The 106995-nt window shown below is 36.7% G+C and overlaps 6 protein-coding genes across 31 annotated transcripts; 1 reads left to right on the top strand and 5 right to left on the bottom strand.

Moving 5' to 3' along the window:
* Window positions 1-1556: 1556 nt before the first annotated feature.
* Window positions 1557-17749, bottom strand: LOC18446842 (stress regulated protein). Of its 10 annotated transcripts, none has more exons than XR_016045492.1 (8): window positions 17415-17749; window positions 16568-16786; window positions 14486-14572; window positions 12439-12585; window positions 12125-12189; window positions 11737-11783; window positions 2254-2349; window positions 1557-2164 (listed from the first exon to the last, which is right to left on the bottom strand). XR_016045492.1 is itself a non-coding variant. In XM_006856947.4 (7 exons), exons 1-7 carry the CDS (start codon window positions 17673-17675, stop codon window positions 1964-1966), a joined length of 1038 nt encoding a protein of 345 aa, XP_006857009.4. In that variant the 5' UTR covers window positions 17676-17749; the 3' UTR covers window positions 1557-1963. The 10 variants fall into 10 exon arrangements, 6 of the variants coding, with proteins under 6 accessions (XP_006857009.4, XP_088709371.1, XP_020530809.2 ...); XR_016045490.1 differs by having other exon boundaries at window positions 11757-11783; XR_016045493.1 differs by lacking the exon at window positions 12125-12189.
* A 701-nt stretch (window positions 17750-18450) lies between these two features.
* Window positions 18451-19412, bottom strand: LOC18446843 (histone H2AX). Its single transcript, XM_006856948.4, has 2 exons — window positions 19106-19412; window positions 18451-18859 (listed from the first exon to the last, which is right to left on the bottom strand). Exons 1-2 carry the CDS (start codon window positions 19304-19306, stop codon window positions 18638-18640), a joined length of 423 nt encoding a protein of 140 aa, XP_006857010.1. The 5' UTR covers window positions 19307-19412; the 3' UTR covers window positions 18451-18637.
* Window positions 19413-34148: 14736 nt separating this feature from the next.
* On the top strand, window positions 34149-58106 carry SPL7 (squamosa promoter binding protein-like 7). 2 transcript variants are annotated; one of them, XM_006856949.4, is made up of 10 exons: window positions 34149-35125; window positions 36520-36704; window positions 38279-38556; window positions 38733-38807; window positions 38893-39000; window positions 39811-39928; window positions 41646-41781; window positions 54266-54446; window positions 55419-55991; window positions 57439-58106. In XM_006856949.4, the coding sequence occupies exons 1-10, from the start codon at window positions 34599-34601 to the stop codon at window positions 57745-57747; spliced, it is 2490 nt and encodes an 829-aa protein (XP_006857011.1). In that variant the 5' UTR covers window positions 34149-34598; the 3' UTR covers window positions 57748-58106. The 2 variants fall into 2 exon arrangements, with proteins under 2 accessions (XP_006857011.1, XP_088709360.1); XM_088853234.1 differs by lacking the exons at window positions 34149-35125; window positions 36520-36704 and adding an exon at window positions 38065-38174.
* A 1104-nt stretch (window positions 58107-59210) lies between these two features.
* Window positions 59211-61028, bottom strand: LOC18446845 (protein VAPYRIN-LIKE). The gene has a single exon (XM_006856950.4). The coding sequence runs from the start codon at window positions 60991-60993 to the stop codon at window positions 59632-59634; it is 1362 nt and encodes a 453-aa protein (XP_006857012.2). The 5' UTR covers window positions 60994-61028; the 3' UTR covers window positions 59211-59631.
* Window positions 61029-63438: 2410 nt separating this feature from the next.
* On the bottom strand, window positions 63439-102730 carry LOC18446846 (nucleoside hydrolase 3). Of its 7 annotated transcripts, none has more exons than XR_016045486.1 (15): window positions 76861-77103; window positions 75667-75731; window positions 75192-75483; window positions 73767-73946; window positions 73365-73475; window positions 70757-71092; window positions 70224-70400; window positions 69769-70053; window positions 69221-69357; window positions 68207-68404; window positions 67857-68110; window positions 67046-67250; window positions 66498-66809; window positions 65995-66310; window positions 63439-63712 (listed from the first exon to the last, which is right to left on the bottom strand). XR_016045486.1 is itself a non-coding variant. In XM_088853230.1 (15 exons), the coding sequence occupies exons 3-14, from the start codon at window positions 75369-75371 to the stop codon at window positions 66032-66034; spliced, it is 2640 nt and encodes an 879-aa protein (XP_088709356.1). In that variant the 5' UTR covers window positions 75372-75483; window positions 75667-75731; window positions 76861-77092; the 3' UTR covers window positions 63439-63712; window positions 65995-66031. The 7 variants fall into 7 exon arrangements, 5 of the variants coding, with proteins under 5 accessions (XP_088709356.1, XP_088709358.1, XP_088709359.1 ...); XM_088853230.1 differs by having other exon boundaries at window positions 69221-69343; window positions 76861-77092; XM_088853232.1 differs by having other exon boundaries at window positions 69221-69343; window positions 76604-77091.
* Window positions 89355-105470, bottom strand: LOC18446847 (Low-density receptor-like protein). Of its 10 annotated transcripts, none has more exons than XM_088853236.1 (5): window positions 104943-105470; window positions 104405-104527; window positions 102641-102753; window positions 102063-102126; window positions 89355-89844 (listed from the first exon to the last, which is right to left on the bottom strand). In XM_088853236.1, exons 1-3 carry the CDS (start codon window positions 105094-105096, stop codon window positions 102731-102733), a joined length of 300 nt encoding a protein of 99 aa, XP_088709362.1. In that variant the 5' UTR covers window positions 105097-105470; the 3' UTR covers window positions 89355-89844; window positions 102063-102126; window positions 102641-102730. The 10 variants fall into 10 exon arrangements, with proteins under 10 accessions (XP_088709362.1, XP_088709365.1, XP_020530805.1 ...); XM_088853239.1 differs by having other exon boundaries at window positions 104409-104527; window positions 104943-105403; XM_020675146.2 differs by lacking the exon at window positions 102063-102126 and having other exon boundaries at window positions 89656-89844.
* Window positions 105471-106995: the final 1525 nt, after the last annotated feature.

Below are 106995 nucleotides of genomic sequence, written 5' to 3'. Positions count from 1 at the left end.
TTTGGCATATCGCTTGTCATTATTTAGCTTTTCACTTAAAGTGCCTCATACCTTCTAACAATACATGGCCAACCGACCTAAGTTTATTCTTTCTCGTTTTATAATATATTGGTGTCTTACCTTTATTTTCTTAAATATATTTATTTTAAATTTTATACCTTCTTGTTTTTTTATTCATCTATCTCATCATCCTCATATATGCTACCCTCGTGACTGCCCAACATTTTGCCCTATAAAAACTTTGAAGCTAAATGTCTCATATATGCTACCCTCGTGACCAACATTGTGCCCTATAAAAACTTTGAAGCTAAATGTGCTTGAGTAAAAGTACTACTAAATAAATTACCTCTTAGAAAGTCCTTGCATTGCACCCCATTGTGAGCAGGGACCGCCGTCTCTACTCATTCACCCAAAAACCAAAGCTATGAGATTGACATGTACCCACACAATGCTCTCCTCTCTTCTTCTTAAACCCATGCTACAAAGTGGATGGGCCTTGCCTCTGAGATGCATACAATGAGTGATTCCATGTAATAATATACATTTTAAAATGATCTTCAAAAGCTATACTAGGTTATTTGTTTAATCTCAAATTTGTAACATTTTTTTTTTTCATTTTGATGAACAATTACAAATAAATACATTTTCAAAATGCAATCTAAAAACCGTTTTTTTAACTCAGTTGACATGGGCCATCTGTTGAGTGAGATGTCCAGATCTAAACTTGAGAATAATCTTTTTCTTTTCGAAGATCTTTAAATAGTTTTGTTGTAAATTATGCATTTTATACATTTTCTTTTGAATGTATTGTATCCGCTACTTTTCAAATAACTTCTACTAAGCCCCCATATTCTAAAAGTAAAATGTTACTTCCTTTTCCCGCTCCAAATTCATGTATATCAGTTGGTGCCATGTTATATCAGTTAAGGCCCGGCGACCCAGCTACAAATTTTAACCTTTGGTGACGCCCCCTCGAGTCATTAATTCCACTTCCAGATACCACCAGACAATAAAGATGCATGACCATAAGCTAGATTAAGGCCCAATTTGGACAGACCACTAAGTATGACACATTTGTTCCATTCTGCCTTCTAAATCCAACTTGTATAACAAATGCCACAATTGTTGACTGCAAAACAAAAAGAGAAACCATTTTGCTTTGATTTGTAATTTAAGACGAGGATACTTCCACCCCATCCAGTTCAAACGGTAAACAAGATAGAAATGGATGTTAATGCAAAATGGATGTTAATCAATTTCGAGTGTGATGTGATGTGTATATGCGTGTGTATGGCCTATACATATTGAATGTTAACTAGGACCTAGGACCTCGTTAAGAATCAAACCCCAGCAGTTAACCACCAAAGGCCAGGAGGCCAGTCCTGTAGAAACCATCCCTATATTGCCACAAATGCAGAAAGTTTCGTCCCTGCCCATTGATCCAATCACAATTAACTCCGTTTCCCCACAATTAGAGACTGTAGGTTCATTTTTCTTGGCTTTCATGTACCCTCCCAACCAAGATAGGTTTCTGAAATGTTGTAACATCCAAGATATGGATCATAAACCTTGTTAACTTGATTCATAAAGAGAGAGAAAACAGAATGTTCCTTCAACAAATTCTCTCCGGAGTTCCTGTTTAGAGCTCCAAATAAAGCCCATTTCAGCTGTTGGGTTGATAAAATATTACCTCGAGAGCGTGCAAAAACATGTAAGAGAGTATATGCATAGTATCTTCCTTCCAAAGTTGGCTGCTTGATGGAGTTAAGAGCTTACAACTCTCCTTTCCCGTTATAATTTGAGGGGAGTTTTGAGTCCTCCAAAGGACTAATCATCCACCATTTATTCCCACCAGACTAATGGTGGAGACAAAACCACAATTTCCAAATAAATACTGTTGCTTAAAAACTTTACCTTGCACTTATTTACATATTTAGAATCAAAATTCAGAAAATGGTTGGACTCAAACTTCTGTGTTGGAGATTGCATTTTCAATGGTATCAATGCAGGAGCCCACTGATTTCCCAGAGGACATGGCCTCTGCCAATTTAGATCGAGCTCCTTGATGTCGCCGTAGTATTATCACAGTGTTGAGCACGGCCCATCTTATAAGGGAGTCTGCCTTCTTCTGAGTGAACCCCAACCCCTTGAGCAGCCCATCCAACTGTTTTAAAACACAAGCACAAATGCTTAGTTAGGTTAGTTAAAAGAGCAACAGAACTTGGTTCTTTTCTCCAGACTTAGCAGCCCAACCTTTTCTATGTCAGAGAGACCTCCTTCCGCAAACCCAAACAAAATGTACTCTGCGACCACACCCGCCATTGCAATGCATGAGAACTGGTTCAGTGTCTGTAAGCAACAGATGAACATCACAGCAGACTCAAGAGGATAAGGAAAACATATTGCCAATTGACTCATGAAAAGAACTCTTCATGCCAAAACAACACAAAACGCAATTAAAAAGAACAAGAAAAAACAGAGAAAAACATACTATAATCAAATGGGCTACAAGAAGATCATCATCCATTTGGTCATCGCTGGCTTCAATGTACATTCCACTTAGTTTTCCTGCTAAGGGCTCCAGTATCCTTTGCTTTGGTCAATAACATCATCCCTCTAGCCTACACCTGATTGGAAGAATGACACACCAACTACATTGATGACTAATTCAGAATCAATCTCAGTATTTGCTCACTGGACATTGGTTGACACGATTAAGACAGTATGCATTCCTCCATAAGCCAAATCAGTCTTGGATATTGGTTTTTGTAGTTCACTACAACTTCAGTTCTCCATAAATGACAGCCATTGACAGCCCTTCACAAAATTGGATAAATTTATTCTACAAACAAATGAAGGGCTCCCAACAGTTGCAAAGCATGAATTTTACAAAAATGACAGTTACATGGAATTTTCCCATAACCCTTTAATGGGGAAAGCCCTCAGGCCCTAAAAGCCTCACACAACTCGATTTTCCGAATGAATCAGAACATGTCATTTGAGCGACCCAAACCCTCAAGTGCACGTCAAATATTCAGAAGCAAGCCTTCGGTAACATGAAAATTCTCGACAAATGCAGAACTAATAAAACTTTCTATGACTAACCACGAACTGTACACAAACTTTCACCCCTCTTCTCTCCCCTGCCCTACCCCGCCTCTTTCCCCCTGTTCCCTGGCCAACCACAGTTCGAACTCCCACCCTTCAGCGAACTCCAACTTCATGGACAACATGGACAAGGCCCAAGGCAACATCTTCTGAGTTATTGGAGTATGACGGCCCCAAGGAGGCTATCGAAGACTTCGTCACCTCAAATGCACAAACGAGTCTCAAGGTAAATGTCAAGAGCCAAGGGGAGCTTGCCAAACTCACTTTCACGATAAACTACAGTCGGGCAGCCCTCTCTGTCACCCTTGCCCCCCTCCTCGATACTGCCCCCTAATCACTTCAGCACCCACGGAGCCCACCAAGATGCGCCCCTCCAACCCTTCCCAGGTGCAAGGATCCAGACCTTGCCAATGGGAAGCCTTGGAAGACCACGGGGCCTCCCAAGGGATCTACGTAATCAGGAACGCTACCCTCCATTCCTTCACCATTCCCCATGTGCGGGCTTTCTCCGTGTCTTATCTCCCTCTCTAAAGTCACCAACAACCTTCCCTGGAAATTTACCGCCGTGTATGGCATAAACTCAAACGTGCTTAGACCCCGTTTTGGGCAAGAACTTGACCAGGTCGCTTCCACGCATGCTCCAATATGATGCATCGGTGGAGACTTTAACATCACAAGGTGGTCCCATGAACATAACTATAATTCCGTAATAATCCAGCACATGCTAGATTTCCCTGACTTCATGGCCAAGAATCAGCTTCTAGATATTACCCTCTAGGGGGCGATCTTCATGTGGTCCAACCATTCTGCTAAACCCACCCTCTCCAAAATTGACAGACAACAAACTTCCCTTGCCTGGGATACCTCTTTCCCAGGCACCCACTCTCTAGCTTTGCTGAAATCCAATTTTGGCCACTGCTCTATCCTCCTAGACACCTTGCCTGCTAGCCGAGGCCCTAAACCCATTTTTTTTGAGATGGCTTGGTTTGAGGAGCCTAACATCTTCTCTCTCATTCCCTCCTAGTCGTAGTCCTTTTCACTTCAGGTCCATGGGAGAGTAGGCTTTCGCCTTCAGCGAAAACTGCAATTACTCAAAGTCGCCCTCAAAGACTGGGGAAGCCAACTCCCTAGCAAATTTCGAACACTGAACGAGACCCTTATCCAATCCATCCAGCCATGGGACTACACAGAGGAGCATCATCTCCTGACACCCAACGAACGGGGATCAAAGAATCCAACTCAAGCTATCCCACCAGAAGCTCCTACAGAAGGAAGAAATTTTCTGGTCCCAATGCTCTAGGGTTAAATGGCTCAAACATTGCCTTCTTCCACAAAATCGCCGACAGCAGAAGGCGAGATAACTCAATCTCCCACCTTAAAATCGGAAACCAGACCATGGACCAAGCTCCTCTCATAGACCACAAAATAATCCACTTCTTTTTTTCGCTCTTCAGAGCACCCTTAAGACCAAAACGACCATGGCTGACCTATCCTTCCTAACTATACCAAAAGATAAGGCTGCCTGGATCGAACGCCTATTCTCAAAAGATGAAATCCTACAGGCGGTAAAAGAACTTGGTCATGACCGTGCCCCCTGGTCCATACAAATACCCAATGGCCTTATATTCAAATCTTTCTAGGATACTCTCAAACCTGACCTACTAGCTTTTTTCATTGAATTCCATTCTAGAGGGACCATAGACAGGGCCATGAATGCCACATTCATTGCATTAATCCCTAAGGTTGAGGGGGCTGAAGAACTCAAGGACCTCCAATCGATCAGCCTAATAAAATCTTCCTACAAGATCCTCATCTAAGTCCTAGCATCCAAAACGCAAGGATTCCTCAAATGGGTTATCTCACCAAGGAGCCTTGGTGGCCCATAGATTGCATCCATTCCATACACTGGGGCAAGAGAAGAGGTAAAAAATGTTCTAAGGGATAATGAACAGAAATGGAAGGCCATAATTGAAATTATTGATAAAAGATGGGATAACCAGCTTCACAGGCACCTCCATTCAATCGGATACTTTCTAAATCTATCTATTCATTACAAGCACCCATCCATTGAGTCTGATCATGTAATAAATGGTGGGTTCTTAGATGGGCTTAAGAAATTGTTCCCCAACCTAGATATTGACCATGAAATGATCAAGTTCATGTTAGCATTGGGAAAATTTGGGAGAGAGATCACTATTCGAAAGAGGGACACTACAGTTCCAGGTAAAGGCGAAAAATACCCTTTCTATATTGTTTGCTTTACAGTTTTTTACTTCTATAGTTCCATTTATATAAATATTTATCTAAATTATAAAATGTTATGCAGCTGCATGGTGGGCATTATATGGAAGCGAGATACCAATTCTACAGCATCTCGCTATTCGAGTGTTGAGTCTCACATGTAGTTTATCTAAGCGAACACAATTGGAGTGCATTTGAGCATGTAAGTCCTTAATCCTTATTTCTTGGATTTCAATTTTCAAAATCTAAGATGAGTAGAAAGTAGAAACAAGAAAATAACATCTCCTTTTGCTTGTTTCCTTGTTTTGTACCACAACTCCAAACCAAAAAAAGAAATAGATTGGAGTTGAAGAAGTTGAATGATTTGGTTTGTGATATAATGAGCGGCTTAGCGAGTGGTATCAAAAGCGCATGGATTTCAACCCAATTCGATTGTATGAACCTGATGGGGAGGGCACGAGTGGACCATGGATCCACAAGTAGAGTGTGTGTTTGAGGGTGAGGATCTTACTTGGTATGATGTCGAGCTAGTCGCAAGGGCTAATGAAAAAGTATGGCCTAACACTAGAATAAAAGAGTAAAGTTGGGTCCAGTCGCATATCAGTTCCAGAAGCCAAGGAGGAGGAGGAGGAGGCTGACTCATAGTAGAGCGAGAAAGAAGAAGAATATGTGGAGGCCACCAAGGTTGATATTGATGATGATGCACATGGAGACTCTCTAGATAACTTCTCTGATTAAGATTTGAGGTTTATAATTGAGACTTCAGAAATGATGATGATTTGTCTTGAGTTTTGAACTCTTCCTTCTTCATAGACTTTTAGTTTGTAACTACAAAGTTTGTAGTTGCGAATTTGTGAAATTATGATAATATGATGTCTTCTAAGTTCGTTTGACTTCTATAAAATTAGTATCAAGTTTCTAATTTCTACTTTCTAATGTCTTTGTATGATCTACAAGGGAGTAAATACAAAATCTTCGACAGCTGATACTTTTGGAGTTAATGAAAAAAATTAAATACCTATTATAGCATATATCACCTCCATATTTTTTTCCATACATTAACCTTTTTTTATATATTTTTTAGAATGTTTTATATTTATTGACTACATTAAGGTGACATACCCGTACCCCAAAGGTTTCTTCCCTTCTTCTAGGGGCCTTAGGCAACGCGACCACGTCTCGCCATTCTTGTTTGCAATTGTAGACGAGGTTTCCAGTAAGTAGATATTTAGGATGTATCACCATAGCCTCCTCATGGGATTCAAAACTGGAAACTATGGACTAGAGGTCTCGCACCTTCAGTATGTTGATGACACCCTCCTATTTTATGACGCCCGATGCAACAAGTCAATGGCATGCTCCTCTCACTCAAATATTTTTAAATGGCCACAGGCTTCAGAGTAAATATGGAGAAAGCCAAAATGATAGGTGTCACAACCGAACCTCAGGTGATAGACCACGTCATAGACCACCTCGCTACTAGATGGGGATGCAAGGACAAACCTTTGCCTTCTTCCTATGTGGGCCTACCACTCTACTTAGGCAAGGCCAAACAGAGGTTCTGGAATCACATTATAAACAAGTTCGATCGAAGGTTCACGGGATGGAAAGGCATATTCCTCTCTTCCACTGGTCGCTTAACCCTCATCAAGGCTACCTTGACAAATACTCCCATCTACCAGATGTCCCTCTTCCACATTCCCTACTCGGTAGCAGCCTGAACTCATATAATTGATGAGAAATTTCCTCTAGTCTGGAGAGGGAAGGAGAAAAAAGTGTGTTCGCCCAAGTCCCAGGGAGGCCTAGGCATCCGAAGTCTCATATTCAACAACACAGCCTTTTTAGGGAAATGGTAGTGGCGCTTCACTACCCAACAAAATCACCTATGACAAGACGTAATTAGAACCAAATATCACTACGAGGACCCTGCCTAGTTTCCCAAGGGAAGGGCCAACAGCCGCTCATCCTGTATGTGGCATTCCCTACTCCCCGCATTCATTTCAGACCCCAAGACGAAGCAGGGTCCTCTTCTGGTCCGACCTATGGATTGGCCACACCCCTCTGAGGGAACACTTTCAAAGTCATTTTCTTCTTGCTAGGGATCCAAACTTCATAAGGCCTTTAAGGGACAGAGAACTTATTGTCTTCCTTGCCTTGTCTTGTCTTCCCTCCTCCACTCTGCCGTCCTTCCCTCTCAAGGAATGGACAAGATCATCTGGTCGCCCTCTCCTACCGGGATCTTCTCTTCCTCTTTAATCGATCTCTTCAATCAGCCTCTTCGGACCACACTTCATCACCATCCATTGCTGCCAAGGCGTGGCAGCCCTTCATTCCCCCTCAAAGTTCAAGTTCCCTCCTAGATAACAATATTCAAAATTCAAAAGAGCACTCACCAAAGATCAACTCCAAAGAAGGGGTGTCCAGATCCAAATAGGTGTATCATGTACACAGGGATGCTGATACAAATGCCCACCCCTTTATCCACAGCAAGGTCGCTAGTACCCTTTGGGAATACCTATTACAACTGTTTAATTGGTCGTGGGTGCTGCCACAATCAATACCCCACATCTTCTGCTCCCTCCACTCACCACCACCTTGGTCAAAGTCCGGGATCTTTCTTTGGCCGGCGTCCATGGCTTCCTTACTATGGGTTATCTGGATGGAAAGAAATTCCAGAATTTTCCATGGCGACGGGTCTTCGACCGAGGTTCTTAAGGATAGGGTGAAGACCCTTGCCACTTTTGGGCAAAAAATAGCAATTCAAGCACTGCCCATAATCGGATTTTCGCCAATACTTATTACCCTTGCTTTTCACCTTAGGCCCCTCCAAATTGTTCAAGCCTTTCTCTGGAGACCACCGGAACCCGGCCAAACACGGTCGACTTTGATAGTTGCTCCCTTGGCAACCCAGGCCCAGCTGGCATCGAGGGCGTGTTCAGAGACAAAGATGGCAACACCCTGTTTTCTTACTCCCATTCCATAGGCCACATCAACTCCAACTTGGCCAGGGCATTATCCCTCCTCAAAAGGCCTCAAAAATGTCAATCCCAACTGAAGTCCAATGCTGGTAATCGAGGGGAACTCCAAAACCATCTTGTGAACTTGCACTAAGAGACTGGACAATGTTTTTGACGAAACCTTCCAGATTTGCAGGATTATTCACGTCTCATGGAGGCATAATTGGAGGTAATCTAATGCTGTAGCCGACACCAGAGGGGGAGCATCACAGACAACAGATACCTAGGGGATCTTTTTTAAGCACCTTTGCGAGCATGAAATCCCCCATTTTTGGTTCTTTACCTTCTGCTTGTAAAGTATTTTCTGTGACCCCTCTGGTATATTTTCTGAACAGGTTTTTGTACATGATACCTGGCTTGCGGGTGCCTACTCTATACTTCCATCTCTTGTACCTCTCTGCTGAGTAATAAAACATTAAACACTTTCTAAACAAACAAAATATTGTACACAGATCAAATAGAAATTATATTCTTTTTGTTTTTTTGTTTTGGGGAACAAATACTTTTCAAAGGGTTTTTCCAACCTTTGAAAGGATTTCAGGGTCAAAAAACTACTTCAAATTCCAAATTAATCAAACCAAAATCACCCAAGAGGCCATTCCTACTTCACCACAAGAAACAAAATAACCAAGCAGTACATTTGACCAAAGCCATCAATGCTATATAACATTTCCTTGTGTTTCAGTCTACATGAACCCATACTGATTTGGAAAACTTAAGATACCAAGATAAGACTTCAAGAAAGGGACCATATGAATGACTAAACAGTGAACCATAAGTCATCTATGGATACCCTCCGGAGCAAAATCATCAGCATCAAAAAGTAAGGACAGCAAATGTCTCACTATAGCCATGTATAAATCCCAATAAGAAACACCCCTAATAGAAGACTAATGATTCAATGGTATAGGTATAAGCTTGAACATCCAAGATGCTGCTTTAGTTGTTGACTGAGTCATGCGTAAAGAGATGAAACAGACTAGGCTACTTATGTTGTAGGGTGACTGGCTAACACTTCCAAAATAGATGATAGAAGTCCATGAAAGCATGTCCACATCTAGGAATTTATAGACTTTTTTTTTTTTGAGTAAGTTGAATATTGTATTAATTGTATAAAGAATTACAGAATTAAGAACAAAATTTAAGCCGGCCCCACAAGTGGGTGCCCTATACAGGGACCCTTGAGGGTCCAAGAATCTCTACAAAAGATCCGAAGAAGAAAAAGGTAACGGCTAAGGGGGGGTCCAAAATCCCCGGGGGAGAGTTGAGACTAGCTTAGCTAGTGCATCTGCCACGGCACTAGCATTCCTATGAGTGTGACTCCATAAGACTTGGATAGTACTGCAGAGGTGGGCAATTTCGACGAAAATGTTATTTAATCTCCACTGGCTGGGGGCCTTGCCAGAAGCCCAAGCGATAGTGTTGCTGGAATCACCCTCTACCAACACATGCGTGCTCCAAAGATGGTTGAATTTTCTGAGTCCTTCAAGCAGGGCCTTGGCCTCAGCAACTGTGGAGTTTTCGACTCCGATAGGCAGGGCTTAAAAAAGGAGAATCAGGCCTTCTGAATTCCTACACAGACCTCCAATGCCTGAGGGGGCCGGGTTGCCTAGAGAACAGCCATCAAAATTTAACTTGATGGCCCCAGGTTCCAGAGGTCTCCATAAAGAAGTACGAGGAATCCTGTGCTTACTTAGGTGAAGCAGAGCTTGCCAATTTTAATAGAGATCGGAGAAGGAATAGACGGAGAAGCTTGGGCGATTAAAAGCCCAGAATGTGACAAGAGACCTTTTCTTTTCAATAAGAGCTGAGGTAGAGGCTCTTTCCCTCTAAAGATCCTATTATTCCTCTCAATCCAGATGGTCCAAAGAGTGGCTGAGATGGAAGCTCTCCAAAGGAGATTTCCTGAATTTTCCAAGGAGTTTTAAGGCAAGACGTGAAGAGGTGAGGGATTGATTGGGGAATGACCCACAGCCACTTGAATAGAAGAAGGTCTGACCAAAGGGCCAAAGCGACCTCATAGTGAAGAAAAAGTTTTCTTCCGCTTCAAGAAACATAGCACATTTGTTAGGCAAGGAAATTCCCCTTTGCTGCAATTGATTGAGAGTCAAAACCCTTTCATGAAGTGCTATCCAAGTAAAAAACTGGATTTTGAGGGGCAAGAAGGAGCACCAAGCCTTGGCAGCTATTGGGGGAGAGGCCAAGGGGAGAGAAGGCGGGGAGTATAAGCCTTGGTAAAAAGAAGCAACTGTGAATAAACCTGAGGGGGAGGGGGACCAGACAATCTTGTTATTGCCTGTGGATGAAAGAAATAACGAATAGAGCAGAGCCGAGAGATTCAAGAACTGATGGAGCTCGTGGTCAATTAGTAGCTTCCTGAAATTGGGGTTCCATGATCTAGCATTAGGTGGACCAGAAATTCTTTATGCCACCAAAGACGAAGGGTTAAAGGCTAGATGAAAAAGGGACGGAAACCGGTCCTTGAGGGGCGAGGAACCACTCCAAATATCATGCCAAAACCTGACGTCGGAGCTACCCTAGGGATGTAACGAATATGATTTAGGAAGAGCTACCAGCTATGCAAAAAAGACCTCCAGAAACCCAAGATGTTACCTCCCGACCTACAAGAGCTAGTGTTTGCCAATGCATCTTGGGTCAGTCAGCTGGATGCAAACCTTGGACATAGTGCTGCGGCACACCCTAACCACCAAGCCAAGATGCTGAACCTGCTTCACAATCTGCAAATAAAGTGATGGCAGTCTGCTCATTATGGAAGCTGTGAGTTAAGCTCTCTGAAGAATTTTGCTGGAAACAACCCATTCTTGGGATGAGATTGCATGCAATGAAGATCCACGCTGAGTTCCCTGCTGAATTATGGTACTTGTCACTGTGTTTCTTTGAGTAATTCACTATGTCAGATCTATTGATTTCTGCATTTCAAAGAGGATTCCAAAGGCGTTTATTTAGCCATTGTGGGCTCCAGTGAAGACCTTTATTTTTCACAAATTCAAAATATAAGACAAAAGAGGGGAGAAAGCAATGATCATCATCATCTCCTATTACAGGAAAATTGATCCCCAAACTAATTGTACATTTGTACTTGCTAGTGATTATGTTGCAAGGAATGCCAACTACCATCCAAAACAGGTGCACATGTGAAATCTCAAGAGGGCTTAACAGCAGACTGATGTAACTTTGACTAAAACTAGAAGCTCTCCATTCCACCACTTCTATTTAATAGTTAATACAATGATTTTTCTTACTAAGACACATCTAATCGAGCATACAAATCTTAATGTCCTTTTCACAGACGAAAGCATCTTAGTCCACGTAGTTTCTCCCAAATCAAATTAGTTTCTCTATGACGTACCTAACAGAAAGAACCCTCACCTTGGCAGATACTTTTCCAGCCTTGACCTGGCCAATATTGGAAAACAATAAAAAATATATAGACAAAATTAGTAAGCAATTGAAATGGATGGAATATATTATTGATTTACTAACTATTTATTGTTTGCCTGCTAAGCATATGATAAAAATTTCATAATTCACAAAGACAACGATGACATGCAACTTGTAAGATTAAATAGTATTGCAGAAACTCATCGATGACCTGGAAGTTTAAAACAATGAAGTATCACACTACAATATAATTCCCTCTGCAACTATTAGAAGTTTTCTGAACTGGTGTAACTATGAGATATTTAAGTCAGTAAACAAGAAGCCAAGGGAAGGTGATATTCATGGGACAAGCTTACTCCTATTTTTCAGAGGATCGGCCACTTGCATGTTTTGGATGGAACAAGCCCAAGAAGAAAATTACCTAGAAATTTGGAGTTGGTATTAGAACATCAAGAAGATTTGGTATTGAGAAACGTTTAACACACTTCGGTATAGGAAAAAAGCTGGGAAAGACAATCAATTTTATTTACAAGCTGAGATTATGTTTAGGAAGATCATGAATTTCATGACAAGTTCAGTTCCAAAAGAAACAATAACAACTTCTGTGTCGTAACTGCATTTGCGACAAAGAAAAGGACAACGAGAAATTTGTAGTCAAGAGTAACCTTACTTCTTCTAGGAACTCAATATCCACAAAAGTTGTTCCAGCTTGTATGTTGAGAGATCCTTCTTTCCGCAGAGCTTCAAAACTTGATAATGTATACCCCTTTGGAAGAACTCCAAGCAAGTATGCTACAAGGAAATGGCCAGCTTCATGCTACAAAAGCACAACATGAATTGGTTAACAACCTCCGGAAATACTCCAATGCCACGCAATCTGGTCAAACTGAGCACTGTAGTGTAAGTATTATTACAGCATGCATGATATAAAAAACGCAATGTTACAATAACAATAAATAAATAAATAAATAAATAAAGTGCAAGCATCAAAGCCAGTTGATATGTAACAGATGATATAAGAATGAATTATTTCATTACACTAAAAAGTCTATAAAGCAGCAACCTATAGCCAGGCACAAGAGGCACAGGTGAATGGCTGAGAAATTTCATTGCATCCGTCACAAAGACAGGCATGGAGATGTTTCCGAGGCACACAAAATTCTTGTCTGATAAAATTCCAAAACCAATACAACAAACGTACCCACTTAGGAGTAGTTATCTGCATGGCATTTGTTTATTATCTAATTTGACATTATATATAAACGTCAAATATAATTTGATAAATGAGACTGCAAATCAAAGGTCCTACGCTCAGATATAAAATCTGTTCTACAACTTAACTTGAGAGAAAAAATCAAGAAAAAAGCAAGAGCAGGCTTACATACGATTACTAACATTAGTCTAGAGTATATACATCCAATTTTGCTTTAGCCCAGACAAACCTAATCAGAAAGTCAGTCTAAAACATAAATTAAAGTAAAAATAATGAAATCAACTTTAACATGTTAACAGGTAGTAATGGAACCCATGAAGCCACATTGTGCTCTGCCACCCTGACTACCCAAGCCAAGGGCCCATTACTAAACAATGAAATCAGTTTAGAAGCCTTGGAGGAGAGTGAAAACCATCGACCATGCCTAATAGTTCTGGTTCCAAAGCTGACATTGTCATAAAATTCCTCAAAGTTCTAAAAACAAATCAGAGAACTTTAAAAAGAGAGAAGTTGTAAGTTTAGAATTTCTGGTTGACAAATAAAATAAATATACAAAGACCATGATAAGCCATGTAAAACAAATAATCCATGACCCGGAAAAGTGGACTACAAACATATCCTGTTCTCCAGACTCATTCACAAACTAATCCTCCATGGTTCTCCCAGCAAATCAAGACATATGACCAACTCACCATTCCAAGCCACCACCAACAACATATTTCGTCCGGATTATCGACAGAAACATTCACAACAATATATTTTGTAGTGTTCTCCAGACACATTGACAAACCGACCCCCCATGGTTTTTTCAGCATTTAAACACATATGACCAATTCACACTATTCCAAGCCACCAACAACAAAATATTTTGTCCTCAACACCTACAATAAATATTACTTTCTATCGGACCCTCTTAGGGACTCGTACTCTTACGACCAATGATGCGTTGAAACAATTTGAAACTACATTAGAGGCAAAACCAAAAAACATGGAAAATCATTTGGAGATTATGGGTGTTTGCGTATGTGTGTACTATATTCTAATCTAACAGAAGTATGTGGCACAAATTTTATGATATGCAGTATATTATATAAAGATGTCTTTATATACATGTTTATTATATTAATACTCCTTCCACATTATAGTTATATTAGTAATACTTAGGATATTGATACATGATTAAAGATATTGACATATAAAGAATCATATATCATATACTAAAGATCTATACCATATAACATAGTAAAGATATGCAGTGTGATCACACATGTTGCATACCTTTGAACATGTATTTTTAATAACTTTTTTGTAATATAATTTATATTGTGTTCATATTTTAATGCAGAGTCTGCACTTCATTTTCAGCAAGACAAACCATCCACAGTATCCAGCAGACCAGGGTACCAGGCTACTAACAACGTATACGGAAATATAATCAACGAATAAAACAGAACATGATAGGAAAACTCCATAAAAAAACAATTACGACCATGGTCTGTCTTACTTGAACAACCCTGCTGCGATATTTTCCACTGAGTAAATTGCCAAATGTATCAAGCACCATATTCTCCAGCCCTCCACTGAAAATAATCTGTGCGGTATCAGTCAAGGTACTAGGTCATTAATTAAAATTATCCCCACAAATGCAAAGAAACAAAATTTTCCACTGAATATCTTCAGAAAAAGAGCTTAAGCATGATAACAACAATAAAACCTTGCTGAATATATACAAGCTAGGCACAACAAATATAAGAGCTCGGCAGGACCTTCTATATCTATAACACTTGCCCAAATATTAATTTAACTGACATGAAGTAATCAAATGCAAAAAAAAAAAAGCAGCGCAAAAAATAAATCTCCAACCATCTTTCCGATTAGACAGGTACAAACAACAATAAATTGTTGCTTGCATATGTTTAAACTTTGTTCAAACACATATGGCTCAACTTGAATTTTAATGTAGTATTATAATCAAGGCTCATGTTATAATCAAGTGTATTTTGTGGCAGTTTGTTATATCGCTTGGGAATGAAAAAATAATGACTGAAAAAGATGTTCCTTCTGTAATGCAACAAAAACGAAGGGTGCCTTTTGTATACAGCCAAGGCTCTAAAGAATCAAATTGGAACCCACCTTCAAATAATGTTGAAGAATATGGTTTCAATACTAGAAAGTTTTGTAATAGCCTTAAATTATATTTTCATCTTTAGTTATAAAATTTAAAGCTTCAAAAATAGTGTACATCGAGCTGATCCATGAAAATCTTGAAAATTGACGGTCCAAAATACGTTACAAGTTGCACTATTTCCAAAACTTAAAATCCAATTTTTTCTCATGTCCATGATCAATTTGATGATATTTAGGCATCAAAACAACCTCTGCTAGTGAAAGTTTTGAGGTACGCTCTATTTTGTTTGTTTAGAGCCTAGGCTCTATATAAACTTTTCCCATAAGTGAATATGAAGATAAGCAAATCACTATTTGATATTGTATTTCAAAAGCCATATCTACTTGATAAAATTCCTAGGGAATGAAGACACAATAGAGAAGCCATATCTACTTGAAGTTAGTAATATCAACCAAAATTGTGAGAACCAGAATGCCACTGGAGCGACATGGATATCAAGATCAGGCCCTTCAAAACTAAAAAGAAATGAAGAAGTTATTCGAAAAAACAAACAGAAGTTCCCTATACTTCAGTTGATTACAGCAATTTTCATCCTCTAATTCTTGAACCGGTCACAAATAGGCCAGATTTTTCATGCTTTGCCAGAAATATATGAGACTGCACCGAGACAAAAGGTCAGTCCACACTGCACACCCGTTGTGCAAATAAATGCTCAAAACATTTATGCCCAACAATGCTAGAAAATCTCTCATGAACTATGCATTTTACACAAACTGTGGACAAAGAAGCAAGGTTTGTTTGTGGAGGGAGGTGGTGATTTCTGCAAGCCTTCTGACATTGTTTGTCTTTAGTAGTTTCTTCAAAAACTTGCTCAAGGGTGCTAAGAATGAAATCCAAAATCCTAACTCGTACCACGAAGGAAGATATGAAAAAATATGAACTACAAACAGGAGTTTCATAAAGCCCCCAGCAAAGGCAAGCACTCCACATTATCAAGTGCTATGTTATTCCCAGAAACATACTGATTTCCTACCCCAAAATAAATATCTGCAAAAGCAATGCAGTACAAACCAAAAGTTACCAATTCCTCTTTTGACCTTAATATACAATAGAAGTACCGTGCATCAACTATTGGCAATAATGAATGGAAAAGAGTGACCTTGAGTGCATCTTCATGCATCCAGTCAACATTAGGAAGGAATAACAAACAAGTAATGAATACTGGGAATACCACAAATTCGACTCTGCATTCATGATGGCAATGTGTTTTAGTCACTCAGTCCTATTTTCGCACAAATAAAATGCAGGAGTAGGATCAAGTGATATTCAGATCACAAACATAAGCATTTGGTAAGCAAGTTGTCAAATGTTCAAATGCATAAGTACATTAAATTGCCTTCATTAGGGATATCAACAAGGAAACAAATTCTAAAATGGAGCATATAAAGACAAACACACCAAGTCCAGTGACCAAAGAGAAAGTAATCCCAGTAAGAAAAACAATAGTTGTAGCTGGTTATATCCTAGAGAAGTCCACAAAGAGAACTCTCCCAAAACTGTAACGAGCTGAAGGTTTCTCTTTATTGTACGCAATGTTGTGTCCACAGGAGAGAGCAACAAAGATGTATCTATCCTGTTAAGCTTTAGTTCGTCCAGACTGTATGAGCGTTGGGGTATCTGCATGAAAATAAACAAGAAGAATTAGCGCTAAGACTGGCTCCCTAGACCCAGTAATGCAACATATAAGAGAACATTACCCATGGGTGCGAAATGGCAAAATGCTAAACTGCAATTCACATCCAGAAAGTAAAATATTAAGGAAACAATAGCAATTTTCTTTTGCATGACTTGATTTAGTTATCACATTACACTATTTCACATTTTAGGAATTTCAACGAGTACCACGCGAGGCTGGTTGGTGAGTGCTAGGTCTGCTACACCCAACCAGACAAGACATCACCACAGAGATACAGCTTTACATTGGGGAGACCACAAGACCGCCATTTTTCATCGAACCCTGTACCTAAGAACGTCCAGAGATAATACACCACTAGTAATCCAGTCAAACCACAATATTACGACCGGGTCCTATCCACCTTCATAAGAAAGCCAAAGATGCAATTCTTTCAAGGAAAAAGGACACCAATAGCATACATCATCAATTGCGTCTACATCAAGGAATTCATAACTTGGTGATCAATAAAGATGGATAGAGATTGCATAGATGAAGGAGAATAGAGGCAAACTAAGTAATGGAAGTATTAATGGATCCCAAAGGGGAGGAATGTGTGGGACAAGAGGGAACCTGTCTGGCAGCTCCAAAGCCACGAAGACCATCTGGCATATCCTGCAACTCCCTGATGAGCATAAGAGCACCCTCTTCGTCTCCCTCAGCTAGCTCCATATCTACCTGCTCAAGTACCTCCATCCTCTTCCTGCTCACACACCTGAGACCACCACCACTACTACAACATCCTCGTGTCTTAGTTTGATACTCGCAGTCATAGGAGATATGGGCAGGCACACAAATAACACGACTCCATGACCATGATATCTGCATGTGCATTGATCCCCCTCCAATGCAAGGCTGAATTTGTGTGCCCCCTTTGGTTGGATGGATGATAAAGGGATGAATGGAGCTGCAAAGGCCACAACGGAATGAACTATTACATGTGAGTTTCAATATACTATACAGTGGCAACGTCTCAGCCACACATGATGAGCCCAGCCTCCTCAGCCACACATTATGAGCCTGGCCCAGGACACAACAACTGATCTGGCTTTCTTGTATGCAGGGCATATTTATCCCTTAACCAAAGCTGAATAACAAAAATTAAATTAGAACCAAAAAAATAAGTGAAAACAAAAAAAACAAAAAAAAAACAAAATAAATGTGTTTAGGATTTCCATGGACATATTGGTTATGAACGTATTGGCAGCACAGATCTTGCAAAACATAACTGGCAATTAAACCCCCATACTAATTTATTTGCAGAATCACAATATGCTTATCCTATTTCCTCATGCACTCAAGCCAGCCATATCACTGGAGAATTTTGCCCATCTCCTTTCCAATTCGTTCTCCTACCACTATTCCATATTCTCACTCAGTTCACTTTTTCCTCTCTTATTTAGAATCTTGTTTTCGTACTCTCTGTCGCCACACTTTGTGTACGGATGTGTGCGTGTGTGTGTGTGTGTGTATATATATATATATATATAAGCATAAAAACACATCTGCGGACGAAAAGGTTTATTCACATGAGTATTAATCCAGGAATAACACCTCTAAATGTGAGATCGATTAGAAACAAGAAAAAAGAATCCGCAACACCTGAATGGGGCAGAAATGTATTCCATTCAATTCATTCTTATGCTCTGGATGTACATAAAACAAAGGGCAAAAGCCGCATAAAAAGTCCAAAAGAGAAGGGGAAAAAAATACAGAGCTTTAAGTGATCCATGATAGGGGGAACGATGATGTCCAAAACCCCCTCACATTTTGCCAAAAAAAAAAAAAACAGAACTTCAGAACTCCTGAGAAGCAGAGCCAGGGCCACCCTTCTCCTTCCCAGCCTTCTTTGGCAACAGCATCTGATGGATGTTAGGCAACACTCCTCCATTTGCAATGGTGACAGTGCCGAGCAACTTGCTGAGCTCCTCATCATTCCTCACCGCCAACTGAATGTGCCGCGGAACTATCCTATTCTTCTTGTTGTCCCTCGCTGCATTCCCAGCAAGCTCCAACACCTGCAAACAATAAGAACCAAATAGTCCTAAGATCATCAATCAAACAATAAGAATCAAACAATAAGAACCAAAAAGCCCTAAGATCATCAATCAATAATCATAGAATGAGGCAATATCACCCAAAGACAGTACATCCTCAAATACAGGAGAGAACAATGAACGAATCAATCAATTAAAATGAAAATGACAAGAAGAGAGAGATAAAGGACAAGTAACAGATCAATAGAGAGAGGGGAGAAAACATGCCTCAGCAGCCAAGTATTCCAGTACAGCAGCAAGATAGACAGGAGCACCAGCACCAACCCTCTCCGCATATTTGCCAGCCTTTAAAAACCTAGCGATCCTTCCCACAGGGAACTGGAGGCCGGCCTTCTGAGACCTAGATACCGATTTCGAGGCCTTGGGCTTCCCCCTCCCGCCCTTTCCACCACCAGCTGAGGAACTCATTCTTTCTTTCTCTACTCTACGGAGGAAACCAGAGACGCTAAGGAGATTAGTGTTTGTGTTTGCTTGGTAACAGAGAAAGGAGATGAGGCGCTGATCGTTGGGTTATGGAGCGAGAAGGGAGAGTGGGGGAGTTATATTGATGGCGTTTCCCGCGAGCAAAGCGAGTGAGTCGACGGGAATTGGTTGACGCCGTCCTCACATGGATCGCCAGCGTGGCACGTGTATCCGCCCTACGATCCGCCGCCTACGTATTAACTTGCTACCGTACGATGGAAAAACACAAAGAGACGGAGCTTTTTAAAGGAACGGTGGGGATTACTCGGAGAGTCACGGAGGTAAAGCTCAAAAAGTTAAGTCGGTCAATGTCTAACCTCATTTTAGCAAGGGAAAATAAAAAAAGAAAAAAAGAAAAAAAAAAGAAAAAAGGGGATGGAGTTTGCATACGGATGCATCAGGCAGGTGTAGAGGGAAAGTGACGTTCAAATTTTATCATGGTATATAATTTTGATGGAAAGTGCTTTTAGGATTATCTTAAAATCTATTTTTATATCTAATTATAAAATTTAAAAATTTAAAAATAGTTAAAATCAAGTAGATCCATAAACATATGAAAATCTTGAAAAACAGTATAAATAATAGGTTGTAAAATGTACTATTTATTATACTTAAAATGATCAATAAATGGGTTTTTCAACATTAAAACTACCTTTTTTCGATGGATTTTTGAGAGGCATCCGTAATTCTACATTATAAGGTAGCAAAAAAACAATACCATACTTTCTATGCAACTTACTCATCATAATTTTTTCTCACTTTTTTTCCAAAACAAACTTTCTATACAAATACCCCCCAGGAAAAAGGTTTATTTTTTGGAATGAAATTCCCTTCTTATACACAAAAATCTTTTTTTTTTTTTTGTCACATTTGACATTGACTTTTTGACCTATCACAATGTCAAAGCTCATAAGTATCGGACCACCCTAAGACAACTACTGGACGGAAACTGAGTACCGCAAGATTACTCTGTACATAGTGCCCGAGCTCTAGAATCCAGTAAATGTACATAATGTCAGCCTTGGAATCCAGTAACATCTGTTGTTGGACCACCTTTGCAACTGTCTACACGCCGCCTTTGTAACTGTCAGACCGCACTTTTACACATTGTTAGAACCCTATTACCGGACTGCACTTTACAATGCCGAGGACCTACTGTCGGACCGTACTTTACACAATGCCAAACCCTACTGCCGGATTGCACTTTACACAGTGCCCTACTGTCGAACCACATTTTACACAATACCAGAACCCTACTATCGGACCGCATTTTACATAGTGCCACTCTACTATCGGACCGCACTTGCATGGTGCCAGGGCCCTATTTTGGTGGGATAGAGGAGAAAGAGAAGTGGGCGACGTAAAAGTAAGGGGTAGTTTAGGTATTTTTTATTTTTATTTTTGGTTGGGGCATTTTCATAGAAAGTATTTTGGAAAAAAAAAGTGAGAAAAAGTTAGGTTGGGGGTAAGTTGCATAAAAAGTACAGTTATGGGTGTTTTTGTAATTTTCCTTTTTAGTAAAAAAGTGTGGTTTTTATAAGGTTGCAACCTTAAACAAACAGTCTACCTCTAAATTTTATCATAATATGTAATTTTAGCATAATTTTTTTTAAGATTATCTCAAAATTTATTTTCATATTTAATTATAAATTTTTAAAATAGTTAAAATCAAATAGATCTATAAACATATGAAAATCTTGAAAATGGACAGTCTCAATAATGTGTTGCAAGATGCACTATTTCTTGCACTCAAAAACTTTTTTTATATATATTCTTATATCTCGATATCGAGATGATCAATTAGAAGGCTTTTCAACATTAAAACAACATTTTTCAATGGATTTTTTCGGTGCATCTGTAATACCACATTTTAATGTTGCAACCTTACATAAACTTTTTCCTTTTTAGGACATGGTTTCTATACAGCTAGCGGGCATGTTGTAGAAATGCAGGCTTGACAATAAATATATTTTTTAAATATAATTTGATTCTAAATTTTAGAGAATATATAATATCTAACATGGAGGTCATGAATATGAAATAATAAAAATAATAATTTTATTAAGAAAACATTTGGGTCGTTGGTTACACTTGTTTTTAGATGGACCACCTATTTGCATCCATCTTTAAGATGGATGCTTTATACCTCTGGACCGTGTATTGTAACAATATGGTACGGCACACATGAAACAAATTTCGTTTAGTAAAAAACATGATTTACAATCCAAATGGAGGAGAAATAAAGGAAAATTGTTTCATGTGGCGGGGACCACATTTCTACATTTGTGGTCCCCGATCCATCTTAAATATAGATGCAAATAGGTGGTCCATTAAAAACAATTGAAACTAATGGTACAAATGTTTTTTAATATAATAATTATTTTTAATTAATTATATATATATATATATATATATATTACAGATTCCATATCGTAAAAAATTAAGTCCAAAAATCCATCTCAAAAATATATATTTAAGAGGTGACTCATTTCTACATGGACTCATAGAAACTGTATCCAAAAACAAATGAATGTAGTATGTGGGTAATTTTTATGTACATTTTATTCCTTTTTAAGTTTTTAAAAGTTTATATAACGGATAGGTCCCTCGTAATCAGATTAAGATATACCTCAAAAATTCATTATAAGAGGTTGTGTAGAAGCTCAATAGTCCTCAAATCGATCATCGCAACCTCAAGATGAAGGGACATTAGAAAAAATGGATTTTAAATATTGAAATTGTACATCTTGTAATGCATTTTTTGAATTGTCAATTTTTCAAAAATTTCAAGTGTTTATAGATATGCTTGATCTACGCGATTTTTAAACTTCAAAATTTATAATTAAAGATACCAATAAATGTTCAGACTATCACAAATAGTTTTAGTACTGAAACAGCTTTTGACACTATTTGAATGTGCACCTTGCTTTAATTTATTAGGGCCTTAGTCTTATAAAAACTACACCGTTTTATGTTTGCGCAAGGTTTTAATCCCCTACTAAATCCATTTTAGGAATGGATTTTAGATCCAAAGTGTTCGGGGTATGGAACCTCAACCATGATTAAAAAATAACAAAAAAAATTTATAAGATAATTAAGGGACCACAACGGTGGGCTAATCTCTCTCTTTACTCATTTTTATCTCATTTTTTCTCTCTAAAATATAAAAATATAAGATAATTAAGGGACGACAACGATGGGCTAATCTATCTCTTTACTCATTTTTATCTTATTTTTTATCTCTAAAATATAAAGAATCTAAGATAATTAAGGGACCACAGCAGTAGGCTAATCTATCTCTTTACTCATATATTATTTCTTTTTTTCTCCCTAAAATATAAAGAATCTAAGACCTATTTGTTTTATTGTATCCCGATAACAATTTGCCTTTTTTGTGCACACCAAATACAGTTTCGAATGGGAGCAAATGTTGTCTTGAGATAACGCTTTGTACTTGAAAATCACATCAATTTTATGATTTTTTATTACTTTTTATCCCTTTTTCACCTAACAATTTGCCAACAAAAAGGGGCTAGGTCATGATAGTAGCACCCCCATACCCTAGCCACTGACACCACCCTACTAATACCTTTAAAAACTAACTCCTAAACTATTTGAAAAAATTGATAGGGGCTTGTCTTCCCCACTGAATTGCCCAATAAATAAAATAAAATAAAAAGTACCTATCTATATTTCTCTCTTTCTAATTAAGATATATCTCTATCAAATATTCTATACAATGATATACTATAGAAGGAGTAAATAATATATTGTTTTTTCAATACGTGGTAAATTCCTCTCTTACTCTCTCTATCATGCATATCTCTATCTATCATAAAGACAAGAGTGTATCTTACATTATTTGTACAATTAGGGCTCATTTCTATTCATGTCCACCCTTAATTCTAGCTTAATCATGTAGTATAGATATATTATAGGGAAAGTATAGAATGAGACCATTTACTTTTGATACAAGGTGGTCATATTAATCTTGACTATTGGATATGAAATTGGGTGGCCGCAAGTATTCCATTGGCTAAGCTCAAACTTCAAAATACAATTTCTCGAACTTTGTGGCACATCCAAGTTATTAAATTTCACATAAAATGATTGTAAAGAATTGCGACCATCTTGTATCAAAGGTAAATGATCTCATTGTATACAATTATTATATTATATATGTTGGGTTTGTGTGGCTTTTAAATGCTTATAAGAGCTTGTATGAGCATTTTATATAGTGGAACATAAACTCAATGGGAGTGTGGTCCTTTTGTGAACCGTACTAGGTAAATATTATTTGTTGATAATCAGACTAGGCTCGACGAGTTAGGTCAGTCGAGGTTTGGAAAAACCCAAGATACCTGGGTATAGGGATCTACCGATAATGATTTAGTGGGTTATCTAATGATGAGGTCGGAGTATGCCTAGATGAGAGCCAAGGGACTGTGTGGCCTTTTCGTGTGATGAATAACCTTTAGAAACAGGGCTAAAACCTCATCGTTATATTATCACACGACATGTACATAGATAATCGTTTTGAGATTCACCAATGAAGGTGAAACATGTACATGTGAGAGAGATTACCCCTAAGCACCATGGTTGCATCATGGTCTGAAGGAAAACCTGATATTCATAAACTGGGATTGCGTCCCGTAGTCTATTAGCTGACTTTGGTGGCCCAATCATGAGCTCCAGCAGTGGACTGTGAGTCATTTTGAGAAAGCTAGGCGGATCATGATTCGTAGTTGAAGGTGGAGTGCTCCCATGTATAGATAATTTTACAGATCTAACGGATCCGATTCCCATCAAAATTAATTAAATTTAATTAATTTTATGTTATGTGATTTGTATAATGTTTATTTGATTTTTTGTAAATATTCTGATATTTTATTTTTGTCATTTGGATTTATAAATTAAGAGAAATTAATTTTTCAATGTTTTAAATAAAATATAAGATTTAAAAAGTCTAAATATGAAATAAAATATTTTCTAAAAATATATGGAGCCTCCATAAAATATGGGATCCAAAATTTTAAAAGATATGAATTAGGTGGGGACCACACATGGCCACCAAAAGGGGGGGCACGCCCGACCCGTTCATGTAATATTTTTTGGAATGATATTTATCCTCTTTGTTGGCTTATCTATAACCAACTTATGTGATAAGGTTAAATATTTGATATTTTACTAAATCTTTGAATCAGTTGATTTAATAATTAAGGATTTGATATATTAAAATATAAGCTTTCCTTATTTGATGTGAATAGATTTAGAAAATGGAGGATAAGGCTCTAACTCAACTTTTTGAATCTTGATGGTGGATCAAAGAGATTGATGGCTCAAATCTCTCACCCAACAAATCTCTGATGGTTGAAAGTTGATCCTACGAATTGAGGCAAAATCTATGACATAGAAAATCTATAAAAGAAGGTATCCCATCATAAAATGAGATACGTATTATCTTCTCTCTTTAATAATTCTTTCTCGTTGCCCCAAAATTTAGCTCTTTATAAAAAGGGCTTTGGATTACTAAAGGGAGGCATGCTCAGTTTTTATATTTCTCAAAGTTTCACCATGTTTTGGTGGCACACATCACCTCTGTTCTTTATAGGTAGCAAAGGGCTGGAACCCCTAGTAGATCTCTCCCTCTCTCTTCATATTCATCTCTCATTTCTCTAAAATCAAGCTAAGGGGCTTGATCAAAATTAAGTCATTGAGTGGATTTTTGTCATAGTAGGAAAATCAATATACCGATCATAGATCCTGAGCACCATAAAAAAGAAGAGACTCGGCATGGGGTGTATTAAGCCCGGGTAAGGTAATATCCGGCAAATTTACCTTTTTTAAAATATTTACTTATCTTCCCATAAAACAATACATTATAGTTTTGTTTATTGAATAAATAATTGTATTTGAAGAGGTAACAATTGAGAATCGATTTTATTTTTATTTTATTTATTTCAATAGTGGTTTTATTGTAATTAGACATTGTAAGTAATATTATTGGTGTAGAGGTAAATAATTTTTTAAATATATATACATTGTGCTTTATCATAAAATCATTTCATTGGTATCAGAGCAAAGTTGAAATTTAAAGCCATTAGATGTTTTTTTTCCCTTTATTGAGTCGAGATCAAGATTGGGAACAAGATATAAGAAAACTATTAATATTTGTGGTCAAGTAATACACCCCGGTTAAGAATTATTGAAATATTCAAAACACTGAAAAAGACACTTTGCATAATGAGTATTATGTGCTATTTTGGAGAAATTGTATGAAGACGATAATGATGTATTTATCTGTTGTATACTTAACTAATTTTATGTGTCTTTGAGAGTATGATCTACCTACAAAATTCATTATGAGATCCTAAGGGAATTGAGAGTTATGGACTCATTATTGAATGGTGTCAGTTTTGACCCTGCAAAATCCAAGAACTGTCCATTAAGTTCCAATTGTATGATTTTATTTATTGATGGAATTTTACTGTGATTCATAAAATTGAGTATACTGTCAAACAAAAAAAACTTTTTATCAATAAATTATTTGTGGTTTGAAATATATGATCGATTTATTAAAGGGTGCGCAAGTGTTATTTTTTGCAACAAAAATTATGTCCATGACTTGGAAGTCAATATTTTATTTCTATTCTTAACATAATATTTTATGGCTCACATTAAGTTTTGGGCTTCGATTTTGAGTCTAGTTTCTAATGAAATTTATTTGAGAGAGAGATATCTTTGTGAAGAGAGAAATACAAATTTTGCATTGAAGAGAGGTCATCCTGATTTTTTTTTAATTATGGTGTGCTCTTCATTAAGACTTAAAAAACTATAATTATCAAGCATACTTAACAGCGTGATATGAGGCTTGTGGAAATATATGTGCCACTATTATGTATCTACTTTTAAACAAAATTAGTTTGAAAGGAGAACTCCACAACGATAGAGATAAAATACAATTTACTAGACAATGTTCATCCTGAAATTATGTAGTATGAGTTATTTTGTGAAGTGTATGTCACATTATTTATTTATCTGAAGGAAGATATTATTTGGGACTCACACCATGATGTTATGATTTTGTATTGAGTCTAGTTTTCAACACAAGAGATTTTATGACAAAATTCTCTGAGGTTTGAGATAAACAATTTTTTATTAAGAGACACTCAACTTGATTTTATTTTGAGAAAATCGCGTTGTGATGTTAAAAGTCACTAAAAGGTAGACTCGATATATGGTGTGATTTAGAGATGAAACTAAACACTATTTTATAATTTTGAATCTATTTCATTACTCAAAAGGATTTGGAGAGAAACTCTTTATGAGTTGAGAGATATCATATTTTTATCATAGGATGTTCATATTTTATTTTGTAGTAGATTAAAAAATGTAGCATGTTAATGCAGATATTTGGATTCCCAATAATGGATACCTTTTTATGACTCATTTAAAAGGGGTTTTATAGTGTGTCATGCATATGGTTTATTATAATAAAACTTCAAATAGAGGTAATACAGAGCAGTTAAGGTACGATACACTATATGAAGAATGTTCGATCTGGGAACAACAAAAAGAAGAAGAAACACAATACCTATAACAGCATCTTGTTTTATCCGAAATTAATGGATACATTGAGAAGCTTTGAGGTAGCAAAGAAAAGTTAAATATCAGTGGGATAACCAAATTTGTGATATTTGAAATGATGGGCTGAAGAATAATTTTATTCACGGTGTGAGAAAGGGATAATACAAGTGCCGAAGAAATTGACATATCGTGACGTGTGAAATCGAAGACCAATATATTCTTCATCAATTATGTGTTATTCCAACATCGCCAAACGATTGTAAAAACAATGAATAAAGAAAGTTCAGGTACCACACTACATAGTTTTGATATATTAAATATATCCCACATTACATGGTAAGGTCATATAGAGAAATAAGATTAAGTTACATTTTATATGCTTTGATTATATTTTGGCTAATTGTTTTATAAATATGTATGGAGTATATGGACATTTAATGAAACGTGCTAACAAATTTGAAAGAGCCTATTCATGAATACCATATGTTATGGTGCATCATTGTGTTAAGAGTACGAACAACTTAAGGTAGTGATACACATGAATATGTGATTTGATCAAGGGCTTTGAATCCTAAGTATGAAACACGAGAGATGGGTATGACTCATTCAAATATGTAAGCATGGAGGGAGTAATCTGATAGAACTCGGTCTTAGTACCATCCTCCTGATAATGTCCAATAATATGTCTTGCATGTGATGATGATATATTCATAAAGTTTCCATATTTGCCAAAAAGGAATTTTTGTCAAGATAATCATTCTTTAGTCATACTTTATTTTAGATAAAATTGTAATATGGACTTTATGGCTTATTTTTGTAGTTGTAAACATGACTTGGTAGGTGAATACGGTAAAATAATTTTTGAAGACTAAACATATATTATAATATTAAATTGGATGTTTTGATAAAACCTTATAGTCATGTTAGATCCACTAATTTTTTATGAAAAAATATTTTATACCGTCATACTATTATCTAACCATTGTTTGTGTATACCAAGTCAATTTTTTAAAAAAGGGAGAAAACCATTATGCCTTCACGGTAGTGGTTTAAAAAACGGATCGGTGCCCAAGATCGGGCACTCCAAAAACCCATTCGGATCGGTGAATTGGAGATTCGGATCGGGAATCTTCTGATTCGGTTGGATTAAGCTTTAAATAACTAAAAAAAATATATTAAAATTCATTATAAATGTTGTCTTTTATGAATCCAATAAGAAACGATGGTACTACATTGTTAACTTTCATTTTTTTCATCAATTTGTGAATATTGAGACGTTTTTTTTTTTGTATAAACTTATGTTAACCATTAAATTTACATCACATAAAAAAAAGATCATAAAATTATCAGTGATAAAGTATATCAATAACACATAGACTACAATAAAGAGTAGATTAAATTGATGAAAAATGGCCACTAAAATCTCGAATTGGCGGAAAACCCTAATTAGCTAAAAAAACCCAAATAATTACAATCTAATTATAATCCAAAATCATTACAACCTAACTAACTATAATATTATATACTTAAATTAAAATTGTTGGTTAACATTTTATAGTTATTTTATTATACAAACAATAACAAATCCAAAATATTTTATAATATCATCTAATTAAAATATATTATTGACAACTGTAAAAAAAAAAGTACATTATATGATTTATAATACAAAAGTTAATAAATAAAATAAAAATTTGGTTATCAATATATAAATTATTTGAATGCATATCAATTTTCGAAATAACACTTCAAGTTTTCAAAATTTTAATTTTTTAGACATAGAATAAATTTAGTAAAAAAAATTGTTAATAGAAACATAGAATTTCAAATGGATTATATATATATATATATATATATATATATATATATATATATATATATATATATATATATATATATATATATATCGACAACATTATTTTCTAAATAACACTTCATTTTTTCAAAATTTTAATTTTTTAGATTCTAGAATAAATTTAGTAAAAAAGATTGATAATAGAAAGATAGAATTTCAAACAGAATAATTTTTTTTAACGACATTATTTTCTGCTTATTTTTTATTTTTTTACAAAAAAAAAATAATAATGTATAAAAAAATAAAATACTAATGTAGCGTACCCGAGCTGGGGTTTGAACCTGAGGCGTCCTTCAACAAAGAAGAAGCAATAATCATAAAGCCATGTTGTGGCAAGTGTAAAAGCTTTGCATATTAATAATAGTTATTCAATGTCTATTTTAATTTAATGCACCTTGTGGGAATTATCCCACATCCAATAATGAGTATAAAAGTGTGTGGTATAAATAGTTTCGTTGTGCTTTGTTACATGCACGGGTGAAAACGCGGGGCTGCGATGCTGAAGGCTTGCCACGTGTGACTAAGTTTTGAGGCTTGCCATGTGTGATTGAGAACCGAGAGAACCAGTAAAAAGTGATGTCATGTGATCAGTTCTCTCCGGTTTGTGACATTTATAGGCGGTTTATGGTTCAGAACTGATTTTGATCTAGAACTTGGCGGTTCCCGGTTTTACGATGTAATCAACTCGGGCAAGTCCGTTGCGACTTGCCGATTTTTGGACCACTGTTTCGAGGTATTTATAAAACCGAGAAAAAAATTGTCATGCATAGATTTTTAAATACCTATATGGCTTGACTCATATTTGTAGTTATTTAGAATCCTCAATTAGTTAAGACCTTGAACCATATGGAATGTTGTAGGAAAGCTATCTTACTAGGCTTCATTGACACATGTTATATTGATTAGATAACTTGGTTTGTATGGATTTACTACCAAGATGACTAGTGTGGTTAAACCTTTGTAGTTTATAAATGTTTTACATATTGTGAAACCAATGGGCATTGAATTACTTATTGCATTATAATTGCTATGCTACCTCATGATATAGACATAAGAATGTTGAGAATGTGTATATTGTATGTGCAATAATTGAGTGGGAGCTGCTACAGTCCCACGTTTTTTTTTAGTTGCTTGGATATTCAGATATACAAATGCATGATATCTCAAGGATTCAAATGTTGTGAAGTCTACATCTGGATACGTATTCATGCTTGGAGGGAGAACAACTTATTGGAAATCAAATAAACAAGATGTGGTGGCATTGTCTATCCTAGAGGCAGAATACGTGGCGTACTATTTGGCGGCCAAGGAAGCCGTATGAATTAAGAAATTTCTTAATCGACTTGACTTTCAACCCGTGCGTTGTGAGGCAGTGAGGATTTTATGCGACAACACGACGACGATATGCATGTAAAAGGGAGTTATGATTCCATAATAACTCCAAGCATATAAACTCAATATTCTAGTGGGAGCACCTAGTGTTTGACAGGCTAGCTGGAACAACAGACTATGGTGTTGTTCACCCATGGAACCCAAATGTGTGGCGCTGGTTGTATGGCTAGAGAACGAAGCGGTTTGTTTGAATAACTCATTCAAGCCAATGAAGATACGATCCTATGTGATGAGGATACATGATGATTTTTTGTGACATAGGTCCATGATTCGCGATGAGATATGAAATATGGACTACGACGACTTTGGGGATGAGATCCGAGCAACAAAGAGAAAGAGGCGTTGCCTCTATGTGTTATTTTGTGAAATGATTGATGAGGAAAGCCATTATTAATGTATTGAGAGAGATGTTATTAGGAAAGACAGATGGGGGTGAGAGAGAGTGAGGAAGAGTGTAAGGCATTCAAAGGGTAAGTGGGAGATGTTGGATTTATGTGGCCTTTAAAGGCATTATGAGAGCTTCTATGAGCATTTTATATAGTGGAACATAAACTCAGTGGGAGTGTGGTCTTTTTGTGGATCATAGTAGGAAAATGTTATTTGCTGATACTCGGACTAAGCTCGAAGAACTAGGTTAGCAGAGGTTTGAAAAAACCCAATATACCTGGGCATAGGGATCTACTAATAAGGGTTTAGTGGGTTATCCCTTGACGAGGTCGGAGTATGACCAGATGAGAGCCAAGGGACTGTGTGGCTTTTGAGTGTGATGAATAGCCTTTAGAGACAGGGTTAAAACCTCATCGTTATATTATCACACGACATGTACATAGATAGCCGTTTAGAGATTCACCATTGAGGGTGAAGCATGTACATGTACATGTACGAGAGATTACCCCTATATACCATAGAGTCATGGTTGCATCATGGTCTGAAGGAACATGATTTTTGTCTCTAGGGGAGAACCTGAAATCCATAAACTGGGATTGTGTTCCCTAGTCTATTGGCTGACTTGGTGGTCCAATCATGAGCCCCTGCAGTAGACTGTGAGTCAGTTTGAGAAAGCTAGGCGGATCGTAATTCGCAGTTGCAGATGGAGTGCTCCCATGTATTGATAATTTTTTAGATCTAATGGATCCGATTCCCATCAAAATTATAATTAATTTTATGTTATATGATTTTTAGAATGTTTATTTGATTTTTTGTGAATCTTCTGATATTTTATTTTTGTCATATGAATTTATAAACTAAGATAAATTAATTTTTCAATGTTTTAAATAAAATATAAGATTTAAAAATTCTAAAGATGAAATAAAATATTTTCAAAAATTTAAAAAGATGTGGATTAGATAGGCCCACGTGGCCACCAAAAGGGGGATACGCCCCACCCATTTACGTAATATTATTGGTTTATCCTAATGGCTTATCTTTTTAGGTATAACTAACTTATGTGATAAGGTTGAAAATTTGAGATATTTACTAAATCTTTGAATCAATATTAGTTGTTATAATAATTAAGGATGGGATATATTAAAATATAAGTTTTCCTTATTTGATGATAATAGATTTAGGAAATGGAAGATAATACTCTAGCTCATCTATTTGAATTGTGATGGTGGATCAAAGAGATTGATAACTCAAATCTCTCACCTCAAGTCTCCTTAGATCGATGGTTGAGAATTGACCCTACGAATTGAGGCAAAATTTAGCTCTCTCTGAAAAGGGCTTTGGATTACCAAAGGGAGGCATGCCCAATTTTTATCTTTCTCTCCCTCTTTCTTCATATTCATCTCTCATATCTCTAAAATAAAGCTAAGAGGCTTCATTAAAATCAAGCCATCGAGTGGATTTTTATCATGGTAGGAAAATCAATATACCGATCATAGATCCTGAGCACCATCGGAAGGAGGAGACTCGGCGTGGGGTATATTAAGCCCGGTTGAGATAATCTCCGACAATTTTACTTTTTTAAAAATTATTTACTTCTCTTCCCATAAAGCAATAAATTATAGTTTTTTTTCTTGAATTGTATTTGAAGATGTAGTAATTGAGAATCAATTTTATTTTTATTTTATTTATTTTAAGAGTTGTTTGATTATAATTGGACATTGTAAGTGATGTTGCCCGTGTAGAGGTAAATAATTTTCTAAATACATATACACCGTGCTTTATCATAAAGTCATTTCAATATATAGAAAAAGTTTATATAAGTATGAGGCTCTAAACAATCAAATTAGGGCTCACCTAAAAATTTTACTCGAAGATGTTGTTTTGTTGCCCAAATATCCTCAAATTGATCATCTCGACCTATATGGACATGAGGAAAAAATGGATTTCAAGTTTTGAAAATAGTGCATCTTGTAATGCATTTTTTGACTGTCAATTATTAATATTTTCAAGTTTTCACAGATGTGCTCGATCTACACTATTTTTTAAGCTTTAAATTGTATAATTATAGTTGAAATAGATTTTAAAGTCATCATAAAAGTTTCTACTATTAAAACCGCATTTTTCGATACTATTTGAAGGTGCACTTTAATTTGATTGTTTCGAGCCTCGGCTCTATACAAACCGCATCCATTATATATTAGATACGAAGCACAAAAAAAAAAACAAAAAAAAAACAAAATTTGATGAAGGATTCCGCCGTTACAGCAAATTGAATGGGTTCGAATCTCCAACAAAGTGGTGGCAAATAGCCGCACACTTGCTAAACGATCAATTTCAATTACTTGTTGTACTTTTATGCTAACCATGAATTCTTACAGTGAACAATTTTCCGCGCCTAGTGATCCTTCACAACAAAAGAGATAGAGAGCACGATAGACATTAGGTGGGTGGCTCTTGATGAATGCCAAAAGTCGCTGAAGCTCCACTTTTCGACGCTTAACGCAATCATGCCTCTCCCTCTCCCATCCAAAAGAAAGTCAGGGAGCTGGGATAGATGAACTAGAATAAATCAATGAACACATCATATGAAAGATTCTTATTCTATGGAGGCGAGCCAATAGATTAGGAAAAATGACAATTTAGAACCAAATTGATCCACTTTTAAAAGAATATAACCGAATTTATCATTACTAATTGGAAAATTTATCAAAATACTTATGAGAAGTACAATTTAGCATTTTACATTTTTTATAATATTCCAACTCATGATTATGATCTTTTTATAATGTTGAATAGTTAATCTCATATAGATATTTTGATAAGGGAAAGTATATAACGAGACCATTTATTTTTGGCATAAAGTGGTCACAAATAGTATTGACTATTGGATGTGAAATTGATTGGTTGCATTTATTTCATTGACTAAGTTCAAAGTTTAAAATTTTTTTTTTCAAATATTGTGACACATCCAAACCATCAAATTTCACATCGAATGGTTATAAGTAATTGTGACCACCATATAACAAAAATAAATAGTTATATAATCCTAATAATTTCCCTCGTTATGTTTAAAGTGAAATGATTTGCCAGCATATGATGGGGATGGTGATAGCGCAAAAAAGCACTCAAATGACTATAGGTATTGTATTCGTTCTCCACTTTACCCTGCATTTCAATTGGGCAATGAACGGCCCCAATATGGTACCGAGTCTAATGACGGAGGAGAGGGGAAAGGAAATGGAGAAATACGGATTTGACTCGGGCATGCTTTATAATTGCCTGCAGTGTTGTGACGTCGACTCGTCGCGGCGTCGTCGACACAATACAATGTATGTCGTGATTACAGTCCGTAGAGAGGTTCACGTTCTAATAAGGAAATTTGTTTCTCCCCATTTTTCCCCGCCGAAATAAGGAAAATGTTCGTGTAAGGTTGCAACCTTCTACTGTTGAGCAAAGGTGCACGTGACTTCTGCAGAATAAGGAGGCAACCTTGCACAAACCTCACCCCTGAAATGATCTATTTCCGACCCATTTCTGGCTCTTGCGGCGACAATCTCTGAAAAAAACCCCGAGCCAACTGCGTGGCCCTTCTCTTATGAGCCTGCTACTGTTCCCTGGTCGCGCCTAGTTGGTGGGTGGGTGGGTCGCGAGGCGTTCAAGTCAAGCATTTGATCCTATCACTTGTTTTCTCTCTCCTCAGTGGCTTTACAATTTTTGTTGCTCTGAATCATCCTCTTCCCCCTTCTCTCTCTCTTCGCAGTTCCATGATTCGTGGATGATTCCCCCACTTTCCCCATCAAATACGCCTTCTAGCGATCCCATGTTCTTTTCTCTCTCTCTCTGTGTCTTAGACAGAGCGGTCAACCCTGTGTCTTAGACAGCGGTCAACCCAGCGCAGGCGGATCAACTCTCGCCTCTCTCTCTTCACCTTCAATTCAATTCAATATTGTAGAGTAATAATAAATTGTAGTAGGATTGGAGGAGGAGGAGGGGAAGGGCAAAGGAAAGTGATTAACAATGGAGGTGGGATGGGAGTGGAGCAATCTGCTTCTTGATGACTTCTCTTCCATTGATGGTGATGCCCCGTCCCTACCTTCTGAAGCTGCGCCTTACTGTTCCGACTGGGACGCCCTTCCCCTTCCCTCGGAGGACCCTCAGCCCCAGTCTATGCCTCAACCCGAGCCATCATCCGCCACATCATCAGTATTGCTGCCTCATTCCTCTCCCCTGAATCCCCAGACCTCCTCTCCGGCCAAAGTTAGGAAGCGAGATCCCCGCCTCACCTGCTCTAACTTCCTCACTGGCCACATCCCGTGCGCTTGCCCGGAGCTCGATGAGCAGGAAAGAGACGAGGATGAAGCGAGCAGGAAGCGCACCAAGATGACAGCTGCAGCAGTGGTGCGGTGCCAGGTCACTGATTGCGAGGCGGACATCAGTGAACTCAAGGGTTATCACAGGCGCCACCGCGTCTGCCTGCGCTGTGCCAATGCCACCACCGTGATCCTTGATGGTCAGCCCAAGCGCTACTGCCAGCAGTGCGGCAAGTAAGTGCCCTCTCATCCGCTATGTCTCCATTTTCCGTGAAAATCTTTTGATCCTTTGATTCAATACTCAAAGCACGAGCTCCACGTTACTGCTCCTAGTTCCTCTAACTGATATGTCAATTTCTTATTCATTCATTTTTTTGGTTCCCCCTCCCTTGATGACTACGAAAACTGAGTGTTTTAAAGTATGTTATAGCTTTCACTAAATCTATGCAATTTGATGCAACACGATGAGGGCATGATGTGTCATTCCCTTATCCGGGGTTGCTTCTCCATTCTCTAATGAGAAGGAAACTAGTAACTTCCAAAGAGAAATTATGCTAGAATTATAACTAATTCAATCACAATGTGATTACCTGCCCCCAAAAGAAAACAAAGCCGCACATGACAATTTCACATCAATTGCACTGTTAGTAAAACTCATGCATTTATTCAGCATTCCGTTCAGGGTATAGAACCTAACTTTATCTTTCGGTAGTTGAAATAATGTGACACACAGATTTAAGGGCCCATCATTGTTAATTTGATGCTCATCAAACGAGATCTGAGTACTAAATGCTGGGAATCAGATTCTTTGGAAGGATATCGTTCACCTTCCACGTATGATACACGCTGCCAGGCGGCTTTCTTAAGAGATTTTTGAATATTTTCTCTAGATGCTGGGTTCTAGCCAATCAAGTTAGGGTCGCATGACACTTCAGGTTATTAAATTGGTTGCACTTCAAAAGAATGAGCTTACAGTGATGCATAATCAGCTATGATCAATCATTGAGTCATGGGTTGTCAGTGGCAATCTAAATTTTCATTTGCCTCAGCATGGTGATAACCCAAGGACATCAAACTCATATGTAGAAATGTTCAATCGGATTACGCTTTAGGCTGGTTATTATCTTTTTATAGGCTACTTACTTAGGGCCTTCATTCACATGGTGGGGGGACTGGGCTTTCACATTTAATGGGTCCCTTTGCCACATGAAAGGCTAATGGAGTTACATTGGCATCATACCACCAAAACAACGAACTAGGAATGGCCTGCTTGGATAATGTTGGTTCTAACTTCTGACATGGGTTTGGCATGGAAGGTGTACTTGTTAGATGTTACTAATTTAGTTTCACTCCTTTGTGAGTTTAAATTGATGATATGATATGCATTGAGTGTTATCTTTGTAGTTGTTTTATGTTGATTCTTACAATTTATACATCTTCCTCGGAATTTTCTACACTATCTGCTGAAGTTTACCTAATTCTGGCATGTATTTTGTCCTTAAGTGTGCCTTTGCCTTTTTGCTGCCTCCTCTAGAAACGTAGGATTTCATGTGATTATCTTTTCATATTGTTAAATCTACTGTTTGTTTTGTTTTTCTGAACTTTTTCACTTTGGTCTTTACTGTCAGGTTTCATGTATTGCAAGATTTTGATGAAGGAAAAAGGAGTTGTAGGAGAAAATTAGAGCGACACAACAATAGGAGGCGCAGAAAAAATCTTGACTTCAGACACGGTGTTGAAGGATCTCACTTAACTGAGAAGGAACCACTAAGTATCATGACAATTGAAGATGTCTTTTGCAATGGTGAAGCAGGTAAAAGTATAACTTCATATTACTGGATGCTGAGCCTTCCCTCCTGCTATTGAGCAAACGAAGGTGTCTTTCGTGAAGTTTTTTATAACACCTTTTGATAAAGAAAGTCGTCCTTTATATTTTCTTTGTTGGTTTTGGAAGTACTTGTTATGCAACTAGATTTCCATAACAACAATAAATATTAAAAAGCTAAGATTTCCATAATAATTGTCTATCTATCCTTTTAAGGGGCATGTGTGTGTGTTGGTGCATGCGTGCACACACACGTGCACACACACAAGCTAGGGTAAAGGAGGTAGGTTGTGTTAGGTAGGCATCTAACATAAAATTTTGCCAAAACTTTTCATGAATCCTGAATCTACACTATCTTGCAAATTGGCGGACCTTGATTTGTATAACCGGCCCCAAATGGTTGAAAAAAGTCTTTGATGATGATGACGATGATGATTTGATGGTTGGTGCAATGTTTTGTTCTTTTTGAGCTTTAATGAGTCTTAGCAACCATCCAAAAGGTTTTTAGGTTCCAGGAATCCTTTTGAAGAGGTCAACATGTTGCACCCAGTGTGCCAAGAATTTGGTGCATATGAGATTCTGCATGCTATATATGAGATTCTACATGCTATATATTATATGTTTTAATCACTTATTCTTGAAGGAAGAACAACAAATAAACAAACAGGTGCACCTAAATGCATGAAAGAAATGTCTCTACGGACTCTTGCCTTAATGCTAATGAATAATAGGCTTATATGTTATTTAGTTTGTGGAGTCATATTGTGTTTACAAAAGAATAAATAGTATATGTGATGATTTTGTTTTTGATTGTAAGGAAGATAAGCTCATTCTACTGTTGCTATGGTACATCTTTTTCACCCATGTTGCCACTTACCTTTGCGATTTGTTTGGTATCTTTGCCATGACTTTGAGGGATCACTCATAGGTGAACAATACTTCATATTTCTTCTAAGCAGAGGTAGTTTGCCCGTGGGCCTACTCTTTTGTTATGAATCATATTGGGTATTTTTCTCCTTGGTGTGTAATTATTTTTGGCATTGCTTAATGGGTGTGGTTTCTATAAGGTTGCAACCTTAAACAATCCAATTAAGGCACACCTCCAAAATTTATCATAACATGTCATTTTTTTCCGATGGATTTTTGAGGTGCATCTTAATTCTACATTTTAAGGTTGCAACTTTATATAAAGTTTTCCCTTACTTAATATCATAGGTAATGTTTTTGGGGTAATTCAGCAGTAGGAATTGAACTTGGATGTAGCATTGCTAACATCAACTACTAATTACTCAAGTCCAAGCCCAATTCCTAACATCATAGGTACTGACTGTTCTTATATGTGGAATAGATATATTTCTTCGCTGAAGATGTAGTGTTAATGACCTCTCACTCTGCCTATGTTATTTGATATGGACTACCTCTGGCTATCAGTTTGTTCCTCCTGTGAGTGTATCGCAAGTATGTGCAACATGTAGGCTCTTAGCCCTGATGTTTTGCTTGATACTCCTCAGCATGATTTTAAAATGATCTCTGCTAATTTTCTCAACCTTAAATCAATGCAGGCAGTGGGCTTGGGGATGGTTGTGGAGAAGCAAGTTTACATCTTAGCGACCAGATGAAGGATACAAATACCAGATCCTTATTGGAATGTGAAGAGGGTCATGAATCCCCCTTCCATTCGGTCATGGGTAAGATGAATCCTAGTTTGCAAAATCCTCAGAGTGATGATGTCCTCTCTATTGTTACTTCTGATAAAGCCCAGAGAAAAAGTGGAAATGATCACTCTAGACCTTCTCTTTCTTCATCATTGTGTGATAATCAGGCCGGTTACTCATCGGTGGTATGTCCTATTTGAACACTTGGTCTTAGTTGCGTAGCTTACTTTTGCTTATGGATTTACTCTCTGTGAATTGATATGCCATGGTTTGTTGCCTTTTTTTTTTTGAGGAATATTCCATGGTTTGTTGTCACATGCTGTACTGAAATATGAATGTTTTTTTTTTGTTACAATTACAGTGCCCAACAGGTCGTATATCCTTCAAGCTTTATGATTGGAATCCTGCAGAATTTCCGAGACGGCTTCGGCACCAAGTAAGGAGTATCTCTTAAGTTTATTATTTGTGGGGGCTGGGCTTCACCCATATCTGATGTTGAGGAGCTTCTTTTTAATTTTCAGATATTTCAGTGGCTGGCTAGCATGCCTGTTGAGTTGGAGGCCTATATTCGTCCTGGATGTACCATACTGACTGTTTTCATTGCAATGCCTCACTTTATGTGGGAGAAGGTAGAAATTTGACTTTCATGAGTTTTTTATTCTTCAAGTCCATGCCTAGTGTGAGTTTTTATCTACAACTATTTTTATAAGCGAATATGATCGTTACTACAACTCGTGTAGCTCCGGGCCAAATATTTTTCTTTCATGACGAGGCTCATGCCGAAGAATATTGATGCTTTGAATTAGAATAGATCTAACTCCAAAAATAGACATTTATATACATCTATATGGAATGTAATGTTCTTGAATGTATCCGTTGAATTTTTTCTTCATTTTGTCAATTTTTCATTTGATATGCTACACGAATGTGCTATGTGGTGTCACTATAATTGACATGCAATATTTATTCTCGGCAGTGTCCAAATATTGCCGGTTCGACTCGGACCCTCCCAAGTCGAACTGGGACAGGTAGCCACCCAGTTCGAGTCGCTTCGTGAATCGGGATATGGACCTAGGGAAAAACAACATTAAAAACTTTTTATTATAATAAAACTACTGTTTTAGAAAATTGAAGTTCTTAAACATCGTTTAAATGTTTTTAAGTCTTTAAGATTTGTTGACCATTTTTTTTGAATGAATCTGCTGAGCCAACTTGCTGACTTGTCTGGACTCGGACTGGTGTGTGAATGGTTTGACCCACCAGTCGAAGTTTTGAAACACCTATTGCAGGATTCACCGAATTGTTAAAGTTAGTAAATTGCTTTTTAAAATCCAAAAATATCATTTTCACAACTGCTCTTCTTGTTTTATTGATTCTTATTTTTGTGGTTTCTACAAGATGCCCTGCCCCATTTATTCTTCTTTTATTGTTTGGAGCAGTTGTTCAAAGATGCTACTGTATTCTTGGATGACCTTGTTAATGCCCCTGGAAGTTTGCTGTCAGGAAGAGGCAGAATTTTCATTTACCTAAATAATTGGATTTTCCAAGTTCTAAGAGGTTAGTTGAGGATTCTGAATAAATCATTCTATATTTGTATCTTGTGTGCTGGAGCATGCTGATCCGTCTGTATGTCACGGTTGTGATTTGGGATACTTCTCATTCTGGGCATTGCAAGTGCTGTCCTTCTTTGGTATCATGCAATGTGAATGGATCAGCGTTTGAACTGATGAGGGACAGGTGTGGGTAGACTGGCCGGACCGGACTGCATCACTGACTGGACTTGTGCAATAATTTCAGCTTTTAAAATAAGGAAAAATAGAAAGGAAAAAAAGGAAAATTAAAAAAGGGAAAAATTAGGGAAAACTTCAGAAAATTGCTACAAGAAAACTCACCCATTAAGCAACAATACATTAAGAAATATTGTTTCATGCGGGCTAGACCACATTTCTACATATGCGGTCCAAAAAGTGTAAAGCATCCATCTTAAAGATGGGATACAGGTAGGTGTTCCATCTAAAAACAATGGAAACTAATGGTCCAAATGTTTTCTTACTAGAATTATTATTCTTAGTTTTTAAAATTTATTTATTTATTCATATTCATGATCTCCATGTTAGAGATTACATATCCTTAAAAATTAAGTCTTAAAATCCATCTCAAAAGTAGATTTTTTAAGAGGCCCGCATTTCTCATATGCAGGCTTGGCCGCATAGAAACCGGGTCCATGTATTAATATTCAAACAACTATTTGTCACAAAACAAGAAAACAACTAAACAAGAATCTCATAGTGACCTAAAATTCAAATCTTAAATCAAATGTAATCACTAATCACTAATCAGCAGTCATCATCTTCATCCCCTTCATTTTTATCTTCTTCTCAGCTTTCACAATTTGCAGAAACCCATAAAATTCTAAACTGGAAAAAAATCACAAACATTTTTTGGCATTTTTGTTTTTAAATTTCAAGGACTTTCCAAATTGAAAATGTCCTTAAAATCCAAAGCTACAAAAAAAATAAAAAAAGCAAAAATTCTTCCATTTTTATTTCGTATTTATTTTACCATTTTCAGTTCTTCCTTTTAAGGGCTTTTAAAATTTGTAAAAACCTAAAGAGTTGAAAGTTTAAAAGCCCCCAACATTCAAAAACCAAGAAAAAGGCACAAACACACTTTCCATGTTTCTCAAAAAAACACCTTGAGTCTTTATTTTTTATTTTTGCATTTTATGTTATTTAATTTTATTGGACTTAATAGGAAAAATTAGTTTCTGTTATACCTTTTTTTTAAAATATATTTTTGGTTCTTTCTAATTACTTATAAAGACAAATTTTAAACTGAAATGCAAGAAAAAATGCACATCATCATGAGGTCGTAACTTGTTGGTAATTTATCTAATCACATCTTGGGTGAAATGTTAAATAGTCGATGTCTTAGGTGCGATTTGATAAATCTCCCATAAATTATAATATTTCTATAACATTGGATATTCATCTCTTTTGATACTGCTTTAAAGGTGAGGTAAATTTCTCCCTCGCATTCTTATCATGTCATGAAGCATAGAAGTTAAGCTAAAAGGATAACAATCTAACATTGGTGTTGATTCCAAAGCTCTACTATTTTCCTTCACATGCTAATAGATGAACCATTTTGACTTTTAGTGACAGGGTTACTTGTGGCTTCATTTACAATAACACTATGATGTTTCATTTTTTTGTTGTTGATAATCTATATGTTGTTGAAACTTGTTAAAAACAATGATATGTATTCGCTCTAGGTGGAACTTCCTTGGCTAATAACATGATGGACATGCGAGTACCCAAGTTGCACTATGTTCATCCTGTCTGTTTTCAGGCTGGGAAGCCCATGGAGTTTGTTGCTTGTGGGAGGAACCTCTTCCAAAACAAATTCCGGTATGGAATGGCTCCTTTTCCTTACTTATTTGATAGCCAATTTTCTGATATGGAATAGCTTACAAAAATGGATGTTCTGAACTTTCTTTATATTGTATCTGGAAGACATTAACTGGTGCAAGTTAATCTAACCTGTTCTCTGTGGAAGGTGAAATTCAGATTATTATGGAGATATATTGAAATGACAATGTTCTGATTTCTGGTCGTTATGAGAAAAATATTATTATATTGTTCAAATTGGAAAAGGAATTTCCCTAGCTCCTTTCTTTTCTTTTTATTTCTTTGTTTTTTCTGGTCATAAACATAAAGCATACCTGCTTGGTGATGTGACTGTCGACTCTAAAATTTGTGGTTTGTTCCCTACGTTGAAGTGTTCTTTTTCAAACGTAACAAGATTTGGGGTAGTCTCCCCTCTTAGTGGGTTTCCCTCGATGCCTATGGTGCCTCAAGTGGTATCTGGGTCATCTGGGACCCAATCTCCCACTCTATTCTTTCCCATTCTGTTGGCTCCTATTCTTTCCCTGTCTTGCTCTCTAGGATCTCCGACAATTTCCAGTGGAAATTCTCGTCAGTTTATGGCCCTAATAGACCCAATTTGAGGCATACTTTCTGGGCTGAACTGGATGAGTTAGCTGTTCCCCCATCCCCCAAAGAAACTAATCCTCTCTCACTGGGTCTCGTCCCTTTAGATTTGTACTCGCTTGGGTTTAGGAACCAAATTTCAAGGATGTCTTTGAAAGTTGGACAGGGTGAACTAGCACAGTATATGCGGTTTAAATTTTTTTTTTTCTACCAGCTAGAACACTTACAAAGGTCCAAATATTACAAAATAAACTCAAAATAAACAAATATGAATCACAAAATGGATTCTCACTTGCTCCCACTTAATGCAACTCTTTTATTTCAATAATAAAAATTAGATAAGACTCACTGGGAACAAGAAATACAAACTGTGTAGACAGAAAAATAAAATGCCAGAAGATTACCTTAACTGGACTTGATACACCCCACTCCGGGTCTCCTCCTCTGATGCTGCATGGGATCAAGGTCTTTCTCAGATCTTACAAGTATGGGAAGCCTAGGCTAGAAACCCTTCAAAGATGAGAGCAATATGGAACAAGATTATGACCAAACTGTATGTATGGGGCGTGCCCCTTTAGGCTCTATGCTAGGGGTGTGGCCCTCTTTTCTTCACAATATTTTTCTAACTCTTTTGGAAGGCTTAGAGAGAAGAGAGAGATCAAAGAGTGAGAGAGGGGAGTGAGGCTCTTAGAGGAGAGAGAGACATGCGTCTTAGGTGTAGAGATTTGGGCCCCAACAAAATCTGTCTCTCACCAACCTTCTGGAGATCGCCTCAACTTTCATCTCCTTCTTCCAAAATCTTTTCTCTAGTACGTCTAGACCTCGCCCACACATGTTGATTTCCCTTGAGCAATCCTCCTGGCTTGAGAGGCCCTCTCAAGCTGAAGAGTTGTCAGCATCTGTCTCTAACCTTGGGAAGGATACAGCTTCGGGGCCTGACAGTTTCCCAGTAGCTATCTTTACTCATTTTGGAAACTATTGCCCTAGATTTCATGGCCTTCTATCACAAATTCTTTCACTGAGGTATCATCTACGGAGGGATGAACTTCACCTTCATTGCGCTTGTCGCCAATGTGGAAAACGGGTTTGAAATTGAAGGCTTCCATCCTATTAGCCTCCTAAATTCTTCGTATCAAATCCTTTCCATGCCTTTAGCCACTAAACTCAAGTCCATCCTCAACAACATTGTCACCCCTAACCAGAGTGGCGTCATTTTCAAGCTTCAGATTCTAGACGGGCATTTGTGGCCCATGAAGATATTCACAATTGGCACCATTGTAAGATCCTTGGTCTCATTCTTAAATTATATTGGGAAGAGGCCTACAATCATGTTGATCGGTCAATTCTTAGATCGCATGGGTTATGGTCTCAGATGGTGCAAATGAATCCAGGGTTGTTTCTCCTTTCCCTCCTCTATTCTCCTCAACGGCTGCCCTAAGGACCCTTTTTTCTTCTTTCAGAGGTCAAGGTGATCCCATCTCGCCTCTCTTTTTGTCATCTTTGCGAAAATTTTCGGTAATTCTCTTGCTAGGCTTTATTGTTGGCAGACTTGCAATGGCTTCAAATCTTCTAAGCTCAATGATCCCATCACCCACTCCAATATGTAGATGCTACTCTAATTTTCTGTGCCTATGACACTGAAGTGGACAAGCTTTGGCTTTTCAACTTTTCCTTTGGTGCTTTGAATTCTCGATTGGCATGAAGGTTAATTGTGCCAAATCCAAACTCCTCAAGGTCAGCCTTTCTCCAGAAGCCTTCGCTGATAGATTAGGCTGCAATATTGAGTCTCTTCTAACCAAGTATTTAAACCTCCCCTTCTGCCTTGGCAAGCCTAGTTAATCCTTGCGGATCCCTATCTATGGAAAGGTGCTTTCTTTCTCTGGGGGAAGAATTACCCTCATAAAGACACCCTTTCAAACATCGCCATCTAGTACATGTTCCGCTTCCTCATGACTGCCTCGACCTTAAACCAACTTAATAAAATGGTAAAATCCTTGTAAATTCCAGATAGTCAGCTGGGACAAAGTCTGTCATCCAAAATTCATAAGGGGGCTAGGCATCTATAACCTCAAAAAGATGAACATTGCTTTTCTGGGAAAGTGGTGGCGATGCTTTGCCAGCTACCCGTTGTTACTTTGGAGGCAGATCCTTGGGCAAAAATATGGGACCAACCGCCTTGGCTGGTTCCCACTGAGAAGACCCAATTACCTCTCTTCAGGAATTTATAAAAGTATTTATGCCTCAAATAAGCTGTTTTTGGCGTCTATTAGGTATAACATTAAAATTGGTGGCAAAATTTTCTTCTTCTTTGACCCTTGGACAGGTCACGAGACCCTAAATTATCCTGGCCGATCCTCTTTAGAGTTGTGAGCTCACCCTTAGCTACTATTTCCCAGTACCTTGACCTTGACCTCTCCAACACTCTGGTATGGGACCTTAATTTTAGGAGACCCCTGCCAAATTAAAAAACTGATAACCTCCTAGCTCTTCTCAACGTACTCCAGTCTTTCTTCCTTCTGACCTCTGGCTCATATTGTGTCATTTGGGTCCACTTCACCCCTGGTGTCTTGGTATTTTCTTTCTATAGAACATTATCCACTCCTCTTCTTGCCGCCTCCACCAAATCAGTTTAAATGCCATCAATCCCCTGATGTAGGAAATTTGAAGAGGACACTGAATCAACAGAAATTTCAGATGAAACACACACAACAAGTAGAAGAAACTTTGGTTTCTTCTCCAAACCCTATCTAGAGCTTCAAAAGCCTGAAGCCTTTCTTTCTTTTTTCTGAGACAAACTACTTGAATGACCACTCAAGGGCCCCACACACGTCTTAAATAATATTTGTTTTAGTTGTTTAAGGACATTAAATGTCCATGCAATGAACAAAATGATGTAAAAGTCCTAACTTAATCACAAAATTTATAATTATAATTTTACCCTTGATACAACAAAATATTACCTAAAAACTCTTTTCTTAAGAACTCCTAAGAATTCTAAAAATATAAAAAAAACCTTAGAATCCCTAAAAATTAAAAACCCCAAAAATAAACCCTAAAATTAGAATTAAAATATAAATCCCTTGAAATTACATAAAAACTAAAAATAAAAATAATTTTATTCTACATCAATCTCCTTGGTTAGAGAAAACTTGTCCTCTAGTTTTGAAGTAGGCTAAGATGATATCAACATCAAGACCACCTTCTTCAACCTCCTTAATCTTTGTTGGCTTAAATATTACTTGCGGTATGATGAAATCCTCGAGAAACAGATCCTAGTATGTAGAGTAAGGAATTGATACAGACTAATCAAATCTGCCTATCGCTGTAATTGTTTTGAAAATTGAGTAGCAAACTTTAAACCTAATTTTTTGGCTTTTAGGGGCTTTCTCGACGTCTATTTCATTACTCTCTGAAATCCAGGGCCACAAATTGCCGTTTATGACTCGACGAAACTTCCCATGCATTACTCTGATTCCAATGCCTAAAATATCTTGAATGCTCCACCTCTTCAACATCCTTGAGATCTTCAAAGGCTATGATATAGATCAGTCCCCCTGTTGCCTTCTCTCCATATTCTTCACAAGCATGATCCACTTTCGAAACATCTTCATCTTCAGCTTGATGCTTATCATAGATCTTCATCTTGATCCTTATCATAGATCCGATCTCATAAGTGATATTGTTGTTCATCTGAGCACATATGAAAGATTGATGGTAAATCCTAATCTACAACCTGCTAATTTTGGATACAACTTACATCAAAATCAATAATGTCCTCCTTCAAATTGGAAAATTATGTCCCTCACATCTAGGTATTCTATCACTTTCGTCATCACTCGACTCCAAACATGGAGCGCGTTGATGAAAAGGGTTGTCCTCGAGCTCTTTTTGCGCTGAAAGATCATCGTCTTGCTCATGATTGATACTCATGAAAACTGCTTCATCAACTGTTGAACCTGCCTTTTAAGTGTGTTGGCAAAGCCCCCTTCCACGACCCTTTCTCGCTACTATGGGTATGCCGAAATCACAAACCCTAAGTAAAATATCAACAAAACCTTGCCAAACTCAATGTGATCTAAGCTGATTTGGCCCAAAATCACCAAAACCCTAGTCTGGGCTATAGTTGTTTGGCCTTGTTATTGAAGAAAACCTGTGCTTTGATACCAAATTGATGTAGAAAATTTTAACAGAATTGTAAATCAGCATTAAATTCACGCTAGACACACGCAACAAGTAGAAGAAGCCTAGCATTTCCCCTCCCCTAAAAAAAAAAGAAGGAAAGAAAAAATTCAAGCCTTTTGTCGGTCAATCATCCTCAATTAGAGCCTTACTATTGACCAACTCCAGAAAAGTGGTTTCCCCTTATCTAACAGGTGTTGCCCTTGCTTAAAGGATGAGGAATCACACTCTCATCTCTTTCTCCATTGTTGTGTTTTGACTTCTCTCTGGGACCAAATGCTTAAGGATTTCAAGTGGCAGTGGGTAACCCCTGCTTCAATTAACCAACTTTTTATCTCCTTATTGTCCTTTCTGAAGGCTGTAATTTTCCTTTAGAGAGCTCGCTAATGGCAATTTTATCGACATCATGCGGTGATCACAATTCAAGGATATTTAGAGGGAAATTCATGTCCATAGTGATTTAGCTGAGAAAGCTCGCAATCTTTTTGGGCAGCGAATTTTAAGCCCCAAAAATATCTGTTGTCAAAGACGGATTCTCTCTCATTAGGAAAGTATCATTACCTTAAGAACTCTTAGACTTCTTGCGCTTCCTAGCAGATCCCACCAGTCGAGGGTCCATTAAATTGAACTTTGATGATTGCTCCCTTAGAAACCCTGGCCACGGTGGTTTCAAGGTTTTATTCCGACATCATGGCCAAACTCTTTCTACTTCATCCGATTACCTTGGCTTAGGTGATTCTACCTGGGCCGAAGCCAATGCACTTATGGAAGGTCTTAGGTTGGGAAGAATCTCTGCTGGTGGAAGGTGATAACGCAAACATCATCAAGGGGGCCAAGAGATTGAATTTGAGTCCATAGAGATTAGACCCTATTTTTTACCGCATCTTTTACCTTTGTAGGTGCCTTCGAGTTGGCTTCCATCATTTTTGGTTGGAATTGGGAAGCTAACACATAGGTGGATGCATTAGTCAGTGCAGGCGCTGCCAGCTTCGGGCACCCTCTAGGGTCTTAGTGTTTTGTTTTTGAGTACTTTTACTTATGCATATTCCCAAAATGAATCATTCGAAAGAACTTAGGTGTGGCTTGAGTAGGCAATAAGACGAGAGAAAGTAGACTTAGGTAGGTTGGCCACATGCAATGTAGATCCAGTACAACATCTATTAGAAAGTGTGAGTTGGTTCAAGTGGAAGGCTAAAAAAGGAAAAGGGCAAGGGGTAGGTAATAGAAATAGAATTCAAAAACTGTAATTTTTGAAAAGGCCACAATAGAAATATTGTTCTTTCCGTTTGAGAGGAGAATGACACAAGAAAGGAAAGTGTATATTGCATGTAACAAGATAGGAAAGTGTATATTGTACTATTGTATCACCATTATATATACAATGAAACAACCACCACAAGCTATTGTGGGGCACATTTATCTTCTCAAAAAGTTCCTTTCTCCATAATACTTATGTCTGTCAAGTGATAATAAATTCCATTCTTTTCGTTGCATCTTGGAGATCGGGTTGTGTGGCTCACTGAAAACCCAAAAGTAGAGGGGCTCTTTCATCAACTTAGAAATCAATGTTCCCTTTCCCACCCCAGAAGGACCAGGACGAGCCCCTGCTTCAAGTTTTTGGATCAGAGAGCCATGAAGAATTTTAGAGGGAGAGAAATGAACTTTTTGAGAAGATAATTGTGCCTCACAATGGCTTGTGGTTGTTCTTTCATTGTATATATAATAGTGATACAATGACATAATATACAATTTTCTATCTTGTTATATGCAATATACGCTTTCCTTTCTTATGTAATTCTCTTCTCAAAAGGAAAGAGCAATATTTCTATTGTGGCCTTTCCAAAAATTACAGTTTTTGAATTTTGTTTTTAGTACACCCCTCAAACTTGGTTGAGCAGGCATTTGAAGCTCAAGTTTGAAACAAAGATATTAAAAAACATCTCTTGGGAAAAGCTTGGTGGAGATATTAGCTACTTGATTGCGAGAGGAAACAAATCAAGTAATAAGTAATCCAAGAACAATTTTTTCACAAACAAAATGGTACTCTAACTCAATGCGCTTTGCCCGGGCATAAAAAACATGATTAACTGTCATGTAGAGAGCACTAATATTGTCATAAAAAATGTTGGTGGGTCAGGAAGAGGTACCACAACATCTCAAAGAATAAAAAAAAGCCATGTCAATTCTACAGTAGTGGATGTCATAGATCGGTATTCCACTTCAACACTTGAATGAGCGACAATCAATTGTTTCTTATCATCCCAAGATATGCAGTTGGAACCAAGATATGTGCAGAAACGAGTGGTTGAATGGCGAGTGTTTGGACACTCAGCCCAATCTGCATCAGAGAAGGCATATAACTCAAGGGAACTGGCAGATAAGATTCTTATACCACAGGACTGTGTACCATTGAAATAACGAAGAATCCGCTTAATTGCTTGAAAATGTACAATTGTAGGGGCATGCATAAATTGACACACTGTATTAACACTATGGGAAATGTCAGGCCGTGTTATTATAATGTATTGGAGTGCACCAACAATGCTTTGATAAAGAGATGGATCAGGAAATGGATCAGAAGTCCCAGGAATATTATTCTTCATTTCGATTGGTGTTGAAATAGATTTGGCACCGAGCCTCTGAGCACGATCCAGAAGCTCCCGGGCATATTTGCTTTGCCATATAAAAAGTCCACTTGAAAAATAAGATACCTCTATGCCAAGAAAGTAGTAGTGAAGAGGTCCAAGGTCTTTCGTTGCAAATTCCCTTTCAAGTTGGGAAATGAAACATTCTAGAAGATCAGAATTATCACCAATAACAATAATATCATCAACATAAAGGAGAAGGATCATAGTGCAAGAAACAAATAGAGACGAATCGGTTATGCTGCAATAAAACCCCAACAATATTAAATAGGCACTGAATCGATCAAACTAGGCCCGAGGTACTTGTTTGATCCCATATAAAGCTCTTTTTAATTTGTCGACATGATTTGGATAGTTTGAGCTCACAAATCGAGGAGTTTGTTCTATAAATACAGCTTCTTTAATAAAGTCATGTAGGAAAGCATTTTTCATATCAAGTTGTTTGATAGGCCAATGGAGCACAATAGCTATGGTGAGCACAATCCGAATACTAGTAGGCTTAATAACAAGATTGAATATTTTAGAGAAATCAATTCCAGCAACCTGATTATATCCTTTAGCAACTAGTCTGGCCTTAAGTATCTTTAACTGCCATCAAACTTTAATTAGTTATATAGACCCAATGACAACCGACAATATTCATACCTGGAAGACATGGAACCAGCTCCCAGGTTGAATTAACATGTAGGGCTTCGATTTCCTCTTCCATCGCACGATACCAACCCGGATGACCCAAAGCAGAGTAAATGGATTTAGGTTCAGAAGGGATAGCTTAAAAAATAGGAGCACTTGAGATTGTTGTCATGGATTGGAGAATCCAAGGTCTTCGAGTACCATCTTGAGATCTTGTGACCATGTGATGACGATGATGCTCAGAGGCTGGTAAAAAATTAGATTGGTTGGTTTTTTGGGTGGCAACATTTTCATCACCATGACTGTGTGTTGTATCATCCTAGACATCTTGGATTGCTGTTGCAATGGTGACATCTTCCTCAATAAGAGAAGTTGGAGAGCTATCATTGTTGATGGGAAAAACAGGACTTGAGGGACCAGATACATCAAGGGCATCCCGTATGGGTGGTTTATGTGGAGCGGATGAATCTGAAGAGGAAAGAGTCTGTATATCAAGTTCATAACATTGACCATTATGCGTAAGTGGATAGCTTCCCTTGAACCGAAGCACTTTTGACCATTCTGCAAAAATTACAGTTTTTGAATTTTGCTTCTATTAGTAGGCCCAAGATGACATAGTTGGAAGTAGTGAGAAAAGATATAGAGATTTATGGTCTCATTAAGTGTGTGATCCTTAATAGAGCAGAATGGTGGACCAGGTTTCGTGTAGCCGACTCCAAATAGTTAGGAAAATGATCTGATGATGTTTCCGTCTTCTTTTATTTTATCTTCTTCCCTTTCTTTTGGTCTCTCCATCTCCATCATTCTTCCCCTACCCCCTTCTTCCTTCTTCTTTATCTTCTCCTCTCTCCCTCTTCCTCCGCCCTCCTTTTCTCTCTCTTTTCGCCTCTTTTCTCTCCCGCTTTTCCTTTGCTCTTGTGCTCTCCCTCTCTTCTTGCTGGCTGTTTTTTGGAGCACCCGACTTTGTGGGTTGGCCCAGTCCTTTGTCATCTCTTTCTTGGATTTCTGTCTTCTTCTCTCTTTGCCCTCTGCCTTGGGTCGAGTGTTTTTTTTGAGCACCCGACTTGTGGGTTGCGCCTCGCCCCGTTCTATCTCTCTGAGCACCCGTCATATGGGTTACCCCTCTGCCCTCTTTTCTTCTGAGCCCCTGGGCTGTGGGCTGCCACTTTTTGGGAGCACCCAACATGTGGGTTGCCAGCCCTCCATCTTTCTCTCTCTCACTCCCCCCCTCTCCTCCCTTCTTTCTTCCCTTTCCCCTAATACCATTCTTTTTTGGGGGCCTCATCAATGTTCTTTTTTCATTATTATTTTGTTTTGTTTATATCATTCTTTTTGTAATGGAGCACCCGGCCCATGGGTCGCCTTCACTCAGTGCTTGTAAGAATTTTTGTAAATACCTGTACAGTTATATAAAGACCATTATGGGGGGGTGGGTGGTGTTGGTGGGAGGGAGCTAACTACTTCCTAAACCATGGCCTAATTAACCAGGTTATTGGTTTTTCCTTCCAGCCTGGACCATAGAAAGTCCCTCGGGCATTCCAAGAGGCAAAGACTAGACATTGTTATGCTGGATAAAGTAGCCTTGATTAGCGTTAATTTCCCTACCACAGATAGAAAATGCTCTTTCCAATGCACAAAGGCAAACCAAGGTACTTGTGGGAATTTCTTTCAACTCAACGCCCAATCCTCTTAGCTAGATTTGAGACGATGGCCCGTCAACCCTGATACCCATGAGTGCCCTTAGAGAGATCAAAGATGCGAGTAAATAACAATAGAGTGCCTGCCTACCAAGGGATCATGTTGCAAATTACTAACTTATTGTCACCAGATTGTAGGTGAGATATGAGGAGCCTCGACTTGAAGATTTGAGCCCCAGGAGGCAGTTTTGGTCATACATTTTGGAGATGGATCTGCTGAAAATCTCTGCCATAATGGCGAAGAGGAAAGGTGAGAGTGGATCTTCTTAGTGAAGAAGTTTTATCAAGGTGGGGAGGCATCCTTGGGGGCTGCCTTTAATCAAGATAGAAAAGAAGGAGAGTGAGATGCAGCATAGATCCAAGTTCTCCACTTGTTCCTGAAACCCCATTAGTTGGAGAACCTTGTTGACCAATTGATGTTGTCATAAGCTTTCTTTCAATCCAGTTCAACGCTACTCCTGGGACTTGGACCGGTGCTAAATGTATACGTTCTTGAGTGATCAACACTTCATCATGGATTTGCTGATCTTTGACCAAGGCTTCTTGGTTGGGGGAAATACCTGAGTCGTATGCATATCCATATCCATAGCACATCAATGTATTAAAAATCAGACTGGTCATCAAGCCAAGGGGGGGGCCGATTCAATCGAGTTTGGTCAGACTGTGGTTAACTGGATAGAATCAGCTGCCAGAAAAAAAGAAAAAATTAGGAAAATAAATCAGAAATATGGAAAGCAATAAAAAAAAGAAGAATCCATCTCTCTCGTGTGTGTGTGTGTATAAGGGGAGGGGGGAAGGGAGTTTGTATTTTTCTTAGAGACATATTTCTTAGAGAACTTGATCCAATTATTTTCTTAGAGGGAGGGAGGGAGGGAGGGAGAGAGAGAGTTAATATTTCTCAGAGAGATTTTTCTTAGAGAACTTGATGCAGTTTGTTTGTGTAGATAGATTCTTGTGAGGGATTAAGGTAAATATCTTCTTGACCGTATTTTATACCAAATGCTATTAAAGCAATGCTTGCAATATTTTAGAGTGAACACTATGCTCTAACAAGGTCTACTTTCAGGGAAGACTGGAAGAATAACTAAGGAAGGTTGTTTGTTCATCCCTGATTTTATTAATAGTGGGGTTTCTATATTTATAACCCGGGCCATAATCTATCTTGTTCCCAGTTCCAAAGGTTGAACTAGAGTTACTAGACATGCTGCTCCAGTTTTTAAAACATTGATATGTATACAAAGCCACAAACATGTGCGCATGTATCTTCATATACATTTCTGCACACATCTCATTTGAGAAAAAAAAAATTTTAGGATAAGGAGAATGAAGACAAAACATCAACATAAACAAAAATCAAACAAAGAAAGATATTGAATTAATCCATTACATAAAGGGTGTGGTTTCTATAAGGTTGCAACCTTAAACAATCCAATTAAGAAGGTGCACCTCCAAATTTTATCATAACATGTAATTTTGGTAAAACAAATTCTTAGGATTATCTCAAAATCTATTTTCATGTCTAATTATAAAATTTTAAACTCCAAAAATGATTAAAATCAAGTAGATCTATAAAAATATGAAAATCTTGAAAATGGACGGTCTAAATAATGTATTGCAAGATGCACTATTTATGGGACTCAAAATCTTTTTTTATATGTATTCATACATCTCGATGTCGAGATGATCAATTAGAGGTTTTTTCAATATTAAAACAACATTTTCTGATGAATTTTTTAGGTGCATCTGTAATTCTACATTTTAAGGTTGCAACCTTATATAAACTTTTTCCTTACATAAATGATGGCTCTAACATGTTCTTATTATGTATTATGAATATTGAAAGATTATATATAATAAGGAAATTTATCAAAAGCACCCCAGATATGAACTGTTTAACATCTCCCACATTTCTTTTGATTTAATTTCAAAAAGCAAATCAAAGGATGCATAATAATGAATTAGAATAGTTGATATTTTAGGTGTTTTTTGATAAATGTGTGAAATGTTAAATAGTTGATATTTTAAGTGTTGTTTGATAAATTTACCTATATAATATTGTATGTTGATTATATATCAATTATAATGGGTGGGGTTTCTTTCTGGTCGCAGTTGCATGCTCCCTCAGGTCCCTGTGCTGTCTGATACAAAATGCACAGTGAAGATGTACTGATGCCATGTCAATGTCAGCACATTGTGCGCCTTCTGCTTGTATAGGATGGCACAAACGGCTGTGTTTGCATGCAACTGCAGCCATGAAATAACTTTTTCCTTGTAAAATTGAATTTATTGTGAACGAGAATGCAAACATTTATGCCATAAAATTATTAACAATTATTTAATCAATATAATTAATAACATAATTGAAGTAAACATTCGCAGATTATTCACTTCTCTAATGTACTTATTTAAACTATATGCCATAATTTTGAATTTGATAAATATTTCTGCTATCTATGTGAAACTAAAATTACAGTCTAGCCTCAGGTTATGGTTTGTTTGAAAATCATATTTTTGAATTGAAGTTTTCATTCATGTTTCTAAGTATGGAAATTCCTAGATGATTATTGTTTCAAATTTCCTGCACCTGCCCTCCCACCTATGCTTCAACTCTTGCCTCCTCTATGATTCTGGCTTTTAAGGCTTCCCAATTCTTACCTTTCAGATTGAGTAAAACTGCCAACTTGCTAAATAAAAATGATGTACATTCTTCAGTATGAGTTTTAATATCCATCTTTTCATTTGTGACAGATTTCTTGTATCTTTTGCTGGGAAGTATCTGCAATACGATTCTTGTCAAGCTATTTCACTCGAGGAGACTAAATCATTCAGGGGAATTGGAGGGAGCTTCATTCATTGTTCTGACACTGAAATGTTCAAAATACGTATCCCATCAACTGATCCAAAGCTATTTGGCCCTGTGTTTATTGAGGTTATGATTTTATTTTGATTTACTACTGCTATGTGAGGTGAAAAAGGATCAGTTCTTTTTGTAATTGTTTGCATATGCTGCTCAAGAAAATTTGTGATGGTAACCACTACGATTGAGGTTCTTTTCTATTTCTTTTTTATTGTTCTTTAAACTCGTCGGACTATTTCTATAGCATTTTTTACTAGATAGACTATTGATACTTGTTTTATGCAGTCTTGTCATAGGTCATGCATCCTCATGCACATTGTAAACATGAAATGTTGTACAATAATGACAGTTTCTCTGCTCAGGACTTCATTATGATGGATTTTAGAAAGTGAAATTTATGAAACTGCACCTAATATTTGAACTATTTAACATCTTAACGATATTTTTTTTTTTGAGAGAAATTCACTATAATTGCATTACAAAGTAGTAAAAGTACAAATAGTATGGTGACCCAAAAGGGTCACGTCTTACCCATATTTTGTGATCTAATTTCAATAGCCCATCATTTTTTTTGATCAAATTTTAAATAGCCCGTCAAATGACACATCATAATGGGTTTTGAAATCTTTTAAATTACACCCAGGATAAAATGTTAATAGTTCAACTTTTAGGTGTATTATGATAAATTTCCTGTTTTTGAAGAGCTTTCGTCTTTTGTTACATTGATAAACAATTTTGCCCCAGATTTGCCCCTACAAAATGTTTAGGGATGACTTATATCATCTGGTCGATTCATTGATAATTTTCATGTCACTTCATCCTATTCTTCTATGGCAATACTTATGACTGACCAAATTGTAGTAATTTTTTGTGTAGCTTCAAATGACAACTTCTTTCCCTTTATGAGTTATTGTGGGCTCTTTTTTAGTTATAATAAGAGAGAAGCAATGATAAGTAAAATGATGCCAAGGGGCTTATGACTGTCGCCCTTGTTACTGTCAAAATCAGTTCTGGCTTGTATTCTAACTTGACTTTTTCTTATAGGTAGAGAATGTGTCTGGAATTTCGAACTTCATTCCAGTTTTGCTGGGGGATAAGTGGACTTGTTCTGAACTTCAAAATTTTGAGCTGATGCTTGGTGAAGCTGTTTGCCATGAGTACGACAATAATTTTGTCATGAATGCAGCTTGTAGGTCATCCAACATTGCTGATTCAGATAAAAAGTGCTTCTCTGAACTTTTATTGGACATTGCTTGGTTGCTCAAGGAGCCTCATTTTGATCATGATAGGAATGAGACTGAACTAAACTCAATGCACTTTGAGAGGTGGAGTTGTTTATTAAGGTTCCTTGTGAGAAATGGGCTTGTATTTGTTCTAGAAAAAGTTCTAAAATCACCAATGGTTTTAATGAAGCTCGAAGAGTCTGAAAATCAGACATCTGATGTTGATATGAGGCTGTTCCGAAAATATGTGAACCAAGCAAGAGAACTAGTGGATCAACAGAACAAGCGTGGCAGATTACGTTTGCGTTCTAAGAACATCACTTCTCAAGGAAGTTCACCACCAACGCGTGATATCAATGCCAATATTTTGAATGATAAGCATTGCACCAACCAAGTGAGTGTTTGTCTGCCTTGATCTTTTTCTGACTTTTAGTGTCAGCCTTAGTCTCCAGATTATAGTTGATAAATGTTAAACTTTGGGAATATTAGTTTTGACCTTCAGTAACATTTCTTTTGTAATTTATGAGATGCTGGTTGTTCCCTGGGCATATTTGTAGAAATTGTTTACAATACAATTTGAGTTATACTGCTACTAGTTTTTGTAACCTTGACACAGTGAAAGTAGTTTTCCTAATATGTACTACAGATTGTACTATTGTACTCAAGGAAAACAAACTGTAGGATCCTCTACTGCCATGTCAGTTTATTATTCCGTTAGCATCAACCTTTCAGCCTGCTCAAATGGACCGTAAGATAGTTATGGTTGTTTTTAGTTGTAGGAAAGCTTAGAAGACTTCTATCATCCTTAAATGGTATCTAAGAGTAGAGAGAGATGAAAAACATCCCTTTCCCTTGGTGACGTCAATTAGAGCTTTAGAGCTTTCTTCTTTGACATTTCTCTTTGCATGCAATTCTTGTTTTTCTTGGGTTTCCTCTGATTGTGTATACACGTTTGAGCATGTCTACTCTGGTGCAGCTTGATGGATACTTTAATCTATGATGCAAAGAAGCACTTATGATAAGAAAATATCAACCCTATATCCAGGCCACCTAAAACCACAAGATGGCAGGTGGCAGTCATTCTAGAACTATGCAATCTTCGAGCACTTGACCCAACTGGACCCCACCTTTAGAAACCATGCCATGTGTGATGCATATAACTGGAATTTACATAGCCTCACAAGTCATAATACCTTATCAACTAGTTGATGGCATCCTAAAGTCTCTGGAAGCTTGCCTTTTATCCTTTCAACTATAGACGATTTGAGAAAGGGAAACCTTCTGGACATTTGACTTTGTTTGCCTGCGTACAAGTAAAACCTGGCACTTGTGAATCAATTTTATTCCTCCACCAACATGCACTTTGCCTCATAACTGTTTGCCATGATTTCTAGAGTCAAGTTGGGTCGGGCTAGATTGTGTTAAATGGTAGAAATGAGTTGAGAGCTAAAAATTCTTGGTACTTCAAAAAAAAACGAAAAAAGAGGAAGAAAAATAGGTAAACTAGAAAGAAAGAAAAAATGTTCACTAGGAAAGGAAAGGGGCTGAGAGGGGAAGCAACATGACCCTGGAAGAAGCAGGCAGTAGCTTGGGAGTACAGGAGTGCATTGAGGAAGGGTTTTTAATGATGTAATCCAAGTTCATGTTAGGTGGCTTGAGATTGCTATATTTAGTTGCCTTCAACTGTTATTTCACATTATGTTAAAAAAGCTTGATTTAGTTTCTGCTCTGTATCCATTCTGTTCTTTTTTGGATATGTTTGTATCTTATCTCATTGTTAAAAAAAAGAAATAAAAAAGGAATTACAAATGCTGACTGCTCCAATCTATTGTGCACAACAGGAAATGGGGTCTAAAGGTGAGAGAGACCATGAAAAATCTATTGCGACGTACTTGGTCCAAGGTGGTGACATGAGAACCCCCTTGTTGAGTAAAGAAGTAGTGATGAGGGTGAACCATTCTCCTTGTCCGATAGAGCGGCCGCGCTTTTATCCCAGCGCTGGCATTATTGTAAGCCCTCGCCTTTTCCTCATTGTGCTCGGTGCAGTTGTTATGTGTTGTGGAGTTTGTATCGTCCTTCGGCATCCCCATGAAGTATGGGAGTTCTCCATCTCTTTGCGAAGGTGTTTAACAGGCACACCAAAACGTTAGTCAAAGATCCTTGGAGGTGCTTTATTGCTCTCGCTTTCAAATTGTTCTCTATGTAGAAAAGCCTATTTACAGTTCGCAGGAAACCCAGTTGTAACATTGAGTTCATTCTTTTTCATCTCTACTTTCTGTTTAAGGTGGAATACTAAAACGGATGCTTCATCCTCAGGTCCCAATGTATTAGAGAATTATGTTTTGTTGTTTCTTTCTGTTGCAGATTCAGCACCGCTACAAGGATACATGCTTATGCATCGATATATATTTGTACATCCGCTAAGTTACATATGTACAAAGCACTCTTCGGTGCATGTGCAAATGTATTGCTTCCAATGTACTTGCATGCACATGTGATGCATTTGTTACTCTGATGTGTCCTTTTGCTTTTGTGCATGTATTTTTTTCTTTATGATTTTTATTTCCAACGCTTGATGAAAAATTTCTCACAATTTTGACATATTTTCTCCCATGAAATTTTTTCCCACTCCGTATTGATCCTTATGATCTATAATATATACTCCACAAACACAATTCTTTAGGAAGAGCTCCTAGTGAAATAGCCCCAGCTGCTTCATTTCCAGAGGAGGCTAACTAACGAGAGTGATGTTTAACACATGATTGGTGTTAAAGAAGGATGATAAGAGCCTAGATTCAGCAAGGACTGAACATATGAAGATTTTGTCTCCAAAAGTAATTTCTCCTTTGGGCATACAATGACTCTGTGTGGTCGTACTTTCAGTTATCTAATAAAAGCAGTGTTTGATAAAATATATTCATGGGTTGGGTCATTCATCCACTGATCTCTTATGTTGAATTGCCAATTTGGATAAGCCGGATCAGCTATCCGGAACATATTTAGAAAGAAAAAATATTAAAAGAGAGGTTTATGGGTGTGATTTATCAAGATACTTAAAAAAACATTAGAAGAGCTGAAAAAAAGGAAAAAATAAAAAAGAGAGGTTTGTAGGGGGGGGCCAGGACAGTACAGATTGTTTGTGAGAATTAAGTTATGTTGAGGCCGATTTCTGGTCCGGATTGGACGATTTTTTATCCCGGCCGTGAGTTTTATTTCATTGCTTACAAGTAATGCATCTCTCTTCTCAGTCCAAGTGATTTTTACATCACTGCCTACAAGTAATGCATATCTCTATTCAGTCTTAAGTGATATTTACATCACGTCCTGAAAGTAATGCATATCTCTTCTTAGTCTAAAAGGTGCAATTTCATGAGGCTCTAGAGCTCCTTACTTGTCTAACGGGATTTGAACGGCATATAGTGCAGGGCGCAGGGTTTTGATACATTGAAGAAAAAACAATGACAATCATTTAGTATAAAGGAAACACAGTAAGGTCAGCTGTACTGTGCATTTGTCTTGCATCCCAAATAATAATATCCAGAATTTGCGTCAGCAGCAAATGAACATTCTATCATGTAATTCTGTGGGAAGAAAAGGAAATTACTGCATCAAATTAGTGAAGGGTTTTCAATTCTGATTACGGAACTGCCACATAGACCCTGTTACAAGTTTGGTATTTACAAGTTTTGGTAGCTTTTAAGCTACCAACTCTGTTATGAAACTGCCATGGCATATTACAGAATTGAGAATAATATGCATAAATGGATGTGGAGATGACTGGATTAGCAGGAACCAGCATATATCTCTCTGCAGCAAAAGAAAACCATGCATACCCCTCAAGGGGCCACAATTGATTTGACCACCACGCAGCCTATCAATTATTGTCCAATAGGGCCGTATGGTATGCAGAGAAAGATCGAAAGGCCCAGTAATTGTCCTCCACATTTTGCAGCCATGGTAAGATTTCCCCTTCTCCTTACCCCACGATGTAAATGCATACACTTTGGGGGGAAGAAATTATGGAACTGGTAGTTTCAGGTCGCCTGGTTCCTCTCTTGCAACAAGGAGGCCATGCCCAGTCGTTTCAAGCAAGACGCCAGATGAAGAGGCCTTACTCCGTTTACGCTTTTTGCATTGACAGGAGCTCCATGTTTGATCAGATGGTGTGCAATCAAGGCATGCCCCGCCTCAGCAGCGCAGTGCAGTGGCGTATACCCGCAATCGTCCACCGAGTCTACACGAGCCCCATGGTCAAGCAGCAGCCTGACACTATCGAGGCATCCCTTGAAGGCGGCCCTGTGCAAGGGGGTCCAGCCATGCTGGTCTCTCCCATCGACCGTAGCCCCCTGTGAGAGGCATTTCTCAATGCCTTGCACGTCCCCTTGGGCTGCGGCCTTTTGCAATGCATCGCCCAAATGGAGGGCATCCAGAAGATGGCGGTGACCTGCGTCGCGGGCTAGCATGAAGGGTGTTCTGCCATCACATGTGAGGGCATACTTGGTACTTGATACTGCATCAGAGAGGAGGAATTCGACAACGGGGAGATGTCCCTCGGAGGCTGAGCAGTGCAGAGGAGTCCAGCCACTGGAATCGGCGCACATCGCATCTCCACCGGAGGAGATGCAGAATCTGAGGGCATCCAGATGGCCTGCAAGCGCGCAGGCATGGACAGGGGTCCGGCCGTAGGAGTCTGGGGAGTTGAGAAGGGATTCGGCAGAAGCACCCATTGACGCCTGAAGGAGGGCAGAGAGGATGCCGACCTGACCAAACGAGGCAGCGGTGTGCAGGAGACTGGCAGAGGTTGAGGGGTCGAGTTTGAGGCTATCATTACCACCAGAACACTGAAGGAGGGAGCGGACGACGTCCGAGTGACCTGATGAGACCGCTTTCTCCAAGAGGGAAGCAGTCTCTGCAGGAGTGCAGGCAGAGATTGCACGGGCGATCAAGACAGGGTTTAGATGATAACAATGAGAATTATTGAGCAGAGAGGCAAGGACATCGTGGCCTGTGAAAGAGATGGGGATAATGGCATCCTTAAAGATGTAGGACGAAGCCGGGAAGGAGAATAGTTGGTGGAGCTCCTGCTCATTTGCCCTTCCCGTGGGGAGCATGCAGCTCCGAACCAAGAGCTTGGATTGTGGGGAAGAGAGGGACAGTCGATCGAGAGGATCGACGATGGAGATTTGGAGAGGGGCAGACGAGAGAGGGGGAATCACGGCTACAGTACTTGGCTTGAGGGAGAAGGCGGAGGCAGAGGCCGCGGGGGTGATGGAGATGTAGATGGCAACAGACATGGTGTGCATGAGGTTGCGGACACCGAATCTGGCGGAGCAGCGGTGGCCCTTTTGGAATCTCAGCTCCAATTCCTCGACGTCCACGCTCACCAGCCTGTCCATTCCCACCCCTTTCTTCCTCTCTCTCTAAGAGCTTCATCATTGAAACTACTCTACTCTGCTTTAAACAATAAATTAATGGAAATACAATAGAAAAGAAACGAGAAATGGTGGGTGGAGCCACTTGTTTCTTCTTCAACTATGGTATTTGTCTGTTTCTTGGGTTGCAATGTAAATGGGGATGGGACCGGACCAAAAACTTTTATTTTTTCTCAACATTGGGATTGGATGGGATGGGAATAAAAAAACTCCAAGAGATCACCGATAAGCTCTCTATCTTGGTCCAGCATTTTCTTCCTTTTTTTCCCTGATATTCGCAGTGAAGTACCAAAAATAAAAAATATTTTTATGGGTGTAGTTTGCATCTTTAAACATTCCCCCTACACTATAAAACTTTTATACTTCCCCTTGTTTAACCATCCATTTTAAACATTCCCCCTACACTATAAAACTTTTATACTTCCCCTTGTTTAACCATCCATTCTAACTGGATGGCTTAGATGACCCAATCACAATGTCACCTTTAATATTATTTTATTTTTATTTTTTTATACAAAATATTTTTACACCAAAATTTAGGTGTTCAATCCTCTCTTTAACTAGCACCTATAAAAAAAAATAACTAAAATGCCTCTGAAAGTTTCAAGAGTATTTTGATCATTTTATTTTATAAAAAATATTTTTTAATAATTTATTTAAGTGTACCATATTGAGGTTAAGACAAGTATTAAATTTCATATTCATATAGTTAGTATAAAAATAAAATACCTTGAGGCATCGGATCTAGATTAAATAGGTAGTAACTCAATTGATCTAAATTGGAAGGTTGAATGAAATGGGAAGAATATATCTTTTATGCTGTAGAGGAAGCATAAAATCCTTTCCCTTTTATTATAATGAGTAATTTTCATGTAAATTTCTTTCGAGATGGCTTGAATATCTATTTTTATCTCTAATTATAAAAATTTTAAACTCCAAAACTGGTTCAAATGAAGTAGGTCTTTAAACATATGAAAATCTTGAAAATGGATATTTAAGACAATGTATTGTAAGATGCACTATTTTTGAGACTCAAAATCTTTTTTTTTTTTTTTTTCATAATCATTCATCTCGATGTCGAGATGATCAATTAAAGAGTTTTTCGACATTAAAATGGCATTTTCCAATGAATTTTTAAGGTGCAACTTTAATTCTACATTATAGGGTTGCAACCTTATATAAAAAATTTTCTTTTTTGAATACTCAATTTTCTTAAAACAGGACTCTCTTAAAGTCGATCCTCACAAAAAAAAAAAAAATATCACAAAAAAAAAAAAAAAGAATTTTGAGAGATATGGGTGCATGGAGATATTTTCTCTACATTTAACGCATTGGGTGAGTTAATAATGGTTTCTCTCCTGTTTGATGAAGTCATTCAGGAATCAGGACCGAGCAAGCATTTAACCTAACCACAAGAATTGAACAAGTCATACCTACCTACCCATTAAGAATGTCAATTACGCATTTCTTTCCAATTATCACCACTGCCTCTGCCTGTGAAGGAGGGACTTGGCTTTTGTAACTGTGCCCGTAATTTGGGCGTGGGAAAGCTAAGAGTGGGACTGACCAGGGGTGGACATGACCCAGTGTTGAGCCCACACTTGCCAAAACTCCCTTTAGAATGTTATTTTGAATTTTTTATTTTTTAAAAAATACTTTTTAAAAGGATTCATTCTAAAATAACTAAAAAAAACTCAATGTTTTTTATAAAACAAAATACTACTGCATTTAGGTTTTTTTTTTTTAAACACTTTTCAAAAGGGTTTTAAACTCTTTGTTATTTTGGTCAAATATCTTTTTATCTTTTAAAAAGCATGTTTATTTTATTTTTTGCTGATACAGTACTCGACACTATTCGGGCCGAGTAATCAACTGGGGTATGGACCGCATACTCAGCCCGAGTCAACCTTTCTAACACTTGTTGGATTGGAAACGCCAATCCGACTGCATTCAGCAAAGGACCCAATCAGTCGTGATTCTCGTTTTCCGAATACTGGATGAATGCATCTTTGGACTGCCAGGCGTGAAATGTTTGTAAGTTGCCGTTAGTTTTTTCATGGTACAGCGCCAATGGTAGGAGATTAATTTGGTTTTAAAAAAAGGCTATTTATAAAGGCTACTTATGAATACTAGGAAACCAAAAAAACTAAACTAAGTTGAAAATCAAACAATAGGAATGTGAGGTCTACCCAGCTCATCTTTCCAAGATAAGGTTTAAAATTTTAAGGGATTGTATATTTTAACACCATTTATTTTTTGTACAAAGAAATCACAATCATTTTTGGCTATTGAATGTAAAATTTGATAGAAAAAAATGTCGCAACATTCGAATTTTTGTTTTGGGCTTTGTATCTAAACAATGACACATCCTGATTTTAAATCTAAATGACTAACAATGATTGTGACCTCTTTGTATCAAAAGCAAACGGTTTTGTATATATTTCCAAATAAAAAACTGGGTGTTATGCCAACTTACAACTATGGATATCTTGTTATATAGAAGTTAGGCAAAAGTATGCATAGGCCTTCTAGTTTCCTGTTGCTATGCCTAGCTTATGATGTCAGAGCAAACAAAATGCAAAATTAGTTAGTGAGTATAACAATGGTTGGTGTAGAATGAGTAAGAGAGCCATGGCGATATGTAGAGAACTGATTTTCCTTCTCTCTTCACTTTGATAGGACCCTGCACAAGAGGGCCAAAGGAAAAGCAAAATAAATGAATCCCACAAAATTGGTGAATGGTCCATCGTAGCAATAGACATATTACAAGACAACTCACGAACATGATAACAATTTCACATGGGGACTCTATACATTGAGATATTTACTTTTGTTCACAAAGGTCACAAACACCCCGAGTAGTTAGGATGTAAAATCATACAGTTAGGAGGTGTCATTTCCTTACATGAGGTTTGAGAAAAATTTTCTTTGATTTTGGATGCCGCTAATGTACTTCTCCACTCCTCTTGATTTCACATCTCACATCTCATGGTTAAGGGTGATTTGTAATCTTTTTTAACCAAGTCTCAATGTATCCTTTCCCATTTGAAAGATCAGCCTCTAGAGAACAAAGCTAAACAACTTAATAATAAATTAGGGAGATCCTATGTTGAAAGCAGCTAGAATAGCTCATCACTTGTCTCAATATATCTAATTTTGTACCAACCATATAAATAATAGAAAGATAATCAATTTATTTATTTAAAAATATAAAGGAAAAAACCCACATATCTATCTAGAATAAAAAGGGTGCAAAAAAGAAAAGAAAAAAGAAAAAGAAAACACAAGACCCTTAGGGAAAATGTATGTAGCGTTCTTGAACAATACTCCAAATATGATGGAAAAAGGAATAAAGGATCTCACTCAGATTTTATAAATAGTGATGTGATCTTGTGTAAATTCTTTTCAAAATCTTCATTTATAGATGCAAATGCTCCTAAGGTACTTGATTTTGTTCATAAATACAATTATAAGGTTTCAAATGGTTTTGCTCGCATCACCTAAAGAAGACCAATTTTCGTTGTAAAGAATAATATAATCGATTTATTTTAACAATATCTTACATAAATTTCGTTATTAAATTGATAAGATACATATAAGATAAAATAAAGAACATAACCAGGAAAAAAAAGTTTGGAAGAAATATTGAAGAACATTTCACTAGTACTATTTTCTTTAGGTGGGTAATTAATATTAATATCATATCAGTTTTCCTTTTTGCTCTGGTTTAATTAGACATGCCATAGCAACTTGTATTTAGCAAAAGTTAAAGGATATTAGCAGCATTCAATTTATTGTGATAATATGGTGATAAATGGAAAATTTTTATGATAATTCATCATTAAGACTTGATAAAGATTCCACACTTAAAACAATGACTCTCTTGACAGGAACAAAAGGAATATGGAGTTAAAATTCCTTTCAGCTGAAGGGCCTTTTACCTAACTTTTTCCGAAGCTAGATATACATTTTTCCTAAAGGTAAATATTTTTATAAGAAAACACAACAGTACCAGAAATAATTGAATATGCCACTGCATAAAATTCATCAAAAAAATATAGAAAGAGAATCCAAGACCTAGATGATAATGATGAGGAGAAGAATATTAATATTAAAAATAGTTAGTATGCTATCACACTAATAGTATGTAGAAGAGAGGGAGTTGAGGAATATTGAAGAAAGTTTAACTTCGTTATTTACCTAGAAAGGACTGAATTTTTTCAGCAATCCTCGACTATTACCAACTCATAGTTAGCAACACATGTAATGGCAATACATTTATAAGCCGCAAAATTAAATTATTAATTAGGTTTTGGTCCAAAAAGATGCCCTAAAAAAAGGGGTAAGAGAGAATTGATCAATAAAGATCATTCAAACGAATTTTTTTTATGGGAATGGATCTCCAGAAAATCATTTGAGTTAAAAAAATGTTATTTGTTTGGATTTGACTTATTAAAAAAGAGTTAAACAAATGGGTTTATAGATGGGTATTTGTGCATACACATGTAGGGGTAGGGCACATCATTGTAATTTTTCAATTAAAAAGGATAAAAGTTTCAGTTTAAAATATAAGTAAACAAATAATAAAGCAATACAATACCATGTTGGTGTGCGAGGGGAGTAATATCATTTGATTTTGGACAATAACAAAGAAGGCTAAGCAATTTTTTAAAGATGATATATTGTGTCAATATTGCATTTTCCTCAAAAGAAGAGTCCTTTTTTTTAAGTTATTTTGAAAATCACACCTTCAAAACATTTTTAAATAATCAGTCAATTGAAATATTTTTAAGGAAGATGAGTTTCAAGTGGGGTTTTTCTAACTATGGTTCAACCTCTCACTAGATGTAAAATAGGAAGAACAAGTAAAAGAATTAACACCTGTAATTATGTTACAATAAATGAATAATAGTTATAAAAAAAACAAAAAGAAAAAGGTATGGTGTAATTTAAGGAACACTTTACCCGTCAACAAGAGGGCTTGTTACTTGGGGTCATAATTTCAACTACTCCATAGTCTTTTTTGCTCTGAGAAGCTACTTATGACAGCTGACTGATTTTGAATAGTCATCAAATTTGTGAAATGATCATAATATGCAGATGGGTCCAAGCTCTCCAAAACATTAACCAAGCTTCCATTTTCTCCATCAATGTTCATCTTCCCATCAGTTGAGACATCACCAGAGGCCATGACTGTTATTTTTTTCACTTGGGTTGTTGCTTTTAGGAGTGGATCATCAACCAAGGCCACTGCTCCAAGGATTTCTCCCAAGAATATATCCTAGACCAAAACGAGAGATGATAGAATCAGGAGAAATCGTGAACTAAAAGGACATAGCAGTGATACCAAAAAAGTGGTTTTTGATATGTACTAATGTTGAGGTTTATAACTACAAAACTGAGCAAATCAGGGATACATATCATGTAAATTTTTTTAAAATTTATAAATGTAACACATGACTCTTTACCATGTGTTGGTAATGGCGATGCTTTTGTTGTAAATGGTAAAGCCTCGAAAGCAAGCGGCGAACAAACATGGCTTCGGGGGTCTTCTTCTTGGCCAACTCCAATTTATTAAGGATTGTCGAAAAGGAAGAAACATTGGTTTGAACATCTAGAGTTACGAGGGTGATATCAAGTTTCGATTCAAAAACTTCCTTAGTGGCCATAGGATCCAAAAACACATTGAACTCTGCGTACTCATTTGAAGGAATGCTGAACACGTTCCCCCTCCGTTCCTTATCGCTCTCAATTATCTGCCCTCCGACAAAGTATATTTTCTGTGATAGAGAGAAAAGAATGGAGTTGCTAACATCACAATGCTCATATAGAAATAAATTCTACATTGCAGTTACAATCAATATCATAAGAATGAAGGAGACAAAAAATGTGTCAATATTTCCATTTACCACAGGGAGAGAAAATAAAAGATCCATAAATTTTTTTGCCTTTGCACAGTTTTGTTGCTATTTACGAAAAACAAATGTGAGAGCAACAGTACTAGTAAACCACCAACCTCAATTACAGACGTTGCATTTTTATTGGAACGAAAAATGTTAGCCAAATTAGTCATAGGTCCATTCACTAACACTGTGACTTTAGATCCTCCATCAAGACTATTTTTAATAGACTGCCAAACTTCAGATGCACGTGGTTGCCTCAGTTCAGGGTGGTCAGTGTTCCTTGGTGCCCCGAACAGCACAGAGTTCTCAGCTGTATACCTGAAACATGATGACACGCATGGATCAGTTAGAAGTATAGTGCACAGGATAATTAGCTGCCAACTTAGTACCATAGTCTTGGGATTGTTTTAGGAATCAGTATATCATGGATTTCTGTAATCCAAAAGATCGACTTGTTAGAACTCTTACAAATTTGGAACATAAAGCAGTTCACTAACAGCAAAATTTAGATTACGTAGATTTTGGGGTCTAAAATTTTACTCAGTTCTTCATCTTTATAATTTCACACCACTTGAAAAAGACCAACACCAAACTTTGATCACAGATCACTAGGTAATGCAATTGCATTTTCTTGGAACTTGATAAATATGCTTTTCTTTCTATACTTGATAATGATGTTAGAACATATAGCAAGCACTAGGAAGGGAAATTGATTCTGACTGGAATCGGAGTAACATATATGAGGTCAAGGCCAATCAAACATTAAAGAGTTGCATACCAAGGAAACTATTGAAAAATTAAAGTTTCATAACTTCATAAAATTGTGTCAATGTGAAATCTGGAAGTAACTAAAATGCCTAAACACAACGTATGAAAAAATAACAAAAGAGTATCCCATACACTCTAAGATCATACTGCCATTACCTTCGAGGACTTCGTGGCAAATCACGGGCAAGTCCAAATAGAGTGTCAGAATCAAGAAATCCCCCACTTCCATATGGAACTGCTTGGCTATATTTGCATTCCCCAACAGCTGACATAGATGGATTAGCTTGCCCAAGTGCAAAGAAATCCCCCAAACCAACTGGAATGTCATCACGTCCCATCATATGGAGTACATCATAGATGATATCGATTGTTGCAGCATTTGCCCAACCAGTTGCACTCACAAGTATTCCCTGACAAGAGATACATTTTTCTGTTACTTAATTGCTTGGCTAAAGCAAGGAAAGGTATATATTAGTGAATGCTAAAATAAACCAAAGAGCCAATACCTTAAGTTCAATAATTTCCACTGGTACTTTAAGAAGATATATGAGAGCTACAATATCCCCAGCACTCATATCCATGTCCAATATAACAGGCTTCCCCAAATTATGTGCCCCCAAATTTGGCTTGTACAAGACATTTTTGTAAAAGGGAAATTGTGTGGTAAAGTTAAATCGCCCACTTTGGAAAGGGGCATTCAGGACCTGCAATCCATAGAAGCCAGTGACATATGCTTCAAATGCAAACATAAAAAACATAGAATTCTTTAGACTAATATCAAGAATCATCTAATTCCATAATAAAATGAAGAGCATTAAAGAAAACAGAAAGAGCATTTAAAGCAATTTTTTTTTCTTTAAAGAACAAAACCAACAAAAAAATTTGATTCGCTGATGGATGCAGGATTACAATTTAGAGCAGGAGAAACTAGCTGAGAATCACTGGATTCATCGCTGTCAACAAAGTCAAATACATTTTCTTAAATAAAGAAACTTGGATTAGAATGCAAAGTACATAGTTCTATTAAAAAAAAGGCAGTGGTGAGAAGACATTCCCATGTACAGATACAAGCTCACGTAATTATTTGTGTTGCTCAATTTAATACTACTATCTATGAGGACAATGAAAAGCACTCTCAAGTTTTTCAAGCACAAACAAAAAGAGTTTTAAGCTCACCCCAGAAACAATAATAACAAAGCACTCAGTCAAATAAAAAGAATACGAGTTATTCAAAGTCTCCCAATTCAGCCAGAGGTATACTTGGAAATGCCATTTCCCTATTCTTTACTAGAGCCACAAATGCTGAATATAAGATAGTACTATTCATTGATTCCATTCTGTTAATCCATGGTATTGTTTCATTACATTGTTATACATCATTTTTTGTTTAATAAAACATAAGCAAACAGTAGACATGTAATGATAGTTACATTTTAATGCGAGAAGAATACTATACCATGACCCAAGGGCATCCAAACAAATAGGTAGAACAAGAACAACCAATATGTCCAGATAATTACCTCCAAAAAGCTTTTGAAAAATTCTCTATTCAATGTACTATTGATATCTTTGTTTGGTTTTGCTTTTGTTGCAACAAGTACAAGTACTGCTTCACGGCCAGTGACCTCCTCAGTGTAAGCGTCCTGATTATAATGAACTGACAAACAGTTTAGAACATATGAATAATTTCGAAAAACAACACGTTCTAATGCATGTCTAAATATCAGTATGGCCTACAAAAAAATGTGTTACGTAAGATTCAAATTGTACACTACCTTATAAATAACTCCAGCTTGACCTTTAACTCAAATGGAAGTCATATTTCAAACTAAATTCGTCACAATTATTGTGAAAATCCTAAGATTGTAATTATGCATAATATTACGAAAAGCTAGAATACATCATAAAAAATGGCATAGGTATTTTATCATTGATGCCCATCAAGTAACCATGATTCCTGTAGCCGGATGAGCTTCTAAAAGCATTCAAAAATATTTTCTGATATAGAATTTTATTAAGAGAAGGAACATAAAGGGAAACTCAGTGACGTAACATTATAACTATGTACCTTGCAGCTTCCTTTCCCATTCTTTACAAGGCAAAATGGATCTAGAAGTCCCATCTGAACATGACCACTATGAACCCCATCTTTCTGCAAATTGAATTTTGGAATATCACGATTATCAAAGAAAGGATTGGAACCATCATGTACTCCATAGGGTATATTTGATGTAACAATTGTGATATTTCTATATTCCATGTCAGCAAATTCATTTTCCCCGCTATTGATGTGCCCATTTTGCATGATTGACACTGCTACACCTGATGTAAATGAATCCCACATAAAATAGCTCTGCAAGTAATTTTCAATGGGATGTAAGTCAAGATAATTTATTGTCTTAATTTTATTGATCAGTCGAAATTCAACAATAAAATATTAGAGCTATACATAAGGAGACCAATTTCCTGTTTTCTTGTGAAAGAACATAACCCACTGGAAGAAACATCTTCCTTGGAAAGTACCGTAAAAAATGCATCATTGAACCAAGTATCACGGGCAAATTTCAAGGACTGGAAACAGTATTGTGCTTCATAGGTGTTCTGCCATTCTTCATAATTCATGAAGAATTCCTTAGTGATTGGAATTGTATTTGTTGCATCTAATGGGACTAGTGTTATAGGGATCCCAGAATGGAAAACCTGCAACCCACATGAAGAACTGTGATCAGAAAACCATATACTCGTAATTCTCAAGTGCTGGCATCAATAACGAGTGCTGGAGCAGGAAAGATCTCCTATAGCAACAGTTAACAGTCCAAAAAGGATGGGAATCAATTCAATACAGCAACGCCTGAGTCTCTTCAAGCAATGTAGCTAACATTATGAAAATTCGAAGTCATAATGTGGGGAACTACATGGTAAAAAATAAAAAATACATGCAACTTTCATGAGAACCATTCCTTCCAAATAACATGCATTAAATCTACAGACCTATACCTTTTAAAAAAACAACAAGTGGTGTACAGAGATCATGTCCAGCCATCATATAAATTTACCTGGTATGCAGCAAAGGGATCTCCAAATACATTAAACTCTGCATATGGGTTGCTAGTATATCCAGTAAACAAGTTGCCATGGTCACCACACTGTGCAGGCATACAAGAGGAGTTGGCTGTTTTGGGACAACAGCCAGTGGGATTTTTTGACCTAATACCGCCTCCCATGACAAAAATATGTTCAATATTTCTCTTCAAATGAGGATGACTCATAAGGAGAATAGCAAGATTGGTATGTGCTCCTATAATGAACACTGTAGTTGGACCTGCAGATATTGTATCAATCATTACTTCTTGTGCGGTTGGTTGCCTCATAGGTGAATAGTGTCTGCTTCCCTGCTTGCAAAAAAGAAACCCATTACTTCTCTTCAAATAATAGGCATGCCACATGCAAGTACCTGAACTTGGTTGTGCAAACGGACAAAGCATTATGTGATTCATGGAACAGATTAATTTTTATTTTCTCAAGTTGTCTTTATGGGAACCCTTCCAAGTCAACAGTAAAAGAAGAAACGAAGCCTGCCATATCTATTCTTCTTAAACAATCAATATATGGTCAAATTGTTTGTCACCTTTTGACAAGAAATATTGAAATATTGAAAGGGTGGTAGAGGGTTGCTGGAAAGTATTGGTTTCTTACAAAATAATTGGAATGAGAAAGGTGATGAATGTGCATGTTGTAAAAAATTGTTTATACTGTTTTTATCAATTGAGTGTGTTAGTTTCTCGCTGAGGCCCTTCGATTAGAGCCATTCCGTATATATCTGTCTCTGGGAATGCATGTTGCAGTGGTTAATCTCCTATCCCAATGTCATTCCGAACAAGAAATGCGGTGGTCAGTTCCAACTTGTCACACACCCTTATCAAAATGCCATTCTACTCACCATTATCTGTGTAAATGAAAATGTTGGTGTAATTAAAATAGGTTGTTTGTTCTTTGTTCAATATCAAGTCCTGTTTTAGTATTATTTTCTTTCACATATTTGGACATTAGGAATTTCTGCTTTTTTGTTAGTTATTATACATCAAAATCAACATGGAATAAATAATCAATGCTATATAAATGGGTGTTACTTGATAATCTATATACATTGCACGCCATCTTTCCACTGTTAATTTAGTCGCTTCATGTATATGCCTGGTTTTCTGCGTAGAGATTTAACCCAAAGAAAGATGAATACGAAAGAAAAAACAAAAGAGAGACTATATATAGTATTTGAGTATTGAAAGATTTATACTATCTGTCAAATGGTTTATCTTTTGCATTGCAAAAAAAAAAAAAAAAATACAGAAAATGTTCAAATGTGAAACTTTCTGATGTATCATAGGTTAGTCCACAGCTAGGCCATGGAGATGGGCATATGACTCCTCTTTCTTAGGCAGCAACCATGTACTGTACTGGGCATTTGTTGATCCCTTTTAGTTGACAAGATGTTGATCCCTTTAAAACTCTAGCTGTCTCTGTGACCTAGTGTTGTATGAGCCCACATCTTCCAAACTCTTATTGAGTATCATGAAGGGAATGTGATAAGGCAAGGCCATGGACTATGCCCTAAGCAACCGAGACTGAGTGAATTCTCCATGGAACCTCATTTGATTGTTCGGAATTTTACATTCTGGTTCATATTTCTAATTCAAGACACCATGATATTGCCATGCGTGATTTTTGTAAGAACCAAATTTAATGCTACCACATTTTCAAACTTGGTTCCTTTAAATCTTAAAGTGAGTTAATCTGAAAGAATGCAAATATTTGGCATGGTTTGCAAAAGTATGATGTACTTATCTGTATGATAATGATGGATTTCACCACTAAAGAATGGATATAGAGTTCTCAAACCATGCGACTTAATAAATAATAGAAGAATGATTTTTGGATGGCATTTTGCTAGAAAAACTAATTTAACCAACACCCAAACATCTCATACTGTTCAATATGTTCTCTACTTTCCCAATGTTTCCATGCACCACCTTTAATCCGCATTACTAACAATCTTGCAGCAATTGTTTACCCTTTCAAAGGTTCAAAAGTTTTAAGTCCTGGCATGGATCTTAAATCATGTCAACGTCTAGCGCCACCACAAAAACCAATGGCAACCACAAAGTTTTCCTGAAATGTCTTATTAGCTAATATTCGATCTCAAACCCACTGTCACTAGAGTAAGTTTCAAAAGAACATATGCTAGTCAACATAGAGTCAAAACAAGAATTTTATCCAATTGAGCTGTCTTCTAGTTCAATGTTACTCCCGAAACCCCAGAATCAGTTTTCATTTGACGTGGAATTCAGGTATCTCTTTCCAGATAAAGCCTAAAAGATAGATTGGTTCAGGCAAGTTTATAATGAACTTATCCAGTGGGACACCCATTAAATCAACCCAATGAAGGCCAAACAACAATGAATAGAAATGACGTACTCAGAAAATAAATCCAACGATGAGTTTCATTGTTAAAAAAAGTTTGAATATGTTTTTATTTGACTTTTTAAGAAAATGTGAAATTAATTTCCAGAAGTTACGATGGATTGTGCCCAAGATATGTCCTAAATTTGCTTCCATACAACCTCATAAGGACCAAAGAAAATTTTACCTATAGAACTGGATTCATACCTGTGGAAGGAAATTCTTTCGCACGCCATAGTTGGTGTCAATATCTAACCGTCCTCCAAGTCCTGGGGGGATAGCCTGCCTGTATCGGCAACCAGCAACTGTTGATATTCCCTGTTGAATATTACAGTGTTAGAACACCTAGAAGCATGAAATAAGTTTCATATTTGTGGCTCAAATCACTGCAAACAATCAGAATCATACATCCTGATCACTAATAAATGCCATGTGATAAGGATAAATCAATTATTCAATATGATAGAACGACAAGGTTTGATGTAGGAATAATGGGTCGGTAGTAAAATTCAAGTTTCTGATGAGGAAATCACACCCAAGTATAATTTATATGCATTCTCATGGTGCCTTGGAGCCTATTGGAGCAACCAAATGATAATAATATCAGACCTGTTCAATTATGGAAGCATATCCACCAACATTTGGGAGTATGGTTCCATCAAATAATATCCCACCTTCACCTCCAACTCCAACTGCTATGTCATCACGATCCATCATATATAGGATGTCATATACTTGATTAACAGCATGTCCAGCATCAGTCCACGCATTTGCATTGACAGTTATTGCCTGCATGGGTGATGTATTTGAAGATAACCAGTATTTTCTCTATAACAAAGAAACTAAATAATAGAATTCAAGAGCTTTTCCATACCAATTCATTTAGAAAGTCTATTTTTTGCTTAGAAACTGGTGCTTTTCTAAAGGGATTAGATTCTTCAAGTTGAACTGTGAAAGTTACACAGAATCCCTAGCCACAATTTCACTAAATGAAAAGTTTCTGACAAACCAAGCCAAAGATGGGTCTGGTACAGTGAAAACTGGACTGACCAATTGGACAAAATTTGAGAAAAAATAGAGGAAAAATAGTTTAAAAATGCAATATTTTACAAAATAATTGATCAACTATATTTAGCCACCGATCTAACCAGTTAAGACAAGTATGGTCAAACATTAGTTTTGACCGGTTTTTTACCAAACCTAATTATTGCTTTGGACTGTACTATCCAAAGCACAGATTGGTAGGGGACCCATCTAGTCTTGATAACTTGGGTTTGCTGCATTCTTCAAATAGGTAAAGACAAGTAATAAAAGCAAACTGGTATAGAAATAGCAACCATCCTTTACTCAGGATAGGAGTATTAACTACAGCATGTTGCATGAAAATACTCATACGAGGTGAAATACTCATACAATAAGAGAGAGAGAGAGAGAGAAAGAGAGAGAGAGAGAGACAGAGAGAAAGAGAGAGATAAAGAGAGAGAGAAAGAGAGAGAGAGAGACAAAGAGAGAGAAAGAGAGAGAGAGAAAGAGAGAGAGAAAGAGAGAAAGAGAGAGAGAAAGAGAGAGAGAGTCAGAGATGAAATACTCATACAATAAGAGAGAGAAAGAGAAAGAAAAAGAGAGAGAGAGACAGAGGTGAAATACTCATACAATAAGAGACAGAGGTGAAATACTCATACAATAAGAGACAGAGGTGAAATACTCATACAAGACTCATATGAGGTGAAATACTCATACAATAAGAGAGAGAGAGAGAAAGAGAGAGAAAAAGAGAGAGAGAGAGAGAGAGAGCGAGAGAGAGAGAGAGAGAGAGAGAGGTGGAAATAAAATTCCATGTGCAAAGTTAAGAGTAAATTGTGCTTGTGAAAAGTTCAGTGAAAGGCAGGAAAGTGAAATAGCGTTTTATTAGGCCTTCGTTCCAATCCTGTATGAGGATTAATTTCACATAGGTTGTGCAAGAAGCAAGTAGTGGAATTTCATGTTTCAAGGAATAACACAGTAATAGAAAACCAAATTCAAGTAGAAACCAACCTTCAAATTGATCTCCGATCTATTCTGCTTTAGAAGATAGAAAATGGCAAAAAAATCATCGGTATCTACATCTGTATCCAAAAGAATCTGACGTGGCTTTGTGTATGCAGCACTGGTTTCCAAACTTAAGAAGGAAATTAGAAGTAGTATCAAAGAAAATCTCATGGCTCTTTTTTGCATATAGACACCCCCAAAATTTCCTCAATCAAACGTCCCCCCCAAAAATCACATCAACTTGGAAAAGTGCTAGTCCTTCAGCCATGCGACTGAATCTGTTATGATGACCGTCATCCTGGAAAGGATGAAAACAAATAGTAGTAAATGCATTATGGTTGTTTCAATCATTTCATCAAGATTTATCAAGAATAAATACAATAAAGACCGTGTTGAGAACAGAAAACATACTAGAAAAAATGAATGTATCAAAATTATCCAACTTTAAAAAAGTCAATACACTTAATGGGAAGGTTCTTACTTAAATTGATTTATGAGTGAAGAGATCTCTTTTACTATTGCAGGCACCATTCTAATCAAGGGATCCTTCAAATGGCAACATAAAAAGTAAGATCTCACCCGCATAGTAATATGGATATAAGTTCCCACTTCTAATAATGAGCCTGTGTTTTTTGTGGATGCTTTGCAGTCATCAAACTAGCACATAAACTTCTCTTCTTCTCATGCAGATAAAATTATAACAAATTGCATGGCTTTATGGTCTTCTAGTTTCGAACTAATATAGAATAAGCATGTTCAGATTATAATCTAAGCATCCGCACCCTGTAAATGTGTTATGGATCTATTCAAACGGCATATCTCAAACAATATCACAATCCATGATTCCCTAATTGTTGCATCAAGCAACCAAGTATACTCCTCTGATGTAGCAAAACACAAGTAATACCTAATTGAGTAATTCAGAATATATAAAATGGAGAATGAAAACAAGTTTTAGACCCACAATGCAATTCACATCGAGCCAAACTGTAAAATTTAAACAAATTCATGGGGTGAAAGTACGGCTAACCCAAAGATTGCCAAGGAGCTAAAGCCAATTCCCTTTTAAATGTGAACACAATTCAAAATCCATCACAAGATGCAAAAATTTAGGACCCAGTTAGACATTCTTTCTAATTGAACAGCTCCACCATGCATGATGATGTAAAAAACTTATGAATGGTGTCCACTAAACCAGAGTATGAACCAGCAGAAACCAAGATATCGAGTCAAAGTGCAAGAATAGAGATTAGTTGTTCATAGATATAATAATAATAACAGAGTAGATGGAGCTCTAAAGCACATCATCAACAATTAATGGAGACCCAGATGATCAATCAAAGAAGCCCGTGGCTAAAACTCAAAGCACGGGGAGAAAAAGGTGTATGGTGAGAAGAAAAGATGATAAAAATAATTACATAATGCAGCAGAGCAGTCCTGTGAATGATGCAGAGTGCTTCTTGTTTTATGTGTACTCTCTCCCTCTTTCTTCCTCTCTCTAGAGGATTGAAGAAGGCTATAGCTTAATGTGAAAAAACAGAATCTCGTTTGAGAAAACGTATCGTATTCAGAGAGTTGAAATTTTTTTAAATAAGTGAATGAAGTATACAGATTAGACAAGGCAGGGCCATGGAGAAGCAAGGAAACGGGATAAAGAGGGACAAGGAAAGCTGACTTTTTCAAGAGAGGGAGACCACGAGGACAAAAGTAGAGCAGTCTGATCTACTCGACAAAGAGTAGGACAAATGGTGCCATCTGCGACCATCCAATCAGCGAACATCTCTCCATCTCGTTGCCGTACGCATAAACTAAATTTCATTTGTTCCAAGACTTTAGGGTAAATACATGTATGGCTTCCCTTATTTTCTGTCACTCTGCACATGCATATGCATAGGTACTCGTGCCTTTTCCAAACCATCTCTCTCTTCTTCTAATTATGCATGCATGCCTGCTACAATTCGCTCTATTCCCCTTACTCACACTGCAACCCAAATACTGAACAAATTAACAAATTTAATAAAGAGGTCTAAAAATTATTTCTTTCTATCTATTTTTAATTTCTTACATGGACCATCCACTAATAAAGATATCATCATTTTCTCCTTTATTTTATGTAAATTTAACTATTTTTTTATTCATTGCCTAGATGCAAAATTTCAAGTCCGAAACCCCAATTTTCAAAGTTGCTTGTGCTATACCATAAACCCATTAATATTTTTATGCACCCTACATAGAAGCTAGAGAAATTATGTATACTACTTTCTAATTTTTATTTTTGGAAAATGAAAAGAATTATTTCTCAAATGCTTTTTTAACATATATAAATAAAGATTATAGGTCATTAAGTACATCAAAGAAAGGTAGGCGTTGGTCAAACCTACAAAAAGGGTAAGGTGGCTAGCTCTTGAAAAGTTCAAAAAAAAAAAAAAAAAACAAAAAAAAGTAAAAGTGAAGAGGAGAGAGAACGTTGGGATACCCAATAAAATAAGAGAAAAGCTATCCATTATTGTTATTATTATTATAATATCCCCCGTCCTAATCGTGGGTTTAGGGTGCCATATCCACACTGAATTGGTGGTGGCTTGCCCAACAATTGTCAACATAGTGGTCCGATCTCCCTCTCATTCGTTATCGAGTTGAATTGGTGGCTTGCCCAACAATTGTCAACTTAGTGGACTTACTCTAGTGGTCCGATCTCTCTGTCATTTAGTTATCGAGTTGGTGCATGTCATGAAAGGGCTCTCATAGTGGAGATCTCTCCTCTCTGTAATATAGGAGGTTTCTTTCTTTCTCTCTCTCACTCACTCGTTCAGTATTGTCAAATTTGCTTCCTTTTGAAGAGATTGAAGCCATGGATTTTTAGGTCTAGATCGAAATGACTCAAAGCCTGGTGTTGTTACTTTAGTGTGTTTTAAGTCCATTCAGCTTAAACAAGTAAATATCTATATAATTTTTTTTAAAAAAAAATTTTACTTTAAAATTTTAATTATTTTATATATTTATCTATAAATATCTAATTTATTTATATTAAATAAAAAAAAAAAGACTGAAAGTGACAACATTGCTCTCTCACTATTTGGTCATAAAAGGATTGTTCTCTCGCAGTGGAGGTTGCTTTCTCTCCTCTCCTCTCCTCTCCCATAGTATAGGAGTTTTCTCTCTCCTCTCACACCGGAGGTCACTCTTACTTCTCTCTACAGTGAAAATAAATGCTCTCTCTCTCTCTCTCTCTTGATTCGCTCGGTGTGGTGCATGTCATAAAAAGGGCGGCAACTTTTTCGCCATGTTGGCGAATCGGAGCAGGTTCATCTTTCTACGTTGGTTACGTGGTCCCGCGCTCCGATGCGCCAACGAATAGCATTGCTTCTTTGCACTTTTCTAAAACAATTTCCCTACATATCATAGAGTACACCTATTCCAAAGAAAAAGTGCATTTCCCTATGAGGTGTCGACCTTAGTATTGTAGTAAGGTGTACTCCAAAACCATGCTGAAAATCATTTTCAATGCTGCAATCTATTATTTCTCTCGATTAAGAAATTTGAAGTTTAAGAAACAGTAAGGATCAAGCCTATCTATAAACATTAAAAAATCTTAAAAGTAGATAGATAATGGGTTAGTAGATAAACTATTTTTAAGACTCGAAATCTCATTTTTATTATGTCTATGAATCTCGAGGTGGCGATGGCCAATTTTAAGGTTTTCTAGCAAAAGAATAACCTTATCTAGTATGTTTTTTAAGTACAACTTATTTCCTTAACTCTATATATATATATATATATATATATATATATATATATATATATATATAAAAGTAATAATCCTATAAGACCCCTCCCCCCATACCCATGTCTTATGATTCCAAATGATCACCATTAAGTTTGATACAAATCTTTAGAAAAGTCAAATCTACATTAATGTGATAACTTTTTTAGAGATCTACGTCAAATTTAATAGTAATTTTTTGGAATCCTACATACATAGATATAAAAAAATATCATATGATCATTATTATTTATATATATATATATATATATATATATATATATATATATATATATAAAAGCATTTGCCTCTATGGCTAATGTGTAGTGTCTGGTGGTGCACTATGCATCGTGCACGTGTGGTCAACTGATGGAAAGTAAAGGCTACTCAATTGTTCCGGTAGTGACAACTGTGAATAATAATTAAAATTATTTAATATTAAATTCTACAACTGATACTAAATCCGATAATATCCTCTTCAAGTCAACTTGCGTGATATTTTAATACTTCTTGCCATACCACCACAATTACTATGCGTAATTTGAAAGCAAAACTAAGTGAAACATTTCACTTAAAACAACTCTAAAATATCAATAAATCAAACAAAGAGCAATTCGCGAGAAATTGATAATAGATGGACAACGATTCCAGATGTTTTAACTTTGTCACACTTTGCAATTGTTGTGAACTTTATCATTTACACAATTTTTAACATGTTTATGTTTTAAGTAGTGAACAATCTGAATTAGTATTTACTAATCCTAATAAAATTTATTTTCTAAAAAATAATATATTAAACTCTTGTAACAATCCAATAAATTCAATAGAAAATAGACAACCATGACAATAATTGTCACTAAGATTGTTCTTCCTTCTGGGGATCCTTTCCCAATTTATTCGTAGGAAGGCCACTTTATACAGGAATCAGCCCAATCAAGGCAGAATTCCATTATTGGGATAAATTTTAACCAGGCCAAGGAATCGTGAATTTTAAGCCTTCTGTGTCCTATTTCCGTCATTTTATGGGGACAAAAAATGTCGTAGGGGTTACGTATTGTTCCAAATAATAGAGTATCCGTCTGCATCAAATTTTGGAAATGCACATATGTTTCATAAGGTCCCTTTAGGCCAGAGTGGAACTCTATTATAGGGTGCAGTTGGGGCAATCTGCACGTTCAAATGTTATCAAGGTATATAATTTTGATGTAAAATATTTTTAGGATTATTTCAAAATTATTTTTATATTTAATTATAAAATTTTAAATTTCAAAAATGGTTAAAATGAAGTGGATCTATAAACATATGAAAATCTTGAAAATAGACGGTTTAAATAATATGTTGTAAAATGCATTATTTCTAAAACTTAAAATCTTTTTATTTTTCAACATTAAAACTGCCCTTTCCAAAGGATTTTTGAGGTGCATCCGTAGTTCTACATTATAAGGTTGCATTCTTATATAAATGTTTTCCATTCTTATAAGAAAGGGGTACATGTTTTTTTTTGTAGAAAAAATAGAGTCGAGGCTCTAAACAATCAAATTAGAGCCCATCTGAAAAATTTCACTAAAAGAGATCGTTTTGATGCCCAAATATCCTCAAATTGATCATTTTGATATCAAAATGCATGGACATGAGAAAAAAATAGATTTCAAGTTTTAGAAATAATGCATCTTATGACTCATTTTTGGACGGTCAATTTTTTAAAACTATTTTCATAGATTGCTCGAACCAAACTATTTTTTAAGTATTAAATTTTATAATTAAATATGAAGATATATTTTAAGTCTATCACAAAGATTTCTAGTATTGAAACCACATTTCTTGATACTATTTGAAGGTGCACTTTACTTTGATTGTTTAGAACCTCGACTCTATACAAACCGCACCCTTTTTTATATGACCATCAAAACCAGCACCCATGCTTAGGCTTCTTCCTTTCTCTAACGTTTTTTTCTATGATCGTCAAACCATCACCCATTTGCTTTCTTTACAAAAAAATTTAGTTACATTTAACTTATTTAATAAGTAGGTAAGAGCCACATGCATGTTCATATTATCTTTCCATAAATTAAGAATATAAAGGGGAAAGTATACAATCAGAGAGTATACCTTCCGTTAGAAAAAACTATTTTCACCCTTAGCCATTGGGACATGCTAATGCCAATTCGCCATACTTTTTTGATAAAATATTCTAGAACTATGAGTAGGTAAATAACACTCCAATGCTCCAATTTTACATTTGATGGCTTCACAGTTGCAGAGTTTCATACCAACTTTGGAATATGAAAACTAAAGCATCCCCAATTTTTCATTAAAAAACTATGGAATAACAATTCGAATTACTTTATTTTTTTCTAGAAATTACTCAAATTTACATTAAAAAAAGTAGAGTTTTTATATAGCACCCCAAATTTGGATCTTTGCCTCCAGATGTACAAAATGTAATGTTCAATGAGCAAGGGTACTATACTATAACTTTAGTGCAAAAAGGTTATACTCCAAGTCTTCAGATGCAAAATTTCAGGACTTTGCAGAAAAGCAGGGAAAGAATACTCATATTTTGAGTGCAGCTAATGGCATACCCCCCTGCTGCTCAAGTTCACAAGTTAATAACTCGCAGGGATTGTGACCTTTTAGTAAGGGTAAACAGTCTTATTGCATGCTCTCTTCAAGAGGATTGGGCCATTTCAAAAAGAGTGACTACACGATGACGAGTCTCGTGTATGATACGCCTGATGTGCACTATTGTCCTCCTCGGATGCAGAGCATCTATTATAGGGAAAAGTAAAAAAAAAAAAAACCTCAAGGCCATCTTTTCTATGCAACTTACCCCAACCTAACTTTATCTCTTTTTTTTTCCAAAACAAACTTTCTATGTAAATATCTCCAAAAGGAAGAGTTCATTTTTTTTAGACAGAAATGCCCTTCTCATACACAAAAATCATTTTGGCCAGATTTGACGTTGACTTTTGTACCCCAATAGCACATTGCCGGAGCACACCATCACATTGTTGGAGCGCACAAGTATCGGACTGCCCTAAAAAAACTACTGGACCGAAACTGAGTACTGTCGGACCACCTTTTACATAATGCCAGAGAGGGCACAAAAGGGAAACCTTGGAGAATGAACCTTGGAGAATGAGCCGTGGCGGAAGACAGGGGGTGAGGGACAAACGGAAAAGGCAGCGCCGATCTTCCTAATCCATAGCAGAGAGTTTTATGTTATACAATTATTATACGAGAGGTCTGAGCTCTTATTGGAATGGATGGACGACCATGGAATCCAGCAACATCTAGTGTCAAGCCTCCCTTTACATAGTGCGGAACCTTGGAATCCAGTAACCCAAACCGTCCTTTGCAACTGCCGGACCGCCTTTTTCAATAGTCAGACCGCACTTTACACAGTGCCCTACTGTTGGACCACATTTTACACAGTGCCGGTACCCTACTGCCGGACCACACTTTACACAATGTCGGAGCCCTACTGTCGAACCACACTTTACACAGTGCCAGAGCACTACTGCCAGACCGAACTTATACAATGTTGGAGCTCCTATTTTGGTGGGATAGGGATAGAGGAGAGAGAGGCATGGGTAAGGTAAAAAAGTACGGGATGGTTGTGATGCCAATCCCCTTCAGGTTAAGAATATTGCTAGATTTGACTGCAACTTTGGCTAGTGTGATGGGGTGTAAAGTGGGTTCCTTTCCCCTTACTTATCTGAGGCTACCAATTTTTTATTCAAGGTTATCCATCACAGTTTGGAGTAAGGTGCTTGAGAGATTTCAATTTAAACTTGATCTGTAGAAGCATAAGCACTTATCTTTGGGGGGCAAGGGTGACTCTTCTAGGTCATGTTTGGTCAATCTTTCAATCTATCGGATGTCGCTAATTAATATACCAGCTTCGGTTTCAAAGAAGATCGAAAAAATGATACATGATTTTCTCTGGGGCTCAAATTGTGAGTTGAAGAAGTTCCATCTTCTTAGATGGGATGGAATATGTACCCTGAAGAAATAAGGTGGATTGGGGATTATAAATATTAGACTGGTGAATCAAGCTCTTTTATGCAAATGGTGGTGGCATAGTCTTCACTTGAAAGATCATCTTTGGTACCAGTTCTTAGAATCCAAGTATGGTGTGGGCAGATCTAATATTTGGCTTGGAGGAGGCTGGGGTACGGATACCTATAAAATGTGGAGAACTATCGCTAATTGTAAGTCCATGATTTCAAGTTATTTTAGATAGAATATAGGTTGTAATAACAATATTTCCTTTTGGCATCATAGGTGGGTGGGGGAGTATAATCTTAAGTCAATTTTCCCAAAACTGTTTGGGATTGTTACGAGGCCTAATATTAAAGTCAATGAGGCGGTTGAAATGAGGGGTGATTCTATATCGTAGAACATTTTTTTGGGATGTAGTCGTTTAAACAATGTCTTACTCTCTCTGTCGTGTGCGCTAATGGAACTACTGGATAAAGTGTATATTTCACCAAGTGTGCTAAGGATGAAATGGTGTGTGAGATCGAAAGCGATAGTGTTTTACTGTTAAGTCACGCTATAATCATCTCTTTCATGATCGGTGGAGATGGCCTTGCCCCAAGATTGCCAGGTTTGGAAATAGCCAATACCTCACAAAGTTTAGGTCTTCATCTGGCTAGCTACTATGAATAAGGTTTTGACTACTAACAACCTGATAAAAAAGGGCAAGATCTTACCAAGTGTATGCCTTATGTGTAAATCTGATGGTGAGTCTGGAACGCATCTCTTCATTCACTGCCCTTTCACGGTGCAAATTTGGTATTGGCTGTTTAGTGTTTTAAATATTAATTTGGCTCTTCCCCAACTTGTGGAGGGGATTGTTACTCAATTGTCCTTACCTCATTTGCTGAAGGTAAGTAGGATGGTTTAGATGATAGCTAAAGGAGTTATTCTGTGGGAAGTCTGGAAAGAAAGAAATTAAAAGACCTTTGAAAGGGTCTCTATGTCCCTGGACAAGTTGATTCATTCTATTAATACTACAATTTGGTCATGGTTAGCGCTGTTAAAAGATGGTCGGGGTATTTCAAAGGTGGATGTTATGGCTAATTTACACAACTTGTTTCTTCTTGATTGTGTAAGGAGTAGACGGAAGTGCATCTAGATTACACCCCTTATTGGTAGCTTGAAACTTAATTTTGATGACAGTTCTTTTGGTAATCCTAGATTAACAGGTTTTGGTGGAGTTTTGCAGGACTACTCTAGTAACGTTCTTTCTCCTATGCTGGCCCATTAGGTATTGGAACTGGAAATTTTGCTTAGCTTAGTACGCTTTTCCATGGTTTGAAGATTCTCAATGATAAAAATTATGGCAACAATTGTCATATTGAAGGTGATTCGCTTAATGTGATCAAGTAGTATAATAAGGAACATCGGGTCTTTTGAGAACTTCGGTTATGGTTAAGGATTATGAACCTCTCTTCATCCATGTCAATTATTTTCTCTCATGTTTACCGTGAAGCAAATTCTGAAGCGGATTTGTTGGCAAAGGGTGGTGCTTATTTACCTTCTATTGTTATCTCTAATGTTGTAATTCCCTTTCCTTAGTTTTTAATAAAGTTAGTAATATTTGTCAAAAAAAAAAAAAGATGGTAGTTTAGCCTTTTTCCTTTTTTTTTTTATTGGAGGTACTTGCATAGAAAATGTATTTTAGAGAAGATAAGTGAGAGAAAGGTAGGTTGGGGTAAGTTGCGTCTTGGGTGTTTTTTTTTTTTTTTGGTAATTTTCCCTTTATTCTATTCACTTCCATTTTTGGAATAAACCATGCTGTAAAGCATGACGTGGTGGAACTCTAGCCATCCATTAAAATAATAGACGGTCAGAGACAAAGTCAAGGTTACAAAAGCAAACAAGCTTTTATTAAAATACTAGAGCAATTGCCAATTTTGAATACAATATCGACTAATAATATTTTATATAATAGACAAAAAATAGAGTTTATAAAAGACCATAGGTTCATTCCCACGTGTTACAACTTCAAGGTTACCTACTTAAAGGTCGCTAAAATAAGGATGGATAGGTGCCTGAGACTGGAACGGGTGGGCTGATAAATTATATTAAAAGTAAACAAGGATAGCAATGTTAAAGGAAAGATGCTTGCCTTTCTACAAACTTCAGATCCGAATGTTTCCAAACAGGGGCTTAATTTAATATGCCTGGTCACCCACCACCTTATTATGGATTTTAAAGGTGCTACACCATGTGGGACTAGGTATTATTTAATAGTCCAAAGTGAACATCAATTGATCTTTCCAAATCTAGGGTCAAACTTAATCTTCCATTTCTTTATATTTGAAGGAACATTTGGCATATTCGTGCAGCAAAAAAAGCGCCTCTTGAGTCTGCTGATTCATGCATCTGCCCTGGTTTTGAAACGTTGTAGGACCCAAGAGACAATTTAAAATAACTGTGAATCAGTTTCCGCCTCAATCCATGATTTTGGAGCTCCAAAATTTGATTTGGTACGAATGATCCTTGAAGAATAGAACTAAGTGGTCCAAAGAAAATAGTCCACTAGGGGCTCATTTTAAAGGCTCAAAGTTCTTTTTTTTTCCTTCAAATTCATAATCGTGGTGGTTGAGATGATAGACCTGTGAATTTTGGAACATTAAACATCCATCCCCAAGATGGAATTGGGAACGATTGACACACTAAAATAGGTGTATCAATAGATGCAACTAAATCCGATCCGTCTTGTAGATATACAATGGGTAAATGTACCACACATCATGGGGTGAAAGCTGTAGAGTCAAGGAATTCATAATCGTGGTGGTTGAGATGATAGACCTGTGAATTTTGGAACATTAAACATCCATCCCCAAGATGGAATTGGGAACGATTGACAAACTAAAATAGGTGTATCAATAGATGCAACTAAATCCGATCCGTCTTGTAGATATACAATGGGTAAATGTACCACACATCATGGGGTGAAAGCTGTAGAGTCGAGGAATATCCACCATCCAACGAGGTTTGTATAGAGGAGAATAACTGGATATGTATGGTTGTGGGCGATAGGTGCGTTCCAACTACCATGCGTGGCCCAATCTCCAGAGTCCAATGTAACTAAAACCATTGGATGCTCCCTAGAGGCCATGCTATTATGTGACACTATTCCCCCTACGGAGTATAACATATGCATCTATTCCAAACTCCACACATGGAAGGCATGCTCTACGATGTTTTAAGATTGTGGTTGCTTAAAAGGACACTGGATAAAACTAATAAGAATTACATATCAAAATGAAACAAGAAATTTATTACACCCCACTACCCAGATGTTTATTGGGAAATCTTGAAGCATGCAGAGGAGGGTACTCACCTTTTTGGCTCAAGTAGGACGAAATGCTAATTTATTTGAAGATAAAGACCAATTCTACTTGCATAGGTGACGAAGAACCAATATGTGTTTGTCCCAACATGTTAGTCACTTGCATAACAACTAAATCTTCCTAAAGCAGGGCTTAATTTAAGTGGGTTGCATGCGACATGCACAATAATACATGTGTGTGTGTGCAGCAGCGAACCTAAGGAATGTCACTGGTCTTGGGACCTAGAGACTCAAGGAATACAAAAGTTCAAGGTTAAATTTCAGTCTTGACCTCAAGCAAAGTGGATGTATACCACTAGATTAAAGGCTACAGAGCCAGGGCCATGCAATGCTAACTATTGTCAATTACTGTAGTAATGAAAATAAACGCATTGCATAGAAATGTCCAGACATTTGCACCACTATTGAATAACCCCTAAATTTAACATTTATTGGCCTAAATAATCAGCAGTATCAAAAGAACACATCACCATGCATCTGTCTAAAAAAAGACAGAAAACCCAGGTTAGTAGAAATTCTGTAACCGACTATAATTTCACAACCTCTAGTTTGGTCCAAAATAATGAAAAATGATGAACGAATTCAGTAAAATCATCTCACCTCTTACACTCAAGGGCTATCCTGCTGAACCTCTATCACACCTACCAGAACCACTTCCTGGAAATTAGAGTTGCCCTCCCCAACCAAAACTTAGCTACTGTGGAAGCCTCAAGTCACCATTCTTACATACACCTTATCAATCCCTCAAGTACCATCTTCTCATCCAACCATTCCCTGTTCAATTTTCAGGAAAACTACTTTCCTAAGACTCTGAATTGATTAATAAGAAATCAGTCATCAGTGAAAGGTTCCTATGACTAATTCTTGAGCTTCTCGATATAAGGATTCATGGAGCAGTCGGATGGATGCATTGAAATGAAGAGACGATGTGGAGACAAATCCTCAAGACAGATCAACAAAATGACATATTCTTGAACCCAACTTGAACCAAAGGAATGTTCGCTCATTAGATTTAGGAACTTTATTTTTTAGGAGTTTGGGGAACATCATTGGCATGGACGCCAATTGAGGCCATTTTTTTACAAGACAGTGACAATTAATTCCTGGCAAATGTTTTCAGCTAAATCAAGAAAAGTCCTTCGAGGGAAAAATGATAGTATTTACTCCAGATTTTCCACCATTCACAGTCAACAAATCAGAGAAACATTCAAACTCCTTCATCCAGTCACAGTTCAGTAACCTATCACAAAACATAATGGACTTCTTTTTCTTTTCCTCTATTTTGGGACATAGAGACTGGGTTATGAATTGGAAATGATATCCAACAGAAGATTAATATTAAATTTCCTAGCAATAATAGGCAAGAAAAGTGGGCCTCTGGAATGCATTATCATATTTAAGACCAAGAATATTCTACTTTTGGAACCCCAGCAATGAAAGGTTTACCTCAAATGTTAAAGTTCTGCATCTTGGTTCACTTTGAGCTATATTATTTCACAAATAATTCTTCATTTCATTGCATCAGAATCTGCCATGGGAAGTCTAAGAATCCCCACTTCACTTGCTATACAAATTCCATAGTCCAGGCAGAAATTATCTTCCATAAGGTGATATTGGAAGACTGATTTATTGGCTCAGTTGCAGATTCTTTCTTTTGAGAATTTCTTCTTTTTCCTATTCTTTTATTTTTTTTAGGTGGTGGGAAGGGGGTTGGATGTAGCTCCACTAATGAACACAGTTTAGAGAATTATGAATAAATAAAGGCAAGAGAGCATTACCAGGGTATGTAGTGACATAACAGAAGGGTTGTGTAAAGAGGGATTGCTACATATGCGAACAAGGAAGACCTGCCTAAGAGATGCTAGTAGCATTTTCCCTTCCAATTGGGAGAGGAATGGTACTCAGCAAAGAAGGTTACGATCAGATTAGAAGTTGTCATGAACTGGCTGATATCATATGTGGAGCACTTCGCTTCACTTCTAAAACATGAAGGACGTGCATTTGATGTGATTGGAATTTAGAAGACTAATAAAGAGGGAGAATATCCTCTGAGACAGGCAGACAGTGGAAACAGGTATAGGATATAGGCACAAGTGAAACCACATCCAGCAGGTATTGGATTTGTTGGAGTGTGTTTTAAGTCAGTCCTTTGGGAACAGATGGCCAGCACGATCTTTTACACTTCTCTTGTCTAATGAAGTGACCATTTTGATTTCAATTACTTTCCAGTTAAAAGCTAATTACTACTGCACAATAAAAAACTCACAAGTGCCAGACAAAAGCGGATATGTGCTTGCATAAAAAAACTCGCTCATCACAATTGCATAGTTTATGCACAGATCAAGGACACCTGTACTTGCCTTCTCACACTTCATGTAGTCTTGGTTACATTAATGGACGAGGAAAGCTCAAGCCACTCATGTCAGAAAGATATAGCACCTCTCATTGATTTCACCAAATAGACCAACAATTTTCCAAAATGTTTTGGAAGGCAACTGCAAAAATCTCTGCAGATCAAATTTGAGTGTGGCCAATAATTCTAATCTGACTCTTTATCAAAAAGGCCAATGTCAATCTTCAATGCATAGGATATGCAATGGCAAAGTCCGGAGATGAGGTAAACCCAGAAGAACTGTATGAGGGCCAAAATATATGAAACAGAAAAAATAGCTCAAGTAAAGGTGAGGTTGCAGTTGGTGAAACTTTTGGGGATTCTACCAGGTGCACCAATTTGATGAAGACATAGTGCTCTGACTCAGAACAATACTGTACTCGGGAAGAACAATACCGTACTCTGGATCATGTTCTTATGCCCTTCAGAAGAGAGACGGTCTTAAAGCCACCCAAGTTATAACTTCATATGGAAAGCTATCTGCCTAAACTCAATCAATGGCTCCAAAAAACTGGTATTGAGGAAATATAGACAATATACTATGCTTATATTAGTAGCATCGAATATAAACATAGGGTGATCGGCATGCTGATTGATTGCTAGTACAAACCTTGACGAGTTTCATCCAGAGAAGAGAATCAGGAAGAACTCCACCTAGATATTCTTTCGCCTAGATATTCTTTTTTTATGTAGTACAAATATGTGCATTGTCTATCAAACAATGGCAACATTGTTGGGGTGCTTTCCGTGTAAGGTACAAACAAACAACAAAAGCAATTTAAAGCATGCCTCAAATGACACACCTCAACTGAACCACAACTTAAACAATTCAGCATATCTAGAGGAAGCACCGAATACCCAAAAAAACCTCTAGAGGGATATAGCACATAAAAGAATGCACCTCACGTTTGGGACTCATGCTTCAGCAAAGGCACGAGTCTTTCAATATTGTAACAGATTCTCATCCTTTTATTTGGCCAACATCACAGAAATTTGTAGCAGTAGAATGGACAACTTTTGTTTTCTGGTTCAAGGCATTCAACATTGCATACAGTGCATATTCAAGTAGGCATCTGTTTCCCTCGTAGTTGAGATTGATAGTTGAGGTTCATGACGATCAGCCATCTTCTGGAAACTGTAGAGTGCAGAGCAGGGTTTAAGAACTCGCATCGGGCAAGTACTCAGCCCTGGCCTAAGGTGAGTTACTCGGGCGAGTCTAAGTGGACTGGCATGAGTCATGTACAGGGCCAAAAGCCCTAGACAATAATCTTTTTACAAAAAAAAAAGAATATGAAAAAATATAGTAAAAGTAAGATAAAACCTAAAGCAAAAAAATGATTTATTGTTGGGGACATTTAAAAAAAAAATCTTACAAAAGGAACATACGAAAATAGGGATTATAGCAAAAAACACTCACCAATCTTTGTCAAAAACATCCAAATTATATACAAAAGATTCATGCAAAATCCCCATATATTTACAATTTTTTGGGATTTTTTTTAAAAAAATTATGTATCCCAAGTTGTACATACAACTCGGCTCGGCCAAGTTCCATGAAACAAGTGGAGTGACTAAGAAACAATGAATGTTCTCCTCATAACAAAGAGCCACTTTATGAATAGCTGGTTCATAGCCGTTGGGAGTGGGAGCAGGTGCCGGGAATCATTCCTTGCCAAAGGTTCCTTACCTCAAAGTGCATGGGACCAGTTGTCATGCCCTAGAAGGGCTAAAGATCCCATAGCATAGTACTTCGAATTAGGTGAGTTGGAGTTACCATATCATGGGGCTCATTAATCGTGAAATTAGAAAGCCTTGAGTCATGTTAGGAGTTTGATAACGTCTAGGTAGCATTGGGGTGACCTTTGCAAGGAAAAGTCACCGGCTCAAAAATAGCACGGTTCCTGCTAACTGTCACTCGGATCGCGATTGTCAGAGACCTCTCAACGTCACTGCCTCAACAATAGTGCGGATCCAGTTCGATGTCTTACAGACCAAAAATGTCCATCGGTGTATTGCCTTCCCAGAGGTACTGGTCATTCAAAAGGATGACCCCTTAATTTCTTTCCATCATGTCTTGGGTGTCTACTTCTTTACCTTTCACCTAGTGTCTCCCAGGTGAATGCCAAAGAGGGGCAACTGTAGATACCCCTCCTCAAAAACTCTAGCTAATAGGATTCCTAAAAGCCTTGGTTTTAAGACCTAAGGACCACACTATGCCTAGTCAGTCATAGTGAAAGACCCTAAACCCTTAAAATTATCCCAAAGTTACTCAAAATCTATCCTAATACCCTGAGATAGTCAATTTAGATACCCATGAGCCTTATGAACCTAAAAAAATACCCAAACACCATTAATGAAGTAGAATGGACCTTCAATGATGTTCTTCTCTCTCCTTAAGATCTTAGAGAGAGAAAGAGAGAAGAAGCAAAGCTTGGGCAAGCCACTCTTGGAAGAGAGAGAAAGAGAGAGGTGTGTGCCACCCTTTTAGAGGAAAAATGTGAAGTATGAACTCGTGTGGAAAAATAAAAGCTCATGGGGTATTTATAACTCTTCAACCCTTAAGTGTGGAGATGCTTCTAGATGGATGAATATTGACCCTTCATGTCATCCACCAATGGCTACAAAGAGGAATGATCCTAACCCACCATCCACCATCATGCCATCAAGATGTGTGGTATGGATTTAAACACCTTTATCCTCCCTAATTCACTAAAGTACAACTACAAGAAGACCATTGTTATTGGGAAGTTAATGTTAGAAGGTATGGTTGCTATATGGATTCTTATGATTATTGGAAGGTACATTAGTATCGAATTTTGGAAGTGGTCCACATAGAAGCTAAAGTCTTTTGGAAATTTTGGGTATTGGACAATTAGAAGATCATGTTACTTGCATGATAAGCCAAGATACGCCTTTGAGTTCTATATAATGGAGTGGAGAGGCATGGGTTAGCTTGTGATGAAAAGGAGAGAGGCCCCAATGCCTGAGAAATTAATCAATGCAGAGTTAGAGAGAGGGACACATGACAAAGAGAAGTCGTGTGCGCAAGATTGTTAGAGAGAAAAGTGCAGAAAGAGATAAAGAGTTATGCAGAGAGAAGACTGAGTGTGTAAAGAGCCCAAAATGGCCATGTTTATTTTAATAAAAAGTTGTGTTTCTCTCTTCTCGTCGATTGTGCTTGAGTGCCTCAAATCAGGGTCATTGACAATTAAAGTTTCCACGTGATTTTTCTCAATGAAAAGCACCTCAATATGTATTATGTATGATATATTATATATGCACAATAAAATACATGCCTTTTTTTTCATTTTTGACAAAGTTTACGTTTCCTAGGAGAGCCTCGAGAACATATATATATATATGGAAAAAGCTGAGATTAGCGCACTAGCTCATATGAACATATGAGCCCAATGGCCAAAATTGAATATGAGCCGATTTGACGGTCACGACCTCATTTCGTGTTTGAATTTTACTTTCTTTTCTACAAGTCCAAATCACTTGAAATTTTAGGCGTGTCTTCTTCTCATCAAGACGCACCTAATAAAAATATAAAAAAAATTATTCACGAAAAAAATGACCCAAATACCCCCTTTACTTTTCAGGGGTATTTTCGTCAATTTATTTCACGTAAAATATTTTTCTGATATTTTTCGAAAATTCAACTATTTTTAAAGAACACACTCCTAAAATTTCAAGTGATTTAGATTTGTAGAAAAATAAATAAAATTCAAACACAACCGGACATCCGTGATCGTCAAATCGGCCCATCTATTTCCTATATATATATATGGAAGATACTACAAAATGCTTATAGGCGAAAATGAACAGTAACTTCGCCTACCCTCAGTACCGTCCAAAGTTCATCGCATGGTCACGATTGTCCGGTAGTATTCCATTTTTCATTTTTTTCTATAAATCAGAATGGCTTGAAATTTGGAGCGTGTTCATCAAAAATAAACGAATCTACAAAAAATATCAAAAAAATATTTAACATCAAAAATTGACCAAAATACCCTCAAAATTTTTAAGGGGTATTTTGGTAAAAACAATTCGCCAATTATGTTTTTTTATATTTTTATTAAGTGCGCCTCACTAAGATGTACACACACTCTAAATTTCAGATCATTCCAATTTGTAGAACAAAAATGAAAAATGAAACACTATTGGACAATCGTGACCATGCGATGAACTTTGGACAGTGATGAGGGTAGACGAAATCACTGTTCATATTTACCTGTAGGCGTTGAGAAGACTTTTTCTATATATATATATATATATATATATATATATATATATGGAAAAAGCTGGGATTAGCCCACTAACTCATATAAACATATGAGCCCAACGGCCCAGATTGAATCTGGGCCGTTCTAACGATCACAACCTCATTAAGTGTTTGAATTTTTTTTTTTTTTTTCTACAAATCCAAATCACTTGAAATTTTAGGTATGTTCTTCTCATCAAAGCGCACCAAAAAAAAGATAAAAAAAAATTATTGGCGAAAAAAATACCAAAATACCCCCTAAGCTTTTCGGGGGTATTTTGGTCAATTTATTTTATGTAAAATACTTTTTTGATATTTTTCGAAGATTCAACTATTTTTTATGAACACATTCCTAAAATTTCAAGTGATTTGGATTTGTAGAAAAAAAGTAAAATTCAAACACTACCGGACATCCGTGATCGTCAGATTGGCCTAGATTCAATCTGGACCGTTGGGCTCATATGTTCATATTAGCTAGTAGGCTAATCCTAGCTTTTTCCTATATATATATATATATATATATATATATATATATATATATATATATATATATATATATACTCGAGATTGTCTACAAAGACATTATTTACCTTTTGTATATGGAGGTCGCAATCATTAAGGCAAAATAAAAATTCATGATAAAAAGAAAAGTATTTATTAATTGTAGTGGAAAATGACATCATCCCATGGGGCGTGCTATCACCCACATGGAGCATTAAATGCCACTAAATTTTTATAAAAACATCTATCGTACCTTTCTTAATGACAAAAAATATCTTTGCTCAAAAAACATTTGTACTACAAAGCAAGAGTAATTAGTGTCCAACTCACACATATGTGTACCTGAATCAATGTTTTAAAAAACACTCCGCCTGACGCTTAGGCGGCCTGGACAAAAAATCTGCATGCCTAGACCCAGGCGGCCCTACACGGGCGGATGCACCTGGGCAGGCGCCCAAAGCCGTAAGGCCTTTTTGTATTTTTAAACCGCCCGAAAGGGCAAAAAGGGTCATTTTGACCCCCAAGGTTGTATAAAAACATTATGGGGTTCATTTTTAACCCCCAAAGTCAAAAAAAAAAAAAACAAAAACCCTCATTATATGAAAACCCCCAAACTTAAAAAACTACAGGGTGCCCGAGGTTCTGAGCGCCAAGCAAGCAGCCGCCTAGCGTTTTTTGAAACCTTGAATATAATCATATTATATATATATATATATATATACGGAAAAGTCTTCCCAACGCCTATAGGCGTAAATGAACAGTGATTTCACCTATACTCATCACTGTCCAAAATTCATCACACAATCACGATTGTCCGGTAGTGTTTCAATTTTCATTTATTTTCTATATATCCAAATGATCTGAAATTTGGAACGTGTGTATATCTTAGTGAGACGCACCTAATAAAAATATGAAAAAAATATTTCACATGATATAAATTGACCAAAATACCCCCATAAATTTTCAGGGGTATTTTGGTCAATTTATATTTTACGAATTATTTTTTTTATATTTTTATTAGATTCTCCTATTTTTAATGAACACACGCACCAAATTTCATATCATTCCAATATGTAGAAAAAAAATGAAAATTGACACACTATCATATAATTGTGACCGTACGATGAATTTTGGACGATGATGAGCATAGGCGAAATCACTGTTCATTTTCGCCTATAGGCATTGCGTAGTGTTTTCCTATATATATATATATATATATAATAATGATACTATGAGACCCTCCCACACCCATGTGAGTAAGACCCCAAAGGATCACTATTAAATTTTGACACAAATCTCTAGAAAAGTTATCAATAAACCCATTCACCCAAGTCCCACACCCATGTGATAACTTTTCTAGAGATGTGTGTCAAAATTTAATGGTGATCCTCCTTTGAGGTCCTACTCACATGGGTGTGGGAGGGTCTCATAGTGTCATTACTCATATATATGTATATATATATATATAGATATAGATATATATACACACACACACACACACAGAGTCCAAAAGTGTGTGCATAAGAACACCCTACCAATGTTCAAAAATGCGGATTCAGGCGCCTAGCCAACTAGGCGCCCGCCCAAAGGCAAGATGCCCTCATCAAAATGGAACCCCCCTCCCCCCCACCGCCCCAAACAAAAAAAAACATGGGAGTTCTTAGGACATGGTCTTAAGTCTTTGAGAGTTTTTAAGGCTATTTTAGAGCCCAAACTCCTCATGACATAGACAAAAATGTAATAGTACAATCACATAACAAATTTACTGATAGAAGTCTCAAAGAGTTTGTAACTTGTAAGGCATTAAAATGCTTGAAACCCAAATATCATTGCAGGAAACTAGAAGTTTAGACCAGAAACGATATACAAAGTCAACGATATACAAAGTCAACAAGGCAAAATCAAAAAACAAATACATCAAGTCATCTACCAAACATGTAAATATATCGTTAAAAAAAAAAAGGTAACAGAAAAACACATGATTCGCAACATAATATACTGTAGCAAAATAAAATCAAAACCCTCTTTTAAATATGATAATACTTTAACAATAAGAAAATGAAATTGATATCGGTGCAAACTTCATCTATTGGGTGGCCAAAAGTCCTCAAAATCAACTACTAGGAGCTCTAAATCCACCCACAAACAATTGCCTTTGGTTTGGGAAGAAATGGCAAAAATCAAAACTTTATCGATCTTTCAATAAATCACAAAAGAGTAGTTTTTTGGGGAGTTTTCTCATCCTAATAGCCACGGTTGTTGTTTGGTGGGTTTAAAATACCCCCAAACCCTTTTTCCCCCTTCTTAGGGGGAAAAATGATAGGGTTTTTTTCACCCTTCCACAAACTGTCACTGGGTGGCACCTAGGCGGGCACCCGGAGACATGCCACACAATTCCATCGCACAGACAACACCAAGGAATTTTTTGAAATTTTTCATCTAGGCGGTCGAGCAGCCAAATTTTCGAACACTGCACCCTACCAAAGAAATGCTACGGTGACTTTGCTCATGGGCTTAACGGCTATCGATCACACTTTGATCACATGATTAGGAGTGTATTTTAGTCTATGTATTTCTTTTTGACAAAGTACCCTGAGTTGAAATTTAGGGGGTAAATGTATCTCAGCCTTGCATACCCCATAAAAATATATAAAAAGATTTATTTCAAATTATTAAAAAATAACAAAGTACTCATGTAACATTCATGGATATTTGGTAATTTTAAAATATGTAAACTATTTTTTATTTAATTTGTGTACATGTGGTATGATGTACACAAGCCCCAAATTTCAGGTTGATCCGATTTAAATATAATACATTAAAATAAAAATAGTGTTACAAATTCTCAATTGTCCGATTTTTTCTTGGATGGTTGATAGCCTTTGAGTCCATGGCCATTTGGTAGGGTTTTCCATACACACACTCACTTTGAAACAAGGTGAAATTGTCAAAAAAATAAAAGCGGACGATTCATTGTATAAGACGCACATTATAAAGTTAGGTGAAACTGTAGAAAAATTACGAAAATAAATGACTAATTGTAAGATTACTAGTAAAAAGCATGTGCTTTGCACATGAGCACGGACTAACAAATGAAATCATTGAATTTTATAGATACAAAATATTATCATCATCTCAAACCTTTTTCCAACTATTTGAGGTCAGCTATAAAATTTTATAAAATGGGATACAAAATCTAAGAAAATAAAACCATATAAATGGGATATGATGATTATTTCAATTTAATTAACTAATATGCATTAAGTTTAGGACAATATCTTCTAAACCATTGCAAGTTCAAATGGAAGAAATGGTCAAAGATTTGTAGTGATGGGCTGATGAACAAGTTTTAAATAGAGAGAAGACCAATCATGAACTTTATATCAGTAAGTGCTGCATCATATCAAAACACACAAAAAAAAAATAAAAAAAATGACATTTTAGATCCTAACACATTTTTTATCTCTTATAATTAGCCCCGGAAAAGTATACGAGATAACAATATCAGCAAGTGCTACATTAGATAAACACACAAAAAAGATCCTAAAAGCATTAAAAGAATAAAGATTTGGATTCTTGCATCAAGTTGCATGAAGTTCGACGGAGATTACAAAAATAGGCAAAAAAAAGAAGGGAAAAAGTTTACCTAATGATCAGATAATGATTAAGTTTCTTTTGTTGTTGAGCTTGAGAGAATCTTGAAAGAGAGCATCAAATAAGCTCTAAAGAAGAGCGACCAAGAAAGGAACCAATATACAATACATTAAAAATACCTAATTAATAACTATAATGCTTACATGAGAAAGGCAAGTCTTATTGAGTAATACGATCACAAAAGAGGGAGTTGTAATTCCTCAAAGAAACCAACCATTGAAAATGCACTCAATATAAGCTCACATCAATTAATATTAGCCTAAAAAATCAGCCATAATGATATCATACTCACGATCTTACCCCAACCCAACTTCTCTCTCCCCCTCGTCTTTATTGATGGGGGGTGAGCCTTCCCTTGCCTCCACCACCAAATGCTATTATCTCTCTCGTGTCTCTTATAGGTCCCTACCTCTCTCGCTCTCTCCCTTCCTCCCTAAGAACATAGGCTATGTGAAGGGGTGAGAAAGCATCAGCAAGAAAATTACTTTTCCGACATATCAACATCTATGGATATAGAAAAGAATTATTGTCTTTGAGAAAATTACTTCTTAATAATCAAATTCAATGCAAATCACAAAACTAAGTATGATCTCATTGATTTGAAGGCAAAGAGAGCAATGCTAAGATAAGCTAAGTATGATCTCATAGATTTGAAGTCAAAGAGAGGATTATTAAGCGAACATAGTCGATTTGAAGTCAAAGAGAGCCATGCTGCGAGAACATAGTGCATCACATGTTGCAAGAAGATCAAAGAGAATGTACCTCAAAATCTCGATATGGAACTTCAAGAAGTGGGACATGGTAGAGAAAATGATGGAGACGTTTTAGAGAGAGATGAGCTTCCTTTCTTTGTTATAAAGGCTTGAAGCTTTATTTCCTAATAAGAAAAGTGAGAGAGTGGAGGGATGTTCATGTACATTTAGAGATACTTTAAATGGGTCTCTCATTAATTAAATAAATAAATAAGGGAAGATATTAGAGAGAAATGTAGAGAAATCGTGGAAGAGAATATGGGAAGATATTAGAGAGAAATGTGGAGAAATCGTGGAAGAGAGAGCAAGCGTGGATAGATATTAGGGCAAGAAAAGAAAGGTAATCTTTGTATTTACTAACAACTTTAATAAAGAGATATGTGCACATTTAAATAATTTCCTAATTTTTGGAGCCTAGAAAAAAAATGGGAATGGTAAACGTATGTCTATCGTCCTACCCAAAGTCTCTCTCTTTCTCCTGCTTCTTGCAGTTTTGATTCCTATGAGATAAGTTTGAATTCCTATAATATCTCATGGATCTATTATAGGGATCTTCTTTTTATTTATATTGGCCTTTCTTAAACATATACGTCCTAAAATTGATGGGAGTTTTAATAGTTCCTTGTTTTAAGGGACTTAGGACGGTGGTACGCAATGTTCAAAAAGCACAGGCAAGGTGCCTAGGCATTTTGGGGGTCTGGATGCCAACAGGTAGGGATTATTCCAAATAAGAATTAATATATAAATTATAATATAATTATTATTTAAAGAAATTATCACAAATATACCTTAATTTTTGTCTATTTTAGAAAAAAAAACCGGGCTTTTTTTACCAAACTAACCTTCACGGTAGTCATATTACTGTGAAGCACCGTTACGGTACTTTAAGTAGCGTAAAAACTAACCCATGTTATACAGCATTTGATATACCGTAAGGACTTGAAGTATTATCACGACACTCGAAATGCCACCCTACCCGAAACCTTTTCTCCTTTACAGTTTTGTTTGTATTTATCTCTTCTTTCGCTCTCTGATTCTCTTAATATCTATCTCTTATTTCTCTCTCTAATTCTTTTAATATATATCTCTTCTTTCTCTCTCTAAATCTTTCTCTTTGAAAATTTAGAATGAGAAAGAAGAGATAAATATTAAAAAAAAATTAGAGAGAGAAAGAAGAGATAAATATAAAAATAATTAGAGAGAGAGAAGAGATAAATATAAAAATAATTAGAGAGAGAGAAGAGATAAATACAAACAGAACCCTAAAGGAGAAAAAAACTTCGGCTAGGGTTTATAGGATACTATTACGGTATTTTAAGTGTTGTAATAATACTTCAACTCCTTACGGTATATAAAATGCCTTATAACATCGGTTAGTTTTTACACTACCTAAAGCACTGTAATGGTGCTTCACGGTAATACCACTACTGTGAAGGTTATTTTGATCAAAATAACTCAAAATTGAAGAAAAATGGTGTGGGCGAGGTTTATGAAAGTTGAGGGTTTTTTTCTAAATAGAAAAAATTTAGGTATATTTGTGATAATTTCCCTATTATTTATTAATTAATATTCATAAGATTTGGTTTTGGATATCAAATATGCACAAAATATCAATTTCATCTTATGACTATTCACAAAAATATAAGTCCAACTTGGTAAATGTTTCCTCTACAAATATGAACAAATATCAAAAAAACATCACACATTGCACCAAATAAAAACCAATTATTCATAAAAGAATTCGATATAGGACTAATTTCATCGTCCAAACAAGTCAATAATTAATTAATCACAAAAAAAAAAATTCTTTTAACTACAAACATGTAAATATATCACAAAAGGGAAAAAGCTTAAAAAAGAAAATCAAATGGTTCAAAACATAATACATTATAGAAAAAAAATAAAGTCGTTATTCAAATATCATAATGGCATAATGCTCTGAAAATATTAAAATGAAAACAATGTCGGCCCAAACCTCATATGTTCGATCGCCAAAAGTCTTAACTATTGACCACTACAAGCTCTGAAAACTACCACGAAGCATTACCCTTTCATTTTGGAAAAAATCGAAATTTTATCGATCTTTCGATAAATCACAAAATACAGGTTTTTGGGGAGTTTTTCTCTCTGTACATGGCACGGATTTGGTTTTGTGCGGGTTTAGAATGTCCCCCAAAACCCTTTCCCCCCTTTTTTATGGGGAGGGTGAGGCTTGCTTGTAGCGCCTAGCTAGGCGCCTAGATGCAAGCCACCTAGGTGCCCCACCTAGCGTTTTAGGTGATTGGCCGCCTAGGCGGTTGGGCGGCCGAATTTTCGAACACTTATTGTATGTGACGCAAGTTGAAGATGATAACTTTTCTACTTTTTTGGCTAGGAGTTACATGAATAAAGGAATTATAGAGCGATTAATATGAGAGAGAGCTTAATGGGAGATATATATATATATATATATATGTGTGTGTATGTGTGTGTTTAAAATTTTAAATTTAAATTTAATTTAAATATAAATTAAATTGTCTTATTGATGTGCATTACATATATATTAATAGCAACTAATAAAAGGAGTAGGAAACAATTTTTAACAAACAAAAGGTCAAAATGGAGAAAAGATTAAGAAATCATAGGGTTGTTTTGGAAAAGAAAAAGATATGTGGAGAAAGAATAAGGCAGGCTCTCGCTGAATATATAATATATAATACATATACATCTACACCGCAGAAATTCCATACTGAGAGATTCTTATTAAAAAAAATTAATTCAGATTGGACCATAACAAGAAAGGGAACAGAAATTTAACCTTCAACCACCATGGTCTTTTGATGAAATTACATTAATTATAAAGCTTAATCAGCAGGTATAGATACACATACTCACGCACAAATACACTGCTATACTAAATTAGTGACAATAGTCATGTTTTAAATTGACGAATCATCTAATCACATATCAGTTATGAAAAAAGAACATCAAATCATATATCTAAGGATGATGATTACAATCCCATCTTCATGGGATCAAAATCCAATGCTGATTGGGATCGAGATCCCATGCTGAATGGGATCAAGATCCCATGCTAAATGGTATTGAGATCTCATACAATCAGGAACAAGCTCCCAAGGAGGATCAAATCTGGGGAAAGTGGAACCATGTTACTGGAGCAGGGTCCCCAAGAAGAGGCACTCCCCCTAAATATGGGGAGGTCATCAAATAAAGTATCAATTTACTAGGATAAGTATAAAATGTGAGAACTACTTTCAAATAAACAATAAAGTCAAGAAGCTTTTGAAGAGGTGGTTGACCCCTGCAGTATTATGAGGGCGGACAATCATTAGATACTAGAGATGACATGTAAATTACAAGGCCAGAGGACAATGGATTTTCTATACATAATTTAAGTAGCACTAGGGAAAGCACAAAGAAGAAAGAGGAACAATTTAGCAAATTGACTAAAGAAACAGAGGCGTGCATGGAGGACATAATACTCATCATTTATAAACAACCCTAAATAGCACTAGAAGATGCAACAATGAAGAAAAAGAGCATGTCAAGCCATGGATCGACTTTGGTTCATAGTGTCATTTCATTTAATTGATCTCACACAAGGTCAGTTGTATCAAGCTAGAGTGTCATCTTTTAAATTTTGGTCCTAGTTTTTTTTTTTTTTGGAAACTGTTTACTAAATTTTGGTCCTAGTTCTAAGTCCTAGTAAATGAATATGAAATTAGGTAGTGAAGGAACAATCGTAACTAATGAACATGTGACAAATTAATAGTAGAAGATCAAGTGAGCATAAAGACAAGTCAAAAGACAGATAGAAAGGGGCATATTGAAACCATTCCTTGTATTTGGTCATTTTGTTAATATGGTTGCTAAGGCTACAGTGTCAAAGGATTCTAAATTTACTTAATTGATAAATTAGTGGAAAATCTGGAAGGGGAAAAAAAAAACTATTTGGCAGCAAAATGATGGAGCAAACTATATGGCTACCAGAACCTCTAATGGAGAAGAGCACAGAATTATATCAAATTACTCACACCACATATAACATCAACCTAGACACAGGGAGTATCAAAGACTAAAGACACAGCACTCAAAATAGTAAAACTTCCAGAAATGCCCATGGAAAGCTAGAACTAGTTAAGAGTTACCACCATGTGCTTTGCAAGACGCAATGTCACTCACATGTTTGCTTGTACAAGGCAAATTTGCCAAACTGCTTTCTTTCAAACAAATGTGCAACAGGTGCCTTGTAGGAAGACAGAAAGGGAAGAATGTGAGCATTATAACTTTAGAAAAGTCTATCTCCCAGCTAGTGTCTCTGTCACAAAGATTGGGTCGTCTATGGCATAAGTCATTCCTTACTTCATCAGGATGAGGAATGCAATGCACCCCATTCATAAAGCAACAGATGGGATTTTGCGTCAACAATGAGAATTAAAAAAGAAAATGAATTGTGGACATCAGTTTCTTTCAGAAAATCACAAGAAGTGCTTTTGCAGAAAGATATGGGGACAAGTATGTGGGCACTATAATTTTAGAAAAGTCTATCTCATGGCTATTGTCTCTAAAGATTGTTAGCCTACAGTATAACGCACCCTAACTTCATCTGGATGAGGAGTGCAATGGGACCTACTCATAAAGCAACAACTTAGATTTTGCATCAAAAAAAAAAAAAAATCTGTGGACATTGTTTTCTTTAAGATAATAAGCAACAAGTGCTTTTGCAGAAAGACACAAGTGGAAGAATGTGAGCACTATACCTTTGGGAAAGTGTCTATCTCTCTGCTAGTTGTCTTTTGTAACGAAGATTGGGTTGGTTGCCTATGTCATAATTCATTCCCCAACGTCATCTAGATGAGGAGTAGAATGGGCCCTATTCATAAAGAAATGGATCAGATTTTCCATCAACAAACAAAATTAAAGCATTTGGTGGAGTTGAAGAGTGAAGGATAACGATGCTACCAGTGTGTGATCATGACATTCTACTGACAATTGATAACCAAAACATAAGGTGGAACTAGAGACTGACTTAAAGATCCTCCAGCACAGGACCTGGAGAAGTTGTGCCACTTCCTGGTTATAAGAGGGCAAGATTCAAAGGTCTCTTTACTTCCCAAAGGAAGCACATGCTAAATCTCCAAACTAGGATGTTGATACTAAACCATTAGTTTGCCTCTTGAAGTAAAATCTCTACATCAACATGATGATAGAGAACACCATGAAGAGGTCACGAGATATCAACACCTGTTTGGAAGGCCCATTTATTTTAGGTTAATTCTACTCAATCATACAAATGTAGTATGTACCAATGCGGTTAGCCGATTTACGCACGTGTACATGCCACATGAAGTGGAACAGATATTCAGTCATTTGCATGATGGTTTGTCAATTGAAAAGCAAGACACAATTAGTTGTCACATGAGCTAGATTCAAAAGCACAAGGTGAGCGGGAATTTCGACAACATCTAAAAGCAGGAATATTCAAATCAAATACCGATTCCATTCAAAGATAACAGACACTTAGATGCAACTGGTTCAGAACTTCTTACAAGTTGAAAGGAAACTACCGCTTTCTTTTAGCAGAGGTCAACTAAGTTCAAACATGCACATGCACCACGATCTTTATTTCTTCTATCCTGAATTCGAAGGCATGCATTAGCCCTATCAAGGTTAAATATAAATACAATCGAAGAAGAATAAACCAAGTAGCAACAAACACAATGGCATTGACAAAAACCACATCAGTGCCTACACATGTCCAACTAATGGACGGCCCATCGGCTTGAAGCAACTCATGTATTGCTTCGATATATGGCAACCATCTTTGCCATTTGGGCAAAAAAAACACGGACCAGTGTAAAAACAAATGTCGCATTTCAGGAAATACAGGCAATAGAAAGCAACTGTCTCATTCATTTTCAGCCCGTGAGAATGACCTATAAATCATGGCTTCAAGCTGACTTTAGCAAGCAACAGTTCAGAACTATAATCTCAAGAGATGGAAAATTGTATCTCAAGTTTCTCCTATGCAATCGCATACTCTTCAATGGAAAATGATTAAAAAAAATGATATAATATAAAGTGGAAAATGAATCCCTGCAGTTATGGTGAATATTTATTGGACTCACTGGCTTCAAAGGTCTATATGACATGAAGAAAATGAATACTATCGAATTCGACAACTTCCATTTTCATCAAATGGCAACAAATTCAAAATAAATAACATAGTACATGACAGGTGCTAGAAATTGAGAACCATCTAGAAAATCTCTATGATAAGCAAAGGAATAAAGCCATTCATTCATCTATAAAGTGAATGTTTCATATCATCTCAATAAAAAGCAAAAACAATTGAGGCATCCACAAGGTCCCATGATCCATTCCAATCCTCTAAGCATACAAACATCTTTGTCAAAATTATTCCTAAACTGTGTGTGCCTTTCGCCCTGAACTCAAAATAACAAAATCAAGAAGTGGCCTCTCCATCTCAACAAGAAGAAGTAGAAAACCCTAAAACTACAAACCTACAATCTGAAGAAGCCTCCGGTTAGTGGCCTTGCTGCTCGTATCATCGATACCTCCTGCATCTGACTCATCATGGAACCATCCCACCGATTTCTGAGCTTCATGAACAAAATGTGAAAGCCCTAATACAAGATCAAGGTTCTTTCATTGCTTAGTTCGAGATCTAGTTGAGCAAAATTGATAAAAGCACTTGATCAAGATCCAAGCTCAAGAAAGGCGCATAAAAAACCATGAGAAGACAGAGTGCGGTGGTGAAGGAAGAGAGAGAGGAAGAAGATTTGGTGGAGAAGAGAGAAGAGAGAAGAGAAAGAATAAAGAGAAGGTGATTGTGTAATTCAGACGAGATAGAAAATGAGAAAGAGGAGGAGTGGGGGAGGGGAGAAGGATAGGGGGAGAGAGAGGACAGTAGAACCGTGGTGGGGAAGAGAGAGAGAGAGAGAGAGAGAGACGGTTACAGTGTATTAGACAAGGGAGAGAGAAGAATTGAGAGATAAGAGGGATGGAAGATTGAGCGAGAGTGGGAGGGAGAGATTTTACCGTCTCGAACAGAGTAAGGGTGCTTGGACTCGCGGATCTCATGAATGGTGGCGGAGAGCTTCCAGTAGAGGGGTCGGCCAACGTAGAAGGCGAGAAGCACCAAAAGGACGACAAAGGTCACGCGAAACGCCACTTTACCTGCTGTGACCGCCATCACTCTTCCTCTGCGAACTTCTCTGAAGAAATGGAAAAAAATACCATGGACAGAGGGTGCGCGTTTTGTGTTCGATCAATCTGCTTCGCTTCCTCTTTCCGGCGAGAGACAGCAGCCAAATGGAGCTAGAGAGAGAGAGAGATTGCTTCGTGTCCTATGACATGTTTCTCCTAGAGAGAGCGGGACGCGAAATGGACAACGTTTTAGAGAGAGAGAGGGGGGCGCGAAATGGAAAAACTTTTCGAGAGAAAAAGAGGGACATCTTGTCCAAGGCCAACGCCCTGTGATTGTGATGAAAATTGAATGCAAAAGCTTCCCCGCCCGTGAATGCGCGGTTTTTCAAAAAAAAAAAACAAAGAGAGAGAGAGAGAGACGCGGTTTCCATGCGGCCAAGCCCGCATTTATAGAAATACGGGCCTATTAATAAATTTATTTTTTATATAGAATTTTTTACTTTAAAATCTAGATGATGAATAAGAAAAAATAAATAAATTTAAAAAATTAAAAATAATAATTCTATTAAGAAAACATTTAAACCGGTAGTTTCTATTGTTTTTGGATAGAACACCAACTTGCATCCATTTTTAAGATGGATGCTTTACATTTTTTGGGTCGCATATGTATTCATGAGGTCCAGCCTGCATGTGACCATTCTCCAAAAACAAATGGATCTTGATATTTATGTCCATAAATTTTAAAAGTCGGATATAATTTCCGTTGCGCTCATGTCTGGTTGTGTTTGTATATTTTGAAACTTCAATACTCATTTTACTCTAATCGGCGGTTCGGCTCTCTAAGGTAAATAAAAGTTTGTATAGTTCCACTATCCAATATTTTAAGGGATTGCTGATGCAAATAAATGATTTGTTTTGATTTTATTTTTTTATATTTTTTTAAGACTTAGAGAATATTTTATTTTGATTTTTTTAGTTTTTTTGTTAGGCGTATTCTTGTCTCTCTTTTTTTAAGTTGTAGAAATTTAAAAAGTAAAATTGAAAGTTTAGTTTTTTTTTAGAGTGAATTATGTATGGACACAAAAAAAAATTAAAATAAGTCAATTTTGGGTTCAAATTATGAAGGTTGGTCAATATGAGGTTTTTTTTTTTTTTCAAAACTGCCCCTCGATTCGAGGATATCATTCTCAAACTGTACATTAATAGTTTATTCTTATTTTTTTTATAGTAGAATTGTCCCCTAATGGTTAGGGCAGTATCAAACTGCCTTATTTGTTGCTCTTCAAAGCGGTCCAAAATTGGTACCTTTAAACTGTAAAGACTGACTTTGTTAAGCATTAAGAGGCAGTCTCAGGCCGCTTTCTCTAGTGTTGTTTTGGGCAGTATGAGATTGACATCCTCATACTGCATTAGCTTATTTGTTTGCTAATAAATAAGGCGTTCGAGGATGCCAAACTCAGACTGCTTTCTGGATTAGGTACTGCATTATTGATGAAAAAGCTAAAAATAAAAAATAAAACAAAGGGATAATTTTGAAAAAATAACAATAAAAACACAGATTGACCGACCTTCCATGCATTTGTGTCTCAAAATCGACCCATTTCGTATTTTCATTTTTCATTGTGTTTGTACATAAATACCTTTTTTAAAAAAGATGGATATGGATATGGATTAACATGTTTGAGTCTGTTATACTTGTTTTTAAGAGATAAGAGAGATAGAATATAGTTTACTATTATTGTTTATTATTCCTTACGAGTTTGTACTTAAAAGGAAGAAGTTATTTCTTTGTAGATAGATGTTATTAGATAATAAATAAAAAGTTTGATTTTGTTAAAATATATTAGGATGGACTCCCTTGCTAACCCAAATAAAGGGTATAATCTTTCACTGTTTCACCTAGTGTTTTAAAAAACGGCGAGTCGAACCGGACCCGCCCGGTTCG

The sequence above is a fragment of the Amborella trichopoda genome, chromosome 12, assembly GCF_054954075.1.
Source record: "Amborella trichopoda isolate Santa Cruz 75 chromosome 12, AtrichopodaSantaCruz75HAP2 v2.0, whole genome shotgun sequence".
Classification (NCBI taxonomy): domain Eukaryota; kingdom Viridiplantae; phylum Streptophyta; class Magnoliopsida; order Amborellales; family Amborellaceae; genus Amborella; species Amborella trichopoda.
Note: the sequence above shows the minus strand (reverse complement) of the source record. Positions and strands in the feature narration are given on the sequence as shown.

Coding starts and splice junctions, on each gene's coding strand:
- LOC18446845 (XM_006856950.4), bottom strand. CDS start 60,993: ATGGACAGGCTGGTGAGCGTGGACGTCGAGGAATTGGAGCTGAGATTC.
- LOC18446843 (XM_006856948.4), bottom strand. CDS start 19,306: ATGAGTTCCTCAGCTGGTGGTGGAAAGGGCGGGAGGGGGAAGCCCAAG. Junction 18,860..19,105: donor TGGAATACTTGGCTGCTGAG/GCATGTTTTCTC, acceptor TATTGTTTGCAG/GTGTTGGAGCTTGCTGGGAA.
- LOC18446846 (XM_088853233.1), bottom strand. CDS start 75,371: ATGCAAAAAAGAGCCATGAGATTTTCTTTGATACTACTTCTAATTTCC. Junction 73,947..75,191: donor GATCGGAGATCAATTTGAAG/GTTGGTTTCTAC, acceptor TCACCCATGCAG/GCAATAACTGTCAATGCAAA. Junction 73,476..73,766: donor ATGCTTCCATAATTGAACAG/GTCTGATATTAT, acceptor AATATTCAACAG/GGAATATCAACAGTTGCTGG.
- LOC18446842 (XM_006856947.4), bottom strand. CDS start 17,675: ATGCACATGCAGATATCATGGTCATGGAGTCGTGTTATTTGTGTGCCT. Junction 11,784..12,438: donor ATATTGAGTTCCTAGAAGAA/GTAAGGTTACTC, acceptor AATATTGGCCAG/GTCAAGGCTGGAAAAGTATC. Junction 2,165..2,253: donor GTCTCTCTGACATAGAAAAG/GTTGGGCTGCTA, acceptor GTTTTAAAACAG/TTGGATGGGCTGCTCAAGGG.
- LOC18446847 (XM_088853235.1), bottom strand. CDS start 105,096: ATGGCGGTCACAGCAGGTAAAGTGGCGTTTCGCGTGACCTTTGTCGTC. Junction 104,528..104,942: donor CCCTTACTCTGTTCGAGACG/GTAAAATCTCTC, acceptor ATCTTGTATTAG/GGCTTTCACATTTTGTTCAT. Junction 103,517..104,408: donor ACCGGAGGCTTCTTCAGATT/GTAGGTTTGTAG, acceptor CTTCGAATTCAG/GATAGAAGAAATAAAGATCG.
- SPL7 (XM_006856949.4), top strand. CDS start 34,599: ATGGAGGTGGGATGGGAGTGGAGCAATCTGCTTCTTGATGACTTCTCT. Junction 38,557..38,732: donor AGGCCGGTTACTCATCGGTG/GTATGTCCTATT, acceptor TTACAATTACAG/TGCCCAACAGGTCGTATATC. Junction 41,782..54,265: donor CTCTTCCAAAACAAATTCCG/GTATGGAATGGC, acceptor CATTTGTGACAG/ATTTCTTGTATCTTTTGCTG.